This window comes from Streptopelia decaocto (assembly GCF_964273445.1).
Source record: "Streptopelia decaocto genome assembly, chromosome: 2".
Taxonomy (NCBI): Eukaryota; Metazoa; Chordata; class Aves; order Columbiformes; family Columbidae; genus Streptopelia; species Streptopelia decaocto.
Genome location: NC_138655.1, coordinates 140,156,236 through 140,300,414, shown reverse-complemented (window position 1 = coordinate 140,300,414; position 144,179 = coordinate 140,156,236).

Genomic DNA, 144,179 nt, shown 5'->3' with positions numbered 1-144,179 from the left:
GGGTATTTGTACTAAAGAGAACAGTGCAGATTGGCAGGAAAAACTCACTGACCTAGTACTAATGCATTATAAGGAAACTTTTCTATTCATTGACTTTAAACAATATGCACAAGAAACCATAGAATTAAGAATTCGTATTTAAAAGGAGGAAAACAATCTTAACTTTTTCTCAGAGGTGTCTTATTGATATTCCTCCTACCTCTAAGTAATCATTTGAGAGGTTTGCCTATGTACAGGTGCTTCAAGTTAACTCTCAACGTACTGCTTAAAGCAGAGCATAGGATCTTCCTTAGATTCTGAAAAAGAGTGAAGAATTAAGTGACACATTTCTGGTATGATAATCAAAAGTGTAATGAATTTAAGGGAAAATTTTATAATTTTATGCAAAGTCTGCTGATGAGTGTCTGGGTTTCACTAGCATACTGATTACTGATGGTCCAAACATATTAAGCTTTTAATTCACTTTGTTCACGGTATTAAAGCAGCAGAGAAGAAGGAACAAAAAGAGCATTAAATAATTTTGTGTTGTTTTACTGAAATTCTTAATGAATTCTTACATCTTATGGGCAGATGGAATAATTCAAAGGTCTTATTTTGTAAAGATATCTCATTATTTCATTGCTTATGTAAGCTCCCTGTATTTCACCACGAGTTAGCAAAGAAAGATTTTGTTATGCGCTGTGAATTAGTGAGGATGAAGCAGCAAAGGAAGATAAGAAATGTAAACACTTCACAAAGGCAATGTTTTGATGGTACTTATGACTTTCATAATTTCAGATGTCACGTGAACTGAAGTTTCACTCAAGACACTCAACATTTTTCTTTTTAGACCTGACACATACAAATGCGTTGAAAGTTCAAATTAACAATCCATGGAGTTTTTTTTAAGTAAAAAACTCAGTTCAAGGAAATGCCAACAAGTTATTTCAAGAGCTACCTAAAAGATCCCACTCATCTTCTTTGAGTATTTTCTCAAATATATCACATTATTTTCTAATTTCTCGATTAAAAAAAAAAATGACAGCCCATGATCATCTCAAAATCTTCATTCATGTCTCTTGAGGTCATGGCTAAACTGCGAGTTTTTTCTAATTTCCAGCAGATATCCTGCTTCAGCAGGAACTTTCCTGCTTAAGTGACCACAGCATGATAAACAATATACCTGAATGCAGCTGACTGAAGGATGGGTTCCTGAAACATGAAAATTAATGTCCCAAAGACAAGAAGCAGCCTAGGAAAATACACTGCAGGTCAGAAACCACACTGAGACGCCATAGCAGTGAAAAATTTATCTTATAGAAAGGGCTCTTCCCTTCCATTATTTCAGCACTAAAACCTGATTTTATTCCATTTTCCTGATGTCAGTGTCCCTCTCTTCTGTGCTAAACTCTGAGCCTTCTTTACCTTGTTATGTCTGATTCTATTACTGTATTACATTTTGCTATATCTTTTCATTCTCTTTACTTTTCCATCAAAATAGTATGACACCAAACACGAGGCCTCTCAAGGATTAAACTATCCTCTCCAGAGAGGTTTTCATGACTGTAGCAACTGAGCAAGTATTACAAAAACACTGCTGTATATAAGCAAGAAGATCTCTGGCATGGTAGTATAAAGATCATAGGAACCCATCTCAACCACTAGTGTTTGGATACTCAGGAGTCCCATTTCCTTTCTTGCATCAGCAACCAACACAGCCACACTGCCCTAGTTTGGGGCTTCTGCTTTGTCAACCTGGACTCTTGACTTGATGGATGGGAGGATAGCCTTTCTGCATTCAGTTTATTCTGATCCATCCTAGCATCTCCTAGGGGAAAAAATAAAATAAAATCGCTGGATGGGGTATGTCCCTTAAAACAAAAGGATGAAAAGAGGAACAGAATGTAAGAACTTATTTCTTGAAAAAGAAGATAATAACAAAAATATTTTTCAGCTGTAATTTCTTTCCCACCAGTGGTACATTGTATGAAATCATAGGTTTTTTCTGTTTCCTTATTTTGGTAGTGCAGGAATGCATTGAGCTGTTCTGTGTCACAGTGGAGTGTGCTGTACCTGTAGGATGACACCACATAGTACGATTCAAGGTGGCATTTTTATCCAGGTTCACTGTTAGTGTTTCAGACAAGCATGTAGTAATCACAGAACATTTAAGTTTTACACATATGTAGTGCAGCCTTGAAAGTAGTGAGGAAAAGGGTAGAGACATAAGCAGTTAGAAAAGATCTCTTTAAGACACTACAAACATCTGTCTTCTTTGAATTTGGATGGCCAGTTTGACAGCTTTCTATATGTTGGTGTTCATACAGTTTTCCAGTTTCCTAGAAAATAGCTTATTACATAACAAGATGCCACACATTGAATACAGAGAAATCTGGCCAAAGCTGCAATATTTTCTGGGATATTTTCCTGATACAAAGGCCAGAGTTGTGGCTCTCCTACTTGAGTGGACAGTGACAACACAGTTCCTACAATTCCTCTGGTCATACTGAAAGAAAATCAAAATGTTATCTCTAGATTTTCAGATCAGTTATTTTTCCAGCTTGGACATGGTCTAAGAATTGACTTTAAAACTGCTCTAGAACTGGACATTTACAGTGGATGCTCTTGCATAATGTTTCTATGCAAACACAACAGCAGTACCAAGTCATTGGATAAGAACTTAAACCTGCTAATTTCTCAGTTTATCCCTCAATGCTTGTAGTTTGCCCAGAAAAGTAGGCTTTGGGCATAGAAATCCTCGATAACAATTCTATAACTCCCTGGTTCTACCTTCCATACCACTCTGTGATCCTTCTACCCATAACTGGAGAGAAACTAGAAGACCCATAGCAGTCTGCTTACCAACTTCCAGAAGGCACTCATGATTCTGATGGTTTCTGCCCAAGAAGTATATAGAGAGCAGGAGTGGAGGAACTATCAAGCTTCTGGACACTTCTGCAGTGGCTTTTCAGAGCCTGAAACATAGACTGAGGCTGTTGAGAGTGTAACAAAACAAAACAAACCAAAACAAACAAACAAACAAACAAACAAACAAAAAGAGTAAAAATCACAGAACAGGCCTGAAACCAGGATGGATCTACTAACACCACGTCAAAAAGTGTACATTATTGCCACATAAGCTAACAAAGATTGCCTAAGCTGGTGCTAGCTCACATTGTTTTCTGAAGATAAATCAAGTTTTCTTGGCGTAGATTTTTTTTCCTTAGCATTCATTATTTTTTCCAACTTCTTATCTTATAACAGATCAAATGTGTTATATATACACATATATACATATATATATACAGAGAGAGCAAAATAAAAGCTATCATATTACATGTCAGGTAAGAAAAAGTTGTTTCATTTTGTTTCGTTTTTTCATCATATAGATACCCTTATATTAAAAGCAACCACATAAATTCTTGTTCATTCTGTGTAACACAATTCATTTCCCTCGGTTAAATAACCTATATAATTATTAGCGCTTTTGCCAATGTGTAAGTATAATAGAGGTAAAACTACAAAATGTTCTTTTATACCAATAAAATTTTCTATGTCACATAGAACTACTAGGAATCATTGGAAGGATCATTAATAACTTGCCATTCAGATATGGAAATATGTAGTCTCCTTCCCAATTAAGCAAATATTTGTTATTACTAAACATTTATAATTTTCCAATACTAAAGTCTATAAGCAGATATTTAAACATAGCCAGAAGGATGCAGGATGTACTTTTAGGACAACTGTTTTTTGCAGAAGAATCTGTAGGGGTTATGGGGGTACGCAGGAAAGACTTTAATCACAACCTGAAATCCCAAATTACTTTTTAACTTATTAAGTCAAATGGAGGGGAAAAAAATCACTTTGGAGCAAGACTTCTAGAAATAAAGCAGTAATTATGCTCTTGAGACAAAGCACACAGCCAAGATGGAGACCAAGACTGGGATCAACAAAATTAACTGCAACTGACAATTATCAATAATATCTATCTTTTATTGTGTTATGTATCTATTTCTCACAGGTGGAACATGTAGAATGCCTCTTGATTTTCACTATTATTGTGTACTTTTAATTGAGTTCTTCATTACTTTTTATGGCTGTGAGTAGGACAAGAGGCATGTGCTCGTCAAGGCACTGTGGCTACTAACACCTCCAGTTCATTTTGTTCAGGTGCAAGTGTGAACGGTTGCACAAAGAGAAAATGTCCAGTGAGTCTTTCAGCACTGGACAGTGCAGAATGCTGAAAGTGTATTAGAAGAGTTAATAGCTTAGAAAACAAATAATGATCTGTGGATTTTCTTGGTTTTATCAAGACAGTTCTACTTGCTACTACTCACTGCTTGGCATACAAGTGATTGTCAAACACATTCTGACTTTTTTCTCTCTCATTCGCCATGCAGGCAGGGGATAGGAGCTGTTTACTTCATCTATCATTTATGAACCTCCTACAACGATCACACCAAATGCAGAGACTTTGGAAAGTTAATGAGAAAGTCCTAGGGAAGATACATGAGAGAGCTGAGTGCATCAGGTGGAGTCACAAATTTTGTTTTCTAGCCCTTCCTGACAAAAAGTCGTGTTTCTTTAAATTAGTAAAAAGAGAAGTGTAAGCAGGGCAGAAAGCATCAGATAATCAAACCACTGCCATCTGAACACTGCTCAAGATTCGGATATGTTTTGGGGTGGGATGTATTTCAGTACAGCACAATAAACCCACTGTTGCTCAGCAGCCCGAAGCCACCTGTTGAAAGATCTGCATTTCCACTATGTACATTGCAGGAAATATTTCCTTATTTTCAAATCTAAATTCTCCATCTAAAACCACAAGATTTTTTATATTTAAATGTTAAACATTATAAACTGAGGTAATAGATTTTCCCTTAAAAATCCCTTGTGTCAGCCCTTGAACTTTCTGCCTAGGAAGCCAGAGTTAAGAGTCTCCCATCTGGCCTTCCTGGGGTGAATTATCCAGCATGTTCTGCAGCTTTCTGGAGAGTGCTAATACATCTAGTTACATTCTTGTTCTGAAAGCAAACATTTTTCTCATATGACAAATGCATAAAACCTTTAGGTTGCAAACATATAAGAATAAGCAAGCTGTGAGAATATGAGGTCTGTTTGCAACCTAAAGGAATCATCCTGGGCAAGTCCTTAACACACCTTGCAGAGATCCTGAAGGATCCATGCAGGACAGCTTGGTGCTGCCACATATCACAGGACAGAGACGTCAGCTTGGATTCCAAAGAGAACAGATTTCATTGTTCATTGCAGTCACACTACATGTACTACATCTAACAAGAGAGGTATGGCAGGAGGGAAATAAGGCTTGCTTTTTAACAAGCATTTTTAAATAAAGCAGTGGAAGACAAAGTGTTTGGTTAAAGCCCTGACTTTTCAGTGCCTTAGGTTAGGTAGTTCACCTAGCTTCTCTGTGCCAGTGCATGAGGCTATTCATAGTAAGGAGTTTATAAATGAGTGTTTCAACTTGAAGAGACCAGATAACAGCCTGTCTTTAATGACAAAGGTTAATTTAACAGAATATGTGAGGGCTGTGGGTAGGCGATATCATAGTTACTCAAATTACTACACTTACGTTCAACCCTAGGTCAGCTTGTCTGTTCAGTCTTGGATGATCAAATCAGAGTTCCTTTCATTAGATACAGTGTTTTTTGTTTGTTTGTTTTTCTTTGTTTGTGGGTTTTTGGTTGGTTGGTTTTGTGTGTGTGTGTGTTTTTTTGGGGGGTTGTTTCTTTGGGTTTTGGTTTTGGTTTTTGTTGTTGTTTGTTTTTAAATTATCACTCATTACAGAGTCGATGCAGACACTGAACCTGTTTTACCAATCAATTTGTATGTCAATAAATTATGATTGGCTTACTTTTGTTAAATACATGATCAGCTGTTTCCCTTGACAATCAAATTGGAGAAATGGACAACTGAAGCAAAAAAAGAAAAAAAAAATTGTACTTCTAACACAAAAACCCAAAATCTGTACTACTTCTGAATTAATGTCTGTGTAATTGTTGTGTAAACTTATACAACACCAGAAATTTGGTGGCAAACAAGATGGAATCAGAATTTGGCTTAGAAAAAAAAAAAAAGTGAGAGAAATTTCAAAATGCAAAAGAAGAAAATAATACACATCCTTGTTAGTTCCCCACCTGACACCAAGTAGTACCATTATTTCAGGGTCTGTACACCAGAAGAGGCATTTACCCCTGACACACACCTGGAGGGCAGGCAGCCAGATGACACAGGTGAGTCAAATCAGCACATGCTGCTGTCATAAAGAAGTCATTTGCTTCTGAGACCATTTCTGTGTCTTGTCAAACCTCACGGAGACTGGGAGCTCCGGTATGTTCCCACAGAGTCCCCTGCTACAATCGCTTTTATTGACCTCCTCTGGACTCTGGGGGCTTCTCCTGGAGAACTCATTCCTATTGCATTTTGGGGAGAAAGTATTTTTGCATGCAGCCTGGTTCAATGTGTGGTTTTATGGCTATGAAAAATACTAGAGCCTTCAAGGGACAGTGGCTGCTCTCACTTCCAATTAATTTCACTCAGAGCTGCAAGAGTGGGTGGGACTACAAAGAGTGTCCTGTGAGCCTTTCTGCAGTAAATAGCTAGAGGTTTGCTGTCTGCAAGCTGGAAACTAAATAAGTTATATAGGTAGTTCTCTACCTGAAAATGAACATAAGTGGCATATTTGCTTCATGCTGTTGCCTTCTAGATTTCGAAGCTGCTGTTTCAGAAGTTGCCAGGTGGAACATATTTCATGTATGACTAATCCTCATTCATTCAGTTTTAGATCAGTTTGGTTTCTGTGAAAACATCCTTTTTCCTACTGCACTGATTCTCCGTCCTCTGGGCTATGACAGATCAGGCACTGTCATTTCAATGCTCACTTCCACCAGGGTGACAGAGCAGGTTCTCTCTCTTCTTCACTAAAACAGTCTGCTCAAAGGCCAGGTGCCTTGTCTAGTGCTCTCAAGAGCTGAAGCACTCAAAGCACACAGCATCTGAAGCTGGAATTAACTGAGCAGCGTGGAAGACACCTGACAGCAAGTGGAAGCAAAAAAGGAAAATCTAATCACCACAGAGCCAGTAATTCAGTAATATAACGGTATTCTCCAAGTGCCCAGCTTGTTACAGGTGGGTAATTACTATTATAACGACATGGATAACACTTTTTTTCTACAGCAAGAAATAATTACTTTGATTCAAAACACTGGCTGTCTGACAACAGAATACCTACTGCAACACCTGCAGACAGGAGTGGACAGCTGTGTCTCTCTCATAGCACTGCTAATCAGGTTCCTGCAACTGCCAGGTCTCAGACTGAGGTTGAGGGGACAGGTTGCCATCATGTTTTTAAAGCATTCTTTCCTCTTTACCTACTGCTTTAATCTCAGTTCCTCCCTTACCTTTTCCTACTCCAAAACACATTCTTGGCAGCGACAGCGAATGCAGAGAAGAGAAAATGCCAGATAGTTAACTGATATAAATGAACGTATTATTGTAGTCAGTAGAGCTCTATTGATGTATGTGAGATGAAAATTAACCCCAAATCTGCTCAAATGCTAATTAGTATTTGATATTACCTGCAATGATTATGCGAGACATTAAACTCACAAAGGAAATTGCAGAGTAGGCGAACCTATTATCCTCAGGTTGGCAGTTGTCAGTTTCCCAGTCTCCCTTGTCAGCTAAGACAGGCATTTAAACATGCACTTGTTTCTGATTTTGTTCACTTTATTTTCAAGCATAACAAAAATACACACCTTTACCTTTGATAAACTGGATGGAAAAAAATCACTTTCTTCTACAGACACTATCTGCTGTACTGAAGGATTTTATAATATAAAAAACTAGACCAACATCAAGGGCAAAAATAATCTCACCTTAATCAGTACAGTGACAAGCTAAATTCAATGGCAATAGCCTTCACAGAGGCTGTCTTCCAAATAAACAGCAAGTTTTCTCTACAGGCCTTGTGGAAGTATAGGGTTATTCAGTGTAAAAATTTTTTTACTAGAATAGAAAACTCCAGAGATGGTTAGTTTTATCTACTGTACACACAGCTATATTGGCATATTTCACTTCATTCTATAGATTGATGGATTGCTGTTTAAATTCTTGTAGTCGGCTCCTATAGGATGATGCTGAATCATGCTTCTAAACAAGCATGATAGTTAGTAAGGACAGGCAATATGTATTTTGAGTTAATCCTAGTTATAGAAATGTTTCCCTTATAAATGACTTGCCAACTTGAATGTTTTTTATTGTTTTAAAATTCAGTATGGATCAAGATTAGAAGACAGCCAGCCAAATAATCGTTTGTAGGGAAGTGAAGAGGAACCTCAAACAGTCAGTTAAGATTTGCTGCAGAGTACAATAAAATTATGAATATATTAAAGTTAAATGGCATTTCTCAACATCCTAGACATAGCAAAAAGACAGATACAACACTAGAAATTAGGTTTAACTAGGTAGCAATTACATTACTTTGACACAACCAGGAAAGCACATATTTTTTTACTTACCCTATGCTCTACTATTCTGTCTTCTTTCTAACCCAGCTGCCTCCTAAAGTTTGAGGCTGTGAATCTCCATCATGGAACACTGAGGGTGAAGAACAGTTGGTTCTTCATTGTGGATCTAACGGGGTTGTCATCCACGTTAGAGAACTTCCTTGCCTACTTCTCTTTTGAGGTCTAATCCAGTATCGAGCAAAATACTCTGTTGCAAGGCACTGTGAACCGGGCATGTTTTAATGTAAACTAGCCCCTGGGATTCTATTGCAGAGAAACAAAGGGACACAAGTTTAATTATCCCTCCTCCTCATTTCAAGTCACTTTAAAACCAATTCATTGAGCACATTACTGTTGTGTGACCCTTGGGATACTTTCCTTGTTTCTCGTTTTCTTATCATTATATTATCTTATAATTACATCAGGAAGTTCAACTTCAGCTCTCCATGAGAAATGTGAAATGTGGCCCAGCCAGAAGGAGAATGACAAAGATTCAGACAGGTGTGCATGTACATATACTTTTTAAGGGCATATTTTGGTCAGCAAGCACATGGCTCACCTAGACAGAGTCACTGGGCTTTCCAGCTGAAATGTTTCAGTCATGATTCAAGGAGGAAAAGCCAAAACTGCAGGGAGCTCACAGAAATGAAAGCCTGTAATATTACCATTAGGAAACACCAAAATACAGTGAGTGAATGTGTGGAATGACTTTCAAATCCTGGGCTGCTAAAGAGACTAGATCAGCTAAGTTTAGGACTCTTAAAGCAGGTGTTCTCTGTGAGTTATGTGTCTAATCTCCCACTATGGCTGAGGGAGAGCATGATTCAGCTGATGGGCTGCTGGGGACTCAGCTGAGGTGCTGGAACATAGCTGCCTGGGGTGATGTAAATACTGTCACTGGATGACCAGGTCTCTGCAACAGAGATGAGCCATCACTGTCCACCTTGAGGTGAATTGCTCCCCAGGCCATGCAGTCAGCCATCACCAGAGGTACAATTCAGGTGTCTGCTGCCATTTCAGGACTCAAGGTAAATCCTCCTGATCTCCAGCTACAGCTCAAATGATACACAGCTGCTGTAAGTACCACGCTGTATCTGGCAAAGCTCTGCAGATGTCTTGTGTACCACGATGATCTTGGCCAGAACAAGGCACCTAAGTTTTGGTAACTGGATCCTCCCCTAGCACTCCACAGGCCATAATGTGAATGCATTTGCCTGGAACACAAGCCTACTCAAACTTCCTAAAATCTAAGTAAGCAAAACATGATACTTATCTCCGTTCTTGTTTTACACTAGTGGCAGTAAGGAATGACACTAGGAAAACCTATTAATTTGAGTCTGCTTTTCTGTGCTAGGAAAAGACATGCTGGCAGTATGAACATGTGAAATGCTCCAGAAGTGGAGACTTCAGGGCTTTGAGACTGATTTGGTTCCTCGGTCTTAGGGACAAGACAGATGGAGATGGTCCTGGCTGTAAGGAAAGGAGCCGGAAAACCATGCGATCCTGGTTCAGTGTCACTTTGTTGCCACAGATCCAGAAGCTCAACCCTGAAAACCTGACCTCAAACTCAAACTTTTGGGGCTGATTATTTGAGCACCATGTCTCTGGCTGTAGTAGCCAAACAGATTGGCAAATCACATAGTCTGGGTCTCCTCACCTAGGGCTGTTGTGCAGAGTAGTTGTCCCAGACCTCAGAAACAAAGTGATTCAGATGTTGTCCTCGTAGTGGGGTAACTGCAGAGGCAAATACGTACATTGCACAGCCTAGTCAGAACTGAAAACCTGCCTAGTTCACAAGTTGTGAAGTACAATTGTTCCCATTAGATTTGTCGAAATATTTTCATGGAAATGCTTTGCCTTTTTAGATCTCAGCCTCCCATTAAAAAATCCCATTTCTCTGTAAAAGGTCTAATGAGGCCCAGTATAATACCGTGATCAGAGATCAGGAGAGAAAATAAAATCTCATTTCCACTTGCAAACAGTGGGATGAATGTCACAGCTATCTAAGTTGCAGCTCAAAAGATGTGGGTCAAAGTTACCCATGAGAAACATTTATTTTAATTAACAAGATGTGTTACATGTAATGTTGGAACCCAAAACCAGTTTTACAAGTTGTTAACAAATATTTCAGTATACTTCTAAATTAACAACAAATATTGCTTATAATCTCTTACCACAATATTTGTTTTATTTACCTAGGATGTACAAACAGTGATTTCTTTGCCACATCAGTTATATAAGGATATTCCTTTTGGTTTAGAACTAGTGAGAAAACCACTATTTAAAAAATAAAATATATAAAAAAAAATACAATACAATACAATACAATACAATACAATACAATACAATACAATACAATACAATACAATACAATACAATAAAATAAAATAAAATAAAATAAAATAAAATAAAATAAAATAAAATAAAATAAAATAAATAGGATGATTAGGGATATACAAAAACATCAGAAGACTGAAACTACAAAAGCAAATATTTTCATCCAAAATAGAGCTGTGACTGTCTCGCCTGTCTCTTCTCCTCCACGGGCCAAGTTCTTCATTTCATATTGATGATGATCAGAGATATTTGTTCTTCCTCTGGCTAGAAAGTTGGGGAAAGGATTTGTACTTTTCAAGTGAGCATCCCTTCGGTTCTCCATACATCACTTCTTTATGAAATACAGATTCCACCAAGCTGTGACAGGATTGAGGAAAATCATCAGATAATTTGTGAGGCAGTCTTTGAAATTCATCAGATAAAATATTTGAAAAATAGGCTCTTCTAAGATAAGGCTAATGTTAGCCAAATAATGTTTCTTCCAAAGACAACTGGATAACAAAAGATATCAAATGTTTTTCTGGGTTGGTATAAATACGCAATCTCACTTTAGTTTACAGTTATTATCATTGGAATAGGTACAAGTTTTAGTATGGGGATTTGAATAGCCTGCCTTTTGAATCACCAGCTATTTGAAATTCACAAATTGAGTCAACATCAAGCAGTTTCATTCTCCAGCCAGCAGACAAGGAGATCTACAGGAGACCATAAAGTCTAGAAAGACTGAGAAAGACAAAGGTTTTGCTCAAGTTGTCCACATAAAATCCCAATACGGAATATGCTTAAAATAAGGATTTTTAACTACAGCACATCCAATTGATTGGTGTCAAAAAAACTTCCTACTCCTGTCTATCTATACCACCCTCTTTTTATGAAAAAAGTTATCTGGCCCATGTCTTATCAGTTTTCACTGTCTATTTAAACAGAGATTGTCTGAAAGGGTGTGTTTTAAGGCTCTTCAGTGCCACATCGAGGTGTGCAGAGAAATTTTGCGCCACTGAGAAGCCAGTGCAGACACATCCCTGAGAGCAGCAGGTACAGAGTGAAATAAAAATCACGTACCACAGCTGAGCCTGACCAGGGTAAGGCCACTAGATGATGTCAGTAGAAACACAGACAAATAATAACTTTTCTGAAATAGCTAATGTATGCTGGGAGATAATAGAATGTAGTTACCAAGAATCACAAAGCCCCTCCAATTGTTTTTTCTACGTATTGAAGAAGGCAAAGTTCAGGCGCAGATGGTGCTGTCACTGGGTCTGAAAATAATAATTTTCTGGTCAATGATGCTCACGATTAGATGGAATGTTACAAAGGGAAGTTTTGAAATCTGGAGTAATATTGAAAAATATGCAGAAAAATGCTAAGTATTCGAAAGCATTTTCTTCTGCTTTCAGTGCTTTCTTTATCTTTGATTTCTGAGAATGCAGTCCAATATGGTCAGTTGGAGTATCCAATGATGAAGGCAGTCAAATACAAAATAAAAATGTTAATAAATCCCAAAGAACATTGTCAAGCATAGTCTTATAGATCAAACTGCATTTTAAGGATCTTTATAATCTGTCCAAATACCAACCTACCATATGTCAGAAAAGTTATTTAAAAAGGACTGTCTGCCTTTGATGTGCTAACAAAGGAAGAAATTACAGTAGCTATTGAAAAAAAATGGTGGGTCACTTCTGTGGAAGTGGTATAAAAGATCGGCTGAAAACTTTAGCTGGGAACTACAAATAACATTTTAATTGTACAATAACATGAAAAGTAACAAGAGAAAAATAAAAATCCCACAGCTGCTAATATCAGCTGAGCCACTGAAAATGACTAATTACTTGTGCTATGTAGGAAAGGAAAATCACAGACTTGAAGCCTTCTCTACTGACTAGGAAAAACAAATGTCTTTCAGCTGAAACAGACTGAGAGAATCAGTTATGAGAAAATAATCAGGCAAGACAGAAAAGTGTGTTTGGGAGGAGTCATGACCACCCTTATAAGGTTCTTAGGGTGAGAGAGTACAGAAGAGTTTTAAAAGTGTACATTTCCAAATCCAGTTTTACATCAAAAGAGAAACCTCTAGGGTAGATCTGGAGCTCGCTGGCAGGAAGGTATCCAAATGAACAGAGGGGATTCCTACTACCATGGGAAAATATTTAACCTGGGTAATATTAGCTCAAGTGGATTTTTCATCTATTCTCTCTACAAAGAGTGACAGGGAGTGAGGGAAATCATGCTCTGCCAAAACATGAATGGCCAGAGAAGTGCGTCTGGATGGGAGCGCACCACAAGGCAGCCTCGAGCCTTCTCCTCTCCAGACTGACCAAGAAATCAGCCCTTCCAGTGAAGTGTACTCTGTGCCCAAAGCTTTACAGACAAAAATAGAACTATAAAGGAGGCTGTACTAAAAGCACAAGATCAGATAGTTCTGATCGCCAATACGAAATGAAAAGCATGCATTCACCATTTAAAAATTATGAGGCCAAGATTCCAAAATGGGGAAAGGTTGATAGTCAAGTTTTAAACCTTGAAAAATATGATTCTCCTAACAAAACAGCAATAAAAGGTATCCAGCTATTGAAACACAAACATTTCTGCTATAATTACAGATCTCAGGAACTATAAGAATCTGCATCAACTGAAGAACTAGGAGAACATGTATTACAATCCCTGCTGTTTCTACAAACATTTTTATTAGCTAGAGAAGCAGTGGAATTAGACCAAAGGGACTGAGTTTCTGGAAGCTATTTAGAACTGTAAACTAGCAAAGGAACAGGGAATGCTAGTTATAGCGCAAGCTATTAAAGTTGTTTCTTCTCATTCCTTTTTTCCCCCAAGCGGCTGTTCAATATTAAAAATTACTCTCTGTCAACAGAGACTTTTCATAACCCACCCTGATTAGCAACCTTCGTTGCTTTATTGAGATAAACTGGAAGTTTGCAACAAAAATGTTTTACCTAAATAGAGTTAAAAACTCAGAAACAAGTCTTTGTCATGTAAAAACTAAAAGCTAAAGAACAAATCTGAATCCACACCGTCAAACAAATTAACGATGAGATGCCAGTTCTGAACTACCCCTTGATTCAATTCCTCTCAGGTGAAGTTATGCTAAATTATTTTCTCACTAAAAAATTTCTGAATTTCTTTGGCCTGTATTCATTGTTATTGTGAGCACTACCTATTCCTACAGTTCTCTAGTGTAAACACTATTTCTCAATTACATATGATAAACAGAGAATGGTGATCAGCTTTTTTATGTTTCGTTTTCCTCTCATGAAGACAGGGATATAAAAGCTTATTCTCTTCATTTAAGCCTTATTAAATAAACATTCTGAGAACATTTTTGATAGATTAAGTTTTTTTAATTGGAAAATAAAATTTTCTCAAAATTGAAGCATTTTACAATACAGGATCAAATATTACAAAATATATAAATCAAAATAATGTGAAATGTGGTTTATTCCATTTTTTTCTGACTTGCCTTGGTATTTCCTTGATATTTCCTTGATATTTTCTAATTTAAACACAAACAAGTCATACATTGCCCACAATATTTTGTTTCCTTAAAGCAAAGACTTCAATAACTCATATCCTATCCAATTCCTGAATTAAAATTTGTTAGAATACCTTTCCATGACATTTTAATAGTTTAATCTTTCAGGGATAGCCAATAACTGTGTCCATAGTAAGCCCCTAAGTCACTCCGAGCTCTGGGCTTAAAGAGGTCTCAACAGAATCCCAAACCCTCACTGCCTAAGATGGGGCCATACTGCCTCTGAGTTTCCACTTTTTCTTTATCCTGATTTAACTAGTTACTTTAAAAGTTCCTTTTGCTTAAGGCTTGCTTTGAGCCATGCAGAGTAACTAACTCCATGTTCCCAGCTTCCAGCCCAATGCTGTGATCTGCCCGTACATGCTGAGCAGAGCCCTTCTCCATGGAGCTGCTGGCAGCTGATGTGGATTCAGCTTTGCTCTGAGGCCAGTGAGTCGTGGGTCTCCTACTTCTGCACACTCTGGTTTCATCACTGAGCCACTAAATAAATATGCACCCTTCTACCCTTCTAACCACTTTTTGCCTCAGATCTTCTTGACCACCATTAGCAGGCACTGTAAGGTATAAGGTTTTCCTTTTTTTTTGTCACCAGTCTTCCTACCTTTTGAATTTTGTTATTCCTTTTGTCTATTTTTGAATGCTCTTTTCTTCCCTCCCCATAATCAGTTAAACATATCATGTCAGATCAAATACTTGGTAGGAGGGGTTGTTTTAGAAAAAGGAAAATCAGAAAGTTTTATAGTCTCTTTGAGTCTATTTTTTCCTCTCAAATGAACAGAAAAATCAATTATTAGCTAGCATTATACAGGAATTCATGCTTCTGTAATGATCCAGGCTCTCCATAGACAAAGAAAAAATAACCTGCTAAGCTACACACAGTATAGCTAACCTGTAATCATTAGCTCCAGAAGGACTGAATATTCCCAACTGGGCTAAATTGAGAACCTCCAGTAGTTGTCACTGGGGAGATATATATTGTCTTTGCAGGACAACAAACTCAAATGAAATAACCACAAAAACATGAGCAGGACTGAAGCTGCATGCAGAGAAAGGTGACTGAGTCTGCTTTCCAGCCTCCTTATTTCCCATCTTCCCTTTAGGGACTTTTGTTAAAAATATGTGTTCTGGATTGAAAAAAGTCATTTTCACCCTGTGGGAAGTTTTCTGTTGAAAGACAGGCAGCAGAAATGTTTCACGTCAGCTTGCTGTCAAAGCCTTCTTACCAGAGCCCTTCTTCCACTTACTGGTTTCCCCACAGACCAAAGATTCCCAGTCCCCTATAAATGACAGGAGAGAATGGCCACCAATGCTCGTTCCTGCATGTAAATGCATTGTTTTTAATGTCAGGCAGACAGAAATACATAAAAATACACATCTTGCATAGGAACAGCATATTTTTATCCCTTCTAAAAACAGTGCTGCGCTGGATTAAAGGTTTTTTCTCATTAAGACCTTTTACTTAAGGAGACTTGTTATGTCATAACAAGAAAAATATAACCAGTGTTGGTATGCCATAGACAACCAAATATTATTCCTGTCCAGGTGAATCAGCATGCAGGTGAGAACAGCTACCCCTCAGAGAGAGAGAAACATTAGGACACCAAATGCGTTATGCTGAGTCTCTAATGGTACGTTCACATCCTGCGCAGTTGGGCACAGCCCATTGCACATCTCCCCACCAAGTCTCGCCCCTGCCACACTGCCCCTTCCTCTCTGGTTCCTGACTCCAATCGCTGCCCTGGCCCCTGCTGAGCCACCCCTGCCCTGGTGCTTCTCTTTGTCCCCTCCTCGTGCCATCACTCACCATCCAGCCTCTCCTTCCCTGCTGTGAGCTTCCTCCCTTCCTGTATTTCTGTTCCCCAAAGTCTCAGGTTTCTTCTCTGAGTCCTCCTCCATTCTCTTTCTCACACACAAACATGGGGTTTATATTATTAGCACACCAATGGCAAAATGCCATTTTTTTCACCAGAAATCAGTTCAGCATAGATTATAAGTATAGAATCAGAGCACATTATTCAACAAAGCATAGAAGTTCTGGCTGCTTCGCAGCACAGAAAAATACAAATTTCCAGTGAATTATATACTCTTGTATGTAAGTTACAACACCCTGTTGGGAATCCAACATGGATTCTCTATATATATTTTTTTTTCCTGCCCATGACATATTACATTATGTGAAAAAATATAGACCTCACAGGTATTTTGATGTATATCTATCTGAAGAAAGTGAATATACATCTGACAACATATATACAGCTTCATACAGCTACAGAACTATTTCCATTTTGGGGTAAAAAGAGTGAAGTGATTAAAACTGAGTGGTTACTTGCTAGTTAGGAATAAGAATGAGAAATTAAAATTACATCAGTAAAGAAACAGGCCAAAACCTTAATTATATGCTCCCAGATTCATTTGTGCTTGCTTATTTTGTAAGTAATATTTTCTGCAAGAAATGTAGTATTTTGACAGATGCAAATGTTTGTGGGAAGGTCTGCAGAAGTGAGATTTGTGAAGGCTTTTGCTGGTTTTAGTGTACAGTTTCATCCTTCATGTTTTGCTGACCTTTATTTTTATCACCTACTGGTGCTAATGATAAGCAAACTTGCATTACCTTGATGTCAATTCTAACAACCATATTCAATAACAGCCACAAACTTCAGAAATGTTAACCTTCCAGAACAATTTCAGGTATGGGATTTAGCTAACCTGAGTACTCCGCTAATAGAAATCACTGCTTCTGTCTAGCCATAGTTTACATGTTTTCTGTTTTATGTTTGATGGGGAAGAAAGATATGAAATTTGCTAGCAACAGCACCTGTTATTAACAGTAACATCTCTCTGGAAGATGCTGGCACATTCACTGTCAGCATCTTTTCACACAGGTATCCCTGTGAAGGAGTCTGTAGTACACTCTGCTGTTATGTGTGCTATAAATTGCTACAGTTTTATTCTTGGAATCATTCTCAAATGTCAGGATTTTCCATAGCTTTATTGCAGACTTTACAGTGATAATTTCGCCTGTTTCACTGAACTTCACCATCTTTAAAATCCTCTCAGATAAGGAATTAGACACAGCAGTCCTTCACCATTTTCAGGTCAGTCTTTCCTCTTCTCCATGCTAATACAAACCTACTCCACATTATCAAAGGCACAATCATGCCTACTTAAGCCACAGCAGATAACTATGGAAGCTGATTAAATCTCTTTGGGCAAAAGGTCAGAGAAATGAGATCTCACAGCTACAGGATGACAACCTGAAAGTGAAGGAGACAAATCCAGCATTTTTCCCACTTCCTGCCTCCTCCAACCTGACAAGATGTGGTATAAGGTCCACGGGGATGTTTTCCACTCTTGTTCATGGGAGCCATTGAAATTCCTTTCATTTCATTGAGAAAAATTGTCCTCAGCCAATACGTGATTCCCTGCGGTTAAGTAGTTTTGTTCAGCCCCACTCTCTCTCTTCCTTCAACTAATATCTTAGAAAATGTTCTCAGCCAGAGTCACACAGGAGCTCTTTATACACAGTGTGCATGAAGCATTCCATCTTGCCCATGTGTACATGAGTAACTCTGACAATTAGACCCTCATAATGGGACTATACTGGTTTCAGTAGCAGCTTCTGCGCAGTACTGCATTTTGCCATATACCCTCAGTGCTGGGGAATGATTAACATGTGATTAAAAGGAGCACATCCCTATGGGAATTATTGTATTAAAAGCATGAAATCATTTAACAATGCTTTGAGAAGTCTCCATTGTAAACACTTCACATCCCTCTTTTAATAATGTCAGTGAAGAAAGCAAGCTACAAATGTTCTGACAAAGTTTCTCAGCTTAGAAATGCCAGTTCTAGCCTGAGTGCTCCTCCTGCGTGCACTGGTCTGCTGTAGGTGAAGATGTAGATGCTGGTCTCACAGTGCCTGTGGGGTCATGCCCTGCTTCACCAATGGGCTTCCCACCACTTGCCCTGCTTGCCAGGTGTCCTCTGAGGCAGGCAGGTACTGAGCCCATCCCAGAAACCACGTTGAGAAGCTCAGAGCTGCCAGGTGCTCTTCAGTTGTGAGTGGTCTCAAGCCCACTGCTCCAAGGCAGCCCACCTAACATGAGGACAGCCAGGCACTCCTGAACACAGGGCTTTCCCTGCCCAGACAGTGGAGAACGTGGGGCTTCCCACCACTCATTCAGCCAGATTGAGAGGAAGTCAGAATATGCAGAATCTATAGTGAGGCATTATCTTCAAAGAAACCAATCTTTTTCCAGGGTAAGCGTGTTACTGTCACGGGGCACTGAGAGAAAGCTAACAAGGAACTGCACTAAACCCTTCAGAATCCACTCACAACAAAAATATTTTAAAAGACCTTTTCTTAGGGGGCACCCTGTCACTGATAGCTCAGAGAAATATCATTAAAATCCAGCTGAAAAAGTTGTTGTTACAGTAAACATGAATTAAGTTTAATAGCCTTCTACCCTCCACTTCAGGCCTCAAGCGCTCTCAAGAGGTCAATAAAACATTCCCTTTATTATAGTCTGTCAAATAATGCAGACAATGCAGGTGAAAGGTTTTCAGATAAGTAAAAAGAAATGTGCTAAGCAAATAAACGAGAAGAAACTAAAGGCACATGACCATAGTACTCCTCAGAGTCTTTCCAGGTGCTGCATGGAGCTGCCATGGTTCCTCCTAACCCTATGATGGAGTTGTCCCCTCAGTCTGCTCCCCATCACTACAAACTGCACAGCTGCTCTCCCCATCCCATTCAGGGGTCAGTGAGAGCACTGCCAAGGCAATGTTTGTGGCTATCATGTTGGTAGTGAAAGATAGCCTTGAGCTACCTGTGGTTGGGGCAGACACAGCACAACCTTTCTGGGCACCCTGTTCCTTGACCTGACTATCGTCATGGGGAACAAGTTTGTCCATATATCCAGTTTGAACGTCTCTTATTACAGTCTACACCCACAGTAACCATGTAACCCCATAATACAGTAACAAGCCACTGCCAATAGCAAGCCATAAACTTTGTACTGAGTTTGTAAGGGCTCAGGACTGAGGCTGTCATGTTTGCTCTCTCTGAACTTTTCTTGACCTTCCTGCAGACTTCTTTTACTTGGTTTAGCTGTTACAGCACTTTTTCCTATTGATTGTGAATCTGTGCCTCATTTGTTTTGTTTGGCTTTTTACAGTACCACTGTGGTTTTATGACTTTAACAGAATGGTTTAGTATAGAGAAATGCAGGCCTGGAGTGATAGCAGAGGCCTGAAAATATGGAGAGACTGGATGCAGCATAGAGGAGCACAGGCATGGTGTTTTAAGAAGTGGGGCATGGGCTCGCACTGGAGACCCTGTGGCTGCACACAACACATCCATGGTCAGTTAAAGAAATGCAGACTGGAAGCAGGGCTTTAGGAAAAAAAGGAAAAAAAAAAAAAAAAGAGTATAAAAAAATAGTATCTAGCATACATAAAAGCATACTATATACTGAATTTGAATGTAATATGGAGCAACAGACCACTCCAGAATGAGTAAAGGTTTTAAGGCATGTTGGCAAGCACATAGGAAAGACCCCAGGTTGATCCTAGAGTGAGAAAGAAGAAATCATCAACATGTATGTCATATTCCTCCCAGGGAAGGACTCCATATGCTGATGATTCACAGTAACATGACCCCACGACCACCACCAAAGTGAAACTACCGAATTCAAGACCCTGAGGAGCAGGGGAAAGATAACCACAGCATGAAGAAAATGGGTAGAAACTAGGAAGTGTTTGTACAACAATTTTAACTGAATTATTATGATTACTGAAACTTGCTTAGGCTATTATTATTTATTTTTGTGTAATAAGAGAAGACTAATACTTAGCCTATTAAGATTTCAGTTATACTAACAATCAATTCTTGGCTTTATATGTGTAAGGTATGCTTTCTCTTTGCCTGCAAATAAGATTTTGAGTATAACAGCATTGTCTGTCATCTTCCTACTGTGCAACACTGTGGAGAGCCTTTCTCCATCTTCAGAGTAACATCTTTGTAGGTTCTGGGTAGCTGCTACCAAGTTCTTCTGAAGATGTCCTTTCGCCAGTCCAGGCAAAGCTCAGACTCTCAGCCCCTTCTCACAGGACAAGTTCTCTAGCCCCTAGCCATCTTCTGTGCCCTCAGCTCAACTGCCACATTTGTCAGTGCCTGTCTGGTACTGAAGGTCCCAAAACTGACCTCAGTAATTGAGATGTGGTCTGAGAAGTGCTGAGCAGATGAAGGTGATCACTTGCTTGGATGTAGTACCTATGCTTCTGCTTGTGCAGCCCAGGGTGCTGCTGATTCTCACTGCTGAGAGGATTAAAAGGACTTTTATATGGATGCTCTCTGCCATGATCTCCAGGGCTGTGTTTGCAGAGCTGCCCCAGGGCAGTCATCCCCAGTGTGTAACACTGTGGTGGGGGTGGTGGGCTTCCTTCCTGGCTGCTGGACTTTGTGTTTGTCCATGCTGAATTGCATGAAGTTTCCATCAGGCCATTCCTTCAAGTGCCCCTCATCCCCCTCCTCCAGGTTGTTGATAAATATTTTGAACAGGACAGGTCCCACAATACACTTCTGCAGCACTTCACTCACCCTTAACCACTTAGCCCAATTACCCAAACATGAACAGAGGAGCCATAAGAAATGCAGAGGAGCCATAAGAAATGCAAAGGGGGCAAGAAAGGATGGAAACCCCTGCAGAGGTCCCTGACCTCCTTCTAAGATGACTCTGTGGAGAACATATTGGTGGTGTACTTGAACGGTCAGAGGGTCATACCTGATTTACAGGCATATGATTGCTAAGCAGACATGGTTTGCTTGCATAGAACAAATTTCACAAGTGCTTGTTGAGTGGTGGTTATGGCTTTATCACACATGAATGTTACGTCCTTAGGCTTTGGCTAAGGGATGACAAGAGGGGAAGGGAGAAAAGTGACAGTGTTGCTGAGACAATGAGCTCTCAGCTTGTTTCTGGGCTGAGGTTTTGTCCCAGCAACCCTTGGGAAATTGGTATCTCCAAGCTGTTCCAGATACAGTCTCTCCAGATCAGTCGAGCTTTCGTCCTGTGATTAAATACTTCCACTTATGCCTCACTGATACTGCTTTGGGGGTTATTTTTTTTAAAACTTCGTTGCATAAGCTTCTGTTTGATATTCTTATTTCACAGACACTTGTACTTTTGTTTCTATTTGACAAACCAGAAAACCGCTTCTTGGAAAACTATATCCAAGAAGTTTTTAATCAAACTGATTCTAGCTGGATTGTATCAGGAAACAGTAGAAAAAATAGGTCTTATGAGGTAGAGCATATTGTAAAATCATGAATTTCAATGATTTTGAAGGAGTTAATAGACTTTGTCAACCCAAGCAGTGGTAGAATGATAAATGAGGAAAAAATCAAATAGTCGGCAGCTTTCAGGAGAAAATATGAAACAATATTATGCTTTAAACTGTACATAGGGTAATAAATGTGCACTTGAAGCCCTTGTGGAAAATCAGCCTCTGCTTTATGACAGTATAGTATTTCCAAACATTCCCTTGCTTGTGAAAAGGCATTTTTCTGAGTTACTGTATGGGTGACTCCTGGGGTATGTGTAAAACCCCTATGATTCAGCAGAAGTGTGCAGGCAATGTAAGACAAAATGTAACAGAAAGCTGAACTTCATGCAGCCAGTCTTCTGCTTTGATTTTTCATAAACAGGAACTCTGTTGAAGTAGAAACTCCCTCCTTCTGGCTGTTCCTCTGATATTGTCTGAGAGGGCAGGTTATCTGAGGACTTAGTCTCAACGAATGATACTTCTAAAGCTTTTGTATTATCTGAGTTGTGGGTTTTATGCATGGAAACATAATCATTACTTCAAGGGAAATTAGCTCCTCCATATAGTGCTAGAGTAGTTATACTACATTGTCAGCTGGAGTGCGATCTATGCTGATTTACACCTGCTGAGTCTTTCATTTGCCAAAATACTCATCTCATCATGACCAGAAACCCTACAGAGTTTTAAAAATCTGATGTAAACCAATCCCAGAATAGTTACTCTTCCTGTCACCGCCCTCTCTGGGTATCAGCGACAGAGCGCCCTCTACAACAGAAAGGTTTCACCTGCAGGGCAATTTTTTCCCAGGACCCCAAGTGGTTTTTTTCCTGCTTAACTGAGTAGTGCCATACATATGCTGCAGATGCTTTTCACTGTTTTCTCTTTCCATAACATAGTGTACTTTGGCAAATAAAATCTATTGAAAGAGTAATGAAAGATCACATGAAGGATGAAACGTGGAATCAAATAAGAACAGAGGCAGAACTTATTTAATTGCATTAGCAGGCAGTAGGACAGAAAATACATTAGTTTTTAATTACCCAGGATAAGAAAAGCTCCTAGACTTGTAACTGTGAAATTTTCCATTTTTATTGAAAGATTCCACCTGTATGTTGGAAAAACAGGTGAAATTTGGTAGCCAAAGCTATGAGTGTCTTTCAAGCCATTTTGTCAACAATTATCAAAGTGGACCTGTACAGATTTCTTTCTTGACTGGGCCTCTCTCCCTGTACAACTGACATTTCAAGCCACATGCCCATAAACAACTTGGCAAGACAGTACATATGTTAGGATGATCATGAATTGAAACACATGCATATGCCAGATCCTCTTCTTAATATTTTTCTACAGAAGAGAACAAAGACACTTTGAATAATTTAAATGACTTGAAGCCAGGGTGACGCTGGTGATCTGTCAGACTCCAAAGAGGCGTAAATTGAATTGGATGATACCTATAACTCAAGGGTCACCATAATGTAGTTCCAAGAAATCACCCACATAAAGATTTCTTCAATGCAGTTAACACCAGAAGAAGCTGTCAGGCAAAACTTCAAGGGAAAACACTTCATTTTATCCTAACCCATTGACGCAATGGACCTGAGTAATTATACTAGAGGCTCACAAAACACTAAACCATTTAATTTGCTAGACTGGAAAACACTGAAAATAGACTCATTCACTTTCCTGAAAAAAAAAAAAAAAAAAAAAAAAGAGTGTATTTGTACCAAAATACTAATTTCAAATATAGTTTTCTCAGGAGATTTTGAAAAAACAGTCCATACAATCTAAAGTTAACAGGGATGGAGACAATCAAATTGGAAATGCTACTAGGCAGAATACTTCTTTTTTCTCCCCACAGAACACAACTCACCTGTGCAAACAGTTGGCCTGTCTGACTTCTTGTCATATGTAGCATTAAGACTTCAGGGTTACTAAGATCTCACAAAGACAGAAATGTGTTCACAGATGGAAAGAAAATCCAGTTACACTGACCAATAAAATAAAACAAAAGAACTGAATGGATTTATAAATTCCCCACTGTGAGACAAAGCCAATAAAAATTGTATAAGGTTAAGGAGAAATCTACTCAGCAAAAATAATTCTCTTCTTTGATCGTCCAAATGTTCATTCATCTGCTCTGAAGCATCTGGTGTTGGTCATTACTGGAGAGAGAACACCAGCCTAGATAGTCTGCTTTCTCATCTGTACTTCAATTCTCGTGTACATTCGAACATTTTGTGACTTTTTTTTTCCTATTGGAACATTGAAACTTTACAGCAATTTTCATTAACAAAGCTTTTTGACAAGCTACTTGGTAATATAAAATGAAAAGTGAGAAATATTTCCTACTAATGTAAAGATAACTTCATGTGATGCATCAAATAAATCAACACATTATACATATTTCTATCTTGTATTGCAAAAAAACCTTATTAATAAAAATTAGTTTGTCATCTCAGTAACAACCTAGGATAACTCAATTAACTGGCTACTGCGTTCCTCTAAATTAGTTCTGCAAATTGAAATACATCAAAATGCTTGTAACTGGAAAATCCTCTTGTTACTGCTCACTGGGTGAATGCAACCACAGAAGTAACACATGTCACTACATCTCAATCTGAAATCTCAGCAGACCATCCATTCCCCATACCACTGGGAATAAAACAGTACAGCTGGAATAATGTCATCAGGTACTGCAGCTGTCTCTAGTATGTAAAGTCTCCTAAGTGACTGGAGCATAAATTCTCATATGGAAAGAGAAGCAAAATATGTCTTTCACAAGAGAAGGTTCATAAGATTTTGACCTCAGTGCTGACAGAAGGTATTTCAGTAATGAAGAGAGATGTTTTCCTCTGTGTGCTACAATCATCCATATGGTCTACTCCTTAGTACTTGATTCTCAAAGTGACATGATCGACTCAAAGGTGCCTGTACTCTGCATCCACACTCAATTAATTAAGTCCTCTACTTTCACAGGACCTATTTCAGGTGAGTTGTCTCAAAAAGATGGCAAGTTTATTCTTAAAAAGCAGTTTTAGCTCCTCCTGCACCCTTAGGTACCTGAGATATCTAGATATCTAAAACCTGAGTGTAATAATAGGTAAAATTATACTATTAATTCCCGGACAGATTCTCCCAGGACCATTTGATAGCATCCTAGGAAGGAACTGACAGGTACCCTGGAGGTGGTGATGGCAACATGAGCACACCCAGCTCTGTGTCAGTGTGACCGCAAGTAGCACTAAGGCTAGCAGAACAAGCTGGGGTAAAGAAGACAGCTTGAAGAAGAACTCTGTCTTCTAGATTTTCCCCACATATAATCATGAGCATGGTTTTCATGAAAATTAATAACAGAGTAAAAGCTGGAAAGCTAATGAGATTGTATCAAATGGATGTTTCTAGTGACACCTGATTTCTACTATACTACCATGTTTTTTAAAAAATGTGGTGGTGTTTGTTTTTTTTTTTTTTAAGGAAGCCTAAGGCCAGTAAGAATGAGTCACTTAAGGACAAAAATGTGAGTATTATTCAAATAAACACTCAGGGGAAGGAAAATAAAAGTTCCAAATAGCAGATAGAGAGAAGATACTCAGTTCAAGAGGTGAAGGTAGCAAGTCAAAGAAGAAAGGAGGAAGAAGAAAGAGGAACCTTTTACCCTGCCAGATAAAACTTCCGTCTCCAGTCAACATTTTTTTCATTGTTGCTTTTCATGGAATGACTGTTTAACATAGAAATGCAAATGCTAATTTGTATCTCACAGAACTGTGGTCTCTTGAATCAGCATCTTGGACTCATGCTCACTGGTTCTTGCTCAGGCATTGCCTTTGGACCTGAAAAAACCTTGAGCAACTTAATTCAAAATGAGACTGATTTAAGAGGATAGATTAGGAGCAGTCTCGTACTTTGATGTACTTTCTCTTAGGAATGGGAAATCTGGGTTTGACCTTCCTCTAGCAAACAGGAAAGTGATCATTTGTTACAATCTGAATCCTTCAGGAAAGTGTAAAGAAACTAGACTTCCATGGACAAACTAGTAAGGTTCTTTCATACATTATTTTTAACAGGAGAAAATAAGTGTAAATTAAGAGAAATTCAAACACAGATCTAGTCTGAAACCTGGGCTGTATAAATTGATCACCAAACACGGTCTATAAAGAGTTGTCTGAGTTTATCAACAGACTTAATAACTGGTATCACCAGTGTAAAATAGCCCTATTTGCACAAGGCTGGACTCTAAATTAGTTACTACTAGGCAGGAAAGAGATACCAGAATTATTGTTTTCTGAAATCTACCTCCATTAACTACATGCTCAGTGGCTGAAAAGTAGGAATGATTAAGAAATGTGTAGACAATGAAACAGAAAGCATCAATGTGTTGCTGCATAAATCCACAATGTGCCCACATCCTAAATGTTGCATGAAGTTCTTGTCAGACCTTTTCTAAAAACTTTATAGTGGAGTTAGAAAAGGACAGAGAAAGGCAACAAATACTAACAAATATGTGGAATACATTCCAGAGTAGATGAGACTGTAAAGAAGAGGCCTTTATGGCTTAAAAAAGTCAGTGAAGAGGATATGATGTTGCTTAATAAAATTAGGAATTCTAGGGAGAAGGACACTTATTGTTTCTCAGAGTACATGGAAGAAATGGAAATGAGCCCCTGCAAGATCATTGGGTAGCACATTTACAATAAGAATTACATTTTTCATATGGATCTATTTAAATTGGAAACTCGTTGCCACAGAATTGCCATAGAATTTCACAAAGGCTAGTAGGATAAATGGTTTCAAAATACATAAAACAAATTCACAGAAGTTAAGGTCATTAGTAGCTTTTGAAAACAATGTTCTAAATGCTAATTCAAGCTCAAGCAGGCCTTTAGCTGCTGATTGCCATAAATACATTTTAAAAACATGTAAAGGTCACCTCATTATTATTAGAGTGGTCTGATGTGATACGTGTGCTCTAACAGTGCTTGTTCTATTGATCTTAGCATTTCCAAGATATGTATTAATCACTGAGTCATGACAAGACTGATTACTTCTGAGCATATATAGGTACCTGAAGAACTTTAATGTGAAAAATGGAGACAGTTCCTCAATTAAACAGTATTTTATTTACTAAGCCTCCTCATACACTAATTTTAAGTGCCTTAGTTGTATATTAGGTATTACAGGTGCGTTTAATAATGAGGTTGAGTGAACAGATTTTAATTTAAAATAAATCTGTAGCTTACTACAAAAAGCACACAGAAAAAAGTTACAATCTTAGATATTTCTGTGGAATAAGGCAACCATACACACAGTTTTACGATTTTTTTTTGTGCAGAGATCATAGTTTATTTACCAGAATGTTAAGTATGACAACAGCCATTAATGCCAGTTTTATAAGGGTTTTCTTTTTTCTGCTTTTTACTGACCCCACCTCTGAAATGAACTTCTAACAAAAATTTATTCTTTATGAAAAATTGTAAGCTTCCTCATTGCTGGATGTTTTCCCTCTTTATTGGAATGAAATCCAGTCTTTAAAATCTTCCCACAGAAAAACAATAAAGCATCTCTACCAATCAAGATCAGATGAAGCTGCTATTTATTTTTACACAATGGAAGGACCCCTTCTCCAGACACATGATACAGCATCTTGAAATACAATTTAAATGCATGCTCGTCCAGAAAACCTGGTTGAGGTTTTTGTTTTGGTTTGGTTTTGCTTTGTTTTTTGTTTTTTTTTTTTTTTTTGTGTGGTTTGTTGTTGTTGTTGTTGTTGTTGTTGTTGTTGTTGTTGTTGTTTTTAAGAATGTCTGTATATTCTATAGAGAGAAAAAACTGACACAGAATCACAGAATGGTTGAGGTTGGAAGGCATCTCTGAAGGCTGACGAGTATAACCCTCTGCTTAAGTAGGTTCAACTAGAGCTGGTTGCCCAGGACCATGTCAAGACAGGTTTTGAATATCTCCAAGGATGGAAACTCTACTGCGCCTCTGGGTAACGTGCCAGTTCTTGATCATTCTCAAAGTAAAAAATGGGTTTTTTTCTGTTTAATCATCCTCTTTTGTTTCAGTTTGTTTCCGTTGTCTCTTGTCCTGTCACTGGTTACCACTGAGAAGAGTCTGTCTTTGTTTTCTTTACTCTCCTTCATCAGGTATTTATACAGATGGTTAAGAACCCCATGAGCCTTCTTTTCTCCACGCTGAACAGCCCCTGCTCTGTCATCACCTCCTTGTACATCAGATGCTTTGGTCCCTTCATCATCTTTGTGACACTTTGCCGAACTTGTTCCACTGTGTCCATGTCTTTCTGGTACTGAGGAACTCAGAACTGGGGCCAGCACTTCAGATGTGTTACACCAGTGCTGAGTAGACAGGAAGGATCACCTTCCTTGACTGCTAATGATGCCTTTCCTAATGCAGCCTAGGAGGCTGTTAGCCTTCTTTGCTGCTCATGTTCAACTTGCTGCCTACCAGGACCCCCAGGGTCAATTCTACAAAGCTGTTTTTCAGTTGGCTGGCCCCAACCTGTCCTGGTGTGTGGCGTTATTCCTCCCCATGTGGAGGGCTTGGCATTTCCCTTTGCTGAATTTCATGGGACTCATGAAGTTCGCATGGAGCAGAGGCATTTTAGCAAAATGACTATTTATCATGCACAGAAAATATATTTCTGTTTCTCTTCTGTTGCATACTCCTGTGGTTAACAAGTTGATATCAAATTTAAGAGCAATTTTCTGATTATTTTTATTTGAGATCATCAAGATTGGTAATGTGGGGGGGAACAAAAAAGAAAAATTTGAAGCATCATAAATTGAAAATTAGTTTCTTGATGGGCCCTGAATTATCATTTCTTGATTATGGCAGTTGTAAAGCTTGAAAGATGTCTATGAATATGCAATGAACAAATACCTTGTTAGTTAAACTTTTCAACTTCCCTGTTCTAAAGGAAAGCACAACAGAAACACAACAGAATATTAAGCATTTCCAAAATCTTTTTTTTTTTTTTTGAAGCCTAAACAGGTGGTGTTCAAAGTGCCTGAGGACACAAATTATCTGCTTCAAAAATACCAATGTGAAAAGACATATCCCACTCTTCAGTCTCAAAGGGAGAGAGAAATGCAGGAAAGGTTTTCCTGTTAAGGTCCCTTGATGAGATGTAATTGCTATTCTTTCACCAATGAAGAGCTCATTTTGTATTTTAGAGCATTTCCATATTTGTCCCTAATCGGTGGGAAGAATGAATCAAATTATTGTTGACAGTTCTCATATTGATACAGCTTTTTACCTTAAATCTGTTTGATGTATAAAGTTATAACTTTCAGTTGAAACTTCTTCTGTAGGACTGAGATGTTCAGTTGTCTTCAAAAGTCAGTAGCTCACTCACCACTAAATTTCTCCCTCTTCCAGCCTGAGATTATGTGATGTAGGGACTGTATTTTCGTTGAATCACATCATAAGGTTGGCCAGAAAATGAAATTTCAAGAGAAAGTGGAAAGAGGCAAGGAGAAATGGCAGAAGAGGGAGGAGGGGAGGGAATAAGGAAGGATAATGCCAACATAGTCTTGTTCTATTTCCCTTCTGGAATACAAAACACAGAAATTATTCTTCCTGGGTGTTCTCCCTTTTCGATCTAACTGTGCATCTCACATGAATAATTTCTTACCAAGTTCTGCTTTATTTAACTGTTTCTGCATATTTTATTTTCTATTCTCAAATTGTGTCTGCCTGTTATTCATTTCTTGATCACTGTTTCTTCTTCCACTGCATTACCTGCTGGCTCTATTTTCATCTCTGAGCTGCATCACCTCTAATAGTTTTCCCCCCTCTGCTTTTACACCCTCAGTGATTCTAACTTATAGTACCACTTGTCTGTGCTTCCTTGTCCCTCTGTGTGATGCCTTGGGAATGGACATTATATGTCCATTCCCAAGGCTGGCTTTGGCTAGGAAGAAGTTATTAATGTTCTATTGTTCTATTTCTATTTATTTCTTTCTGTCTGTCTGACTGTAGGTAGCAACAAATATAAATTTCCCCAAAGTATTTGTTCCTCCAGTTGTACATTTCCTTGTGTTCCTTTAGCTCCTCTAATCATTTAATCAGTGTGTTATTCCCAGGACTGCGCTTTTCACCATCCAGTTCTGTGGGGTGAAGAAAGGGAAGAAAAGTCTATGATAGGTCTTTTTCTTTGCTTCAGACCTGACCCCTGTGTCCACATGAGCTCTGTCTCTCCAAACCATCATCCAAACCAGCTGTGTGCTGACAAGCAATCTAAATGTTTAACTTTCTCTCCTCGGCCTTCTGACCTTTCTTCTTTCTTGATCACTTTTGACAGTTCTTTCATCTTGCTATTGAAAGATAACCTGGTCATTTTCTTCTCTTGACCCTCTCCTTACAACTTTACACCAAAACTTATTCTAAATCTTAGTGGCTCAGTCTTTTAAAATACCTGTATCTGAAATACAGTTATAAAATAAAATAATGTAGAAAATGAGCTCATTTTAGCCTATTATTTTAGTTACAGTCCCCATCTTGCAGCCATCCTCTAATGACCACTCTTCTGCTTGTTCTGCACTAAAAATAACTCACCTTTACTTAGCTTTATCTTACTCCTACTTCTTAGCTCCATCCCCCAACTACTACAACGTCAACCTCCATTGCCAGTCAGGCAGCTCCATCCTACACTTACAAAGTTTTCAGGTAAACACCTTTGAGCTCCTCACAAATATCCACAAAATGACCTTGTTGTTCTCTTAAATCACTCCCTGAAACTGTCCTTTGCAATGATGCTTACAAGAAATAGACTTGGCAGCAGTTGGATATCTGGTAAACAGAGAGTGCTGACATCCTTCCTATATTCTCCGCTCCATGCACCTCCCAGCTCTTTTTTACATCCACCCAGTGGCTTAAACAAGAATGGAATGGCTTTGGGAAAGAATCTTGTATTTTGGCTAGTGTAGCATCTAACAGATAGTGACCTTTGCTTAACAGAAACTTCTAGATACTATCAGAGGACATGCCATGTGCAAGATATCACTGCATATAGAAATGATAGACATAGTCTGCCAACAACCTTGTGACAGAACCTGGGCACAGCGTGTCTTGCAGTTAAACTGTAAATCATAACATTTGCTGGTGAAAAGAATAAATTACAAAAATTGTCAACAAGTTTTACCACAAGACATCTAAGTTTTGTTTCCATTTTTTTTTCCTTTATGTAATGCAGGCATTATGAAAAATGTAATATTTCCAATATTATGAAAAAAAAATGTTAATTAATGAAGTTATTGCTTGATCGACACATCCCTCTGACTGAAAAAACGCCCCATGAAGGTGACCAGCTATAAGACAGTCAGGGAGCCAGCACTCTGAGACACAGAGGGCAGGAAATCATCCAAGGGCACACAATAATTTTGTCAGAAGATGAAGATATCCAGACACTAGCCTCTTAGAAGTTCTTTCTTGATGTGAAAAATAACAAAATAAGTTAAGGTGTTATGAAATTCTTCAGTCATACAGACTTTTCTGCAATCTGAGTCTCATCCATATGAATTTTTTGAATTGATATGCGTCTTATATCAGCAAATGTTTGAACAAATACAGAAAGCTAACACACTGGTTCTGATCACAGCTGGGATGTAAACTTGGATTTTAATAGGGTGGCATATATCAGCTGGAGATCCAGATATGTCAGAGAATAGTCCTGCATATGCTACTGTATTCAAAATATTACATCTCATCACATTTGAAAAATATTCTGTGGAGAGCCTCTTAATCATGCAGAACTATATATATTTATTTTTTTCTAATCTGGCTTCTTCATTTTTTTGAATGAATTCAGGCATACTTACTGAAAATTAGGGAGACAGAAGTAAAAGGTTAGATAAAATTCAGAATACAATGGATGAAATGTTTGAAATATCTCACTTAAGATTGTAAATGGCTTATAGAGAAACTGAAAAAAAAAATGAGATAACGCTTGATGGACATGATGCTATCTGTGTGAGGGTTCTTAGATCACTATCTAAGAAACCAAGGTGATAACCTGGAAATAAGTTCAAATTAGAAAATATAATATTGTTTCTGTTTCCTGAAGGCAAAATGATCAGAAAGGTTGAAATATAGTCTTCAGTAAAAGATTGTAGATGTGCCAGGCATAGATAAATTTGAACTGTATTTACAATATTTATTGGCTTGTCAGACTTTTTCTTATAAATATCAATTATACAACATCTCAAACAATAGTGGTAAGTCTCAGTCTGAAAAGAAGTTTCAAAAAACATAAGAAGTCAAAATCCAGTCTGCAAGGGTCATGAGTCACATTTTGCTTTGATGATTTTGGTAATAAATACAGATTAGGTAAAAATTAGGCTTTGAGAAATAAGTATAGGGAGAATAATAGTTACATCTAATATTCTTTTAATCCTGACCTTTGTGTAAAACTGAGTAATTATATAAAATACTAAGCTTCTGGTGGGAGTTCCTATTCCTATTGTTACTGCGCATTGTTATCACTACTTCTCTAAATTCTTCCAGTATTATTTGTACTTAGACACTTCTCTCAGCTTTTGAACAGTCCAAGGGAAATGATTTAATGCACACAGGCTCACACATGCACATTTTTAAAAAACCACAGAGAACTCTGAGAAAACACCAGGAAATCCTGAACTGGAGTGAGGTGGGACCTGTTCCTTGGATGGAGTCCAGCAGAGTTTTCTTGGAGTCTGAGCTGCTCTCCTATGGATACAGCAATCTGCACCTGTCGTTCAGTTTAGAAACAACCATATATAACCCTGGTTATCCCCTGCCTCTCTTCTATATGCCCCACTCAGTGTGCCATGCCCTGCACGTGGCACTCTGCAGATCAAAATTGATAATCTCTTCCTGGTCAACTGTTTTACTTCATACAAATGTCATCAGCACTATGGGGTGCCAACTCCAGTCAGAGCTGTTTGGGTCTCAAATATATTTACAGGTTTTTGTCAAAAAAACAAAGAATTTTAGAAAATTATTTTATTTACTAAGGTCTTACTGGCCTCCTAGAACCCTGAAGATAAAATAATTTATGACATTGACATTTCACCATCCATAATTCTGTAGCAAATTTCCATTTGCCCTTTGCATTGTACTTACAAATAGTTGTTGGATTCAGTTTGGTTCTTGCCTACTCCACTAACTGCATGAGCAAAACTGTGTTGAGCTGTAATTTGACTCACTGTTAATTGCTGACATACGGCATATTGAATAAGGAGAGGAGGGAAAAGTACTCCTGGGGGGCAGCTGATTAGCAGTCTGAACATGAGAATTACTGACATTCCGTGATCTTACATTCTCTGACTGTTCATTCTAAATTTCTGGATCTCAGAATGTGCTTCTCTGTTTATTTGGATAGGGAGGTACAGGAGATGGTATGGTGAATTATTTTACAAGAGAGAAGTCAAAAAACTCATAAATCCTGCAAGTAAAGCAATCTGCCAGAGATGATCATGCATATTTAAAACTATTTACAAATTGGGCAAAGCATGAGCAGCTGCATCCAGTACTTAAATCTCTCAGATGGAGAACAGATCATTTACAAATACCAATGAACATCGCCTGGGAAACTTGCTGTACATACACAGCGGACACCCGAAGGAGAAACTCCTCATTTACCACTCACACTTTCTCTAATGGAGAGATTATTTGAAAATGAGAAAATAATATATCACCTACACTCTCATAATCAAAAGGATTCTCTATGAAATATCCACCCACTAATAGTGAAATGAAGAGTGCAATAATGTGAAAAGCAGAAGAGCAATTCTTCACTTAATCAAGAGAGTCAGTAGCTAGAATATTTTAAGAAATAACTATTTGTTCATACATTCCTTATATTTTTGGTGATACAATTCAAATGTTAAAAAAATAGCAGAAACCTTTCAAACTACTGATAAACCTTGAGCAAGACAGTCTTTAAAAGATGGGCTATATCAGTTCAGGAAATATCAGATTTACCTGTATTTAGGTAAGGATGGGTTTTGTACTACTATATTCATCACCTGTTACTGTCTGAGTAGAAAACAAAAGAGATTATCTTCTGACATAATAAAACTGTCCCAGAAAATAACAGTACTAAAACAATTTTACACTTTTTATTTTAAATAAATTTACTGCCAGTGCTAAGAAAAGGGAATTTTCTCACCTCTGTGACAGCTTCTAATCTAAATTCTATGGTCCTCAATTTTGATTCCTGCTACATGAAGCTGTCCCTGCTCTGGGATATCATAACTCCTCAACCTTTCATTTCCATAGTCTGAGGAAAACAATGATCAAAACATGTAGGAGAGGAAAAAAAATGCAATTGCAGATGTGAAGAATAGACTTTCACATCTACAGGTAGGCTCAACTAAATTTCATTAGCTTTAGTTCAAAAGAGGTGACAAGAAGAAGCTAACTGTTTATCTAAAATGACGAGACCAAACCAAGAAGCTAGTCCTGCAGGTATGCGGTAACAGACAAAGTTTCTTGTCAGAGAGAGACTTCAGAAAATTCAGGATATGAAGACTGGTTTTGATATTATATTCACCTGGACACATCAAGGAAATTAAAAACAAAGAAAAGAAGCAAAACATACAAAGCGAGAAACACAAGAAATTGATATAAGGTTGTCATGAAAGGCTCCGTACACTGACATATTGCCAAGTTTTTGTATTAGTTTAACTAAATCAGTATGACATGAACATAGGCAGCTTTCAGGGAACTGCACAGATTCTCCCAGAATAGGATTTCTAAAAACTGTCCTCCCAAAAAAGTACTGCCAGACTTGTCCCTGTCCAGCTGCTCTGTCAAAAAAATGAATTGACAAAAGAACCTGTCCCCATTACAATATATTGCTTGGTGAGCTGCAGTCCCACAGTCTGAAGACAGAGACAGAGACCACTGTGATCTAAATGTAGGGGACCTGCAGTCACTTTGCCAAAATCAGACCAATAAGAAAGAGCACATTGTAGGCCAGTTACTGGAAAATTAACTCACCCTTAGCCCAAATGATAAATCTGTGCCTATGAATGACTACAGTGCAGAACAGGGCTTGTGGAGGAAATGCAAACATATACATATATACATAGGTGTGTGCGATTCCTCAAAATTTCAAAGAAAAATCCACTTTCCCCTGGAAGATTGAAGATGGTTTGGGAATTAATCTTATTTCGTGGACTAAAATTTACTTCTGACCAAATCATTCCTCAAATTTGCTAGTTTTCTTATGGAAAATTAGAGCTGTTCCAAAGATTTCAAACACAATTTATAATACCTTGGTCCCAGAAATACTGTTGTTTAATCTCAAAAACACAACACAACTTAAAAATCTCATTGGTTTGAAAGAATCTGCATAGGATTGCAAATGTTTAGGTTTTGTTGCATCCTGTCCCAAGCTACAACATAGCATGCTGGTCGTCTTGTCAACAAACCACCAACCACTTGCAGGACCTGTAGGCAAAGGCTGTGCCCTGCTGGAGCTCAAGCAAGGTATCACTAGTGAAGGCACAAAAGAGTAGAGAAGGTGCTATAGCCCCCATTTCATGTAAGCTATCTGAGTGCATTTCTGGGTAGACATCTGGCAAGCCATGTGTTGCAAAAACCTATACACTGGGTTTCGTAAGTCATTTTGCCTCCTGGAGACAGCCTGTTTTCTTCACCCAGTGCCAACTATTTCTACTTATTATCCTTTTAGCTGTAATTTGGGAATATGGAGGTAAACTGCTATGTTTTGCAAGGTGTGGATCCCCTTAGTCATGATAAAAATATGTTATTCAATTATTATGATTCAACATCAGCAAAGCAGACTATAGCCCTATTCTGGCTGAAATTCAACTGGAAAAAAACGAACATACTTCTATCTGTTTAACACAGCCTGAAGTAGATTTATTTGTCATTTCAGCTAAAAAGCTACATCCAACATACAGAATCATCTGACTCTGTCTTGAGCCTTCAGTTACAAATCATGAGTTTCTGCCCAGTGGCTTACTTACATACACACGCAGAAAAAAAGTAGAAGGTCTGCATCTAACCCACTGTAGAGTAGAGCCTGCCTCTTTCAGCCAACAACATTTAGAATAAACCAGAAAGCAATACTGAGGAGGGGGTATAAAGTAAAACAGTCAAATAAATGTCCCAGATCTACTTAAATAAGCAACTGACAGGAAACAAGCTATCTGAAAGAAGATAAAGGCAACAGTAACTCTGACAGATCTGTCTAAGCCTGTGCCAGCTACAGTCAAACTGAAACATCATTCCCATTCTTCTTGGCTTGCAATAGAGAACCCAGATGCTGTGCTTTCAAAGATATTTCTTTAGCAGCTGGTTCTGACTCACTGGCAGACTTGTCAAGCAGTTTAGCTGGCAACCTTGAAGCTGACTCTGTGCAGGAACAGGCAGCTCAGGGCAGACTTTTTTCCCTGCATGCCAGTTGCTTGGACAATGGCTGTTCTTTCTCATGAAGATAAAGCAAAAAACTCATTTACAGATTTGGCTCTTTTCAACACAGGAAGAGCTATTTCTTTGTTGAAGTATCTTTGCAGAAATAGACATGATTTTATTCCACTTTCCTCACAACTCTTCATAGGTGCCATGTTGAATTGTACACGTAGTCAGTGTCATTCCATGTACAGCAGCCTTGAACACAAAGTAAACACTACAAAGTGTTGTTCTTTAACGTTATTCTGGTAGCAATCAATAAATGATGCAAGTGAACTCTATGTCAGCTGCAAATTGCATATAGAGCAACTTCAAGCAAATCCATTACATTTTTACTTACATGGAAATGAGCACAAATGTGTATTATATCATGACAGGTGTTCCCAAATAGCACTGTAGGTCTAATTGACTTAGTCAGTTTTCTAACATCACAGCAAATATTTAGTCTTATGAAGACAAAGAGTGCTGCTGATTTGCTTTTGCTGAAGGTGTAAGTTTGCAAGGAGAACAAGCAATCAACAAAAAACAAATGCAGTCTTGTCTGCTCTTTGACTATGATCACAGTTGAAGTTACTCCTTAGAAAAAATAATATTTAGCAATTCTTTTACACTTCTGTCTACATAATGCAGAACACAGATGTAAAGAAAGTAAATTCCATTTTTAATATATCAGTGCTCTGTCTCATGTCTCCTGTACTACAAAGCTGCACTGGCAGGTTCTAAACATTCTGTACAGGATTAATTGCACAGCATTATAACTGGCTGAAAGGCTAATTTTCTAGTCTAAACTGGACAGTCAGTTTAGTTATCTCTGCTCCCCATAGAGCTATCAGAGAAAGACAGCTACACATTTGAGTGCGGTTCACCTGTCTTTCAAATGTTTACCCTGCCATGGAGTGCCTGTTTGGTGTCTGCAGATGAAGTCTACATATCTTAGGATAGACACCTATGCTTTAGGCAATCCAAATCAGATAAGGCCACCAGTTTCCCTCCCGTGTGGTGGGCTCACTGGGATGCTGTTATCAGGGATACCAGTTTCAAGAGACTTTCACAGTTACCAGGCCATGTATGAGGAAAGGAAGTGCTTCTCTCCACGTCATCGGACATTGCCCATTGCAAAAGTGTATCTCAGTTACCCGCCATTTTATGAAGTACTAAGTATTTAAGTGACCAATACTAGGTTGTCTCAAGCCAGCTGGTTAGTTGGTTTTGAAAACAAAAGACAACTGTACTGCCTGTTTCCAAAAACAGGGAAAAATCTGCAGGCATGCAAGTCTGTTGGGACTGAAAGGCACTCATCCATGGGTTTGGGCAGGGATCAATCCCTTCTTTCATCTGATTTAAAAACCTTTAATTCAATCAGTACTGGTTAGAATACTCTTCCAAACACTTCCAAATGGCTCAGCCAGTCTCAGCCCACAAGGCAGCCACTATAAACAGCCCGGTGAGCCAGGCTGCTGCAGAAATCCTTCCATAGGGCTGTTTGCCTAAGCACAGGCTTCATAATCCTTAGTGTTGGTTGCTAACAGCCAGGTGGGAGCAGGCTACAGACATTATTATGTGGCCTAAGTTTCTACTGGTTTAATTTCCTTTGCAGTTTGGTCTCAGGTCTGTGATCAGCCTGTGAATTCCTTGCAAAATAACATTTTAGAGGGAAACTTATACATAGCTGAAATTTACTTTTACATTGAGCCCTGGCTTTGTTCCCAAAGCAATGCAATCACCACCTGAAACAGGAGGGCATTCAGCAACAGTAGATTTCATGACGACTTTTTTTTTATAAATTGGATTTATAAAAAGAAATCAAGAAAGGATTCTGAAACAAAGCCAAAGGTGAAGCAGCATCCTCCAGCAAAAATATGAAACAAGATGATCTCAAGACCATTGCCAAAAGAAAGACTGGGGAGAAAAAAAAATTAAAACAGTCAAGCAAACACAGAGATTAAGGGTGAGAAAAACAATCTCCACCCAAATTTTTATTTTGTTCTGCAAGAATTTTCTGCTGGACTGACATACCTGGCTTGAATCTGTGCATTAAAGTAGCAGCTCCTCCACCAGATAAAAAGCAGCAGGAGAATTAATAGTTACCCCTGGTCTTGAACAAGAATCAACAAGGATTGTGGGACATACCTCCAAGTACTGAAGTACTTCTTCCAGCTTCACAAAATTCTCAATAAAAAAGCAAGCATGAAGTCTAAACTGTAGTACAATGCCAGGTGATTAACCTGAATAACCCAAATCAGTTCCATAACAGGAAGAAATTTCTGCAATAAAAAGGGGTAGAATTAAAATGGATCAGCTGGATAAAGAATTACAGATTTTGAAAATGCCTGTCTGCTTCAGAGAAAGTAGCTTATCCTGTAGTAGATTTCCTGGACAAATGATATATCTATATTCAGTGACTTCAAGAACCTTCACTGGAAAAAGACCATAAAATCTTGCTACTTTGACAGGAAAACCTGCACAGTGGTTGGAAACTGTCCAGACTTTCACAGCACAGGGGATTTGCAACATATTATGCAGCATCTATGGAAGACTTTAATTAGAATTAGGTCACCCCCAAATATAAGAAGGAAAGCAGAGCCTACACAACCAAATTTTTACTGAACACAGTACATGAACATTGTACACTTCTGGACCTATTGCTACTCTTTAATTTGCTGAAACAGTAATTGTAAATTATGTTATTTTAAAAAATGTAGGGTTTTTTTGTGTTTCTTTTTTTCTCAATGCTCATGAACAGATTTGACCTTTAAAAGCCATTCCAAACTAAATGCAGCCATGTTTATATTTCAAAGGGAACAGTGATTTTAACCATGCTGTGCAGCTGCTCTTTCCATAAATGTGTTTCTTCCCTGGGCAAAGTGCCCATAACAGTGTTCACCTGAAACACACTCTGCACCTCACCTGGAACTGTCAAAAGGAAGTATTTGTTGCTAGGAACTAAACAAAACTGCAAGTCAGCTTCGAAGGAATTAAGAGATGTTCTTAAAAACACCAACAATTAAAACAGCTACTGGGAGATCTTACCAACAGTCCTTCAGGATTTCCAATTTCAAACTCTTTTTCCAGTTAGAAGGAACAAAAACACAGTGATGCTGAAAATGAAATCCGAGACTAGCATGTTATCACTTGGCTCCAGAAGCTTTCAGAAGAGTGCTGAATATGAGAAAACTCTTGATAAAATCTTGAGAGTGTGCAATATTGACAGTGAACCTGGGGCCCCTTGAATGTTGGGCTGCTCTTTAATAAGAAGGTGAGATGTCTCAAGCCTCTCTCTGCAGAAAATAAGTTATCAGCTTTGTCCTTTGCAGAGCAGAGATGCATTAGCTGCTGAGGAGCCTTACAGTGATTCCAGTGTGTTTTGATTTGAACAGGACTACAGTAGTAATTTCCCTAACTGCCTTATAAGGTTCCATCTTCTGTCTTCCCTCATCACCTTGCTGCCTTCATACTCCAACTTTGCAGGGACAACATAGAGAAATTCTTCTTGTTTCCAGGTTCAAATATTTGGTCACCTTATAACCATTTGCATCAAGGCAAAATATATGTGTTAACAATGTGAAATGAGTGTAAAGAACAGAAAACAGTTTGAAGGGTATTGTCCCTGTTTTAAAGCTGTGTCTTCCCCAGGCTTTTAAAATGAAGTGAGCTTTGGAGATGTGAGGCACATGCCCTCGCAGTGGTGCAGAATTAACTCCTTTGGTCTGCTGACATTTCCTGCCTGCTCAGCCCTTCTGCAGTGCAGAATTAACCTGCAGCCTGGCTGGTTTGTACCTAGAGGGTGAAATAGCTTAAGATTTCTTTATTCACACAGCAAATAGGTGTCAAGCAATTCTAATAGTTGGTGCAGAGGTTTGCTGCCAAGCCAGAGAAATTCAGCTATTTTGTTAGTGAAGTCAAGACCTTTGCTTTTCTAGCTGGCAGGAACAGAACAAATTGGTAGGTGATACACTTTCTATCCAGACAGGGACGATTGTGGTCATCAATCATTGTTCTGTCAGACTAGCTCCTACTGAATCTTCTGCTGTGCCAGCCACAGAGAAAAATTAGCTGACTGCTTTGTTGCAAGCAATGGATGCTGTGAAATAAAGATGCCAGGTGGCAATGTGGTTTAATGCACAATGGCTACTAATGGAGTCAAGCTGACATTATGGCATCAGTAATAGGAATGGCATCATGCAAACTAAGCAAAAGTGAAAGAAAAAAACAGACTCCCCACTGACACTGCAATATGAGGAAGTGCTTAAAAATGAAAAAGAACAAAATCTCTCAGACCTCAAAGAACTGAGAGAAAACTCTGATCTGCCATTTATTCCAAAATGAATCTGCTTCCTTATTGATAAAAGAACTGTGTTTTTTCTAGTTAGAGGTACCACTTTATCTTCTGTTTGATTCAAAGCAGCAGAATGTTTCCCCAGTCTCCAACAGAAAACTTTATACCAAAAATCCCTCATCCTTATTGCAGCAAGAATCATCAGGCACAGCACTTATCCTCACTTTGGAAAAGAGGACTGTTTTCTGCTGCACCTGCCAATTACATATGCTCCACATTACCCCAAATACTAGCAATTAAATAGAAATATCACCAGCTTTGTCTGCAGATGTATATACCTCCACACATCTAGTTATTTATTGAATCACAAATAAAACTTTTGTGCTCTTGGCCTCTTCAACCAGTGAGTCTTGAGCTGAAAAACTGCTGAGCGTATTAAGAAATTTTCTTTCTAAATCACAGCCTATCAAGGCATATGTACTTCTGCAGAAGTAGGCCAGAGCAGATCGAACTAATTGCACTGATTGTTTTAAATGAGTTGCACTGGGATTCTGCTCATTTACACTTACATACCTGCAGGTTGAGGTTCTAGTTTAAGTGTCATCACAACAGTTGTATTGGGCCAGGATTAAGGCTTGTAAACTCTTTTTTTTTTTTTTTTTAATTAAACCAACTTTTTCCCTTCTACTTTACTTTCTTTTTATTTATCCTAATATCCAAACCTTGCCTAGTACAAGTTGATCACCTTGACTCTTTTCATGATTGGAGATAGACTCACCTTAACCCATCATACTGGTCTTAGACACCTGACAGAGGGTGGGATAAACTGTTCTCCTAAACCATAGGATGACAGGATCATAGAATTGTTTAGGTTAGAAAACACCTTTAATATCATCAAGTCCAAACATTAGCCTAGCACTACTGAGTCCGCTATCTTGCTCTTGACCTAAACTCTTCTACCCTTGACCAGCAAAAATGCATAGAGCTAGCTTAGATTGTTATCCAAATTCTATTTTTTTAAAGGAAGCTCAATGTACCCTACCTGCTGTTTGCAACCTGCTTTAATCTGAGTAGCAACTTTAAAACTGAGAGGCTGGTTGAGGAAGGCGGCAGGAATAGGACTAGAAAGGAAGCAAAAAGCATCACTGTTGAAGACTGGCTCTTGATTCTGCTGACGGGCTGCCTTGAAGAAAACAAAACAAAAAATCCAACCTTTTCTGCTTCCCCTCCCACCCCACCAGTCTTAAATTATTCATGAAAAGTCTTGAGTTAAGTTATTAAAAACATGTCTATTGAGGAGGGCAGCATATGGTAACATAATTAAATATGCCTGGAGTTCACCAGAGGTGGTACATGCAGAAAGAAGAATCACTTAGTGCAGAAGAGGCTCTGTTATATTATTTTTCATCTCAGAGTTACTCTGAACAGACAAAATATTTATAGTTACAGACTCCTCTCTGTTTCAGTGAATCTGCACCATGATGTCAGTTGAGGATCTGACCCATGCTGAGTTATTTTCCTTAGGCAGTCAGGCAGACAAACTTACCATAATCACTTAATGTGCAGTGCTTTGTTATTTTGTATCAGACCCATTTAGTCTGCTCTTTGTCTTGTATTTCATCTCAAGAACCACATAAAGAAAAGGAGTGTGTTTGATGTTCTACAGTGCGCATCCTTGTACAATCAGAAACTCTGAGGAAACCACATTAAAAAAACAAGAAATCACATGCAGTTACTTTAAAAAAGATGCATTCTTGCATGTAGGTATGTCATTTCTTCCATACTGCTTAACATGAGATGGCTACAGTACCAGTCAGTATTAGAAAAACATGAATATAATTGTCATAGTCTGCAAGCAATAATTTCCTATTTGGATCTAATGCTCAGTTGCCAGCAGAGCCAACCTCACCACAAATACACTCACGTGGGCTACTTGAAGTCTGAGATGTCAAGCATCTAATCTAAGTCTAGACTTCATTGACAGCGAAGGGTGACTGACACCTCCAGTACTGTCTAAAATGGGTGGAAATTAATTTGCACCAGTGCCTGTGTCTGCCTTTCAAGTGCAGAGGGAACGCATTAACAGACAGCAGCACTTAAGGCACCTAATGGGAGGGTGATGGACTCCATGCATGGAGACTTATTAACAGACAGGTATTTGTCAGGAATATGGCATGTGAGTATTGGTAATTTATTTCTGACATCTCTTTCTGCTGCTGCATGTAAATCCCACAGCTTTTCCATGCAGTCTCCTGCTGCATTGCCAGCTGATAAGATGGAACATTTCCCAGGACTGCTGCCTCTGCAGTAAAAAATTGCTTTGAAACTCATCTTCATTTATCCAGTATTTGAGTAAGAGTTAGCTATCATTTTACAACCATTTTCTCTTAGCCTGACGCAAATTGAGCTATCCTTTTTCAGCTCTCCTCCCACATTTCTTTTTTGTTTTCCTTGTGATCTTTTCATGATGTTCTTACAGAGCTGCGACTGTATATCATATCAGTGCAATTTAGCAGACTGAATATTCTACATAAAACACAATTGGTTAGTCTGCTTAAGTAATAAAGATAACTCATTTATTTAAGATATTATTATCAGTTATGTAGAAATAAAAAATAACACTGTAATGTGTAAAATCAGTGTGTAACTGTCATTTGCAGGAGTATTTCACACACAAGTCAAAGTATTGAAATAAAAACTGTCTCAGACCCTGCCCTTTTTTAGAAGGTGAGACAAAGTCCTTTATTCCAAGCAGCCTCTGTTTCAGTAGAGGACAAATAATGTTCTTAAAAAATGAATATAAGGAACAACAGCTTTTCTGTTCCTTATGAACCTAAAAACTAGATGGCAGCAAGAAAGAGAAAGAGACTTTTGAAAAATAAGCTGGGTCATTTTGGTATCATCTTTCAAATTGCTGTTCTCACAACAAAGACTTAAACCATAACTTGGGAATGTCACAGTATGGAATGAGAAAGAAGTATTACCCACTCAATAAAGCCCAGACAAGTCTCTTGAGTTCACTACTGACTCTGCTAAAACATTAATTTTAGTCATCTACGACTCTCTGTTTAAAAGATTGCCGTTTAAAAGGCTGGTGCATCTTGAGAGGTTTTGATGCAATTATAAATTTGGCTGGTAGAATGAACAGTAATGATATCTAAGGATTCTCTAGGGCATATGGTTTGGTACCATGCAAATGTTTTAAGAAATTTGTGGAACACAAAAGCAACAGGCCAAACTTAAACAAATCAAAAACTGATGAATTGGTCTCAAAGTATGATTGTGAATTATTGTCCAGCATGAAGGCTGTAGGAGACTATCTTGTAATTTGTTCTTTTCTTCTCTTTACTAGGAAGAAAATCACAGCACCATAGGATCATACAGGTTGAAAAGGACCACCGTAGTTCATCTACTCCAATCTTCTTCTCAGAGCACTGTCAGCTATGAAGTCAGAAATACCACTACTGTCAAAGTTTGGACAATCAAGCACAAATAGAAGAGATGTAAATAATGAGGGGAACAGTTGACTTAGATATATTTAAATATTTCTGTCTAGATGGAAGAAAAATCAAGTAGTTTTATATCATTAAGTACGAAGTGAGACTGGAGGAACAGTCATTGAATGGGAGATTTTGTGCTCATAAATATAATTATGTGCTGGTATATATAGTAAAAATATTTTACTATATAAAAAATCCAGCAGAGGTTTGTAGCCAGTTCTTTCATATTTATAATCCATTACTTCAGTGTTTAAGAAACAAAGCTCTCACTAATGTTTAAATAAACTAGCTAAGCAGCTATTAAAAACTACTTTTTCAGATAATTTAGAATCAGTTCTTTTGTTCCACAATGAATTGTGAAATTTCATATTGCACCAAAAAAAAAAAATCCGCAAAGAATTTGATTAATTAATAGAAGTCGATAATCTAGACAGGATCCGAAGCTGATGTAGACACAGCGTCTGAACCTGAGATGTGAGTGCTCTCAGTGCAAGGCTCGCCAGACAGGCTGATCTTCAACTCACAAGGAAGACAGAAGTATAATGATTATTACAAACTCTTTTTTTTTGTATCAAGATAGCAAGTACTCTCTTGAATTCTGGTGTCTGTAATTCAAAAAACGTTCCATGAAATAGAAAAAATACCAATAACATCTTTTAGGAGAAACCTGAAATTAATCATAACAAAAGAGGCAAGAATCTCAGTATATTGAGTTTAACAAAGGGAAAGTTATACGATGACGTAATACCAGTCTATAAGACTGACATGAAGAATAGATTTTTTTTTTTTTAATCTAACAGACAAAACCAGAATAAAACACAGTGGCTGGAGACAGAGGGAAACTAGATTTGGATTGGCAACGAAGCACAAATTTGCAACATTGAAAGTAATTAACCTTTGGGCTAACATAGCATAATTTATAGTAGTTTTGCCATTTTAAAACACATTCTAAGCACTAGGTTTTGCTAAAACAGGAATTTCATGAATGACAGTTTATGATACAAAGGATTCAGCTAAAGGATTTTAGCAAGCTCTTTCCGATTTATAGTCTATTACTCCGGTGTTTAAGAAAATGAGCTCTTATTAATTTTTAAATCATCTAGCTAAGCGGGTATTAAAAGCTGTTTCTGCATGTTATTTGGAATCAGTTTTTTAATTCCACAAGGAATTCTGAAATTTCCTATTGTTCAGCAAAAAACTGAGGCAAATAAACACCTCAGAAGAATTCAGTTAATAAACCCTTTCATTTCAATATTATCTAAGCATTCCAAACTTCGGCATTCTGGTTCATTTTGCTTAAACTCTTGTACTAAAATGTTAAAGAGAATATATTATCTTTACTAAGTCAAATCAGATTGATATAAATGTTTCAACACTGTCAAAACCAAGCATTAGACATTCCTATTCTCCCACCACAACAGTCCCATGAAACCTTAGATTTCAGCAGAACTCTATTGTTCTGAAGAAAGTAGTTCTTCAGTCCTGTCTGATGCAGTTTGTTGACAGCAGCTTTTATTCTTGCCCAGATAATACTTTCCAAACCTAATAATTGTTACTGCAGCGAGAGACACTGAGTCCAAGAAGGAATTGCAACATCAACAGGACAACAGGAAAACAATACACTGGACCATGAATAAAGTGAACTGAGTAATTCTAGTCTCACTTTGTCATTTCCCTTGTTTTGCCATTTTCTTTTTCCAATACTTTTCTTTAATCTGTAACTTTTCCTATGCATCATTTCTCTGTTCTTTAATTACATACTCAGTCCTAAGACAACCTATATTTTTGTCCTGCATCCCTCTCTTCTCCAAACACCATCCTCATTCCACCTTTTTCCAACTCTTGCTAGTCTCCTGACTTCCCCGAACCTTCCCCATTGTCATTCCAGCATTTTACGTATTTACTTTTATCTCCTACTGTCATCCTACAGGCTAAGATGGCATTCGATGGATTTCCATGTCAGCTGGCTTCTCTTTTGCTTGTCAGTTTCTAGAAGAACAAGCTTGACCCTCATGCTGGGCAGCAGCACATTAGAAAAAGAAGATGCATATAACACAGCTGGTCAGTGACTAGGATAAATAAAGTGCTCCTGGAGCACAACCACCCACGCTTATCTGGTCCACTTTTATAAGCTATTGACCAGCACAGCAGAATGAGACAAATGGCCTGTCTTCAGTAGCATTAGAAAACACTTTTTCTTTTTTTTTTTTTTAATGTGAAGTTGAATGTGAACACTGTCTTTGCTGTGTAATTGTCATTTGTATCCCCATCCACGAGAACTTGCAGAGCAGCATGGGAAGGACAGCATCAGCTGAGCACATACCAGGGTGTTTGTAAGGAGGACAATAAAGGAGACTGAGAGCTAGAAGCTGAAATTATTATGGAAGGCACATCATATATGTACCAGGAGGAAGGAATCTCTGCCATTCTCTCAGAGGTACCTAAGGAATGAGAGGTTGCGATGCAGAATTACTTTTTCTGGATGGTGCATTACTTCAGCTAAGCTTGAGATTGTAAGGTGCAGAGAGCTCTTGGAGTGTGCAGAAAAGGCTTGGCACTCTTCTTTTTTGAGGAGGATGTTAAAACATCAGTCAAGACTGCATTGCAGTGTTTTGGTGAAGGCCGACCCAAAGCATAGGAGACAAGAATAAATGCAGGGAGCTGGAGAACAAGTTGTGGTATCAAGTGGGAGGAACACTAGAGTCCTGTAATCCAGGTGTTTCTGGGTTTGTCTGTAGCTACTAAGTGATAACCAGCAAGCTCTTAAGGTTTGGTCATAGCTTGCTCTGGACAGAAGGTTTGAAAGAGACTGATACAAATAACTTCTGGTTTTGCACCAGCCTTCAAAAGAGCACAACCACAGTCTGAATGATGGTTTAGCACAGGTCTGACATTTAAGTAGTAGAGATTCATGAGTAGGTGTATCACCAAGACCAGCAAGGAACAGCAGGAAGTAAACCACCATCCTTGCCATCCCTCCCTGAAAGTCAGGGGGAGCAGGGCCAGAGCAGGAGCAATTGTAATTGCATCAGTACAAAGGCAAGATCAAGCAGCTGGTCGAGTCAGAGCACAGTGCTATGGTACCTTAGACTGTTCTTTGGTAAAAAAAAAAAAAAAAAAAAAAAAAAAGTATTATGTCCAGGCAGTATGAATTTTGATCCAAAGCCCTGGATAAAGTTTCTTATCAATAAAGCAGAGGAATAAGGTGAGACTAGTCATAAATACCTCCTGGGGGTTTCCTCTCCTCAATCAATTCCCTGACCTTGCTCCTGGGAATTGGCACTCCCAGGAGCCCTTGGCCTAGGCCTAGCCCAAAGACATTATTGGATAAAAAAGAGAATAGACAAATGCTAAAAGCAGAAGTCAAGACGATGGTTTCAAAATAGGAGCTCAAGACATTAAATGTAGACCTCAAATTCATTCACAGATGTTCATACCATCCCCTCACAGCTAGAAAATAGAAGTTGTTTTAAGAAATTTCTTCATTAATGGATTTCAATAGTCATGTAAAGTTGCTGAGTAGTTTCAGTTCTGAAAGCAAGACTCAAAACACGTGTTTTTTAATGGAAGAGTTTCTTCCACCTCCCACTCACCCCACATTACAGGCAACTACTGTTACTCACAAAAACTTTCACTACAAAGAAATTTAAAAGAAAAAAAAAATAAAAGAACCAAACAGTGTCACAGAGGATTGCATTGAATTCTAAATGTCAAGCCAGCATACCATTAATTATCAAATATAAGCTCTTTTAGGCTTTTGCAATTTGTAATATCATATGTAATGCAGTATACTCATATTTCAGGCAGAAATGAAGACTGAAGAAAGCTGATAAATGATGTTCTGCAAAAAGATATTAATTTATAAGATCCTAGAAATACTTCATTAGTGAAGGCAATAGATGTAAATATGATTCCATTATCTGTAGTTCCTGGCTGATATTTAGTGCTTTCCCAGAGTTTGGGTAGCATCTTTTATTCAACTTAGTTTATTTTCTGTAAATAGGTAGATTTCTCATAGGCTGGGTACAAAAAAAAATCTGTATTAATCTTATTCTATGAGATTAGGTTGCTCTATTGCACTAATGTTTCAGAAGGTCAATTAAAACAAAATGGGAGATGAATTGGCCTGCTGGAAAAAAATCCCAATATAGATAACCACAGCTTTAGGCATCTTTAGAAGATGAGGTCAGGCAAATGGAGGGCTATTCACCTGCTTCCCTTTTTGCAGTCTTGATCCAGATGGCCTTTGTTAATCAAGAAATTAAATTTAGCAGTAGAAAATCTATTAGTCATATTTCTAAAACAAACCACATACTAATTGATCTTAATAATCTGGAATAGTGCTCCAAGCTGTATTCATGGGTCCAGCTGAGGCTGAAGGAAAGCACCATGTTCTATGTGTACAGGCTGTAGAACAAATTAAAATTAAAACAAATTCTTTAGAAAGCAGTGAAAGAAAACAAAGCCAAACCAACAAAGCAAAAGCCCTCTTCACTTCTTTTAATGTTTAAACTCACCCACTGTTTTGGCAAAAATACTCCAACATTTAATTTTTAATGGCTAATCACATTGTATTTCAAAATGGATTAATGACATTTAATTTTTCAGCCACTGAAATCAGTCATGGTCTCCTTTGGAGGGTTGAAAAGTCCTTTTTTCACTTCACGTTTATTTTCTCTATGTAACAACTATATGTAATCACCAGTCATATGCAGTCAGCTTCCAGTATTTTCTCAGCAAACTGAAGAGGCTGAACTCTGTAGACTTCAGAAGTCATTGCAAGGCTTGTTTTCCTGGTCCTGGATCCTTTTTTTTGCCTCACCATCTACTGAGTGTTTTCCAGTATTGTTTAACCTTTCTAAAGTGCTGGTAAAACTTGGTCTTATTATGGTTGGGTACAAGAGGCATGAATCACTTCAGAATTAAATGCCGTATTTTATCATGGGAGTTTACAGGGCTCATGCTGCAAGCCAATCTTTCTGCTTGGATACTGTGTTAAATGATGCAATATTTTTCTCTCCTTTGATCAAAGAGTGTGACATAGCCCAGCATTCACATTATTGTTGACCTACATTACTTGATTAGAGAAAGAAAAAGCATCCAGAAATCCAGTTTCAAATGTCAGGAGGTCACATTCAGGCACAGTGGTGTTCAAGTTTGATTTTCAGCTGGCTGAAAACTGGGCTATTTGATGATCTTCAGCCGAACATAAAATTTCTGTTCTGGAATTTTTTAAATTTTTTAATGGCAACATTGTTAAAACAATGTACCATCACAAAGATTTTTTGGTCCAATTCTAAAATTTTAATAATTTTTTTCTCTCAACAAAACAGGTTAAATACTAGATATTTCCTTCTGAATGAAGGTATTGATTTCTGTTTATGGCTGGTTCCATCCAAAAATAAAGTGACAGCCACGCTAAATGGCATGCCCTACCCTTAACACAGTATATTCATTTCAGGTGGGATGAAGCAGCACTCCTTTGGACAACTGGTGCAGGAAAGCCACAGCATCAATGGACATGGAGACTGAATTACAATTCTGTCTCCATAGGGCCCACAAAAACTCAAGGCTGAAGCATATGGTAGATACTGTGCATAGAAATTAATGTTCTCTGTTTGCTCTACACCTATTCCAGCAGAAAAACAGAAGTCCTCAGATTTCAAAACTCTCAATGTATTTCAAGGTTATTAAATTCAGTCTTTAAAAGTGACTAAAAAAGTCTAAAGAGGGTCCAGTCTCTATGACAGCAATACCATACTAATGTCATGCACTTTTTTACACACGATCACATCTGTTAAGACCTACACACCAAAGAGGGTGCTTGAGGAGTATGGTAGAAAAGGACCTAAGAGGAGTGGGTACTGAAGAACAGTTAATGTTGTTTGCCTAGGATTTTGTAAGAACACAAGTAATGAAAGCTGTACCCGGGTGTGTCAATAATACAGCAATGTGTGTGCAAGCAAGCATGCAATGCATGCAATATCCCCTATATAGAATCGACACTATGCACTTGATGACAAGCATTAAGCTGTTGAGTGATTTGCATGCAGACAATATTTCAGTTCTCCTTATGCCATCAAAGGTCATTCTGAGCACATGGTTGGATGCATCAGATGAGGATGCTGCAGTTAAGACAATTGATGGGATTATCAGTCTGTTCCCAGATATCCTTGAGATAGAGCTGTCTGATCAGAACTAGAACTCCTTCATCACCAGACTTAACAATCTAAACTGATAAACCCAGTAATTAATTTATTTTTGCTAACATCACATCATAATTCTTGTGTAAAAAACATGTCTAATAAACCAAATAATAGTATTGATATCATATCAGTAAGACCACAGCCCTCTGGCACCTCCTTGTTTTAAAAGAGATACAAATTCTCCTGTGTCCTTTTGGAGAAGTATGGTGTAACCTCTATTTTATTTTTTAGGATTCTTATTTCAGAAGAATCTATTAAAATTTGAAAGACACTTTCAATTCTTAATGTAAGTTTTCAACAAATCCAAAACAGAAGAATTGCTCAGGGCTTTTAAAGTCAGAAGGTTTTTCTTTCAGCAGATAGATCAGAGGCCTTCATCAAGCTAAAATCAGAAGCACTGATTCCTTCTCTGCACAGATTTCTTCTTGCCAGTAGCTTACCGTGTATAGCACAGAAGTTATTCCACTAATGTCAAGGGGGTCTGTAACTGATATTCTCCCACTCTGTTAACAGCCCATTTCAGTGCAAAAATCAGACCTTTAGCTTCTTGCTGATTCAAAAGCAACACTAATATAACACAAAGTGAAGTTGCTTCTCTGATTTCAGCTTAGGCAGCAGTAGTGTCATTACCACTGATAAAAATTTTTGTTAGCTCTTACTAAAAGTTTCAATGTTTGCATGATTTTCGTGGGATTTATAATTTTCTCACACCTTCTCATTCTTCAGTTGTAAGCTTTGCCTAGTTGTGTTTTGCTTGGCTTATTTTCTAGCACAACCTGAGTCACAAATATCCAGGCTAAAATCTTTGAGGAATAAGGCCAGGGAGAGAAAGCTGGCAGAGGAAAAGGAGCCCCACAGCCTTCTGAGAAACAGTATTTCCAAAGTCTTTTTGTTTATTTTCAACAGAAAGCATCATGTCCCTTAGTTATAAAACCCACAGGGAAGGGAAGAAGATAAATTAAGGCCAGTCACCAAAGAGCATATTGGCTTATCCATGTTCCTTGGCTCTGGCTCTGGAATTGAACTGTGTGTTGTGCCAACCTACCCAGTTATCCTAATTTTACATCTGATAAATCCAGCCAGTGTTGGTTGTCTTCAGGTGAGAAATGTTTCCACAGCAAAGACCTGGTCCTACCTCTTTTGTTCCTATCTTACCTCCAGTCTGGAGAAAAAGTTCGCCCAGAAAATCCTTCCCCACATCCCACTGGTTGTCTCAGTTTAAAGCAACCTTCAAGTACTTGCCCTGTGCAAGAGAAGCAATGAGATCAGAAGACTAAGACAGTGATCATCTTCATACCTCTCCTCTCCAATGTGATGAGCTTTGTCAAGTTCTCTGCTAAGCCCATTCCCCTTGGCTGAATGACTGGAAGTATGATGCCCATAAGTTCTCAAAGATCAGATCAGAACCATGCACAGATCTCGAAGTGAGTGAGAAAATTAAGCCATACAGCAATGCAAATCATTTGATGAATGCAATCTGCATACTATCCTCACAGTTTAGAGGAAAAATGTATTCTGGATTTGACTTCTGCTGCTCTCTGGATCTCCTTTGAAGTTAAAGAGATTTTCAAAAGGCTGTTACTTGAAAGTTAACCTCAAATACTGTGTTATGTGAAAATAAATTTTATTCATACAGGGGCATTTCATTTGATTTGTCCAACTAAAATTCTATTCACAATATTAGAAATGCAGTTTTACCAATATTTACAAACCAGATAAATTTTTATAGCAGTGTGGTTTCAGTGATTTAAAAAGAGGGAATTCATACAAGAATTCATGTATATATCATAGTATTTAATTCTACTGCATTTCATGACCTGACAAGCTTTCCACAGTACTAATTGGAAAGATAGGGGAAAGGAAGGTAAACGGAGTTTTAAAAATACCGTTAACCAGCCAGTTTACACTCCAGAGTTCAAATGGTCATGCAGCTGTGCCATGTTTCCCCTGAGGAGTGAGGGAGAGTGAGGAGCTGGGGTGACTTTGCTGCAGTCCTGTCCAGGTGTGCGGCACAAGGTCAGGACACATCCCTGGGATCAGTTTGCTATTCCATGGCAGGCAGACCCAGCACGGGGAATAACTGTTCCCAGTGGGCCACGCTGTGAGTCTTAAACAAGCAAACAAACAAAAAAATAACCAAATACCAGCCCCTGGCACATCACTTCACACAGCTCAGAATCAGACACTGGTTCATCTGGCAGTGGCTGTGGACCCAGACGTGCATCATGTGGTTGCAGCCACCGCATCTGCAGGGATGGGCTGCTGGGCTCGAAGCAGCACAGTAGGTTTTAGCTGCTGAGGATGGGCTGCACACAGTATTGCAGCTTTTATCTGATGAGAAAATAAAATATGGAGAGCTCTCCACAGCACATTTAAAAAATGGCAAGTCAAGGCAGCACTTCAATTTAGGACAGTATATACCTGGCTATTTAATAATCTGCTTTTCAGTCCACTGAGACACAAAGAATCTTTTCCTTTGTAAATAAGCAGTATTAAAAAAAAAAAAAAAAAAAAAAAAAAAAATTAACTCAAACTTTCATTTCAAAAAGAACTAAAAAACTTCATTTCAAATGCAGACAGTATATGTAAAGGAAGGTCTCATCTATTTATGGTTTTGACCTTTAAGCTCAGCTACTATTTTGTTTTAAAAAATACTATAATAATGATGATAAAATAGCTAGCAATTTCAAAGAAATTATTCAGACATTGGCAATGCAAAACAATTTTTTCATACAGAATTTTCAGAACACCAGCTTTTCTCAATAAGCTTTATCTTATATGTTATTATGCCATCCATCATGTTTGTTTTTCATTAGTTACCTTAGTCACTTATACTTAAGAGCTAGCCTTGAATTGCTTGCAGTTTTATCTCTAGTATTTTTACCAAAAGAGAAAATCATAGTTACTCTGACTACTTATACACATGTAAGAAGACTCACAGAATCATAGGATAATATAATGATGATTATAAACATTTTAATGGCTGTTAAGATTTGGTTTTTGTGTACTAATTGACGAAAAATTGATAACAGTCGACAGTGACTTGTTTATAAACTAAGGAAAATGGTATCTCCAGAAGTCCACTATTGTTTCTCTACATTGCATTGGCGATGTATATAAACAATGCAGTCTCCTTCCTCATTGCAAAGAAAGTTGAAAAATAAAAATTTTGTATGCATTCACTCATTATTCCACCAAACGCTCAGTTGCAAACCAAATGCCTCTCTGGTTTACTGCAAGATTAAGGGCTCACTAGGGCAAGTTCCCCCGCTCAGAACACTCATTGGTTTCAATGGCGGCTCCACACACAAAACATTTCCAGGGTTAGCTCTTAATTATTTATCAAAACCATGCCCTGAAGCTCTGAGTGAATTGCAGAGATAAATGGAAGGATTCAAGGAGTAGATAATAGGGTGCATTTTTCTGCCTTCACAAAATACGTGGATTCATCTTTGTAAGAAACTCACCAACAGCCTGGTGAATAAGTAGTTTATTGCTGAATGAATTGACTGGACAGGGTGGAAAAGCAGGCTGGCAAGAGCAGTATGAAGTTAACAAAGACACGTGCAAAGTCCTGCATCTGGTATGAAACAAACAAAGCGCCCAGTAGAGGCCAGGATGTGTGTGGCTGGGAGCAGCCTTGATGAAAGGGACCTGGGGGTCCCGGTGGACAACAAGCTGAACATGAGTCAGCAGGGCCAGGCTCCAGCAACAAAGGCAAATTGGATCCTGGGATGCATCCACAGGGGCATCCCTAGCAGGGACAGAGATGTGATCAACTCACTCTACCCAGTGCTTGTCACACTGCACTTGAAGTATTCTGCCCAATTCGAGAAAGCTGCAGACACACTGGAGAGGGTCTAAAGGAGGAGCCATGAAGAAGATCAAAGGGATGGAGAACCTGCCCGCTGAGGAAGCACTGAAGGCAATAGGTCTTTTCTGCCTGCAGAAGAAAAGGCTCAGAGGGGAACACAGCACAGTATTCCAGTACTTAAAGGGTGGCTACAAAAAGGATGGAGGCTCTCTCTTCACAAGGGGCCACATGGAGAAGAAAAAGGTCCAAGCTGCACCAGGAGACATTTCATCTCAATATAAGGAAGAGGTTGTTTTGCATTAAGAACAATCATTCACTGGAACAACCTCCCCAGGGATGTGGTAGAGTCCGCATCACTGGAGGTATTTCAGATGCACTTGGACAAGGTGTTAGATAATGTCATCTAGGCTCCCCTTCTCACAAATGGTAGGTCCCTTCTGATCTGGCCTGTTCCATGATTTTGTGAAGTTTGTTGCTAAATATGCAAAACACATGCCATACACTTGAAGATGTCAGTCAAGGTTCATATCTCCCTCCAAAGCGTTTACAGTAATAAAGCAGGTACTATTAATACATTTAAATTGAAAACTGCTTTTTTATTCCTCATTAAATGCTCTGCTGGAACATCATTTAAAGTAACAGGACAGGCAGTCTCAATGCTATCATGCTATTAAAAAAATTCATAGCTATTCCTAAACCTCTCAAAGCTTCCCAACTAGACTTAACCGAATCTTAGGCTAGGATGCATTTGCTAAATATCTATACTCATTTTTGATACTTGCCTCCAACTGCTGCTGCAGAAAAAAGCAGGTTTCTTGCAGACCCTGTATTGTATCTGTCAGTTCCACACAGGCATTTGGGATACTGTAGTGAATCTCAGACTGAATCACATGCCCATAGACCATGTTCTACATACTCTTCTTCAGATTTCCTGTATCATCTTCAGCAAGTCTCAGCTACATGTAAATTGGTAAACATGGGATTACTGCAGAGTTCTCAGGCACTCATGCTGGCCAGATCCCAGGCCTATACCAAGGTAAGAATTAAAGTACACCAGCTCCTCCCGTTTTGCAGGAAGAAAATCCCATTTCTCCCCCTGGACCAAAAGTGTACTGCACTCCAGCCAGGCTGCCGGGGACACAGGGGCATGCTGTGGAGCAATGTCCCCCCTCAGCAAAGATGCTGCATGCCTCTTCCTCATCCCCCCACCTCTAAAATGGCAGTACAGCACTTCACTCTTGTATAGGGGTGTTGTAAAGATCAACACTTTGAAGGCTGTAAAGTGCTCATAAGCTCAGGTGATATGACAACCAGATAATTACCCAAGACAGACATTTCGCTGTGCAATTTTCCACACCTTTTAATAACTTCTGATGAGAAAATCTCAAAGTCAAGCAGTAAAAAGCCCACCGTAGAAGGAGCTTCAAGCCTGACCACCTAAGGAAACTGTGATCCTATATAAGGTTTGCATGTAAAATGTGTGGTTTTCCACGTAACTGGATATCAAGTTATATGCTGTTGCAAGATGAAAAAACATGTTTTCACCAAAGCCTTTGATGTGACTATAAAGTTTTGGTAGAAGTGGTTAGACAAAAATTTTAAAAAATCACTTATAAGAGGGGGGGAAAAAGTTATCTACCGGCAACTACTATTTGAAAAGCAAAGCATACATTCTATGGACAAGGTGATCATCTCTGTGGGCAAGCTAGAGCTAAGGAACAAGATTCAATTTTACAGATTTCTATAAGCACAACAATGCCAGAAATTGAAGACACTGAAAGAAAAGCTGAAAGGAATAATTCTTCATTCTCTTTCTCTCCTGTGAATTTTTATGGCTGGTGTTGGTAATATTTTAGGCTTTGCTAAAATGGATTAAACTGATTCTCTTGCTAGTAACTCAGAAAATTATACTACTACTAGTATATAAAGAGGAATTGTAATCCTGAATCAACTATAACACTATTCTTTCTCTATTCAGCAGCAGGAAGAATATCTTTGGTGATAATTGACAGCTGCAGCTGTGGTGCAGTGAGCAATGCTTGACTTTTATTAATGAAGGTGTCAGGATAGGCACAGGTCTTGGTGGGCAAGAAGGGACATTCCCTCCCGCCTGTGGGGCTGACTTCTCTTCCACAGCGTGATTTCTTAGGAGAGCAAGAAGCTGGCACCTCTGATTCATGGATCCTGTATTTCTTTCAGCTTTTGCGTCCAAAAGCTGTCTATCCATGTCCTTTTGCAAGTGTTAAATTCACTTTTGAGACAGGAATATATCTAAAGGAACATGTTAATTTATGCTAATTCCTCTAGAGGCATTGCTGAGGGAGAAGTTTCCTGAGGACACGGATAATAAACTGTGCTGACCACGGAAAATTCAGGTTATACAGGGTAGCACTTGGAGGCCCATTCGTCCCTCCACCTCCCAACCATTTGTTACTATCTCTACAGTGCCAACAGCATTTTCCAACCCTAAGGTCTGCTAGTATAATTTTCCATATGATTACTCTCTATATTTTTGCCAAACTCATTTCAGGTTGGATGGGTTTTGAGTGTTTTTAAGGAAAAAAAAAAAAAAACAAAAAAAACACTAAGAAAGTCTAGTTGTGAAGTTATTCAGGGCATTTTACAGGAGGTTAGAAAGCAGTAATCTGAGCAGTTAAACCAGATGATAAAGGGAAATATTATGTATGGTGAGAGGCAAGGACAGTGGTATGTGGACAGAGAAAAAATTTCTCTACTAAAATCAGCTGCTGTTCAAACAGGTCTTTGGCTACCTCAGAGGTGGCAAAAGAAGCTGCAAATGCAACTTAGGCAAACTTTGTCATTCTGGAGTGTTTAAACAAGACATACAATGTCACTGTGAGTTTTGCTTTCAGGATTTGCATGAGGATGTAATATTGATGCCAATAATACAAAATAAAAACTTCTTGCACTGAACAAGTGCTTTCAATTTAGTTACAATAATGTCTTTCCTTAATGAATACATGGAAATTTTAATTATATAGTCCTTACTACCTTGATTCTCTTCAGTTTCCGTGGAAATTAAGAGCATTTAGAAGAGCATGTAAGTCACCAGCAGCAGACACGACTGTATCACCAGCACTCAGTCATCAAAGGCCATGACTGTCACTGAATCTGCTCTGGAGCAATAGTAAAGGTATCTGCATCTTTTGGTAGTTAAAGATGTCAGAAAAAGTAATTTAAAACCTTTTGCACCAGATTACAGGCCCTCCACTTTTTAGATTCTTTTGTAGGATTCATGCACAGTTAGAGGTCTATATGACAAAGCATTGGCTTGGTGCATTGTAGAGGCAACAGAGAAGCCCCGCGGACTCTCACCACAAAACAGCAAGTAGAAGCAATAGACAGAACTGTATACCCAAGGTGTGGAAACCAAAGCAGCACTTCTAGCTGTCTGTCATGCCAGACATGGGCTCTTCAATTTTTATGAAAAGTACAGCATGCTTGGTTCACCTGTCTCATGAGAACAATTCTTTGTCAATGCACAGTGGCCAGATCAGCTGTGTCTCACTTTACTGAATAACACATCTTAAACAGAGAACAGCGACTTCCATTCACACCTTATCCTTACTTTACTGAATGAGTATATAGAGTGGGTAATACTAACCTGTGGATACTGGTATACTATGCATCAGCATAGGAACACATCCTTCTTTATTTAGTCATTTGAGAAGAAATCAACCTTAACAAGGGAGGGATTTATGGATCTGTATGTTCAGAATTGCGAAGACCTTCCTTTATAGACAGGAGAATTTCAACTTCAGTTTGGTAACTAAGGCCAAACTCTTTTCATGCGTATTTTGTTGAATCTCAGTGCACATCCATAGAGGACATTCTGGTTTATCCTCTATGTGTGCTTTCTCAAAGGTGCTTCCCTCTCTGACATTAGACATGGTAGATTTTTTTTATAGTCAGAATTTTGGAGTCAAGCTAATAGCTCTAGGCTGTCATGCACTTCATAAAGTCAGGCCGACAAAGTCCTGCATTCCCATTTATATCTCTAGATGTGGCCTCAGTCAAAACACACATGAAGTAAAAGGAAAGCTCTAATTTGCCCTCAGTGGTACTGGATCAGGCCCCACCTACAGTATTTCAATTTTCCAGCAAAGGTCACTGAGCTAAAAGAGGCTGCACGAGCTATAAAATGTCAAGTCAGATTACTTGTGCAGAACCATTTAGAATTCTTCTGCTGCTATTTTTTATCTATCTATCTATCTATCTATCTATCTATCTATCTATCAAAGTCAGCATCTATAGCTTTCTTAGCCAAAGGAAAAAAAGAATCCACATGCTCCATTCCCCAGAGACATCTTGAAAACTCTACACTTTATTCATTAACAGCAGCAAGGGCCATTAACATTTACTTGACACATGCAAGTGAGAAAGCAGTGGCATAGAGAAACTAGTCTTTGGATGTTTTACTGCTAAAGTTAGAGAGGGATTTGCATGGGTGAGAACACACATGTCAGGAGTTGCAATATAATAAAATGTTTTTGAAAAACCTTGTATTCTTCACTCACCTCAATGGATCAGTAGCAAAGTGATCAGCTGTAGGACTACAAAACTGCCTTTACTGCCAGAGGAACTAGCAGCATGTTCATTTAGCAATTAATTCTAACATAGATCTCATATGAACATAAACCTGAGCCTTGGAAATTACTCATCCAGCTTCTAAGTAACAGATAGCCGTCTCCAGAGTTTGATTCTGTTCCTCTATCAGTTGTCTGATTTCATGCACAGAATGACCACAGAAATGCAAATATTTAGACAAGGGTCTGTAGCTATGTTTTGCAGCCATCTCCCGTGTTATTCTAATGCCACCACAAACCAAATACCTAATGCAAGGCAATAATCTATGCCTTTTCTATGGTTAATCAAATATTTTTGCAAGACATTAAATCATGTGGAAACAATTTTCAGGTCCCTTGTGATATAATCTGTTTGTTTTCCCATGGCCAGATCCGGCAAGATGTTAACGAAACCACCAGCCTTTTGAAAAAAAATGTTACTTGCTGAACTGGGATTATTCTTCCCAGAAATCCATCCCTTCTATAGAAAACTCTGAGGTTGGGCTAGTCTCAGAAGGGACAGCTCCCTCTGGGAATACCTGTCCTTCATGCATTGAAGATTTTTGGTCCAAGATCTGCAGTTGAGTGCATCTTTTTTTATATTCCTCAAAAATGGCAGTATGGCCTGAAGATAATTTACTTTGCATCTTGTCCTCTTTACATTTTTTTTCCCTGGGAACCACAGAAGAGGATGAAGCCTGAGAAAATTCCTGTCCGCAGGGTTCCCCTTAGGTTTCAGTGCAGTAGCAGGGTTCCTCAGATACTGTCTGCCAGCAGCAAATCCTCAGCCTGTGTTAAAAAAAAAGATACCATTTTGTTGTTTTCTCAGGGGAGGAGGGTAGGAGAAGATACGTATAGACATGTTACATTTAGTTGCAAAGTACAAGGAGGGGAAAACATAGAAAAACATAAGAGTATGATGGTATACTAATTATTCTAACACCCAGTTGCCAAACCAAAACCACCGCATGCTAAATATTAATTTTTAAATGAGGTGGATGTGGACTTGTTCTCTCTGCCACTTACACTAAATGAGGCAGATATTTTGATACTGGACTGTCTCTATTGGAAGCAGGCATCACTGAAGAGATTCTTTTAAGCCCTGTGGAATCATAACACTGGTGGCCCAAATACAGCACTGGAAGTTTTAAAGAAAAAATTGAAAGAATGGATAAAAAAATATTACTTTCCAGTTCTCAGAAGAATTTGAATGAATTCCAGGGAGAATGAGGCATGTTTTCTGAGTGGCATGTTATCCTGAAGATCGTTTGCTTAAATAGCTGATGGGTAAGTCACTACTCAGTCCAAGTAAGAATGATTCTGCTATGAATTAGGTGATTTTAATGACAAATACATGTTTCTACATGCCATATGCTGGTGAAACAATGCAAATGAGACAAGGTAAAACCTATGTAAACTTTAAAAAAAGACTGTGGGTTCAAGGCAACCTACCTTGGAGGTATACAGCCATCCTCTTGCAAAATAGGCTGCTGTGGCTTCAGGTTCTTCTGTCTTTAGGCACTTGCCTCACCTCTGTCAGAAGCTGGTTCCAGACCCCAGGGCAGGTGGTGGATGAGATCTACACCTACCTGTGTCTGTATATTCACTTAAACAGTAGGGCTTTTTTGCCCATATGGAGAATGATGAACTAAAGAGGCGACAAAGCATGCCAAGCTGGACTAGGGAAGCTGCAAAGACAGAGACCCTTTGTTCGTGCTGTTTGCTGGAGTAGCACTATTTTGGGCAGAGGGATCAGGCGGGCAGCTCTGCAGGGAATAAAGTGTTAAACAGTTTCACACACACTCCTTCCATCACTGCTCATCCTCCCCTGCTCATTTACCTGCATGATGAGCAATGGTGCTCCCCGTGAGTAATGAGAAGTGTTATTACTACTAATGTCAAAAATTCTATCACCTCGTGATGAAAGTGTACTTGGATTTTCAACAATTAGCAAATTTTAGCAGCAGTTCACTGATGGCTAATACCAGTAAAAATACAGTAACCAGTCTCCTCGTGGTGCAGCGTTTTGTGATTGTTTTCCTAACTTCATAATGAAGCATCCCTTTAAATCCCTGCTGTGAGAATGGTCTATTTCCTGTTCCCAGAAGGAATAGGAGAGAAATACCATAGGGCTTAGTAATCAACTGAAATAAATAAAAAAAAAAAAAAGCAGCCAGGAACATTCAAATGAAATTGATGTCATTTGGGGTCGCGGGGGGGTGGGAAGTGAAGGGGAAGTGAAAGCATGGACAGCGTCAGAGCTGTCATTCTCCTTGTCTTGAAAGTAAAGTTTAATGACCAGAAAAGCAAAATAGGGAAAAAAACCTCTAAGAGAGGTAATAGACCTTGGTCAGAACTGTAACAATTCTGCCTCTCTTAATTAAAATCAATTGAGAACTACCTCGAGAAAATTGAATTAACCATACAAATGTATTTTCAACTACCAAAATATAAATTCTTCTTTAGATTACAAAAACAAGTAATGTAAAATATAACCATCACCATCACCACACTCTTTACAAATTAGGATTATCTGTACAATTAATTTAACTAAGGCATGTTAACTGATCTCTCAGATTTAGGGTCAGGAAGAGATTTTCTCCCAGTGCAGACTAGTATATTTCTTGAGGATTGTTCATCCCTCCTTGCAGCACAGGTTGTGAAGAAACTGCTACAAATCCTGTCATTTCAAGGCTTTGAACCCATGTGATGCACTACCCATTACATCTGTTTAGCCTTCTATCACTGCTTAATCTAACCTGGTATAAACAGATGAATTGATAAAGGCCATGGGATATATACAGGGCCTGACTATAGAGCTGTGCTATTTCCTGTCTTGGATATTTCACTGGGTGTATCTGAAAGTGACTATTCAAAAATGAGAGGGAATCTGTGGCAATAAGCAAAAGCTCCCCAAAAGCACTAAAACATTATTTCAAAATAAAAGCATTTTCTGTTTTAGCAGTAGACATTGGTTTATTGGGATTGGCCTTTGTCTCTTCCTCCCACAATTTTCTATCAGAAAAAATTTTGGTAGCAGACATTTGACCAACCAGTCTCTAGACTCACATTTTCATCAGGGAGAACACTTTTTCCCCAAGGCTTTCACATTTCATTTTTGTTTCCTGATATCTACTATTGAGCTATGAAAAAAACAGATCTTACTTCACAGTCACAGAGCAGTTTCCTACCATAGTCAATGACCCTGCTTGTGAAAGGCTTGAAGTTTTAAGAGCTAAGGGAAGCTATGTCACTTAGGCATATACTTGCTGGTAGGACTGAGAGCATCATCGTGTCCTGCTTCCTCAGAAGGCAGAAATCATTCAGAAAAGCTCCTAGAGAGCCTGAAGACACTGGGTGGATGGAAAATGTGTTGATGTCACTGAACTGCTACCTTTCATGGATGTGTTTTCCAAGACATTTTGCATATTTATTCTCTTGGCAAATTATGAAACAGAGTTTTCCCTCCCAGAACAGATGATTATCTAGAAGCAAGGACACTCATATAAGATGCAGAAGCCTCATGCCCATCTAGAGTAGACCAAACAAAGGCTCAACCTTGGCTCACTTACATCTCAGTAACCTCTTTAAGCATCAAACCATTAATCATTCCTTGGAAGGCTGCATTATCAACAAGCAAGCAGATATTGTCCACTCATCATACCATCCAGCAAGCTTATATTACCCACATGTTAAAGAAGTGTTTGTGGGTTTGTGCCATGTTGGAAGAGAAACTGATGATAATATCTCAACATATTGTGGGTAACAGTAGGTTGGAATGGTTCATAACATTGCAGCTCCCAACTGCCCATCCAACCCCACCCTGAGCAGCTGAATCCACTGTTCAGCAGAGTTTATGCTGCCTCTCAAGCTAGAACAAAGCCATGTGCAACTTTTTATAGAAGTCCCTACTGCAGTGAGCCAACACAGCAGGTACAGACCTCCGAAAAACAGGCACAGCTGCTCTATACCACTGCTGCTACAACTGGCTTGGGCTTTGAGCTGACTACTGGGAAATTTAACTCCGGTTCGGTCCTTTTTATTAATAGATCTGATTTCTAAAAACAGCATTAGAGTTACTTCCTTTTAGCAGATCAATCAGATTCAATGCATGGGACTCCAATTTTCTGTCTACTTACTCCAAAATACTGAATGCTGCAGAAGAAGTCAAATTATTTGTCCCGCACTTCTGAGCATGTTCTTCAAGACTGTAACATTTTAATTATAACACTGGATAAATCATCCATAAGAGGAAGCTGTTTTGCCAGCATCATGAGGCAACAGAAGAACAATTTCTTTAAATGCCTTTCTCAATTCAAGTTAGGAAATTTAAATTACTAATATCAATTTTGTCCACAACATGCCAACATAATTATGCATGCATACACATGTGCACATAACACACATAGTTATGTGTACCTATGTTTCTATGTATATGCATGTCATTATGTATGTATAGTTATAAATATGTGTTTTATATGTATGTGTATACACATATAATTATATGCGTGCTTATAGATGCACCTGTTAAAGATGGTGTCTATTTCTGCCTGGCTGTATCCTTCAGAAAAAGTTATAGAGCTGTGGGCTTCATTCCCTGAGAAGCGCATATATTTTGTACTGTGCGACAGGACAGGACAGTCTCCCACATCCCACGTGGCTTTTAGGGGGGTATTCCACATCCAGTAACCTGTCAAGAGCTGTTAGAGAGGGCACGAAATCCATGCTGCATCTGACAGCACAGCAGTCTCCAGATAGCTGGAATTGCAATCGATAGCTAACAAATGGCCATTCCACTTACAGTATAATGAGCCCTGTCTGAGCATGCTTTTCCCACAGAGATGCAGGCACTAATTCTAACACCATTAGCTCCTTTAGCTAGTCGTAATGACAGTTAAAACATGTAATAACATTTAAAACACAGACTGTAATTTCTTTTTCTCTGTTCAGAATTTGTACTTGGCCAGCAAATGGCTTAATGAACCAGTTTTGGAGATTTTTCTAATTACCAGCTGTCCCTGGAGGATTTTTTTTGTTGTTTGATTTTATTATGCAAAAAGTCACTAGACTAGCATCTATTTTGGCTGCTCTCAGAAACATTCTTCCTTCTAGTTGAAAGATACTGTATCTTGTGCTGGATACTAAGGCAGCATCTAAACAGATTCAAAGTCACTTTCACTAGCTGTTTCCTAAGTCTCTGCAGCTATGTCAGAGTGGTGTTGGGTCAGTTCATTAGCCTGAACTAATTGTTTTTCTTCAGTGGTATTTTATTTCTTGGTCAGATAATGCACTGACAACCTCCAGTTTCTCCAGTTTCAACTTCAGACCTTTACATTAATCGAGATAGGAAACAGGACATACGATACATTAGATCTATTTTAAACCTATCTCCATTCCCAAGGTCAGGCTCAATCCTGGCTTTTAATTTAAGTGGTTTTTTGTCAAGTTTGGTTGCTGGTTTTCTATCACATATAAAATGTAAAAATTAAAATCTGAATCCTCCTGTGACTACTTTCTAATAACTCTAATACGAGAGAGGCAGCAATGTTTCTTTTATTTTTCCGCTTCCAGCTTGATGCTGACAATCTGCTGGTTCTTGGGCTGCAGGTTTTGCCCCTCTTGGGCTACAGAGGGCTGGAGCACAGGTTTCCCTCTTTATCTGCCCTCTCATGGCTGTAGATCCTAGTCATGGTTTCTACAAGCCAGGAGATGCAACGGCTCATGCAGGATGCCACACAGAAAGGGGCTAGAAGCTGAGGACGGTGTACACATGCTCAGCAAAGGTTCCCCAACATCCACAGTAGCAGCTACCCCAATGCAGCAGAGGCCTGAATGCAGAGGGAGCATGCAGCTCTGGATCTGTGCCTGCTGGGGCACCTGGCACCCTCGCTGGGCCTGGGGCCAGGGAGACAAAGTCCTTGTCTGCAGGAGGGGTGTGCTGGGGAGGGTCTGTGTTGCCAGACATAGGAGGTGCAGGAGGTCAGAAGGCTGCACAGCATTAGGAGACTGGATCTTCTCTGAGATGCTGCAGATTCAACAGCCCAAACCCCAAGGTGTACCAAAGGAGAGGCAGGCAGAGCCTGTACTTGGCAGGTTGGGAAATGGAGACTTCCCTGATGGTGAAGGCTGGGAGCTTGTGATTTCTGGCACCAGAGGGTGCATAAGGAATGAACGGCAGGATTTAGAGGTCTGCGTGCAGTTACAGGGCTGCGATTTAGTTGGGATTGCAGACATGTGGTGGGACAGCTCACATGACTGGATCACTACCATGGATGGATGTGGGCTCTTTAGGAAGGACAGGCCAGTATGGTGAATAGGGTGAGTTGCCCTTTACATGAGAGAGCAGAGGGGATGCATGGAGCTCTGCCTTTGGACTGGCGATGAGACAGATGAGGGTGACCCCATTGCTATAGTCATCTGCTACCAGTGTCCTGATCAGGAATAAGCAGATAAGGCCTTCTTCAGACAGATGGAGGAAGCTTCTTGCTCACAAGCCCTGGTTCTCATGGGGAACTTTAACCATTCCATTCTCAGCTGGAAAAGTAGCACTGCAGGGCATGAGCAGTGCAGGAGGTATCTGGAGTGTATTGATGATAACTTCCTATATCAATAGGTCATTAAGAAGCTGATGAGAGGAGATGCTCTGCTATACCTCAAAATTACAAACAAGGAAGAACTGGTCAGAGACATGGAGGCTGTGCATGGCCTTGGCTGTAGTGACCAGGAGATGGTGGAGTTCAGGATCCTAAGAGCAGAGAACAAGGCAAGAAGCAGAATCACAGCTCTGTACTTCAGGAGAACAGACTTCACGGATCTTAGAAGAACACCATGACGTACAGCCTCAGAAAGAAGAGAGGTTCAGGAGAACTAGCTGATTTTTAAAGATGCATCCTCCAGGCTCATGAACAGTCTGTCCCAATGGGCTGAAAATCAAGCAACAAAGGCAGGAGCCTGTGTGGAGGAAAAAGGAGATCCTGACTGAAGTGAAACATTAAAAGCAAGTGTAGAAGATGAGGAAGCAGGGTCAGATCACCCAGGAGGAATACAAAGATATTGTCTGAGTGGGCAGGAAACTGTAATTGCTGCCAGCTAAGTCTCAGTAAGGAGTCCGCTCCTTCTGCCTGGACTGAACAGTGTATCATGATTAAAATTAACTATAGGTCTGTGTCCTTGCTTTTGTTCTGCAGTCTACTTTAGCCTTGAAACAGGATCCTGAAACTACTGCCTCGTCTGACAAACTGAGCTATGTTTTCTCAGGTAGCTAATTATGCTCAAACACTATGGCTGGAATACCCTGATCATATCCACAGACTGTGGTTTCAACTGTTCCTCTGCAAAGCTACAGTGGCGTTTTAATTTCATATTTCATCTTAGGTGGAATATCACTGCATTTTCATCTTGAGTTCAAATGCCTCACCAACTATAGTCACAAACAGTTTTTAAATAAATTGTTTGGGAGATTAGAAGTGAAACTTAAGTGGTAAGTATCATTAAGACTAATTTCAAGGGGTGTGACAGATTGGAGAAATGTCCTCGTCAAACTGTGAACTTGTTTTGGTTATACCCTTCATTGTATTGTAATTCCTTTGTTGGACTAGGATGTATAGCTTCTGTTAGACTAAGTGACATAGTTGGAAAAATGACAATGTCATCTTTTGCTCCAGTAAATTCTGACACTATTTGGTATATCTTACTATGCAGAAAAAGCAAACAGGTTCTTCTTCTTCACTCCTCTTTTCCTCTCCTTACCCTCATGTATCAATTCTTGCTTGAATCTACTCCTTGGAGAGTGAAGCTGTAAAAAGAGCTTTGCCACAATGACTGCTCTTGGAAAGCAGGATCTCCATGAGGCAAGAAACCTTGGCTTTCTCTTTGCCAAATGCTCTTCATAACTTCTGAACCTCCTGAACAATTTTGGTCAACATGAAATTAAGGTGGGGATTGCAAATGTACTGAACTTTGCACATTTGTGAAAGCTGGCAGGAGAACTGAAGACCTGTGTGAGTGTCACACTGAGGGGCAGGTAGGCAGTTTTGAATCTCTTTTTTAAGAAGCAGCAGCTATCTGGCATGGGTTCCCCTTTGCAGGAAAAAGCATGCAGAGTGCATGGAAGGATTTAAGGAGAACTGGAAGAAAGCCAACGGAAATGAGTCAAAAGATTTGCAGCGAAATCCCAGGAGAATTTGCTGGCCATGTGGGGAGAAGCTGCAGATTTTCATCACAGGACTTTTTCTCCTGACTGCCAGTGGCTGCTCTGTGCAGCCACACTGGCAAGTGTGTGTCCTGAGTGGTACAGATAGCCCAGAAATGCTTCTTTGGCACTGCCTGTGGCAAGAAACATCGTGAAGCCAGTATTTTACAGCCTGATAAATCATTTATAACCTGACATACGTTTTGTAGTTGTTTCTGGCTTTCAGCTTTCATTTTGACTGACAGACAACCATGTGAGCTTGGAGAATGGCTTGTATTAGCCAGTGTTACTAATTATACAAGAAGAAGAAGAGTAGACAAGTACGATCTTGTCTTCAGGCCATTGCCTTGTGATAATAAAGAAGAAAAATGTCAGGAAGGTTGAGAGAGATTTCCCAAACTCTGCTGCCTCTAGATTATTTTCAAGAGGGCAATTTATTTACATCTTTTGGCCTTTGTTTAGAGGGCAAATTTTTTTTTTTAAAGGTTTGGAATGTCCTTTTTATTCATTGTATCTGCACTTCGGTGAAGCAGGAGCTGGGTACCTACAATCTAACAGGCATAAATTTAAAGACAATATTTAGAAGCCTATAAAAGGTGGCCCTGAGACTCTCTCATGACCCATGAATAACAAGTTAGTGTTTGCACCATATTTAATATGAAGATTGTGACCAAGTCATTAACCTTTAGTAGCGGCCACTGAGTAAATGTGTCACATAGTATAGAAGGCACAGTAAATCTGCACAAACTGCACAGTATGTGGATTGGATTCTTAGCTGCCAGCTAAGATAAATTAAATCTTATTTATCAGTGCTATCTCTATTACTTCTAACTCTGAGACTTTATAAAGCACTTTTTTTTAATCCTATCTCACATCTTTCCCCTGATGATAGCTTTTCTATATTTTTGATTGATGACTTTTTATATCAAATGATGCACTGCTGTAGTTTTTTATTGTTAAATTTTACCTTCAGTTAATTTCTGCTCATTCCATATAATCATAATGGCTATCACTCAAACACTGACTGCTGTTGAAAAGCACACTACCATAGAGATGAAAACTGAGAACTTAACATGCAAATATCCATTCTCACACCTCGGCCTAGGAAATCTGGTGTTACATGGTTTGATGTCCAACTCCCACAGTTTCTTCTCTTTCAGACGGTTATTCACACTTCTGTTTCTAAACTGAGGTCTACAGGCAGATCAGATTAAGTACTGCACACTTCCATGTGACCATTCATTGACAAAAATTTAGGAAACAGCTTCACAAACATAACACTGAAATGTAATTGCATTATTCTGAGACTTAAATTTGCATCACAGAAAATGCAGAAAAGTGTCCTTCTGTAGTCCATAGATAGGTCTCAAACATTTCCTTTTTTAGTGTCCAGTCAAGTTCCTTCCATGTCAACGCTTCAAATACTTTTCTTCTTCAAAAGAGATTAATTAATGTATTTCATAAATGTAATGATTCATTTAAGTGAGTTACAATGCTGAATTGCAGGCTTGATAAATTCCTGTGTTGCTGCAACCTTTTTTTTTAATCTCTTACTTACGTTCCTCAAAGACCTTCTCTCACCACTCAGCAACCTGGCATTTGTTAAACACGAAAGTCAGTTTCAAACATGACTTTTACTCATAAAAGGATGGAAAACCTTTTACAACTGTACTTAGTTATAGTAAGCCTTGAATACATCATCACTGGAAAGTATGAAGTCAACATATTTGGAGATAAATAAGTTGTGTTCCTATGTGGAAGGACACTCCTTTGTTTACCCGTGTTAAACAAAAGAATAACAATGGTCTGGCTCATCACATGTGTTCACTGCCTGCAACACTTTTCTAAAGGTGTCAGTCTGACTTAAGAGACTTTGATTTACAGACCAGGCTTTTCTCTGGTGTTTTTCATCTTCTCAGCAGACACATCTCTGAGAAGAAACAGGCAGCTTCTCTGTTAGATAAGATGCTATATACAAGACCTTCTGCATACATACTTTCTTTTGTTACCTCCATTAGGTCACTTTGATCAAAACCTAGGTCTATAGAAAAACTTGCTTATTTCAGATCTCAGCTTATGCTGTCTCTATATTTCAAAATTCAAAGCTCTGAGCTAGGCCACTAAGCTTCTGTAGGACTCGAAACAAGATGCATAAAAACACATATATGAACTAAGAGATATATAAATTAACCATTAGTAAGTAAGCTGTGGCTATGGAGCCAAACAATCTTTGTGATTCTTTCCTTGGTCTGCACTGCAGGGAAATACCTTTGCAAAACTTGGATTCACAGATCTGGGCAATTCATCTTACAAAGATCTTTCCTTGCTCCCACCTGGGAAGCAACAGCTTTTCTCTAGCCCTTGCTCAAGTCAGTCTAATGTTTTTCAAAGTTTACAAATCTAAATTTTTCTGCTAGAAATACTATGGTATGAAGTTCAAATGATGAAATTCAGAACACTTGTGATGAGTGATCAGAGGATGATTTAGCATCAGGTAATGGTATGGTTCATCCCTTCTCTCAGGGGCTTCCAGCCTCAATGGAGAGGGTGTTCATGTAGTAGCGGTTGTGCTGCCATAGTTTAAAGCTTGTTCCATTAAGAGAAAACCTCATCTGTGCACTGGTTTATTTGAATATGGTAGGCTACATATTATCAAAATTTAAAAACTTCCCTGCAAATGTGTGACGTGTATTTGCAAAAGTGGCACAAAGCCTAGTGATAGGGCTAGTAGCAAGACATGAAAGTTGCCGGCACGTCCAAGACTAACCCATTCCTTTCTGTAAGTCACAGTTCTCACATTTTAGGCATTAATTTCTCATATGTCCATTATTTCCTGAAGGAACCCAAATTTCCCAAATTCACACATATGCTTGCTGCAAGGGTTTGCTGCTGTATTTCCTTACAGGTTTGTTAGCTTTTATATTTACCAAGACTGAATAGCTGCTTAATTCTTTTTTCCAGTCTCATTACGGTGACAGAAATATTACAGATACAGCCACCTCCCATCATCCATAATAGTAATTGTATCATCTTCTTCATATCTTCACAGGCAGACTTTCTTGCACATCTTCTCTGTTTTAATTTACTTTTATTTATAACTTACAAACTTCTCATGCTCAGGATTAATGGGTAAAAAAATCACCCTGAATGTGACTGGAATCAATAATGTTTTTAGACAGAATACACTAACCTATGTATTAGAGTTGAGCAACCTATCCATAGGGAATAGCTAAACTGCCACATGTGAGGGATTTACCTGTTTTCTAAGCTATCTGTTAACAGATTCTTATTCTTCTTAAAATACATTCATTACCACGAATTGTTAAAATGCATGTTGTAATATTTCAAGATACTTTTTAATTATTTTATTCTGTATTTAGCTATTTGTTATTTTGTGATTTTTATTATTTTCCATTCAAGCTAGTGTCAAATGATCCTGTTGCCGAAATTCTGCATACCAGGAATTTTAGCAGCGTATGGGAAAGGGACCTGGGGGTCCTGGTGGACAGCAGGATGACCATGAGCTGGCACTGGGCCCTTGTGGCCAAGAAGGCCAATGGCATCCTGGGGTGTATTAGAAGGGGGGTGGTTAGTAGGTTGAGAGAGGTTCTCCTTTCCCTCTACTCTGCCCTGGTGAGACCACACCTGCAATATTGTGCCCAGTTCTGGGCCCCTCAGTTCAAGAAGGACAGGGAACTGCTGGAGAGAGTCCAGCGCAGGGCAACAAAGATGATTAAGGGAGTGGAACATCTCCCTTATGAAGAAAGGCTGAGGGAGCTGCGTCTCTTTAGCTTGGAGAAGAGGAGACTGAGGGGTGACCTTATTAATGTTACAAATATATAAAGGGTGAGTGTCATGAGGATGGAGCCAGGCTCTTCTCGGTGACAACCAACGGTAGGACAAGGGGTAATGGGTTCAAACTGGAACACAAGAGGTTCCACTTAAATTTGAGAAGAAACTTCTTCTCAGTAAGGGTAACAGACCACTGGAACAGGCTGCCCAGGGAGGTTGTGGAGTCTCCTACTCTGGAGACATTCAAAACCCGCCTGGACACATTCCTGTGTAACCTCATCTAGGTGTTCCTGCTCCAGCAGGAGAATTGGACTAGATGATCTTTTGAGGTCGTTTCCAATCTCTAACATTCTGTGACTCTGTGATTCTGTGAAATTTAGATTCCATTTCCTACAAACTACACAGGAAGCTGAGGCACATAAATCTACCTCATACAACAGGCTTATGCAAAAACTGGAGTTTGAATGAAATATTTTGTACCTAAAGTAGATCTACAGCTAAGAATACTGCAAAGTCAACATGACCCATTTTGAATCTCTCCTAAATTAATGTAAGATTATACAATTTGAAAATGCAAAAATAAAAATTCTATACCTTTCACATAGTGTGACTGCTCAGCTGAGAATGCTTGTAAAAGAGAAAGCAGCATTAGAAGGTCAATTGCAATAAAGAAAGTCTTAAAAAAAAAAATAAAAAAAATATATATACAACAGGCATCTAGACTTTCTAAAGTGGTTCATTAAAACAATAGAATGTAAAAGAAATGCCATGAAATATACTTGCCTAGATTTCACACTCCACTAGCATTTGATATAATATAAGTACCACAAATTCATTTTGTGAGATCAAATTGAGATGGCAGTGACCAGGAGAAAAAGATGACATTGATGAAAAGTCCCCACATTTAATGTAAATAATTAAGGAAGACCTTGACCTGAGGACAGAACTTCAGATAGAACTTCACATTAAAAATTTTACAAACCGGGTCATAACTTAAAAGGCAACTTTAATAGATATTCATCAAGGGTAATTGTTATAGATAGGAATATCACAATTATTCATATGTCGTTAAAGTGATTTCTTAAAACATATTCCATCTTTTATCAAGACAAAATGCATTACCATGTACAACCTGACGAGGTAAAATTATCCCCTGGGAAATAGTAGGCTAAAAGTATAAAAATAGCTATATGTGGCCAGATATAATATTCACTGACCAGAGACACAGGTTTACCAAAAAGCAGAAGTACTAGACAACCACACATTGGACATTCCCTGTTGTGTCATCCCACCATCCAGCAGTGTGTGGTTTCAGATATCTCTGATCCAAAGATTCAATCCAGATGCAATCTTGACAGCTACTTTTAAAAAGCCATTGTGTATTTCTTTCATTCTTTTCTGAGCTCTTGTAAATTTTCAGTAACCAAAACTTTTATTTCATCTATTTCATGATGTTTTATGTGGAAAAACCCTCCTTTTCTGCTTGTTTCCGATAAGCCTACTATCTGATAATTTCATACACTGCCATCTTCTGAATACCTTCACCTTCTCCCTGCTGTTAATCTCATTTCAAAGCCAAAACATTTCAGTCTGTTTAGTCTTTCCTTGTTCCATGCTTCTGATCACATTTTCCAACCTTTATTTCTTTTAATCTTTTCTGGGCTAGCAGTACCCATGTTCAGGTGCTATGATAATAAGAAACACAGAGATCACAACGTGGGTATATCACACAGTATGTTAAAAGTTGTTTCATACATTTTTCTGGGTTCCTGCCTCCCATTCCTTTCCCACTTCACTATTAAATACAGCAAACAGTGAAGGCTCCAACAATGGATTTTGAGAGCCCTTGCAATCTCCCTGAACTGTAAATGTCACCACTGACATTATTTTCCCTTGTTCATTGCCCAATTTTTAGCCCAGAAGGGGACAGCCTCTCTTGTCTCCCTACAGCTTAATTTCCTTAAGTCTTTGCTGCGTTAAAAGGTTAGCTTAAATCCAGATCTTCTGATTTCCTCCCCTTTAACTAAGTTCCTATGTCTAGTAATGCTACGATTCATGAATAAGTGACTTCTTTTTAGAAAAAAAAATAAATAAATAAAATAAAAAAAAAATAAACACATCCAAACTTGTTCTCAATGTTATTATTTCTCTGTGTGTTTTCTGTTTTCTCTGCTTTCTGCTATAATTTGTTTCATAAATTCAAAAATTTTCCAGTGTGGAAACAGATCTTATACAGAGTTAGAAGTATCTTATTTAAAAAAAAAAAAAAATCTTACATTTGCCAGTTCTATTCCTCAAATCAATTTATACCATAATGACAACTTTGGAAAATTCTTATTTCAGTATGCTTAGAACTCTTTGGGAAAAACTATCTGGCCCTGCAGTTTATCAACCATTTTGTCAATTTGCACTTAAGACTCTTCTACTGAAACTTCAATTTGGAAGAATTCCTTAAATTCAGCTCCTGTGAAGAGTTTCAGTGTGGAAACCTCCCTTGAGTTTTTTTGTAGCAAATGCTTGCAGAAGGAATTCATTTAGGTTTTTTTGCTATAGTCTTATTTTTGTGTTTCTTTATACCTCAGCTAGAAAACAGCACTAAAAGCTAGGAAAAAATCCTGATTTTGTGTGTGTGTTGATAACACAGGAATGTTTTAGTTATTGCTGAGCAGGGCTTGCACAGAGTCAAGGCCATTTCTGCTTCTCCCACCACCCCAGCAGTGAATAGGCTGGGGGTGGGCAATAAGTCAGGGGGGGACAGGGGTGGGACAGCTGACCCCAACTGACCAAAGGGAAATTCCGTACCAAATGATGTCATGTTCAGTATATAAATCTGGGGAAGAAGAAGCAATGGGGGGACATTTGGAGTGATGATGTTTGTCTTCCCAAGTAACTGTTAACGTAATGGAGCCCTGCTGTCCTGGAGATGGCTGAACACCTGCCTGCTGATTGGAAGTGGTGAATTAATTCCTTGTTTTGTTTTGCTTGTGTGTGCAGCTTTTTCTTTACCTATTAAATTGGTAACAACCTACAAGTTTTCTCACTTTTAGCCTTCCGATTCTCTCCCCCATCCCACTGGTGGGGGAGGGGGAGTGGTGCTGAGTGAGCTGCTACTTGGTGCTTACTTGCTGGCTGGACTTGAACCACATCATAGACTTAACAACTCACCACTGTAAGGGAAGGTGGTGGCAATATTTACTTGGGCAAAATTCAGTTCTGTTCTATTGCTTATGTATGACTCATATAGATGTTAATAATATCCATCCCTTCATTTTTGCAGGTGATTGTTTCACAAAATATTTCAGTACCTCAATGTGCGTTAAAAAAAATGTTTCTGTAATTTATTCCTCCCAGGAAAAGCACAATCCAGCTTAGTCATGGTCCTAAACTTTCTCTAGACATTTTGAATAACTGCAAAATAAGTGTAAAATGTTCCTAAGACAGAATTAACTCTACCTTGTATTCATTTTGTACTAAGGGCACCATCAACTTCTTTTCTTGACTAGGAACTCAGAGAAGCCAATGGAATTTGAATCTAGGAGCGTTTTGTGAGTCAGTGTTGCTGAGCCGTACAATGACCCCATGGGTAGAACCAGGAAAGGTCAAGATTGTCTGGAGACTGAAACCAGATTTTTGAAAGGAGAGATGGTGGTTGTGAATCACGTGCTCCAATCACTGATTCTGCTGTGATTATCATCAAAGTGATTTGGGAGTCTGATGCTATTTAAAATATTTAACACAGGCACAGAAGAGAATCAAGATTGTTTTTTAAACATTTCTTTAAAATTATTTGCAACATGGTTGTTTTTTTGCAAGCCCTACTTAAAATCTTTTTCATTGTAATAAGTAAATAAATAAAGAAAAACAAAACAAGCAACAAACAAAAATCCACAACACATTTCTATGGTAGCATGAGGATAATTTCAGCTAATAATATTACATTAATATGGCACGATTCTTTTTTTACATGAAATCTAAAGTGGCAAATTGTGTGTGGTTCTGTATACATGCACATTCAGGAAAATTCTTGAGCATATGTTTAGCCATAAATATGCAGTACAATCCCCCATATCAGTAGGAAGTGAATTTATGCCATATGCATTCCTGAAAAAGGTTGACTTTCCAGATTTGACCCTATATAAGCATCTGGTTCATAAATGGCCGTTTTAAAAATGTCAGCATTGACAAGTAAAAATTACAGAAGTGAAGGTCACATGTAAGTATAATATTTATTTTTTAAATGCATTGTTAGGGGAAAAAAACTTCTGTTATTATCTGCCTTCCATGAAGTGTTTAAAATCCTGTGATATTTAATTTCCTCTTGAGGTCCATTAATCCAAATACAGGAACTATGGAAAATAATTTAACTTTTGCTCTTCCTAAACTAAGAAATTATAGAGCAAATCTTTCTCTCATATAGCTTTAATCATCAGTACCCGTCTATACAGGAGGGTTTTTTGCTGAAGACACCTAGGGATGAGTTTAGAGTAATTTTTAATCTCCTCTGTGTGTATTACTGGCCCTCCTGGCCAGCCCCTGGTGAGTTTCTGTGTGGGAAGGTGCTGAAGGCTGCCTTCAACCTTGGCTCTCATCTGCAGAAAATCACAGATCTTGTTAAAGCTTTGGAAAATGTTCAGCACCTTTCATTCAACCTAAATTGATGAAGCAATTAGGCTCCTTTGTAAGTAATCAAAACCAAGAAAAATTCCCAGCCTGTATTATCACTTTCTCTCCCCAAGAAGAACAAGTTGACAAGATCCCAGCTACTGACTAGATACTCAGGTCAGAGGCATCAGTACACCAATATTACATCTTCTGAAAATGCTTACTGAGCTCTGCTTCTTCAGTTTCCAAATTACAATTCAACAAATTAAAGTGAGATTTTGATGACTCATGTTTCTGTGCTAAGGTGCAGTAATGCAACAAGAAAAGCTGGCTCCTTGGAGAAAGAAATCAAAGTTGATAATAAGAAGCATATTCTTCATCCAATATTTAACAGTTATGATAGAAATGTGATACATTGAGGAGAGGGGAATGAGTACTTGAGAAGCTATAGTGTTGCAAGGTTAAGTTTTTTTAGTAACAACACTGTCTTAACGTGTTCCTGCAATCAGTATCTCCTTTCCGGCTGGAAAAACCCAGACACCTATACAACACTAAACTACTAGATGCACTCAGAATGGCTAAGCTTGATCATCTCTCACGTCTCTTCAAACACAAGCAAACCCAAATGGTTTCCTTTGAGCAAGGATCCCTTAACCTGTATGTTATTTTGATCAATGAAGAAACTAATGCATAAAATACCTCAATGTATTGTATTACTAAGTGGTTAAGAAATATGCTGACTGCAAGGCTCAATGTTACTTTATATCTGCCTGATATCCCATGAGACTAAAACGTCATGAGAGCAAGAATTTGCATCACCTATTAGGAATGACTTTTTGGTAGTACAAGAAGCCTGTGTTAAAGTTGTATTCTCCTATATTTTAATGCTTTATATTTTCAACATACATTTCATCATAAATGCTTTGTAACACGGAAACCCTGAGAAAAATAAGCTATGGCAATGCCACTGCTGTCATAATATACAGGATTTCAAGGCAGAAATGCTAAATTCCTCTATCTAAACAGACATCGAGGTACTGCGGTGGTTCTTTTTTATTTCAGATTGAAACAATAAAGCTATTATTTATTATTTCAGGGAATACAGTAGCAAACAAAGTCATGTGAAACACACACCTGAATTCTGAGAATACTGAATGTGAAAAATCCATCAGTGTCTCTTCTGTCCAAATGCTGACTTGATTTTTTGGTTTGGATTTAGGACAGATCCCACTGTAAAGAGAGAACAGCTCTGGCAACAAATAGGCAGAAGAGCAATTAAAGCTTAAAACCCTTAAGTTGAAAAAAAAAAAAAAAAAAAAAAAAAAAGAAGTTTTAAAAGACACCTTGAAAATGTGATCCCAGTTGACTATTTAATGTGCATTCTGCTGAGTGGCTAGAAAAGAGGAGAGGAGGAGACCAAAGCAGTGATCTAGAAGATGCCATTTATGATCTGATACTCCTCTGTGGTTCTTGTAAATTTAAATAAAGTTTCAAGTTTAGAAGGTCCAGTTGCACTGGGAAATGTTACCCATTTTTTGCAATTTTACACTGCAAGCTGGCAAGCAATCTTACTATTGAAATGTGGTAGGAAAATGACAGTCTGTAAGGAGAACACCACCCAGCTCCTATCTCTGCTCCAAGGAAACAAAAATCTTCTGCACTCAAAAATTGAATTCAGCTGTGCTGGTGGCCTGAAAAATGTTTTGGAACAGTTTCTGGCTTAAAATGGACATCAAGGGACTATCCTGCATCTTACAACCTAATATGAGTTCATATGTAGCGCTAGAATACAGGGTTTAGATTTTAAGAAATGGAGGATGGCATGTCTTTGGAAAGCAGGAATCATCTGTAAAAAAATGGGCTTTTTGCCACTATCTGACTTTTAATGGATATCTTTGATAATAAATTGCACTGTTTAGAGAGCAAAAAATTACTTTTTGCAGAAGTTTTTTTACTAACTCAATTTTCGTACACTATTTTTTTATACAAACTCTGATCCAAAACAATATATACATAAGGTTTTTCAGTGTTTGCAAGAACATAAAAAACTGGCTGATGAACAAGTCAGTCATGTGATGCCAAAAATTGGAGTAAATGTAAGACAGGAAATATCATGATTTATGACTTGGAAATAATACATTTTCACTTATTATTTTCTCTCTCAATGTGCAATACCCCTGAAATCAGAAATATTGATCGCATTTTGCAAGTGAGACTGAAAGATGTGTTTCTTTCTTGGTAGTTACTGGCTGGTTTAGATCCAGACTACAGGATTAAAATCCATACTGTGCATCCTAGAAGGATATGACCTCTCTGACCAGGGCATTGTATCTGAGCAAAGTGAGCAGAGTAGGTCAGGTGATGGTGACAAACTTCACCAGGAACCATCAGAGAAATGTGACATGGCAGGTGAAGGATCATCAGTCCCAGGCAATAAGCCAGATCTACCTACCATTGCTATAAGCAGGGGTCTGAGGCCACATCTCTAGAACTGGATGTTCCTCAACCCTATCCCACCACTTCAGTCCCATGCAGTCAGCATTCCTTCCTAGGCAGCTAGGAGAACACAGCAGAGCCTGTGGTGGTGAGTGGAGATGGTTTGGAGACAATACCTGGACTTGCTTTAAAACAGAAGAATGGATGGCACACATCATCTGAAGGTTCTTGCTGTAGGTCAAAGCAGAGCCCAAACTACATCCACAAGACAATACAGATGTTCTGTGTTAGCAGGACTTTGAGACTTAACTCATGCGAGTGTCAGTTGGTGCCACCAATTCTTTATTAATCAATCACAAAGCTGTTACTGTCAAAACAGGGGAAGCAATGTAAGAGTGGCCGTGAAATCCGGTCCTGGGAGATATCAGGAACTGTTCACTGCCCTTAACTCCTGCTGGAAACTAAAAGACCTTTATCACTTTTGAAGAAGATACTGCAGGAACTCTTGTCTTTCACAGCACAAAGAACTCTATGAAGGCAAAAATATATTTTTTGTCCAAACCTGAAGGAGGTAGGAGAGAAGCTTTTGCTCATAGCAAGTTTTTAAGTTGGACTTTGATTTTCTGACTCTCTGAAGCACTGAAGAGTGAATTAACCAGGATAATGCTACTACAAGGGCACTCAGCTTCTCTCTTAGCATGCTCTCTGCTGAACTGCCAGGGGTTTGATAGGTGGTTGGAGAAGCAGGTTTTGTGTCTGGGCTGAATATAAGAGTAACCAGCTGCCAACAGTCCATAAACAAGCCCCGCTGGTTACTGCAGTGTGACTGAAGAATGTGCACTATGCAGTAGCCTATTAGTGCCACAAACCAAGAGGGAAGGGTGGTGGAGGAGCATTTTAAAAGACCTGTGTTCTTCCTGCTCCTGGGCCTGGCAATACTTGAATTTATCTTTGGTGCCAATCCAAATATTCTTGCAGTTTCTTTGACCTTTGTGAGGTTGCTCACAAGCCTCAGGATAACAGTTCAAATCATGATTTTTTTCCTTTTTTTCTATCTACCTTCTTTAGATGAATCTTCTTCACAAAGCTTAAACTGGCCCCAAACTATATGTGACTGGAGCCCTAGGTACTGTCTGCTTTGGTTTTCTTGGCAAATATGACATAGATCCAGAGCAAACAAACAAACAAAAGCAACTAAAAACAAACAAACAAACAAACAAACCACCACTTATTAAAAATGAAAGTACTCCTTTGTACTGCCTAGATTGGAAAAAAAGGAAGATGAGTCAGAGGTAGGTACAAAAGAATTAACAGAGCCAAACCTGTTGCTTTGCAGCTGTTGCATGCAGTCCACAGGTAGAGATGCAAACAATGCTGTGTGACCCAGCTCTTTAGTCCCAGCTACTGCTCATACCAGATTATACTGTTTGCAAACAGAACACAGAAATTATGTGGGAAATGAGGTTGCTACTTACACCCAGAAGAAATCACAAGCTTTTCACTGATAGCTCAAGAGCAGAAATAGAAGCAAAATTTCCTATGAATTTGTCATTCAGTTCTAGTTAGCAACATGACAGCATGTTAGTAATGGCTGCTTTGCTCATTTCTGCCAAGGGAATTCCGCAATCTGTTCTACACGGGCCTCAGATTCCTCCAGGTTAATCTAATGCATGATCTCCAGCCTGAAAAGCTTAAATACTAACAGCTCTTCTCACCAAGAAACAAACATAATCAAATCTCATGCTTCAGGGAATAAACTGATGGCTGCAGGCTTGGTAAGGAATACTTCCCCTATTTTATGGCCTTGCACAAATCGTGGGGTTTGCCTTTCCTCTGAAGCATGAGGCATTAGCTACTGCTGGATACAGAATACCAGGCTTAATAATGCAACGTTCAGAGTTAGCAGAGGCTGTGTTTTTATGTTTTTGTCAGCAGCACTCTGTTTTTTCCTCTAAATTCTGAGTCAAGGGAGAAATATTAATTGGTAGCATGGTTTGCAGTGGTATGTTTGATGGCATCACCTGTAAAGCAAACATGACTTATTATCTAGGGATCATATTTAAGCTTGGGATCCCCTTCAGGATCAGAGGGTCTGTTGCATGTGAGTAGAAACAAAGATTTTATGAATGCTTCTCAAATGAGCAGATCTCTCTGATGATTTGGTTTAGCTCTCCCAGTTATTATTTTATGGGCCAGTGGCCAGGCTGCTCTTATAGCACAGAAAGTAATGCAGCTGCTGTTTGGTTTGCAGACATCTGACACACTACCACAGGCGAATGCAAAAGACTTTTCCATGGGAACAAGAATGCAGTTGGAAAAATACCTGTGGCACAGGTGTGCTATCCTTGGTGTAACAGCCAGTCCTCTTTGTCTCACAGCTACTGCTCAGAAGATGGAGATTCTGACTCATTTTCAGAAAATTAGGTTTCATTCCACCATTACCCTTTCCTTATAAATTCTATACAGTGTCAGCATGAAGTGTAGAGGCCAGGAAAGGCACTGCAGCTAAATTATCTCAAGCAAGGAAAAAGCCTTGAATATTTTACAGGACTGAGTGGCCCTGTGTATTGTGTTAGTCATAAACAAGCACAAGGCGAACTCACATCTGGGTTCTCAGCTTCTAAATATACTGAAACTGCCAAGGCAACAGATGAGATTTTCCCATCAATGACCATTGAGCAGACACTTATTCTGTGATCAGTTTAGACCAAGAAGAAGTAATATGGCCTTGTCACAGGTAAAGTCTGTGATTAGAAATAAACAGTCTCCATTTTATGCCAATCTTCTTAAAGAAGCAAGGCCATTTATACTGACAGCAACAACAAAAGAGCAGATAAACAATTTGACCTGCAGGTTCATTTCATAGTTGAGTAAATGTGTGTGGGATTCTTTGCTGGAAAACCAGGTTTGTTAAAAGAACACTGCAGCCGAGTGAATTCAAACTATCTCTTCTGCTGCCCTTAAACTGTTTCTAGTTTTAAATTTTAAATGTTTGGTGTAGTTAATTAATCTTCTAGTTCCCTTTTGGACGGTATCTTTGGAGGTGGAGCTATGAACAAAATGCCTCCTGGAAACTACAGCGAGCCTCTCAGGAGATTATCTAATAAACTCCACTCCCTCTAGGTGATTACTGGAGAACCTCCAAAACAGTGACATTTCAAAGGAGAGATACGGCATAAGGGCATGTCTCTGCAACAGCCAGAACAGATGTCCAGGGCCGTTAGCTCAGGGAGTGATTACCTTCCCTTTCCCTTGTCTAGTTCTTATATGCATCTGATGCCTCTCACCCCACCCTGGAAGCTGTACAAGACAGGGGAGGTTCCCATCATAGATGTGAGCGGTGCCAGTCACAGAGCAGCTCTAAACCCTGGATAGAGGTCTGCAGGACATAGGCGAGAGATATGAACCATAGCAAAGAGAAACAATGGAGTAAATTTTCAAAAGACAAAGCTGAATGCAAAAGGTAGTGGCCAACCCAAAGTGCCTCATAAGTGCAGCGTAAGAAAATGCCTAAGAATAAGAAAGTATGCTTTTTAATCTCCCAGTTAATAGCTCAGTGTAATTAAGACAGCATGGCACAAAGTGTGAAATGCAAGTACAACAGTAGGAACCAGGATGTGAAAAACAAAACCGAATGACTTATGACTCTCATTCCCAAGTGATAAGAATGAACATAATAAAAGTAGGATAGTAAAACTAGTTAGACAGGAGAACAAATCACCTTGATACAAATTTGTAAAATAAATAACTTTTCAATAAAAATTGGAACTGGGAAAAAAAGTGCATTTTCACACATAGCTCAGAGATCACATAAATGCCAAGTGACATGACAGTTGCTGAAATAAATGCTTTTTTTATGAACAGCAGAGTAGTAAAGCAAGCAAAATAGATGCATAAAATGGGTAAATTTCCAGTGTATTAGTTATTGCTCCCTCTGAGCTGCAGTAAATTACAAACTCATTTTTACCTTTTTTGTGTTCATGAATACATTTTTGGGACTGTTTTTCCACCCCCTTTCTTTCACAACTCCATTTTTTAGAGATTTATATTCTTCTTTAAAGTCTATAAATAAGAAGTATCCAGGTCTTTTCTATATGAGGGAAGATGGCTGAAAACTCAGAAGAAACTATTTATTATGCATTTCTGAACTCCTTTGTATAAGTTCTGTTATCTGTTAACAGACCGCTTCCATAAAACTTGTTTTTGTCTGGATATTTTTCCCCTTACAAATGAAATCCACAGAAAGTTTTCCTCCAAAAATCATGGACTTACCCACTTTGAGATTTTCTTCTTTTTTTTTTTTTGTTTGTTTGTTTATAGTAGAAAATCACAGGATGGTCTCTTTATTTACTGCTCACTATATCTATAAATAAAGGATGCAAGATTATAAAGACAGAGCAGACTGGAGTAACAAAGATGAAAGATTTATTTGAGAAACAAGTTGACCACTCCCAGTTGAAAGGATGAAACTAGCTACTGACTCTGAAAGTGAATAGAGTAAGTACAGGCCACCGAGAAAATTTTTATCTCTGACATCTGCACACACAAAAAAACCTGCATCACATACAACACACCCTGAATGAAGTAGGATTGAAATTAATGGCCTTTAAGTTCAGATATGTCTTTGTTTTCATCACTGGTGTAGTCATTTATATTGCTGTGAAAGACTATCCTGCTTTGAATCCAATTAGTACTGATTTTTGCACTGAGAGAAATGAGCATGCGGAGAGGAGGGCAAACAGAAACCATAGCCAGAGTTTTTCAGTACATTTATGAATTCACATGTATAATACAAATAAGAGAGGGTTTAATTACTTACTGTGCTTGTATATAAGACATTATTTCAAATAGCAATATGGAAACAGAAAGATGGCAGCTAATATCTGAAACCACTTAGGTGTAACCTCAAAACACAGGCCAATATCTAGTCTTATTTTCTAGTTGAGGTGAGAGACCTGAATCCTGTGACACTCCATTTAATGCAGAAGAGCAGAAGTTCATTTAATCACTCATCTGTACCTCTTTTCCAGAGTAGATTCCTGGTACAGATTCTTTCAATTCTCATGAGTTCTGTGGTTTCACAGAGATCAAGACATTACCCAAACTGGACAAATATTTTTTAATTGAATTTCTCAGTCACACTATTCAAGATTTATCCAGAACAGATTAATGCACTATAACTCAAGCCCTATTTAATCTAGCTGTCTGATTAATGTGTAGTTCTATGACTTTTGCATTAAATTCAAAACAGGCGTTCCAAATTATTCAGTGAGAGAAAATAAGCTCAACAAAGAGAAAAACATCCTGCTAACTTCCGTTAAAAATCTCATTCACATTGGTAGAGAATTAATCAAGTAAAATAAATGTGTCAAACCTTAAGGACCAGTTTTTCTCCCTCCCCGACCAACACTCAGCTCCATTGTTCCCACCTCTCCTCTCTGTCTTTCTTTACCTTTACTGATCATTAAAGTTGTTAAATGTACTGACAGTCCTCTATCCATGGAGCCAGTAGCTTTGAAAAGGAGAACAGCAATATATAATGACGTTTCTAATCAAAGAGTCGCTAGGAACTCTTTGATGAGTTCAGCAGTGAACACAGGCATCCAAAGGCACCCCAGTCCTGAGGGTCAAGGAAGGACATCTGCTTATTGGCTTTTTATTTTCCCAAGCTGTAGAGTAGAAACATAGCTGAGAGTTACATGTGGTAGCAGTTTTTAGTCACTGTTGATTCAGGCTGACACACATATCTGTACCCTACTAAGTACAAACACTGGGCTCTGTTACACACATCAATTTATTGCTTAGCAGCTTGAGTTTTTTCTTGCTTGCTTGCTCCTCCAGTCTTCATTCTAGTTTGTTATCTTATATTGCAAATAAGAAAGGCCATCCAGGAAATCAGGGGCTTTGCCTGGGTGTTGTTTGGACTGGGCTTTCAGACTTCTCAAGTATGTTTCAGTCTTTCTAAATGGGAAATAAACAGAATCACTGACTGAAATTAATGGCAATGAGCCAAACCCAATTGGGCTTTTTGTTGTGTGACTCCAAAAAAGTTATGCTTTATTTTCTCCTGACAGCTGGCTATCAATCATGCATGAGTCATGAAGTCTTTTCATCAATATGACTGTCAATCACCAGATAAGCTAGATGCAGGAATCTACAGATCCAGTAAAGCTGATTCCCAGTAGCCTTCAATTCATCAAAGGCTTCAAGCACCATTACAATCTATTTTTTTTTAATTTTCTTTTTCTTTTTTTTTCCCCAGACAAAATGATTGTTGCCTCCTATATTGTGTAAAGAAAATTTATGAGAAATTAAAACTTCCTTCAACATCCTTGCTTATAGTTTTGGGGTTTTTTTTTTACATTTTGGAGAGTTTTATGATATCTTAATTAGCAGTCTTTAATCACAACATGCAGTTCATTCCTTTTCTCTCAAATCCTGAAGCTATGTAACAAAGCAGCTACTTGATGGGTAGCTTTGTAAAATTCATGACCTGGGATCTACTAATAATGTCTCTGAGGTCATCATTATCAAGATTTACAAGCATCATAAGGTATTAGATGTAACTTCACTTGCAAATAACCAGTAATTTTAGGGTATGTTTGTATGTAAGCTGGCACCTGTACTCTCACTGAGATTTCTGGGCACTAGACAATGTAACATACTGGCATATGTGTGAAATCCACAGGCTCTGCCTCTGTTATCTATTCTCACCCCATTTAAAACAATTAAATGTATTAGTTATTTCATTGGGAAGGGCAGGGAGGGGCAGGGCAGGGCAGGGCAGGGCAGGGCAGGGCAGGGCAGGGCAGGGCAGGGCAGGGAAGGGAAGGGAAGGGAAGGGAAGGGAAGGGAAGGGAAGGGAAGGGAAGGGAAGGGAAGGGAAGGGAAGGGAAGGGAAGGGAAGCTTTCCAAGTAATAGATGCTACTTCTAGGATGCATAATAAAACTCCCAATTATCTAAGATTCACGGATCTATCATTTCAGGAAAATATTAAAAAAAAAATGAAGTTTCAGACATTATTAATTCAGTATTGAGTGGTAGTGGATGAACAGAACATAGGAGGCAATTATGGCAATTGCAAGTGATCAGTTGTGAGTAGCATATATTGTTCAGCAGTTGGGCATTCTTTAGGAGAGAAGGCATCTTCAGACATAATTCTATCTTGTACTAAAGGTCTTTTAAACCAAAAGTGTGAAATTTAATAAAAATGGCGAGATAGAGCTATTTCAGTACTTCTAGAATAATCTTTTCAAAATCATGTTCTACTTAGTATGATGCTGCCTATTTAAAAAAAAAAAAAAAAAAGAGGAAAAAGGAGTGAGAAAAGAATGTGAGTGAAGAAAAATCATTTTGTTCAATTTCTAGAATCTGATTCGATGAAAACAGCAAATTAGATCATCCCATCTCAGTGTGGTTCCTTATTAGGTGGAACTGCAGTGTCACTGTGAACACTGTAAAGGAAAGAAGAGAAAGACTATCAGTAAGTAACAGTAAAGAAAGAGTGATAGTCATTGGACAGCCATTGCAAAATACTTCATTCCTATGCATTGCACATAGTTGGACATCACTCCCTTTTCAGTTTCCTCCATTAGAGACTAGAAACCTGTGCCTAACTCCAATTAGATCTAGTTTTACGCTTTAAAGATCATCTGCTCCTGTGACCTTCAAAATATACTAGAAAAATATTTTACTTCAGAATTTGTTTTGGAAGCTGAACCCAGATCCAACCAGAACGTTGTTTACACTGGTTTGTTGCTGTGTACTCTATGCTGGGATGAAGATTGTCCAGGAAGTTTGTGAGGGATTGGAAATATTTTGTTTCCTACTCATTCCTTTTGTACCCATGCAAGTATCAATCACAAAATCAGGTATAAAGGATGACCAACTTCTGGCCATTGCTCAGAAGGCACTAAATGGAGTTCTGTAATTCACAGACAACATTAATCAAGCATACAGCCTGATCCTTCACCAATTCTTAAATAAATCATCGGACAAAAGAGGTACTCAGCTGGGTCAAACTCTGCACCTGGCTAGATTAGCCAGAATAAGAACAAAAAATCCTTGCAGTTTGTGAATATATCCATATTTTATCTTAAAGTTTTAATCTCTTTCAAAAAGAGATGGAAATCACTTGAATCTCTCAAAATTTCATTTGCAATGCAATAAGGTTTGCACTGTTTTTTTTCATTAATTACACTGTGGGAAAAAACCTGCTATGAATACCAGTGTTGGAACATGAATATTTCCAGAGGAAGCTGGTTGCTGCTGAGTAGGCTGTATGAACAAACAGGATTTTTTCCAAGGCTTTTTTTTCTTTTCTACATGTTCTTTTCTGATGGAAGTTTTTCTTTAAGAACCAAAAGGTCACTGGCTATTTAGGCTTCATGGAGGAGGTCATGTTATAGTTCACTTTAAAGCTGCATAATATGTGTGGCATACTATTAACTCCTTTTCTACCATTTTCATCCTCATCCTTGAAACTATAAACATGCAAAAATAAGACATTTCAAGGACACCTAGTTTTTAAAAATGTCCAGGATTGTTCAGCCATTATAGTGGGTTGTCAAGTCCCTTAATTCACAAATAGCAAATGATGAAAATTACAGAAGAAATTGCTTGTTTCTTCAATTAAAAGAGGTTGAATCAAAATTACTTTCTGGAAATTGAATGTTATTAATGCATTTGGGTGAAAACAAATGACAAGAAGTTCTGCTTTCCTTGGCATTTTAAAGGTCTTGAGAACAAAGATCAAGGTTTTGAATGCAAATAATTTTTGTTTAAAGTATTTGAAACCACTTAGAAACAATCATTGTCAAATCTGCATTCTATTCAGAATTGGAGAAAGCTGCAGAAAAAATGAGGTTTTGTAGAGATGAAGAAATAATGTAAGTTTGATACTAAATGCACAGACTTTTTAAAGTATTTCAAATCTGTTTTTGAATTTTTGCCTAACATTTTTGCATGAAGAAACATGGATTTTTGTGTGAAATATGTGCAGATAGCCTGGTGTCCTATTTGCACACACAGTACCAAGTCATAAGTATATAAATATCAACCCAGGAAGAACTATTTCATTTAGATGGCACAAAGTTAATGAACATTTAAAGATCAATTTTTACAGTATTTGTAATAATAACTAACAGGTGCAGAAGTTCTCAGAAGTTTTGCTGGGTTCATCAATGAATGTGTATTTCAAAACTGCTCAATACCTGCTTTTCTCTGAGAACAAATTAATGAATTAATCCCAAGTAGAGATTTTAAGACATTTCTAAGAGCATGTGTTGTTTTATGTTGTCCAAGTAATATCCTATTTCTAGAACATATTAGAAAAGTCTGCCTAGGCCATTGGACATTACTGCCTTTCAATACCTGGTCAAGAATTAGAATGCATAGAGTAATTAAAAAGAAATAACATTCTTTGCGCTACTTCCTCACATTGTGTTTTTTGCAGCAGCAGAAATGCAACACTTCATGAATATTTTTGGCACTTGTCACTGGAACACTTACTGAATGTTTTCTCTTGCAGAAAAATACTAAGGAACAAGAATGAGTCAAGAGGGAGCAGTACTAGGGAGGGACAGAGGAGAAATTGAAAGAGTTTATGTCCAGGTCTAATTGTTTTTGAGAAATATCCTCCTCATCCATCCATCTCAAAAAGACTCTTACTCTCATGTCTCTGCCTTCCTAACTCCCAGTTTTTCTCTCTACATTTAATAAATGCATAAATGCTTCTTAAGGTCATAAAGATTGAGAGTGAAAACATGGATTCTTTCAAAGTCATGACAGAACTCCCACAGTTGTAACACAACCAGAATTTCATCTACAGGATATTTTACTAAGGCTGCATGCATAACAGAGAACAACATATAAGTGAAGTTGTGAGTGTCATGAGTATTTCCTATCTGCACCCTACCAGTCCTCCCCATCTTTTCTCCTTCACAAAGAAAAGAGAGGTCCTGCTTGGCATCAGCCTCAAAGAATGCATGTTTTACAGTTTTGTTTCATTTGCTTTTAAAAATTCGATTTCATCAAAGATAAAATCATTCTCATATTGAAACAGTTTCAAAATGAAAAATTAAATTGTTTAACACAGAAAACATGCAAACAAAACAGTTTTCGCTTTTTCTTTTTTTCTTTTTTTCTTTTTTCTTTTTTCTTTTTTCTTTTTTTCTTTTTTCTTTTTTTCTTTTTTTCTTTTTTTCTTTTTTTCTTTTTCTCTTTTTTTCTTTTTTTTTATCTTCCTGTCTATTTCATTCATTCTAGGGTGATCTATTCACCAACCTTACCCAAATGCAAAGGTAGTTTTGTTCCATCACTAAGCTGCATTTTTAATAAATTTACTATCTGCAAAAGCAATTCATCCACTCCAACCAATTTTTCTCTTTTCTCAGACTATTACCTCACAAAGAAAAACATTGTCTTCTTTGTCTTCAAGTCTATAAATATGTCTAGAGGTATATTATGCAGTAGTGAAATTTGTTGATCAATATTTTCTATTCTAAATTGAAGTTGAAAAAGTTTTGATGCAGGTCTCAAGGGCAACTAACAATTTAAACCTTAAGGCACAACCTCTCCCCTGTCACATCTTCCTTTTTTTTTTTTTGTATTGTTTTTATTCTTATGATCAAGTTCATAGAAACATTCTACATTTCAACACTCATATCATCAGCTCTTCTAAAAACACATTTATTGCATATGTTCACAAGTGACATATGTAGAACAGAACTTATACTATTTTGAGATATATCCAGTCAGCAACAGTTTTCCTCAAAGTACACAAATTAGTAATAGCTGGGAAAGTTCAAATTTCCCAAGCCAGGTAATTTTTTGTGTGAAATCAATGATTTGCTAGAATGACTCATGAAGCTTTATGAAAAATTATACTATATACTATAAACATCCAATATGCCATAAAAATACAGCAGAAAGTTCTTATTAAAATTCTAAATTTCTTTCTGTGATACCTTGCTGTATAAAGTGATGCATTTGTCCATTGATAAAATGGAATATTTATGTAAAGTAGAGCTAATAGCTGCATAAGACCATAACTCTCCTGCACACATTGCTTACACAGCTATATAAACAAGTAAATTTATCTAGATTAAACATCAAGGTTTCTCAAACTGGAAAGCTTTAGGTTGTTAAGTCATTAGTGTCCTTCTGTGACAGGATGATTTTTTAAAACAGCGCACAAATGTCAGGATATAATATAACACACTTAGCAAATGTTGTTTTAACAATCCTTATTACTGATCGGCGAAACACTGTAGGAAGTATTCTGAAAGATTCTGAAAATGTGTATAAAACTGGCTGTAATTAATTAAAGTTGCTTAATTCACTGAAATGTATGGTAGCTATTCAAATAGCACAATTTGTATAAGGAGGTTTATTTTTGCCAGCAAAAATTATCTCCTTCCTCTGTTTTCTTTCTCATGCAGTAAAATCAGATTGTTCTCTGCCTCCTCCCTTCCTTGCCTTCTATTTTCCCCAAAATAAAGTAATATTCATTTATTACAGAAGAGTGAGTCATCAGGAATCACCAAGCTCTTTTTACCATTCAGCTGTCTGCAGGGTGAGATTGATTAAAGGTCCATTGGGGCCAGAGTCCATCTATTCACTTCATGAGGCACTGAATTGAGTCCATTCCTTGTATCTCACAGATACAGTGGCCTAGCACAATTAATTTATGCAATTCAGCTATGATATGAGGAAGAAACTTAGCTTTTTTATAATTTCATTTTGGTTTAACCATTGCATACCCTGTGTAGTTTTATAACCAAAGCCAAGCAATTTGTCGTGCATAAGGTAGTTTAGAGAGAGAAAACAAAGGGAAGCTAGGTTAGTTGTGTATATTTTGGAGATACTCAAAATTATTCCAAGACACTGAGTGTTACCAACTGAAGAAGAAAGGCCTCTTTCAAACATGACCCTCTGGTAAGATGCAAAAATGGCCAGTGAGGCACTTACAATACACAAAATGAGCCAGACTGTGCAATACTGGAAGATTATGGTGCTCAGCTCTCAGCCCAGCCCATCTGGGTGATGCCATTCAGCATCAGTTGAACTGGATATTCATTGAAGTTTGACAAGGAGCTATGGACTGATAAAACAAGAGAGACACTGCTCACAGTAACCAGGTTCCTGGCTGTAAAATGTTCATCAGGATGCTCTTAATCTGTTGCCTATGTCCAAAATTAGTTTACCTGGGTAACTGTTTAAAATGGCCAGTCTTCCTACTGAGATAAATGTCATCTGTATTCTCTTGTGGACTGTATAGGTTAGTAGCACTATAGCTACAGTACTATAGCCTAGTACAATCCAGTCTTCAGCATGATACTTCTGTTTGGAGATAAATTTAACCCATATACTGTCCTCTTATTCTATGACAGAGATACAGTGGTCTTGTATACTCAGCTTGTCCAACCTACGTAATGTTCAGCTGGCACAGTCTCCTGCCTATGTAAGGTGAGACAATGGGATTTCAAAATATCACATCACCAAATAACTGCCTGGCCCTCCACATTCCAAAAAAACAAACATATTCTGCTGAAAAGATTGGGAGTGAGGCGACATAAGTCTGCAGCTGTCATGCAAAATATAACAGAAAGCCCTGATGACCATGTGTGGGTGTGCAAGAAGAAAACAGCAAGGACTGGGAAGACAGCGGTGGATTGTGTTGAGAAAAGGGTTAGCAGGAACACATCCAATCTTTCTGACACAGAATTACTTTAATTGTAGATTCACAAACAATGACCCATTTTAACAAGCCAGGCTTTGTCAGCAGCAGTCTCAGAAATGATAGCTGTTAAATAAAACTTTATTTTCAGCTTTAGCCTATGTTTTATAGGCTAACATGGGCCTCAGAATTAGTTTAAGGGATCACAACCTGCTGTTGCATTCACATGACTCCTGTGAAAAGCTGAAGCCTTATGCACCAAAAAAACTTATTTCTAATATCTCTCTCTCATACACACACAGAGTGTTCATCTTTCTTCCCTTTAGCTGGAACAGAATACCTCTAAATAATTATAGCAGTAAGCTAGACTTGCATAGTAGATTTGTATAACTTAATATTTGTAAATAGTAGGAAGACAGGCATTAACAAGCAGATAAGAAATTGCCTCATCAAAATGATGTACCTTTTACTTTCCTTCTGAAACAATGCTGCTTATTTCTGGAAGGTCTTCTCAGCACCAAATTATGAGCGAATTTTACACAATAGGTACAAATCAGAGAATGGATGTAGCTCTTTAAATCCACTTCATTGTAACTTGAATCCAATCAATGCTCAAGGAAATTGCACACTTTGTTTGAATTCAGAACCCTTTTAAAAACAACCTTAGCTCTTACTTGTATGAGGTCTCCTTTTCATCCTTCCAGGTGCCTTTTTGGCTCTGTTGTGGAATAAGATAGCTACCAGAGATCAATAACTCCTTTCAAACCCACACAAGCTTCTGACTAACCCCTATGTCTGAAATTCTGAGATCAGGCACACAAATGTAAATGCAGTAAGCCACTGTGAAACATCAAAATGCAAGATCATAAAAACTTCTCATCTGCCCAGTTATGCAGATTGATTTTTTGTCAGTTCTTTGCCTACTTTGGGCAGAGTACAGACACATACAGATCACGAAAGAAACATGGATTTGGTCCCAGAAGACCAAGTTTTAAGTTAGTGTTATGTGTTCGAAATTAAACCCAGAAGTGCTCATGTGACGTCATTTCAAACACAAGAACAGCCGTAATTCCCATGCCAGATAACATCCTTCCAAATAGAAAATTCACACCCCATGGATAAGGAAGAAATAACACAAAGTATATAGGACTCTTGAGTTTGTCCCTGGACATGTCCTGGAAAAGTCAGTTTCACTCCAGACCTTCTGTAGCAGACGGCATAAGGCAACAGAATGTTGGAAAATGTCTAGTATGTCCAGTGCAGACTGTCAAATCATGACAGGTACAAGCTTTGAATTCAGGGCCACTGATAACAAATATGGTATCTAAAAAAATAACAGGAGCAGAATTTTGGCCATAAATAAAGATATATATGATAACAAGGGGATATGGCACAAGAGAAACTTTCACAGGGAGCACTTTGAGTAAAATAAATAAGTTCAACTCAGGTACTCTTAAACTGTGTGCTGCTAAACACTATAAGGATATGTCTTATTTCCAATAGTGCTTTCTAGATTTTTTAATTTATGCCTTGCCAGCAGGCTGATTTTTATCAATTTTACACTTTCCTGAGTAATTTTACTATTACTGTAGTACTTCCGTTTGTAGAGATGGCTGTCAACATTTAGAATTCCATATAGATGATGGACAAAATTGTGCTGGATGAACTTTTCTGAAAGACACTAGTGACTATCAGAAAGTGAGCCAATGATATTGAACAAGGTTTTCTTCAACTTAATAGGTGTCTATGTACGAACCCTAGATGCCTTGGGAGGCCAGTCCCTTTATATAGCAATAAGTAAAAGCAGTGGGAAGAAGCCACTGCAGTCACCAAATTCCTTCCAAGTCTAAGCCACACTAACGGAAGTGAGCCAGGAATTTGTCTTAACAATTTGGTAATGTCTGAGTGAAAGAAGGCAACACACCAGTTCCTGAGCTGTTTGTAATCTCTGTGACAGGTGATTCAGCAGTCCACTCATTTGATATCAACAACCCCGACCTGAAAGGGGCTACCAGCGCTGGGATTAGGGGATTGCTTGGTTACAACTGTGTGCTTGGCAGGAAAAATAAAAAGAAGCAGTAGAAAGAACATTCATGATGATTACCCTGACAAGGTAAGGGCAGATCCAGCCATACTTGGAATGTGGGAACAGGGCAACCACTACAGCATCACAGGATGGGAACACCCCCACTGCAGCAGTTTGGAAAATGGGGGGGCTATCACCTGCTTAGCTCCCTGATAACTGCAATCTTGCAAGGAGCAGAGCCAGCATATACAAAAGACAGCCTTGGAAAATGAGAACAAGAAAAGAAGAAACAGCTTTCACTGTATTTAGAAACCCATGCATATTCTTAAGAAAAATAATACCTGTAGTCCCATATAGTGGCCAAAAGGCAAAGATTTAATGGCAATTATAGGCACAGAAAAAAAAAAATAAAAATAAAAATAAATTGCTGCTGGAAGTGTTCTGGTTTGGATAGTATAGAAAAGAGCAGAACCAGAAAAAAAAAAAAAAAAAAAAAAAAAAAAAGACATCCAGCCTTATGGTTTTGTTAATCAAGAAAGTAAGCAGAAAGTGAATGCTTTATGAAAGGCAATATTGAAAACCATGAAATATCTTCGAAGGTTCTTGAAAGTAAAATTATCCCAAAACCAAGAAAGGGGTAAAATGTGACAGAATTGTATTTAGCAGGAAAATAAAACAAAACAAAACAAAAAAATCCTACAAAGGTAGGTTTAATAGCCACAGGAAAAGACATAAAATACTGGAAAAGGAATATAATATGCTCTTTTAAAGGTACTCTACTGTAACTGGCAAATGCTAGTCTAGAGGGGTTTAGTTTAGCCCTGAAGTCACTCAAAATGGGAGCAGTGTTTGAGTGGCATGAAGTGTTTGCCCTGAGCAGAGGCAGGTGGGATCTGCCTCTTGGGAAATAACAAGCTTGTCAGAGTCTAAATTCACATGGGCAAGTGTCTTATTGAAACTGCTATTCAGGATTACTTCTGTGATAAATAAGAGCAAGAAGGAAAGTTTCCAGATTAACCTGCTGGTTTAGACCTTTAACTGAGACTGAGATTTAGTACCAAATCCCTTAACTGGGCACAACAGGAGCTGCTATCTGATCCTCCACATACTTACTGTTCACGCCATCCACATCTGGGGCAAATGCTGTAGGTTATGAAGCAAGAACAGTGCTAGGATAGGATAAAAAGAACTGTAAGGGACATTAATAGATAAAAACATCCCATCCTGGACAGCCTTATACTTCACTGTACATAGATGCAGATTTGTTGAAGGGCAAGGAGAAATTTGTACAGATAATTCCAAATGAGAAACACCTGGCACTGCAGTCACCTGGTCACATTTGGCTGCAATGTCCCCCGCACACGCATCCTGGATTTTGTTCCTCAAGGAATGGAAGGCAAAGCCTGGAAGGTGACGACTAGAGTGTTCTGAGAAGCACAAACACAGTTCTTAGTTCCCTGTGATTTTGAAATAATAATATTTTCCAAAGGCCTGTATAACTCAATTCCCATTAGCATTTGTGGACCACTTTACTGTCTAGCATACCGTAATGGCTGCATTAGCAAGTAGTTTGGACAAACTCCTACATTTGCACTGCAACCAGTTCAGAAATTTTACTTCAAACTACATTTAGTTTGATCCCCTGTGCTACACTTTGTGGAGTTCATAGACATCCAAGGGACATATGTACCCATATATATTCAGGAAAGGCTGGAAGACATTTGGGACCCTCGCCTGTGGTGGCACTCTAGATATCTCCAGAAAAGAGTCTAAAACATTAATATGCATGCAGTCAGTGCCATTTCCATTATCTGAGGTCAACAGATGGTATTCTTCCTGAGGTTCCTGACACAGACCTGTTGACTGTCAAGTGTTTTGCACATCTGGTATTCAAAGCTGCTGCTTCTCACCTTGACATTGATGGGTTTAAGGCCAAAGCCAGCCTGGCACAAATAAAATAGTGATGGAAAAAACACTTTTTCAAGACACAAGCCCACACTGTGAATTGGGAATCATCAAAAGTGGTTCAGATGATAGCTCAACTAACTGACCAGCAAATGAATGCTGTATCAGCCAAGCCAGGAAGGCTCTGACCCACAGGAAGATTACATACTCTTCAACGTAGTCCGCGTATGTTTGGCTGAAAACAGTCCTGCTGTGAGAAACTTATACAAAAGCCCACATGGAGAGAGTACTTTTATGAGCTCCAGTAAAAACAAGTCGGAACCCAATTCAGTAGCCAAACTCCCTCACAAATTGCTTTAAAAATTGTTGCATGTCCTTGTTTTAGCATTTCGTTCATGCATCACCGTTCAGCTTCCGTCATCTCCTTCTTTTATCCAGGTAGGAAAATGTCAGTCTAAACTATTTGGACTCAAAGTAACTGTCAATATTTCTGGTTTCAATAAGTACAAAAATTTCCATTATGTCTAAGTGGAAATTCTTCCTTGGAAAGAAATGGATCATCTCATGACAGGTAAAGGGCGCATTTAAATTGTCGCACCTGCACTTACTAGGGTTATATCTCACAGGGAGATAGAAGTATATTTCTCAGGAGAGGAGGGGACACATTTTCAGTACCATTGCCTTTAGGGCTCTGTGAAGCATTTGCTGCCATGGTCAGGCTGCTTGCTTTCGATGTTTCCTCGCTAGGCCAGGGTTTCCCAGCTGGGGAAGTCAACCTGCACTACTGGAGGTACCTCTCTGTCCTGCTCAAATGCTGTAGAAGAAGCAGAAACTTCAAATTATCACCCTCATTTGTCAAATAAATATTCCAAAGCTTAAATATGTTCATTCACCTAAAAGTTGTCCCTTTGATTACTTTCTACCTAAAACAACTTCTGTGAATCCAAAGTCATGATTCAATGGCTTTTTCATCAGCAGCCTTCTTTTAGGAACCTGCTTTTCCAGAACAGTCACCATTCAAGAAGTCTTCAGTGAATCCCAGTAACTGAGCACCCAAAGACATTCTTTATGGCACCAATCCTTCATCATCTCAGATCTTACCTAGAAACTGTGACTGTTCTGAGGAACACACATCTATCTCTTTTTTTAATAAAATAATTCTCTTGCCTTTCCTGTTCTGACATATCACCCTGAACCCATTCCAGCAAAAAATATGGCAATGTGGCACATGGATCCCTCACTCCAGATCCATTTCAACCCCAGCTGCTGTGGTTGTGACTCTGACAGACAGCACACCACTCTGTTAACTGGGGCTGGTCTGATGACAGACTTGTCAGCTTTTCGTAACAAGGAGTCCCCAGTCACACAGATCTGCCTCTTTCTGATAGTGGTGTGCATCTTCAGTCCTTTCCCTTCTGCTCTGCCTTCTGTCTGCAGATCTTTCTCCCTTCTGTTCCCATCCTCTCACACGGTCTTCTGCACACTGGCCTCATTTCTCCTCAGTCCTCAGTCTCCTCTCTCGACACTGTTTTTGTTCTTTTTTTCGTTGTTTTGTTGTTGCTGTCGTTGGTTTTGTTTTGGTTGGGGGAGGGATTTTTTCTTTTTTTTTTTTTTTTTTTTTTTTTTTACATAAGTGTTCTTCCCTTCATTCTTTCCACTATATTTTTTTCTCCTAATTTTTCAGCAAACATTTCCATCTTTTTTCCTCTCTTATCATAGGATTTTCCCCACCTGCCCAGGTCTCTCGGCCCACCCAGGAACCTGCCTCCCACAGAAAAGTTCCAACTTTCAGTAGCACTCTCAGAGTTATTCGGACACTGCTATTTATTTTATAGTAAATTTCAACAAATTCTGTTTACTAGCTGTTGGGTTAGTGCTAATCATAAGTCACTTGCACACACCTGTTATGTTTACAGCAATATAGGGCAGAACTTCTGGTGTCCCAGGACAGTGCTAGTTCATAGATAGAAACATTCCTGCACAGCACTGCAAGATTATACCATCAGTCTGGTTTGGAGCTCAGTATTTTCATGGCTCAGTACTGAGCTTCATTTCATAATGAGCCAAATCTTGCTTGCTTTATTCTCTTGGTATATGCATTTCAATGTTTGTGGGAAGAACAGTATAAATTTAATCAAAACAGTTAAGCATTTGACTCTGTGATATGCATCAATAAACTCTGAAAGTTACATGGACTTCCCTGCTTGTCCTTTCCATCTTGTAACAGTATACTTATATCTTCTGTTTCTAAAGGAAAATCACAGCAGAAAATTTGTCCAAAATAGCCAGCTGTCAGACGGGATGTGATGCTGCATTGTGCCTAAAATCAGTGAAAAGAGGATTATGCCAAGTCTGAGTGAAAAACACAAAATTAGAAATGTTTACCTATTTCATTTTGAATGTAAGATAACTGTTTTTACTTGCAAACCACCGAAATTATACTAACTTTTAGATTAAAACATTTATATATGTGTGTGTAAAGAAAACAGATCAATGCTCACTCATAAACTGTTCTAATTTTGAACAAAATCCCCAAGATAATTCTACACTGTAACAGGAGGAAAAGGGCAAAATCGTCTGCAGCAAGAAAGACGGTATTTTTGACTGCTGTTTCCATTCAGAAGCCCAGGAAGATCTGAGCATGCCCAAGACTCTCCTTTTGCAGGCATCTTTGCAAAATCAGAGACATAGGCCTCCAGATACAGGAGCAAACAACACCTGCTTTGCCTTCTCCAGCTTTTCAGCCAGACAGTGCACCTCCACCTGCCTGCATTAAACTACCAACAGTCTGGTTTTACCCTTGCTTCAGGGTGGCCACACTGTCCAGGTCCTCTAAGAAGCTGATTCATTTCTATTAACTTCATCAATTATTAGGTGAGATTTTTTCAGACATCTAAGATCCCTGTGTTGCCTAAGTGACTTTCTCATAGATACACAGCATGGCTATCTCTGATAACTGAGGCATCTAATGCATGAACAACTCTGTCTGGCCTTGGTGCAGTTTCCTAATTCCTGAAGTTTCTGTTTTGCCTCATCAGCGATTACAAGAACTTTAACCATTGAAAGTGTCTGCTGCTATACACTCATTTTGGCTCTTCAGTGCAAACAAACAGAAAGAGAGAGGGAAGGGATTTCAGACAAGAAACAGCATTAGGATAAATTAGGTAGGGCCAAGAAACGGACATAAGGCTTAATGGGGCCAGCCCTGAGAGCTGTGTGGATGGGCAAAGCATGGGAAGAGATTGACTTGAGCCTGGATGAAGGATAGGGAAATATGGAGAGAGACCTGCTAACAAATGGAAATAACATACAAACAGAAAATAAAATACAGAATTCAGTAAAAAATATGCCTTAACTTCATTTCCTGGAACTTAATATATTAAACAATGTGACAGATTCTATCAGCTTCATAAATCTCTCTTGTGGAGTTCACTCTTGTGCTTATAATGAAATTGTTATTGCAGATTCCTCTTGCATTTCCTCACTAACCAAAGCAATTCTAGGTAACAAACTAGCCATTTTAAAATAATAAAATATCACGTCTTTTCTAAAGAACAAACCACACCATTGTACCTATTCTGCATAATAGACCAGCTTCTCTATAGCAACACATAAACAACGCAATTGACTTCAGGCTTCTTTTGCATTCCTTTGCCCCTTTTGCAAGAGTGAAACATCTAGTAGTGTAAACAGAGTATGTATAAAATACTTGTACGGTTCTTCATTTAGAAGGAAGAATGATGCTCAGGCCTCATAGTTCAGATACCCCAAAACAGAGCACATGGATTTCAATTTTAGAGTCAGTAACATCTTTACAATTAATGTAATAGCATCCCACACCAGAATACCAAATGTTCTAATGACATGAGAACTTCCAAGAAAAGGTAAACTTTTGAGCAGACTTTACCTCTACGTGGCTTTACCCTGCTCCAGTTCTGATACAGATCTGCTGATGAAAAATTAACATAACTTTGTCTTGCTTTCCATGTAGAAACAATTTATAACAAAAATTTCAGCACGCTTCCTGAGCAATGACAGTTTCATGACACTGCATGCTCTCTAGGAAAAAAAAAATCACAGGAAAGAGGAATCTGTTACTGCATGGAAGTAGAAGAAATGACTTTTCCTGAACCAAAGCAATGACAAAAGATTTAGAAACTGCTCTCCACAGTCAAATCCACGGAATAAATTTGGCTAAGATAGCTAACCTAGTTAATTTAATTTTCTGTGGTTATCTGATGATGGAGAGAACAAACTCTTCAAAGAGGACTTCAGAGGGCAAATGATCTGAATTAATACGTAAAGGAAAGAGGGGAATTTTCTTTATGTAAAACACTTTTGCAAGAATGCCATGAACAACCCTAACTTCAGTTGGTATCAGATGTGTATCATGTCAGCAATTTGAAAGACAGAATGATGCTGTTACTGAGTCTTTTTTAGTTACCCTTGAAGATTCAAGCAGCAGTGATGTAGCTTTTATAGTTTCATTTACTTTCGTTTCTAATAACAGTAAACTCATGATTTATCTGAACATCAAAAACTTGCAAAAAAAGTAACAAGAAAATAGAATAATTACTTTCAGAAGACATGTTAGAGTTCAGAATGTATCCAGTGAGAATAGAAAGATTTTTTAAAATGCAGATTGTGGTAATTATGTCTTACTACCTGGTGTGTACTGCACATAGTGAATTATCTATTCTTGAAAATGTGGATTGCCTGGAGCAGCCCTCGTTACAAGACTAAAACTAATCATAAATGTACCAGTATAAATCACAGAAGAGATGTATATATAGTCTCAGGAGCCTAAAAAATTGTGAGATGCCCTTCTCTATTATTCTTTCAAATGAAACAGACATTTTCTATAATGATAGCTTTCTAAATGGGATATTGTGATGTTCACTTCCAGTCATGCAGTTCAATGAGATCAGCACTGCTTCACAAGCTGGATGGACTCCCCTGGATCTCAAAGGAGGAACGGTTAGGCCTGGAGACTATTCCCTCCCCTGTTAACCCTCCCCTGAACAGACAGACCAGTGCATATTTCAGGCAACCATAGATGCCCAGCTACACTCTCATCTGGTGAGACACAGCCATATGTTGACCCAAAACCCATGTGAGCATGTTATCAGATCAGCATGTCGGAGCAGAATTTATCTCAGCCTGAATAGAAAGTCAGGTCTGCAAATTTTGCTTTTCTGGGAGTGCAGCAAAGCAAGATTTTGTCTGTGTCTCTGTCCATGTACACTTAGGTTGAACAATAATGCATTTCACATTGCGCATCTGTAGGTGTGGCACCATCTAGCCACAAAGGTGTGAGCCCAAGGTCACTAAGAGTAAAAGGTTACAATTTCTTTTTCCCTAAGCTACCTGTTGTCTCCTTTTGTTTTCTGTAATTCCACTATTGCAGTTTCCTGAAATTGCTGTTTGCCTATAATTTTCACCTTTTTTCCAAAAGGAAATCTACCATAGAAGTCTCCGTTTTTACTTCAATAGATTGCCCTCTTACTTTTTGCACATGTTTATTTCTAACATTTAAAATTAAATCCCACACGCAATATAATTGCAGAATGTGTTCTCCGGCCTTTTGAGTTACTTTCTTGGCCAGCTCAGAAACATTTCCCCCAAACCAAGAAAAGATCTTTCAGTCTTTTCCATTCCATCAGGTTCTTTAGACTTATTTGACCAGTCTGTTAGGATGTTAATCACTGTCATGCAGAGTACTGAATATCAGAGAGATGCCTTCTACCATCACCTATTCTGTGGATATTCTGATCTCACTACAAGCTAGTTTTAGTTTTCTACAAAAGATGTCATCGTGCTGATTTGTTTTAGGAATTTCCCTTGGGATTCTCTAAGTAGCATGTATTCACAAAGGAAAACAATATTTTTCATAACTTTGCATTGATTGATGTACATTTATCATCTGCTGCAACCAGCAATGAAATAAACAGAATGTTTTTGAAATCTCTGTGCTATTTCAGTTTCTTGTACCAACAGTGATGGTGTTAAATGCTCTGTGTGACTTCTGATCCTGATTCATCTCATCTCCAGGGGTGGAAAAGGGCAGAGGAACTTGTTACAGCTTTGTAGACTTTCAGCTCTTCAGCTGTGAAACTGCTCTATTTGGCCAATTGGCCACCTGCCAGTGGAGAATAGCCAGAGCACTTCCAGAAGCAAGGCATGTCCATCAGCTTAGTCTGCCCTACAGTGGAAAGATGCCTAGCTAGTAGTCACGCATAACAACATAAAATAACAGAAAAGAGAATGTGCCCTTTATTTTTAATTGATTGATGCAAATCGTGCAACTACGTAGAGTATATAATTATCTAAAGATATATATTATTTTGCATATGCATGCACGTCAGAAAATAAAAATATGCTGAGATATTTACACATTCTGAAAGTAAGGTAGGGAAAAACTAACTGCTAATTAGCAATGAAAGTCTTCCTCAGAATTCTCCCTCTCCTCTCCTCTCCTCTCCTCTCCTCTCCTCTCCTCTCCTCTCCTCTCCTCTCCTCTCCTCTCCTCTCCTCTCCTCTCCTCTCCTCTCCTCTCCTCTCCTCTCCTCTCCTCTCCTCTCCTCTCCTCTCCTCTCCTCTCCTCTCCTCTCCTCTCCTCGCTTGTATAGTACCAACTCACTACACTGTTCTGAAAGATCTTAAGGCATCAGCAATGTGTTAAGAGGAACTTTGAAAAAATGCATTTTGAGGTTTTAAACAGAGCAGTTGTGAAATTTTGTTCCCGTGAGGCTTTTCTCTGTGTGAGTCTCCAGTTCCAAGGGAGTCGGTCCTCAGGGATTCCTCATCTGTTTTTCTTCCACAAAAGTTCTCTCTGGCTGCTCTAAGCACTGATGTTTGGTAATGTATGAAACAACTTTTCTGACAATATGAAACTTGTTCTCAGGAATGTTTTCTAAACATCTGCTCTCTTACTGTTCTACAGTATCCCTCCCTCCATAGTGTGTTTTGTTCCCTGTGGATTTGGTCCTGAAATCCTGTAAATAATACCAGGTTTACAAGTAATTTCCATGTACCTACATAAGCAGCAAAACATAGATGTAAATTAGTGAAGTTCTTGCTATTTACTAGAACCCATAATTCTGCAGTAGACTAATAAAATTGGGGGGAGGGGGGGGGGGAAGTGTAAGATCATAAGTCAAATTAATGCTCTTATTTTTACATGCAAAGGGAAAAGAAATCTACAAAGTCACCCATAGTGACCAAAATCATCCATGTGGAGTTGGACAAAATCACAAAAACCAATAGAAAGATTTTAATTTTCTGTTTTGTAGAAACATTTTAATGATAAAAATTCTATTAATCTAATAGATATGAATGTGAAGGTTCTTTACAAAAAGAAAACCTTTCATAAGATTTTTTTCTTTCTTTGCTACTATCATGAATACCCTAAAATATAGTCCATCTGTAGTTATAGAAAGTCACAAATAAACAGGCATTTAAATGGAATGCTAATTTCCACAAGAAAATCACATTTGTAATTTAAATATAAGCTTTTCACATGAGGCTTATTAGCTGTGTTTTAATCTGCATTAGTCTGGTTAAAATATCCAATTTCCTTTTTTCCCTTGTGAGCCTACCAGACTTTCTTTAGCCATTAGCAACAGTAAAAGTAATTAGCAACACCACTTCCAGCACACAGTCATTTCAGGCTTAGCTGTGTAGGATTCATGTTTAATGAATTCAAACATAGCTAGGAAGGCCTGAAATATAATAATAACAGAGGAATGGCAGCCTCCATATAATAGTCCACAGTAAATCTTACATGTCCAGTTCCTGGACTGTTCCAACTGTACTTGGCCCATAACTATAAGTGTGAGAAAAACTAGATTTAGTTTTCTGTGCTTTTGTGTGACACTGGGAGAAGCAGGGAACTTCCCTGTGATCACTGACATCACTTGCCAACATCCACTGCTCCCAGTCAGTCCCTAACAATATCTCTCAAAGAGGTTACTGTCACTGGTGCTTGCTGTTTTAATTAAGTTTATCCTTTTATATGTGTGCACATGTGTATTGGGTGAAGGTGTTGTTCTAGTATTTAAAGGGTGGGTACAAGGAAGATGGAGACTCCCTTTTTACAAGAAGTCACATGGAAAAGATAAGGGGTAATGGGTACAAGTTATTCCTGGGAAGATTCTGATTGGACATAAGAGGGAAATTTTTCACTATAAGAACAATCAGCCAGTGGAATAAGTTCCCCAGGGAAGTGGTGGATTCCCCAGCACTGGACACTTTTAAAGTTCAGCTGGAAACGGTGCTGAGCCGTCTTGTTTAGACTGTGCATTTTTCCAAGGAAGGAAGGAAGAAAGGAAGAATCCTTGCGGTCCCTTCCAACCTGGTGTTCTGCGATGCTTTGGTTCATGAAGGTGGTCAGGTATTGGTAGCAGGGGAGCTGCAGTTGTGGCATCCACAATAAGAGGCCAGGGGCTTCCCCATGCTGAACAGAGCTGGTGCCAGACAGCTCCAGCAGACTTACCACAGGACACAGCTGAAACCATTAGACAAGCTGGTGATGCCTCTTTGCAAACATATTTAAGACAGGGCAGAAAATGCCAGACAGACAAAAAGAACCAAAAGAGTGAGAAGCTGCAGAGGGAACACCAAGGTGAGAGGAGAAGTAGAAGGAGGTGTACCATGGTGAAACAGATATTCCCAGAGGGACCACAGACCATGGAAGACCCACAATGAAACAGAGGAAAAGAGAAGGAAAGGGTGCCACGGATGAACCACTAATTCATGACCACAGCCCATCCTGCACCACTTGTTGCCTTATACAAGTGACTCAATGTAACCTGCAGCCTGTACATGACCACCTTGATTTTATTTTGAGCCATGAGTCTTCTTGCTTGCTCATTCTTCTTTTTTTCTCCCCTAGTCCTGCTGGGGGGTGGAAGGGAGCAGCTGGGTGGGAGGCTGGCAACCAGAGAAGTCCAACCCACCACAACATGTCATTGCTTATGCCATGGTGAAAAACCACAAGTGCTACTTCTGATTCGTAAAATGTTCTGCTTTGAATTTTTCTTAAGGTACTTCCCATGTCACATTCTCTAACCCCCAGCAGCAATTTCTTATGTGTTCTGCCATTATCCTAATAAAAAGTATTGCTTACTTTTTTGCTTAAAATTTTGAGTTAACAAAAAGTAGCCTAAAAAAATACTCATATCATGCATGGCCAGAAGCCAGAGAGAACATATCATAGTTCCTTTGGATAACTTTTCTTGTGTCAGCCTAGAATTCTGTCAGCACGTGGAGACGTGTAAAATCAGCGTGTAAATACTTGGAATCTGGCCTTTACTCCTTGAGCTTTTCTCGTTCCCCATGGAGAAACAGGACTAGATTGTTTTGATCCCCTCTTTTGAGCAATGGAAAGAAAAAGAAGAAACAGAAGATAAAACTAAGGTTACAGGCTGTCTAACAATGTATCAGTTTACAGAAACAACAAAAGAGAAGCAGAGGGAATAAAAGAAATATAAGACTATAGCTCTATACTTAGCTATCACCATTCAACTTAAGTAAAATTGTCCAACTTTTGCTTGGACAATGTTCAGCAATCTCCAAGGATGAAATACCTTAAGATGTCTAGTGGAATTAAGGCATGAAATTTACAGGAATAAAAACTCAACAAATGATCACATAATACTGAAATAATGAGAACACAAATCCTAACAGTGTAATGGCGTGGGTGAATCTATTGATAATGGACATCGTGAGATCTGCAATACATGTGTGGGAAAGGGAAGTGATGAAAATATGAATTTGTCATGCTGCTAAATGAAGAAAATGAGTGCAAAAAAAAATGTTGACAGTGTTGATAACTCAGAAGAAGCCCTCCAGACACTATGGAACAGGAGCTACCATTTCTTGCCTGCTTGATTCTCCCTAGAGTAGACTGTGTAGTAATACAGAGAAGCTAGTTGCTTGCATGGTTTGTTGCTTTTATGTATCTATCACCTCTCTCTGACCAGAAGTGTGCTGTGGTGCTCAGACTGGGAGAAGTTTTTAACTACCTTATTCGTTAAAAGGGGTGTCTCTATGAGTTGAACCCTCAATTTCACATTAGCTTCACAGTGACACTTCTTCAGAAGGATAAATCTCAATAAATCACAACCTATTAAATGATAGGAGCCTGTTTCATTAATATGTTGAACATAGACAAAGGAGTATATTAAAGGAAACAGAGTATGAGTAATAAGTGGACTGTATAGTGTCCTCAGGTTACCAAAAAAACCAAACTTTTACATTGTCGGATGAATCAGTCACATACATGGTACACCTAGAGTTATAACTGACTGATAGAAAAGTCTCTTGAGCAACAGCCAGCAGGTATAACATTATTACAAGATGACGTGGAGGGACATGTGTAAGTGCATGTAATAGAAAAAAAAAAAAAATAAATAAAAAAAATAAATCTATTCACAAAAAAACCTCATATTCTAAGTAAAATCCTAACTACTTCTTCTGAGGAGCTTTTCCATGTACCATTCTCGAAGAACCACTCTGTGTAACCTTGTTATAGATATCTTTGCAGACATCAAAAAAGTCCTAGATAATATTCCAAATAGTTTCATTCAGAAAAGGTATTATCAAATGTAAAGACTCTTCAAATTCTTTGGTCCAATTTATTACAGTATTTTAGATCTATGAGAATACTGGTACACACAAGTGACCCTTTGCTTGGCTAAACTACAGTATATTATCAGTCTGTGGCCACCAGTGCTACAACAGCAGGGAGCATTACTGGAGATACCATACATGTCATTATAGTAAAGCTTTTTGTTACAATAGTTACAATCTGTCCTTTAAGAAAAGGTTTTTTCCATTTTATTAGTAAAATCAGTTATTTACAAGATATGGTTTTCTTCTCCAAATTCCTAGAACTTCATAGTGTAGACTCAGTCACTATGGCAGTTCGCAGCTGTACAAATGGGCTGAGCTCCGCAGATTGAGATATCTAAGTCTGTGCTCCTAAATCCATCATTGGATACAAGGTGCAAAAACTGGCTCCCTACTACGACGATGTTATTAAGCTCTTCACTCTAGCCAGGATGAATAAAATGCGCTTCTAAATATCAAATTGGTTAAACCAAGTATTTAGGTAAAGATTACATAAACCTCTGGAATATAATTTAGCAAACAGATGTGATGTTAAATTTTTACTTACTTTCTCAAAGCAATGCTCGAAGCATGGTACTATGCAACAGTTCCCCTACCTCATCACTGTTTACAGCAGCCAGCACTTGGTGGTATCTTGGGCAAAAGAAATGAAGCCAGAATGACAGGAGCAGCTGTTGTGCTGGGGACAGATAAGGTAGAGGCGATCAGTGAAGTTATTCCCACTGAAATCTTGCAGAAGCTACGGAACAAGCTGGGTCCTGCCTTCTCACAAGCAAAGCTACTTCCCAGAGCAATGAGAAAACTTACTTTACAGCAGCTGCAAGTTTGGTTTGGGTTTTGTTCAGATAATAATGGCAGCACTCCCTTCAAGGGAATTGGGGCACCATCGGCTAACAATTGTTGAAAGCACCAGCTGCACTGAAACAGCAAAAACTCCTATTAAACATCCATCAGACAACAGGGATCTGCGTTATTAAAGTGGAAGCTACCTAGGATGTTCAGTAGCAATCATTAATTTTTCATATAACAAAACATATATTAATAAACTGAGATTTTCAGGATACACAGATTCACTAAAAAAATGATCCATCCTTTGCTCTTTCGTCTAACACATTTAGTGATGGGAAAGATATTCAAATACCAAAGCTAATCTTAGATCACTAAAAAGGCTCCAAGTGTGATCTTTCAATGGACATCCTCAAAACCACCACCAACAACAAACAAACAAAAAATCACCTTTTTCTCACTGCTGGCAATGTGATACGTAGTCTCAGCACAGAATTCAAGGGTTGACCCACTCCCAGGACTCAAACTGGTCCTCATTTGTCTTGTCCCATAGTCCTGTTACTCAAGGATGTCAGTGATGGGGCCATATAATGCAACTTTGACAGTCATTTCCCATGTTTCTGTAAATAAGAATCATGCTCCAGCACTGCTGACATCCTGCTTTGAAAATGTTCCTCTAGATGAGACAATTTTTTGAAAATTTGAACTTTATGCAATTCTCTCTTTACTAGACATATTCTCACGTAGGATTTCAGTAAGTATATCAGAGAAATCAACAGAAAAAAACACATTATAAGAGTCTTCTCACAAAATTTTGCATTAACCTCTACACTCAGAACAGTAGCTCTTCTGAAAGCAAAGGAAACAATTCCATGGTTCATTCCTCAAGTGAGTATGGGTTCAAGTCCACCCTCTGGAGAACTTTCTGCATCCCATTGAAATTAAAAGAATGGTTCAAGTTTGCATACAGAAAATGACCCTGCTGCTTTTTAAAGTACACAATAGGGAAGCAGAGAATGGAAAAGGAATTCTTTTACCAAGCTAACTATTTAACACAAAGCCTCCTTGGGGAAAATAAGCAAGGCACTGCCAAACCTACATTACTGAAATTTTACCAGGTTTAATGCCATATAGCTATTTTTCTTTTCTTTTTTTTCTTTTTTTTTCCATTTGGTTTGTTTGTTTGTTAAATCTGGAAAAAAAAAAAAAAAAAAAAAAACAAACCAAAAAACAAAAAACAGCTCTCACAATGCTGGCTTAATGCTGGGGAAAAAAAAAGTATTCTCAGACTCCAAATGACTATTCAAATTCAGTATTTTTGACCCCCTGATATTCATGAGTTTCCATCAATGTCTATAAACTCTTACATACTGCCATCTCTCACATACACTTTTCACATAATGCCTCTACTGATAAATGAGAAAGGGGACATGAGGTCCCTGAGAGGAAACTGGGGAAAGGAGGAGATGTATGAGAACAAGGTATTTCACTATTTCTCATATGATCATTTATTCTCTCTTTGAAGCTCTCACTCTTCCAAACAAGAAGCAAGGCCAAAGCAAGATATACATATGCAGTCCTACAACACATAAAATGAGCATCCTTCATAAAGTTTTTATTTATGAAATAGTTTCAGATTTCTTCAAAGCAATAAATATTCACAGAAGTAGAGGTGGTTTTGTCTGACAATTAAGGCATAAGTAATAATGAGTCCTAATTACGGTAAAATTTCTAATTGCTACAAATACTGAGCAGGTGGCCATGGACATCACACAGTGACTCCCAGTTTGAAAATATTTAAAATATTTTCTAATAAAAATCCTCCTCAACTCTCTCCTCAGATCCTTGTTGAAAGGCAAATCTTTCAAAAATAATTATTTGAATTTTTGGCACAAATAATACATAAAAAATAGCAGATTTTTTGCCAAATTAAAGGCTTATGCTGATGCTGGATCATGTTATCAGATATAAGCATTTGTTCTCTCCAAAAAGCTTAAGAAACAATAAATTCCATACCTGACGATAGATCTGCTTTATGCCTGTGGCAGGGTAATAAGCTAACTTTTTTTCCAGTAATGCACATGTGTACACACATATGTGAACATACACACACAAAGTAAGAAGCAGACTCTGCCTTGCCAAGTTGTATCCTTCTGCCACAATAGAGTAGACTGACACCAAAGCAAAAAGCAGCACCAGTAGAAAAACAGAATTTTCTGGCGAAGCAGGATTGAAATAATGATCAGCTGAGGGATCTGGCTGAGGAAAGACGGACTGTCAGGCGCTGTGTGACCGTTGTCTTATGAAGTATCCAAGAGAACACTTCTTCCATTGAAACATAATTTAGACAAATACTGCTTTTGTCCTCCATCACAGTCTGGGCTGGTCTATGTGTCATTGAAGATGGAGCCTTTGAGGATCAGCTCTTTGGAGGGAAGCTGGTGTGTGCCACATTGGAAGTGTCAGCAAATGCTCAGACAATTTGGTGGTGGGCTCGCTCAGCACTGGGTAACCGCAGGATGTTTGCAGCCTCCTGAGCCATTCACACCTTAGATCTGTTCCTGAAGCAAGTGTGTGCATCAAAGCACAAGAATTACAGCTGACTTTCTCGCAAGCCAGAAGAAATCATGTTTTCCATTAAAAAATGAAGTCTACAAATCCTTTTTCTTCTATGTCTGAAAATACTTACTTACTTCCTAAGGTTAAGACTGATTGGTGGTAATGAATGGGAAGCTGGGGGTCACTTTCACCACTCCTGTGTGCAACATAAGAAGTCATAGTTACAGTAAGTCATAGTAAGTAATAATCATTCACAACAGAGCTTTTTTTCTTTTTTTTACCTCCTCAAAACTCTGAAGAAACTGTCAACCATTAACTAAAAAGTTACAGAAAATGTTATTTCCAGGATATCAATGGAAAGGCTGGTGTCACCTGCACAAAACAAACCATGGTTTCTCATCTGTTTCACAGAGCAAATAGTAAATCACTCTGAGAACGGCAGGCAAGTCATCTGTGCTGACCAGTAACACAGGCCGTGTTAGAGTCTGAACAAAACAGTCGTGTGGCAGCAGCCATAGAACTGATGTTGCAAGTGAGGTAGAAGGACAGAACTCAAGTTTATCTCTTGCTTATAATTGTGATGTAACTGGACATCAGGACTGTCCCCTTGTGCACACTCAGTGCACTGAAGTCAGTGACTTCATGGGTGCAGTGGTCCAGGAACTCCTTGCTGCACAGACAGGCAGAAACCCTACTTCTGACAAGTCAAAAAATAAGTGCTGACACTTGAGCAATAAATAAAAAACTATCAGCTCTTTCACGGTTTGGTTTGGTTTGGTTTGGTTTGGTTTGGTTTGGTTTGGTTTGGTTTGGTTTTTTTCACTCAGTTGATTTGTTCAAAGCATATTTGGATCCATTAGGAGATAAATTTAACTTTTAGAGGATGGCATTTAAAGGTCTTGGATGAACCTTAAGGCTTGAGAATGACTTGCCCCCACAATCCAGATATCTATCACTGTTCCCATCTAACAGTCTTTCCTTGACACTAGCAACTGGGATTTTTTCTTTCTATTCCTGCCTTTTGTTTTTCCTCCCCAAACCTCCATAGGAACCCAGTTTCAATAGTAGCATTAATTCTTGTTTAACAAGATCATTTGTAATTTTTCATTATAATTGCTAGTTATTTTTTTGTGTTACACATTAACTTCAGTGAAAACAAGGCACATAATTCATTAAGGCCTCTTTTGGGAGATGGAAAAAATAACTGACTGACACGGTCAGTTCTTGAGAACGTTGCAAAAAGCAAAAGGATAAGGATCAAGTAAATCCTGCCCTTTCAGTTTTAAATTATTTTCTATAATTTTTGGTGGTTGTTGGCCTTCTTGTCTTAACTACCAGTTAATAAAGGCTTTCATGCTGTTATGCAAGAGATCCAACTCCTGATCTCTTCATCTACATGTCTTCATAGATGAGCTTTCAAACACTGGGGGAATACTGTACTTTGTACTATGGTAAGGGACAAAATCCTCACTGTTGTTTGGTTGGTTGGTTGTTTTTTTCTAAATTGGTTAGGAATTGATGTTGTACACAATATAAACTAGCTCATCTGTCCCTAAATTTTTTGTCATATAAAGCTGCAGCTGCAAATCTGCAAAGAAAGATGTTTCTTCCAATTTTCAGATCAGTGAGTAGTCTCTGGACCATGGAAACAAGCTCACACTAGTATTACAAATGTTGTTTACCTTTTTGCCTGTGTAAAATCTCAAGCATCAATGTATGGAGGCTTCTCAGACACAAAAGCTGTGATAAGATATTGTTGAAATGAGTACCATTGGCCTTGAGGTGCATTGAAATGTTCAGATTCGATTGTTGTTAAATCCTAAAGCAATTTACCCTACATGGAGAGAAGACGCGGAACTTCTGGCACTCTTTGTTACCTTTTCTGTTCTCACATAACAGTGTAACCAGAAATGATTTCCTGTAATAAATAATTCTTTGCCTAATGGAGAGAACTGTTGTTTACTAACACAATGAAAAATTGTCTAAATATATTGGGCAACAAATGCAAACACAGATCACAGGCATTTTGCTGCAAGTATTTCATACCTGCATCTAGTTATATAGTATGTACGCATATATGTAAACACATACGATAGATCTATACACTTTCTGAACATAGGCAACATACTTGTTCATCCCTAATTGTAAGTTATCTTCTCAGGGACTAAACAGATTTGCATACTACTATTTTTATATGCTTTGAAGTTTCACCACAGGCTAGAAAGAAATTATTGTAAGAAACTGATCCACTTTAACAATTATGCATGATTCAACATAATTGCATCACTGGATTTTATTATGTAAGCTATTCAATGGGAATAAAATAAATCTTTCACTTAAGTAGCATTATAAGGCCAGTTTATTCGTCCTACAACAGTGCTGTGCTATCATAATAGACAGAATTAAGAAGGCAAGGAGGTTCTGACAAATATCTGAAAAAGAACAAGCTAATTTTGACAAAACTTGGATATAGAAAGAGCACATTTATAGTCTTCAAAGAGCTAGAAGTTTGCAATACCATAGAGCAATACAAAATTTTACAGTATCATCTCTCTGTTGCAGGATCCTATGATATCATAACCAGAAAACATTTCAGGACGTACTTTCAACATACAGTCACTTTCCCTTTGAGTTATTACTGAAAGAAGTAATTGTTGAATCTGGGTGCAGAAAATTCAATTTGGCCTCTTGGTAACATTTTATCAGAGTGGTGACCTCTTTCACAGTTCTACCAAAAAAGATAAAAAATCTAGAAGTATTCTGGCACCACTCACAGGCACACACACAGGCCATACTATCACTTTCATACAATTTTAGTGCAGTGGCTGGGCTGTAATAGCTTTTGGACACCTGTACGTTGCAGTGCGAGATGTAGCACATTATTGTTTGTGACACCCTCAAACACCAATTTACTAGGCTAGAGATTGCTCTGAGCCAAATAAATCTTTACAAACTCATCTAGAGTAGCTGAGGAACACTTTCCTGCCCCGCTTTCTCCCTTCCCTTTGGTAAACTTGGGGGTTTTTTGTGCAGCCATTCTCCCTGAGATTCTGTGCCTGGGGTGTTGTATTTTTCTGTTGTGTAATGTTGAAGAAAGGCCTAGAAAGCTGTTCCATTTTTGTAACACAACAATTCATATTTAGAAGCATCAGTTATTTATGTAGTTAAAGGGAAGAAAGAGAAAACAGTTATCTCATCAACTAGGTATATTATTACTATTTTATTTTAAATGCTGTGGAAACTGTAAAATAAAGCCAGTTCCCAGGGAGAGCCAGCTTTTATTCTCGCTTGCTCAGTTTCTACATATAAAAGACGATTGCAAGCAGCTGGAGCTCCACCTATCTCTAAGTGAGAGCTACATGCACTCCATGGTGTGTTATCTTCAAACTCAGGTGAGATGTGGAGAAATGTTCTGGCTGTGTCTACACAGATACTCCCATCAAACAACTCTCCAGCTAAATTTCAGTTTTCAGGCATCCTAAATTAGCATCTGCACCACTGAGTTTATTGCACATTAAGCTCATCCTTGCAGCAGGCAATTTTTTAGGGCTAACAACGGTTTTCTGCTGTTGATATGCACAATGTTACACTAACCAAAGCCATCAGCCCTGGGTTTACAGGGCAGACAGGGGAAGAGAAAAAGAAAATAAAATCTCCATTGCTATGATATCTCTGCATTTCCTAATCACTTCAAGCGTTTATTTTTGTTCATTTTCGACTCACAGGTGCAGAAACTGTGTCATTCCCTCCTCTGCCTCACTGTGTAAGTTTGATTATTTTTATACAGCTTTCCCAGAAGTTAATGACAACATGCTGACAGTGGGGAATACACAGCACCTCACACAGACGTTCTGGGAGTGCATGTATGAGAACACATTTTCCATGTCACTGTCAGTGAATTTACAGCCCAATGTACTGAGAACAAACAGCAATCTGCTGCTCAGCATCAGAGACCTCACGATCCATCCTTGAGAGAAATGTCTTAAAAGCAGATAACTTCTGTAATTTTAGGTTCTGCTTCAAGCAGGCAAATGATGAGACCAAGCTGGCAATAGCTGTGTGGAAACAGAAAGAATCAGCTAAACTACAGAAACCCTCTACAGGCACAGTAGGTAGTTTGGCTCATTTACAAGGCTGGGGAAGAGGGCAAAAGGTTGATTTTATTTATTTGATTGTTTGCTTATAGTCTGTTTAGGTAAGTTTGGCTTTCAGCATGTATTTGTACATCAGTGGAATTTAAAAACAAACAAACAAACCAACCAAACAAACAAACACACCACACACCAACACCACATCAAACTGAAAGCAGATTGAGTTGTCCAGGAAGGCAAAACCTCTCTGTGAATGCTAGAAAGCTGTTTCCTCACTGAACTTGGGACTGGTGGCACTAATAAAAGAACAGTTACTGTTCAAACTCAGGAATCTCAGCCTTGCTTTGTTCAACTGTTTCCAGGTCTAATCTCCCAAATTCAATGTATCTCACCTGCTAAAATTAACCTCTCTCCTTTCTTTGAGCACGTTAGCTGTGTTCATGCAAATTTGCCAGCTGTAATTAGCTGGCAGGCACTTCTAGCCACATAGTGAGACTCGATCTCTCTTTAGATGACAGAAAAAAGACAGATATAAAAAGCTAAATTTTAAATATAAGTTTAAAAGATGACCTATGTTGAGGTAGGAGTCATTGATGTAGAGTTCTTGTCACTATTGATTTGAGTTCCACTCAAATGTGAACAGCCAGTTCCAAGCCCAACTATAGCTAATTGTTCTTCTTCAAGGAAAAATTTTCCTACATTCAGTGCTGAAGCACTGGTAGACACTAGTCCAAAATCCTGAGCTGTTTACAATGAGTAATTTGCCCACACAGCACAAGGAGGGACAGATATATAGTGAGAAGCAGAGAAATGTTTCTTGTTTCTGCATCTCAAAGAGGGGCAAAATGTTAAAAATATTATGACCTCCTCCTTAGCATCTGATTGTCTTCTTTCCTTATAACCAATGAAACAGCAAAATTAAAATTAAAAATAAAAAGGGTTAAGAGACCTAACATAATCAAGAATATTTTTCTGAAGTGCAATGGAAGCCCAAAAACTCCATAAATATTTCCAGGAAAGAATGCTTTCATATGCACAGGGGTCACTTGTTAAAGGCTTATAGGATGATGGAGGTAAATTGGGAATGTTTTAATTGACTTCCAAGGGGTAAGTAATGCCAGGACAAGAGTATATGGATTGTTCTTTAAGACAGAGACACCTAAAATCCCCTTAATTTGGGAGCTGGCTGAAGTTCAGGCAGCATGAAATGGTTTAAGTACTCTTTATGGTCAAGCAGAAGACTTCAGTGTCTTGGTCAACACATCTGAGGGTTTTTGCAAATGAAGAAAAAAATCCATTGCCAACATTGTCAAACAGCAGTTGTTGGGAGAGGGTGGGATCTCATCTGTCTTGTTTTACAAGCACAAAGGAAAATGAAGAAAGGAAAGTCAGTTATGAAATTACAAACACTAAAAAAAATAAAAAGAGGGAGAAATCAATGTCTTTTTATTTTCTTTTTTCTACTGTGATTTTCCAGCTCTTTCCCACTGCTGCACTCGAGTTTCAATTTGTAACTCAAGCCCTGTGGGCTGAGTGATGGGGGCTCTGAACCCTTCAGGCTGGGGCCAGCAGCAGATCTCGGTTCAGACTGTTCAAATTGATTCTTTTGAACACAAAAGCAGACTAGGGAAGGAAAGCACATACTGTGCAGGGTAATCTAAGCAGAATGTACTGCAGGGAAAAAAAAGAATTCCTATCATGTATAAAATTTTGACATTTCGGTGTTTGTTTTTGCCCCAGATCTGAATGCAAAAGTTTAAATTTAGAGATTTGTGGGAGATGCAAATTCCTTATGTCCCCTCAAAGAATCATTTCAAAAAAGAGCATTTTCTTTCAAAACTGTCAGAACATTCTGAAGTGATATATATGTATGCTTAGAGACTATTTTATAAAAGAGAAATATAAAAGAGATTTAAACATTATCAAAATAAAACACTTGAAGGCTTTTTCATTGAAAATTATTAAAATGAAAATACTTCATATTTCAAAGAAACTGGCTTTTTGGATTAAAGCTTTTTCTGTTGATCTCGAAACATTTTGCACAGATGATAGACAGGAGCATGCTGCACCTGTACTAGCATGAAGTTTTTTTCACCTTGTTCCACAGCTGGAGCCTAAATTTCCACTCACCCACATGGTGTGCATCATGGTTCAGATCCAGGCTTCTCTCCAGAGTCAGCTGAAAGTTCCTTTGTCAGGAAGTCCAGCCTAGTGTATGCTTACAGTTCCGTCCATCCATATACGATGGACATAACCTTGGTGATCTCACCTGCAATTTGAAGCAAACTGGGTCTGAGAGGAGTCGCCCAGGTGGCAAAATGGGGTAGAGGCAGTTTGCTGCCAAACTGCTTCCCACTTGCATCCTATCCATCATTTACACAAGACAGTGCCAGGGCTGCAGTTTTAGAGAACCTCTGTACTAATTTTAATGACAAAATAAGTGAAAAACAGCTGAAACATCATGCTTCAAAAGCCTTAATTGTTGGGTAGGAGACAGGTCTGCTGTCACCTTTGAGATTTTTCATGTCTGCTAGCCCAGGAGGTCACCCCACAGGACGACATTGAAATAATTTTGGAGAAATATTCCTTCATGCTCTTCTTTTCTGAGAGGGAGAGGGAGAGGGAGAGGGAGAGGGAGAGGGAGAGGGAGAGGGAGGGGAGGGGAGGGGAGGGGAGGGGAGGGGAGGGGAGGGGAGGGGAGGGGAGGGGAGGGGAGGGGAGGGGAGGGGAGGAGAGGAGAGGAGAGGAGAGGAGAGGAGAGAGAGGAGAGGAGAGGAGAGGAGAGGAGAGGAGAGGAGAGGAGAGGAGAGGAGAGGAGAGGAGAGGAGAGGAGAGGAGAGGAGAGGAGAGGAGAGGAGAGGAGAGGAGAGGAGAGGAGAGGAGAGGAGAGGAGAGGAGAGGAGAGGAGAGGAGAGGAGAGGAGAGGAGAGGAGAGGAGAGGAGAGGAGAGGAGAGGAGAGGAGAGGAGAGGAGAGGAGAGGAGAGGAGAGGAGAGGAGAGGAGAGGAGAGGAGAGGAGAGGAGAGGAGAGGAGAGGAGAGGAGAGGAGAGGAGAGGAGAGGAGAGGAGAGGAGAGGAGAGGAGAGGAGAGGAGAGGAGCTATTTTTCCCACCATTTTCTCAGAGAAGCAGATTTTGCCTTGACTGCCTTCTGGACTCTCTTTTTCCTCACACCATTTAATCATTACTCTTTAACAAGCTTTTGACATTAAAATAACATTCAGGATCATTACTCTTTCTTGCTCCCATCAATAGCTGAAAACCGTCTTCACAAGGACATACTCATTGTCATAACAAGTGGAAGTCATTCTTCCACTGTGGGATGACATCTCATATATTCGATAAAAGATGTTAATTATAGTTTAATATCTGTCGAAATAAACTTGCTGCTGACTCTCATGATAATCCATTGGTTTAGGTCAGCCAAAAAAATCCCTGCCTTTCCTTTCTGAGATCTGTAACATAAGATCTCATGCAGCATCTTCATATGGGATCATCAGATTTCATCTAGCTACTAGTCTACTGAATTGACATCAAACCAGACCACCCTTGACTTCATGGTAAGTATATGTTAGAACAATATACAATATTAGAGTGTTATTAGGGAGGTATAGAAAGACTTTCACTGCTGGAAATGAGTATTCCTCTCTTAGGCAGACCACAGCAGCGATAGAAAAAATGCTGATTGCTGTTGCACTAGAAAATTTCATCATGTCTAGTCTAAACTTAATCATGAAAACAAAACCCATCACTTTCGTCTTTTCTAATCATCTTCCAGTGTCACATTCATGCAATTTTCCAAAATGACAAGGTCTGTCTATAAGGCTGATTAAAAATTTGTTGCAATTGAAGGTGTTTGAACCTGCTGCAGTCCAGGTTGCTTATCTAGCACAAAATCTTTGCCAGTCCAACCTGCCAAGCTTTTGTCAAGTCTATTGCAGACATGGTGTTTCCTCTGCTCTATGGCCACAACAGTGAGTATGCCAGCTACTTCTACACAGTCAGCTGAATACTCATCTGGGCAGAACTCTTGGCCCTGCTAAAGCTGATGGCAATGACTCTGAGGATTTCAGTCAGGTCAGTGTTTCACCCCAGGTTTCTGTCACTCCCATTACAGCCTGCCACCTTCTTGTCACAGGCCCTGCAGGCAACTGCTATGTGCTTGCCTAGCTGGGTATTATATTGTCACTCACCAAGAAGCTATGTTCAATGTTAGTTGTTAGTTTTTGATGCCTTCTGCCAAAAATAAAAATAGTTTCTGTGTGGATTAATTGGTGATAAACAATCTTCAGTCAGTGTATTTAATTGTCTGGAGGCTGCAAACCAATCTCTCTCACAAAAAGCTGCTTGAAACCAAATCAGCCTGAAAAGATCTTTTCCTTTAAATTACAGTGGTGCTCAGTCTTTCTCAGATATTGTAGCTCAAGTGAATTACTGGAAAGAATGGATACTGAGAACAAAAGAAAAATGATTGGTGAGAATAGAGGTTGATAGGCTTGAAATAAAAACCTTCCAGTGGGGAGGCCTGAGCATAACTGCATGTCTTTGCATATTTCCCCAAGGAAAAAGGTAACAAATGGTTTTGGCAGGAGGGAGACATTTCAAGGCAGCAAAATAAAAGGGTCATGTATCAAACAAAATTGTGTTGGCTTTGAGATGTATTAAATCTTTACATGATCTGTTTTTCTTTGCAAAGCTTTTTTTTCCCTCTTTAAAGAAGCTGAAGATTCGACACGAGTTTCTTTGATAATAATTATACATTGCATATTTCTGCATTTCTGCCTATGTGCATGTATATAAGATTATAACATCCCCACAATAAGCAAACTTCAATTTAAAGAAACATGAAGGTTGTAAAGACTGCAAAATTAACCAAAAATATGAGATGCCAAAATTCTGATTGTTTGTACTTCCTTAATTGAATCTCCCCAAATAAAGCGTAGGAAATGGCTTTTAACTGCATACTCACACATACCCACAAACCTATAGTTTCTTTGTCTCACACAGTGAACAAAATGTTTTCCACCAATGGGTAGCTTTAGCATCTGGCTAAAATAAGACAGAACAGGAATTACTTTGAAGAGGCATCTAGTATAAGGCCCACCATGGGAGTCAAACAAACTGATTTAAAAATGCAAAATTTGTAAGAGGGGACAATAAGAGAAAACACACTGAGAATGCAGGAAAGAAGTTAAGTGAAACCATGAAAGAATAGAGAAAAAGGACAGAAAGGGGAGAAAATAAAGCCTGCAGCATGATGTGTTACAGAGAAAACTACTTGTTCACTCATGAGAATTGATTGGAATTCAAAAGTCTGAGAAATGGTCAACTGCTTAAGGACTGGAAAGAATCCTGGAAATGGCAAAAAAAACCCATAGCAATCATGCCATTCCCTATCTTCCCCCTTTTAAAATCTGCTGACAGTGTATATTAAAGCAGCAACTCTTCACTGCTCTTAAATAAATCCGTGACACTTTTTCATTCATTGTTTAAACTCCAGTATCCTACAGTCATGCAAAGAAATGTAAATCTCCTCTTGCCAGCTCATTTTAAAAAGGCTCTGGAGAGGGAAAAAAAAAGAATAATCCTCACAAAAAGTAATATTTCATAAGGATTCTAAACAGAAGGAAAAAACAAACAAACAAACAAACAAACAAAAAATTTTGTATCCTGAGGATCATTTTTTCTGGAACATATATAAAGACTTTTTTGCACCTCGTGAGAGATTATTCAGGATCCTTATATTCCAGTCTTATTTAAATAAAGCAAGAAGATATGCAGCAACAGTCTGAAATGTCGCCCACAATTGTATATGTCTGAGCAGTGTACAGCCTGCTGTATGTATTTAAAGCATTTTCTTCTACTAGAGTTCATTATTCTCAATGAATATAAGATTCCAACAGTCAGTGATAAGAGAACTACAGGGAATGAAATACTTTTAGGCGCATATAGAGCAACTGTGTCTAATAGCCTCATCAGGTTTCCAGACTGGAAGAGAACAACAGCTACCATATGGACAAATAAGGACCAATCTTCAAGTCACCCTCTGTTCAATGGAAAACTATTTGCGGTAGGAAAGGCCCCCTCAGGATATCAGAAGTCTAAGCTGGCACTGTGTAAGTACGTCCAGTTCAGCCATGCACAAAGGGATTATTCTGACAACTGGCATGACAAGCCCAGAAAAACAAAACAATTAAGCTCTGCAGTTGGGATCTCTCTCTGCAATGAGCAATAGCAGCAATACTGTTCCCAGCTCAGCTGCAAGCCTTTGGCCCCTACAGCCCACTGCCTCACGCTTCCCTTTTTTACACAATTCCAGAAAATGTTCCCATCCCCTCAGTCCCCTCTGGGGCAGAGCATTCTCTTCGTGGGAAGCTCTGGCCAGGACTTTCCAGAAGATTGGAATGGTTTACTTGCATGCACAAGATGTCCTGGGGAAAGCAGATTAGTGCTGGAACGTTATGTAAGTAAAGGCACATGAAGATAAACTGGGGGCAGCGCCTAAACAGAAAGATGAGCTGAGCTAACTGCTTCGTATTGTCTTCTGTCTTCCCTTGTATTTGGAAAAAAAGAGAGAGAGACCATGAGACAAAATTCTTCATTTTAAACAAAGCCTAGTTTGAATCTGCCATTCCCGAGCAAGCTCTTTCATTACTAATTTCCCTAACTGAGGGTGATCTGGGTTCAAATCTCCTCTTTAGACAAGGAAAAAAAAAAATGTCTTTTCACCCGGGTAAGTGTTTTGGTTCTGTAGTGAGGCTCTCACACTCTTTTCCCCAGATGGTTCTTCATCTTACACAGAATAATTACCATGGTTTGCATAACCATAGGGTCCTAGTTGTTGGTCCACTCACCCAGGAAGAAGAAGAGCCATTATACTCAATATTCTCAATAGATACTGTACTTAATATTAAAATTTTTAAAAGATAGAGAGCAAATAATTGCTAGATACACCGTTTCAATCAATCTAAATCCAGGATTACCTCATGATATTCAACTACCAATTGACGGAGAACGCCTTTCAGGGGATCCCTTAAAGATATTTCTCAGCTCTCTTTTGTTTAGCTATGCCTTACTTCCATAGCATAGCATGACTCATGCCACACACTCATTTAACTTTTATTTTAGTCAGGGAGCAACATATTATGATTTTTGAAACATTTTTGCACAGCTTGGGTGAATGTACTCAGTAAATACCATTCAGCCCTCAAATAGATACACAACATCCTTCTACTCTTTCTACAAAACAAGCTAGAATGCATTTATCTGGGTATAGTCTATTCATTATCCACAGCTAACAGCCTTCTCCCTCCCACCTTCCCACTTCAAAGGACGGATGCAGTGATCCTGCTTCTCTCCATGTATTAATTTCCCATCCAGCCAGGATATCTCTCTGTGCTAACAACTGTTGTGCCAGTTCCTACACATAGAGATGATGACAGAAACACCCAGGCTTTTCAAAACATATCAGCACCTAATCTTCAGGCCTTCATACGTGCACTCATTGGCTAGTCTCCAAACAACTAAATAGCTCCCTTTCTCTCCAAAAATCCAAAAGAAAGCCTCAGAAGCCAGGGAAGCAGAATTAACCTCCCAGAATAGCAAATGAAATCACAGATCAATTAACACTGTTAACGGGTAAAAGTACCAGTGTCTGTAACAACAAAACCAGAAAGTAACTAGTGCCCAAGGCCAAACTGGCGCTACTTCCCATACTACATTATTAGTAGTATTTGTAATGAATTGCTCTTGAAAAAAAAAGGCATTAAGGGTCTCAATATTTGGGTAGGAAGACAACAAACAGTGCATAGGATTGCACAAACTTGTTATACCATGATGATCTGGGATTGTTGATGGCATTTGGGCAGGATAAGAGCAAACTCTTCAGACAGTCAGGAATCCAATAGGTCACAGTGACTCTAGCTATTCTGTTGATACAGAAACAGTATTTCAGAACTTATCAAGAGAATAAGAGAATAAGATAGCCCAAATATAGCATGAGAGTACATATATGCATGTATGTGTATGTATACATATATCTTGTATTTATGCAATTTAGGAAATGAACCCAGGTACAGTAACAAGGATTAAGTAGAATTAACCAGGCCTGATTCAATGTCAGCCTAATCTGACAGTGAGCAGTATGGCCACAGGGCTGGAGGAAGAGACCATTCCGGTGCCCAAGGCAACCAAGGGATGGCAGCCCAGTAGCTCTGTGTTGCTTTTGGCTGTCCGTGCTGGCAAACCACCCCAAGGAACAACAGGTAAAATCTCCCCTAGGATCAACCCCATGTTCTAGAGAAAGATCCTCTTGACTGAGAGAGTTTTCAGAGCAGTGTGGTAAGCTGAGCAGCTTTACAATACATGAAAATCCTGAATCTTTGCTGACTCCTGTACATTCCCTTGTGACCTGGCACAGTAGCTGCCTTCTCATAGCACTGCAGCAAGTACAGGTGTGACAATCACATCTGATGTACCAGCAGCATCACGCTGACACAGGGAGCAGAAGCAACAAGATAAAGACATCATTTGATGGTGATAGCAGAACATTGCAGGTCCTTTTCTGTTGGTATTCTGACACCATGGGTCTGGTTGGAACTATACACAGATGTCCTTGAAAAGAGGCTGAAATTATACTGCTGTTCTTCCCCTTTTGATGATCAGTTTCATTTTCAACAGCAAACTGGCTAGCTGCCATGCTACATGGGCTAGGAAATGTACTCTGGGCTAAGAATGCATAAGAAAATGTGGAACAACATGCCCATATTGAAAACCTTGCTCAAGATCATTTCAGAAGCCAGGACTAAGCTCTGATTTTGCCATAGTATTGGTACTGAATATATTCTGATCATCCTCTTCTTGTCATATGAAAGATTAGTGCCATTTAGTTCTTGCATGCTTCCTGGGATTAAAAACAGGAGTGACAAATTAAGCCCTAGTGCCAGCAGATGTAACTCCATTTGTGCCAGTGAGGTTTTAGTCACTTTCCCTACAGCTATGCTTGATACAATGAAACTATGGGAGTTGACTGCAAAATATCATTTTACTCAGATAATACTTTTTTGTGGAAGTCTGAAAATAACTATTTTCAGGCTGGTAGAGGCATGAAAGACATTTCAGGTTTTTCGTTATTTACATAACTTTAGAACACTGGATTTGGCTAGAATCACGAGAAGTTTTACAATCCGTATCAGTTTATGTTGAAACAACCATTTAAATACTGCATTTGGGAATATTCCTATGATTTAACTCCATCATGTTGTTCTGAGTTGTATGCTTGTACCAGACTCCATTGAATCATATTAAACAAGTCTTATTACAGCAGCAATTTATTTGACAACTACAATTAATGTGATGAAGAAGCTGATTTTTCACTAATTTCTTTATCTTTGTACCAATCGAAGAATTTGCTCAGGGGAAAAAAAAAAAAAAAAAAAAAAAAAAAAAAAAGTTCTACAGTTTATCTGAAAAAGAAGGAAAGAAGAGGAAAACCAATATTTTAATAGTTTTAGTTTATCTTTTCATCTTGATATGCCGTGGAAGGCATTAGACTGTCATTGCACTTCGGCAAGGCAGAGTGCATAACAGCATGCACTGGCCAGAGGAGGAATAATCATTTTGCATGGATATGGTTAACATGAAAGTCAATTGTGATACATCAGTCAGCAACCTTGTTAAAATATCATTGTGCTATTGGCATTTGATTTGAAAACCTGCTTCTTACTCAAAACAAGGAATGTATCAGCAAAGCTATAAAATAACATTTTTCCCTATTACCCTGGCACTTTGATTGCAATCTCCACTTGATGCCTGGCCAAAATAAGATTTTAATTTGAATTTCTACACTTGGGCTAGCAAATACTTTTTTCTGACACATAGATAAAGGAGATGTTAACAATATTTCATCAGTGACAGGATACTTCCAAACCTTCAGCGAAATTGTTCTTTCACTCACAGGCACTGAAATTTATTTTACACAGACTCAAGAAACACCTCTTCTGCCAAAAGGAAATACTGATTTAAGAAGTAGTCCTCTTGCTACTTCAGTGCTTACTTTGTCTTTTTCTGCAGTATAGTTCTTCTTTCACTTTTTATGATCACCTGGGAAAAATAATCAACCTAATTTGTCACCATTGCAGGGACATACAGTACAAGTGACACGTTTGCTTTCCTCCATTTTCTTCCTGAGACATATTATGGTTTTAGCTTTTGGTCTTCTACTATCTTACGAAAAACAGATACTGGGTGGTTTGTGGTCTGTATGAATGGTGTAAGGTGGAGTAGATGTTCAGCATATCTTTCTGAAAGCAGTTTCCACTATATATTGCCTGTAATAATAGGGAAATTGACTTAAAAACCCATCTGGCCAGCTGGTCTTCTCCAGTGCTATGCACCTATGATGTAAAAATCGAAGACTTAGGATATAAGTTAAGAGCATACAATCAAACAAGATTTTGTATTCCAAAACAAACAAACCAAAAAAAGCTCAGAGAGAAAAGCTCCAGTCAAATTTAAAAGAAAACCTGCTTGACAGAGAACACATTGAAGCACTTATTAGCTTGAATGCAGCATTGTTATGAAGTGGTTATATGGTTCTCAGCTCAGAGTTGGCTTATGCCAGCCAGCTGACAGCATAGTGTAACATGAAAGACATGTTATAACATCAAGATCAAATATACATACTAAAGCAAAGAATTTGTCTTCTTTAGCTTGGAAAACAAAAGCTCAGTGAAAATATAATTGTGCCTTATAAACATACTTGTCGAGATAACACTAGAAGAGTTTAAGACACACCTGAAAGTAAAGGACAAGGCTAGCACAAGAACAAAAGACCAGTAAAGAGGTGTTTTCTAAACATTAGACCAGTCAGATTCTAAAGTAATAACTGTACAGTGAGGTGCAGTTTCCTTCATATCCTGAGTCCTGTTCACTTCATCAAGCTTTCATATTTTAGTTGAGTATTATTTTCACAACAGCTCTGAGTCAGACTTCCTTAAAATTTGATTTATCCAGTCATCAGAAGGAAAAGACTCAAAATCACTGATGACCTGTGATTTACCCCTAGAATGAAAGACTTCAGATCCTGCTGGGGAACTCCTTGATCTCAGGATTCTCTCTTTTGAATGCATCACTTTCTTTTCATTCCCTTTCATCTTTTCATCTTAAACAACTACACTTTATTCATCCATATTTCAAAACCATCCTCGCTCATTCTCTCTGCTGTGCTAACAAGACAATAACTCCTAATTTTTAAGTTGCCAACATAGCATATGCAGTACTTGCCTTTCAACAAAAAAATTGCAAATTAGAGTGTAGGGATGATTAAAACATGAATGGAATGCAGTGCATCTGTCAGAGCATCCTCTCTTATAGGTAACAACCTGTCCAACATCTCTTTATGGAATGTAGCTATCTTCTGGAGGTCTAAAGTCAAATACATTGCCTTAGAAAGTAGCTTTAGAGCAAACTGCAGAGCTCTCTACTTGGTAATTTAAATGACTGACCATTCAATTTATGAGCATTCTCAGCAATAAAATTCAGCCTGAACTTAATAATAGCACATTTTATGTGACAACGATGACAATTACAATCTATAGTTACTGCAGTCACCCTTTGGTCTAGGGAAAGATGACAGTATTAATTACACACACTTGCCATTTGTCAGACTTAACTTGGCAGGTGGTTGAGCTCTGAACCATCTTCAGCTTGACTTCTATTATACATTTTCCATTTTCTAATCCACTGGAACGAAGATAATTAGAACAGAGAAAAATGTGAAGCTTCTTTTCCTGACTTCTTTAAAGATGTACCAAGCCTCTACCACATGTTAGTGGCATATTCAGTAGCACCATAGTCACATTAAGGTTGTGCCACTACAGTTCAGAATCTGTCAGCATTTATTTCACAAAAACTATGCTGCAGAGGTAGTGCTTATCTCATTCATTTTAATTTGCGTTGGATGAAACATGACATGAAAAGTCTCTCAGCCCATATGTAACTTTCACATAATTCTAACATTTCTTACTATTTCTGTCTGGAATTCTATTTTCCATGCTTGTTGACATTTCTAGCCTTCTGAGTGAATTAAAATATATTACCTTTCCTTAAAAATTGTAAAAAGCATTTCTCTAAATTCTTTGTCAGCTGCAAAGAAAATCATTTATTCTAATTTAGGAAAATATATCTGCATAAGAGAATAGCCGAGTACTTGCTTGTTCCATACTTCAGGATGCAAGTCCATGTAAGGATTCAAGGTAAAATTCTGAAGTACAGATTAATTTACATATATGCATTAACATCTGCTTGAGCTGGTATATCCATCCAAACAATCCTTCTAAACAAACAGTTTCCCCACTACTTACTTACTTGTGGGGCAGAAAGAAAAAGAGAGACATTTGTTCTTTTCCCCAACTCACCCAGCTCTTCCCAAGTAGGCATCTAAAGGAAGAATTTTAAAGCATGAGACTCAGGTCAACAAATTTAGACCATTTTGGGCTCACAATAAATGGTTAAAAAAACAGAGAAATCAGAAGGAAGTAAAACACTTCAAAGTTGAAAGACCTTCTTAAGAAACGGGTATTCTTTGTCCACTTTTCACAAATATCGTATGTTGCTCACAGCTTGCAGCAATAAGCCTCAGGTAGAAAACCCGTTTCTGAGGCCACAGTTCCACAATTTTTCGAGCTCCCCTGAAGTGTGGACCAACTTCACCACTCTTCCTTCTTCCCAGATGTGTATTTCTGTCCTGCCTATTGCACTAGCACTGATGTTCATCTGGCCACACAAAAAGTAGGTTCAGAAGGAGGAATGCTAGCAAAACATTCCTACCTTGTTCTCAGCCAACTTTGCTGCATGAAAAAGTTCATCAGCAAAGGAGGTATGTGTCAAAACTGTCACAGGAGAATAAATATATCAAAAGAAATGAAAAGGTGACCTGAGACCTCTTTAGGCTCACGTGGAACCAAACAAATTGTGTTTTGAGGTTTTCATAGGTAAAATCCACACTTAAAACTCTTCCCAGCAATATTCAGCCACATGAAATGCTTTGCCACATCTTCATGCAAAACATACGAATATTTTGCTCTTTGGCTCTACACACTGAATGACTATTCAAACACCAGTGCTAGAGTTTTTGCCTGGCCATCATCTAAGTTTCTAATATTGCTGTTTCACAATTTAATGTGTAACTGCTTAAAAAAGTTTGTAAAAGTGCCCAATTTTAGATACGCTTAAAGTTTCACAGCTATTCTCTCTACTAAAAGGTGAAAATATGGCACTAACTAGTAACATTTAACGAAATATTGTTTCTGCTGAATATACTGGCTTAAGTACATACATCAGTTTTAAGCATTCTGTCATGAACACTATTGTGGATTACATCTTCTTTCTGAATGTGAAGACATAGGACTGCAATACTGAATGCCATTTAAAAGTATCTCGAGGCCTTAATATTTGATCCATACTGTATGTCTAAAAAGAGTGTTAAGTACGTGTGTCAGATAAATTGTTGAGTGATAACAAACCAAAAAGTAATCATTAAAAGTGAATAAATCCAATACTTGAGGCAGAATGCTTTCAGAGTGGTCAGATCTATAACCTCAAATACTTCTCAAATACTCCTCAAATTCTTATACTCAAATACCTACACTTAATCAGACTGACTGGCAGAGCATTTTAAAGTACTTAATAACAGTTCTGGCTGTAAATCAAATACACCAAAAATATTTCTTCCTATTTAATTTAAATCCCAGATTACTGATGATGCAGTCTTCTACTTGAGACCGCTCCTCTCAGCTTTGGCTGTGAACTAGCACTGCTCCACAGAGACACACCAAAAAAAGCCATACCCATGTAAATATGTACATAGAAACACGGCACAAAACTTCCCAGTAGTACTAACTGTGGCAACAAAAAGTTACTGAAATGTGTCTTTTGCTGCACAATCAAGGAAAATCGTAAAGCCCCAAAGTTATTGGTTTAGTGGCTATGCAGTGCTAGGTAACAACCCCTCAGCATCCTCCGCAAGCAACACTTCCACGCAGATTTTGTAGAGCTTTTCAGGGTTCTGAAAAATATTTTGGTAAAGTAATGTCACAAAGCAAAATGGATCTATGTGGAGATATTCTTTCTCAGGGTGTATTTACACTTTTTTTAGCATACTTTTGTGCGAATAAAAAGATCTATAAATATAGACAAACATATACAGGAAAACACACACAAAAAAACACATATACTTGTTTGTTTGTACCATGCCACTAATTGTAGCAGCAATAATAATTATAATGGCTTTAGAGGGAAGCTTTACTGCAGTTCGAACAATTTCCAGTGTTGTTTATTTCCAGTGTTGTTTTACTGTCAACAGAAACTTCCTTTGAAGCTAGCAGAAATTATACCTTCTTGAAGAACACAGACAATATTTCGAAGCCCAGGTGTTGTGTTTTGTGTCTCTCACTGAAGTGACCATATTCAGCTGCTTGCTGGAAAGGGTTTTTCAGGCATGAGCATCTGCCCAGAGTGTGTGGCTGCCCTGTGCTGCAGCTGCCTGGGGACAACCCGCGTCCTCTGGTGCAGGCTGTCTCAGACCATGTCTGACTGCTCAGATCTCAGAGATACAACAGGATATTCACACACTCCCTGTCCCTGGAGCAGGAAATTGTGCAATGAGGCAGTTTACACACCTGTATAATCCGTATGAATAACACCTTTACCTGTGTTACATGTATTTAGAGGGGTTTTCAGGAGCTCTAGGTGTTTGGATTGGCATACAGAGAACTATATCAATTTCTATCTACCGTCAGCTTCAATATTGTTCATTAGTGGCTTGGCAAAGTCCTTCATTTTCAATTTACTTTCAGGTTCTTTGGTTCTTTCTCTTCCTTCTTTATTTTTTTTTCCAAAGGAATAAATTGCAGCTGTTACCTCTTGTCCTGAAGCCAATTGCTCAAAAGACAGGAGCTCCCATAAGGACAAGGAGCAATCTTCCTGCCAGCTGCAGCCCTGTAGGCCCATGCAATGCCCTTGTGTACACAAAATGCATCTACAAACCACAGTATCCATAGCATGACCGAGATATATCTTCTATATGTGGGGTATCCTGATCTCTTCTACTTTACCTTCCTAAGACATATTTTCTGTGGCATTTCTGGCTGGAATGAAAAGTCTTTTTCTCTTTCTGCTCAGTGAGTGCTCAGTCAGTACCAGTTCACTTTGTAAGACAATCTGCTATCAAGTCCAGCACTTCTGGATTTGTTTCAGATTTCTTAACCTGCATTTAGCTGTCTTTGTAGTGATGTTAGCATTTTCTACCAGGAGATTTGGGACTTGACATATGTTGAACTTTAGAAACTCATGGAAATCCTTTGAACAACAAAAACAGATAAAATTTATGGAGTTTTATGTTAAGCAAATACACATTCAATACACAATACAATATTGTGTTTTAAATAGAATATATGAACTCAGAGGAAAAAGAATAAGTCAACATTTAAATGTACTATTTGAAAGCATGTATACTTGTCTCCCTACCTCCTTTACCATCCTGTTTTATTCAACATTTCCTTTACATTTGTTCAGACCAAACTGACCTTTAGATACTCTCTTAAGCAAACTGAGGATTTGCCATTTTTAGGCTTATTATTGGCTCATTGTTCACAGTGAATAAATTATCCAACTTCTTCTTACAGATTGCAGTACAATTTAATATAATGTTTGAATGGAAATTTGATCTTCTCTGTGAGTCCTCAGTTGCAGTGTTTCTTGGTCTATGCATTCTTATTCCAATATCCTACAATATTTTCAGATATAACATTTACTCAAGCTTTAGCTCCCAGTTAATAATTCACAACAGTTCCACCAGTCTCCAGTGAAGGGATACATTTACTCTATCAACTTTCACACTTTGCATCTACATAGTACTGTTTATTCCTGTTTCAATAGCCATCCTGATAAATCAGGCACAGTCAATGCACTTGATGGTTGTTCTGTTTTAATTTGCTGCTTCTGATTGCATAGTCCTGCAAAACACTAAAATACCTTGCAATTGTTTTAGTGTTTTCCAGTTGTGGACGTATCTCTGAATCCATGCACCTTTCCCAGCTTATGCTCTTGTTATAACTTGATAAATTTGTAGACATTTGCTCTATAATGCTTCTCTGATATATTTAGCTTCCTCATGTTTTCCAACTTCCCAGTTTCATGTTCTCTTAGTCAATGTCTAATGTATCTACCTCTTGCTTTCTAGAATTTAAAAGTATTTTTTTATATCTTCATTTTTTCCTGACTGATTTCTGCAGGATCTGAGAGGATTTCCCAGGTTCGACCTGCCATCTTAGATCTTTGATTCCAATCAAAATCAAATCTCTAACAACGAAATCTCCCTACGTAGCATGATTTCATGCCTGACTCGCTAAGTTAATGTCAGTCAAACACCTTCCTTCCTTTTGCAGTTTTATTTGGAACTTGTACATTTCAATTGTTTTGCTTTTCTCGAGAATAGAGTATTCTTCACTCTGAATAATTAATCCTGGCTTAGATGCAGACTATTAAAGACACCTGTAGTTCCATGTCCAGTGACAGTAGAAGAAATGCTAATTTTTCTAAACCTTCTTTCTCAAAGACTCCACCTAACCACATCTAGTTATCACATACTTACCTTACTCTTTTCCAGGACTCTGCTACATGGTTTCAACTGAAGGGTGGGGTTTTTTTGCTTTCTTTTCTTGGGACGGGGGGGGGGGGGGGGGGGGGGGGAGGGGAGAGGGAGAAGGGGGGCTCTTTGTTGGGTTTTTTTGTTGTTTGAGGGATTTTTTGGTTGGTTGGTTGGTTGGGTTGAGTTTGGTTTAGTTTTTTTGTTTCCAATTCCCTCTTAGTTTCCTTACTTACACTTCTGGTCTTCACTTTGGATACTTACTCTTTTCCAAGTATTACCTCTAGTACTATGCAATATTTATTATTTTTAAGAAGGAGATTTTAGCTTGACATACAGTGTAAAAGGCTATATACAGCTGTCTGCCACATGTCACTGATTTTGGCAGGGTGCTTGAGCGACCCTGACGCACACCACCCAGCCTGCTCTGCTCTTAAAAGGCAGTGAAACGTTTGCTTACAGTGACAGCCTAAAGTTAGTCTCTTTAAGATGTGGTGGTTACCCAGAAACCTCACTGAAGTCAACAAGGCACAACTCAACAACACACTGAAGCTGTTGGATAACTGTCTGAGTGTGAGCACTCCCCAAAATGTAGATATTGGTTGATCAATCTAGGAAACCAGGACAAGAGAGTTCAGAGTTTTTTATTAGGATCATTAAAAATGTTCCACAAGTTATGTCCTTCTTTCACTGTAGAAAAAGTCCTCAGCTTTGAATAGAGATCCTAAGGAAGAAACCATAACATCCATCTTCTCAAGTTACATTGTTTTAGAGATACTGCAGTTCTTGGGATAACTTGTTGAGAAGTAACAAACAAAAGTTAAATTTGTCATGTAAGACTTTTAATTTCTATTTTACCTTTGCATCTATAGTTTCATGTTGTTAGTTGACAAGTCATAAAGTAGCTTGATTAGGCAATTATGACAGGAGTATGACTGTCTTCTTCATAAACAATGTGAAAAAGGCATGGTATAACTGGTATCTTCACTTAAAAAATTGTCTTTCTGTCCAAGTTCTCTAGCAGATTTAAAAAACACAAAAAAAACCCACAAGAAAATATGTAAACATTATTTCACTCTAGGGAAAGCTTTGAGTTACAAGCCTGGTGAAGAAGCCAAATATTTTTTTCTTTAATTCTTATTTGCAGCTTGTAGAGAAAGAGGAGGGAAGTGAAGGGAGTTGAACATTTATATATCACTGATGGTAGACTTCAGAAGAACTGGACCTAAAACAATGTGAGGTTGATTGTGAGCTGCACTTTGTTAAACAAAACAGATTCTTATTCTTTTACTTCCTTTTATTGCCATACCCTGTCTCCTGGGGTGCATCAAGCAGTGCATTGCCAGTCAGTCAAGGCAGGTGATTGTTCTACTTGACACTGCACTGGTGTGACCCCACCTCAAATACTGTGTGCAGTTTCGGGCACTTCAATATGAGAAGGACATCAGACTATTAGAGTGTGTCCATGTGATGGTGACCAAGATGGTGAAAAGTCTTGAGGATAAAACTTAAAAGGAGCAGCTGAGGTTGCTTGGTTTGTTCAGCCTGAAGAAGAGAATGCTGACCTCATCTCAGTCTACACCTCCCTCAAGGTGTGTAGTAGAAGAGGAGATGCTGATCTTTTCATTGGTGACCAAAGATAGGACACAAGGAAATTGTATGAAGCTGCATTAGGGTGTGTTCAGATTGGACATTAGAAAACAGTTCTTCACTGAGAGGGTGGTTGATCACTGGAACAGGCTCTCCAGGGAAGTGGTTACAGTACTGAATCTGTCAGAATTTTTGTCCAGGAGCATCTGGACAATGCTCTTAGGCATATGGTTTCATTTTAGGTAGGTCTGTGAGGTGCAGGGAGTTGGACTTGATGATCCTTCTGCGTCCCTTCTAACTTGAGACATTCTATGATTCTATACATCACAAATATTCAATGGCAGAAAAAAATTAGGGTGTTAATTATCCCTTCTTGGAGAAACTGCCACCTTGTCAGCTGGTGTTTGGACATCATGTCAAGACACTTTTTCCCCACACATGAGAAAAGTGTTATGTTGAGCCAGGTGATGAGATGGTATCTGGTACCTTAGGTCAGAAAGCAAAAGGAGGAACTATGAGGCCAGACTGCAGCAGAGTGCTTGTCCACTAGGAAAGAGGTCATCTGGTACCTAGCACCCTGCTGTGGATTTTAGCTTCTACAGACTACAACATCATAACATGGAGGATACAGATGCTCAGTAACTAAGCTTATTACTGATATGTTTGGAATAATCTTCTAAAACCAAGGATTCACACCTTTGTAACAGAGACACATTTGGCTCTGTGTTCTGGAATCCCAAGTAATTAATTTAAACTGTGGTAGTATATAGTCATTAGCTAGCAGAAACAAGCAGTCTCATAAATGGCTTGTCTTCTGTATTGGGAAGTTGCCTCAACAGACTATCCCAGTTATAGCATCCTATGCTGTTTTTAAAATAATTGGAGGGTCTTGTGTATGATGGGACAACTTAGGTAAATAAGTTCTAGTTTTTCAATCCCTTTCTGCCACCACTTGGAAGTTATTTCTTTTATTTCTTTTTTAAGTCAGGAAAAACAAAACAAAACAAAACAAACAACAACAACAACAACAAACAACTATAAAGCTGCTGGCTCTGGGAATTGAATTGCCTTCATGGAGGACTGAACATACTGCATGAAGCTGATTAAAATATAAAAATGCAGGAGGAAAGCTGCTCTGTGTCTAAAAGAACATGTGGCTTTGGAAATCTTTGTTGTTTTTTTTTTTTAATCTTAGCTGGAATGCGTTTGATGGATCAAAATCTGAAAGTCTGATAACAGCTAGATCAATTTAGTTTTGCACTTTAATAGTTCTATGGGGCACTCCCTAGACATATACATGCAATTTGTTATTCTTGAATGTGTATATTGTAAATGAAAGCCTGGGAACTTCAGCTTTTGAACTTTTGAGTGATAGGTGCATATATATTTTATTCTTATAGCTGGCAGAAGACAAAACTCTGACAGATTTGCCTGCAACTTGCAAAGAGGGTGTAGTCTGTAAAAAGGTCCTTCAACATTCATATTTAAAGGTATTATATTTGAAGTTGCCTGTAAATTTAGGGTGCTGGTAGGAGGACATGTGGGAGGAATGTCATTCTGGATATGAAAAGCTTAACTGAAATCTTTGGACTCTTATTGCTGTGAATAAGAAATGTTTAGAAGTTCAGGCTGTTCTTTAGGCTCTCATTAATGAGACATTTGGTTAAACATTTTCCTTTCCCTTAAAATAGAAATTCAGAGCTACAAATGAACCCTTTCCACCACCTCCCCCCACCCCCTGTCCCTTCCTACACACACACACAGAAGCTATTTAGTTTAGTAAATGGATGCTAAACTGGAATATTTGGTAATTTCCGTTCTCTTCAGATTAAGAATTCTTCTGTCTGGGCCAAGATATCATATTCACAGATGCCTTAGAACAGATTAGAAATCAAATAAAAATAGCTGGGAGAGCAGAAAACTCTCTTTGTGAATGGGGAATCACATTTTGCTTCATACCCTTATGTAACCATTGGTTATAAAGGAAGAGTCCCTTAACATATTTTTAAATAAATAGTGGATCCATAATAAATATAGAAGAGGGAATAATTTGTTCTTAACTATTTCAATACAGCACAAACAATTTTGCACACAACCTCTGGGACTGAACTGAAAGAGAATAATTTCTAGAATATAGCCCTTTGAGTTGCCTCAGCAATGTGTTTTAGAGAGAGAACTGCAATAGATTAAGAAGCCGTTTTCCCTGTTTCAAGGACAAAGAAAAACAGAACTTGGGCTATAACACACCACCATGTTTTTTTTCTTTTTTTTTGGGAAATGCATCATTTGGGTTGACTGAACCCCTGTGAACGCTGCAAGCAGCCCAGCTGTGGAGCATCTATCTTAAATCAGAACAAGTTCAATCCTTTCCCCCTACACAAAAGCAAGAGTTTCTGCTCCCACTGAATTCATCAGGAAGGCAAAACAACACTGACCACATCTGCTCCTAGGAGGTATTGGGCTCCCGGTTTCTGTGTGAGTGGAATGACACTAGAAGTCTGTTGGAGTGAAACAAGGACTCAGCAAAACAAGTGGATTCAATGTGAATCACGCAAAAGCCATTTATTACAGAAACGAGCCTCCTTATATATGCAACTATATTCTAATCACGCGTCCACGCTCCAAGCATGGATTCGCTAAATGAGTATCATGGGCTGTCCATGTGCTGGAGTCTCACTGATGATACGTCCGATGATTCATGCCATGCCAGGACCCCGCTGATTGAGGAACGCCCCTCTTTCTCACAGCAGATTCTGTTCTCAGCTTCTCAAAGCGGCCTTGAGATTCCTTTGAGCCTGACTAATTCAACAACAGATCTTTATCTATCAAAACCCCTCCACAGAAGTCCATAGAAAGAAGTTACAGAAGACCTCAGGATGACAAAAGGAAACAATAACTGGAGTATAGCACAACCAGGGAGTACTGAGAAGCTGCATGAGGTGGGCAGGTTTTGGTGGGGCCTCATTTGCAGTGCCTTGCAACCCTGAAGTTCTGCCAGCCATGGGAAGGGAAAGTCTCAAGCAATTAAATGTGACAATGTGCCATGGCCAAGTCTTGCCAAGTATCTGTATTATCTTGTCCATCCCCAGGGGAGTTGCACCAGACAGTGAGCAATCCCTTCACAGCCCCTAGGAATGTGTTATGTCTTGCACAGTGACTCTACACAGGCTGTTGTGAAAGTATCACTTATTGTGAATAACCTTTTCAAAGCCCCACTGGATTTTGGCTCCTAACACCCTTGTACCTCTGTTATTTCTGTAACACTACAACAAAACATGGCTTGGAATACATAGTTTTCAGCAGGATTCAATGTACTGTATTGAATACTGTACAGTGTTCACAGCAGTTTGCAATAGTGCTGATGCAAAACTTGTTCAATTATTTTCAGTGTAAAAAAACACTATATCCCAGGTGGTCAGAGGGACTAAGAGGACTCAGGCTACCTGTTAAGTACAGACAACTTGCATCTAAAGAAAATCTATTTAGAGGGTTCAAATGCCCAGTTTCCTCAAAAATGAAGCAATATTTCTATAAAAAATCATACATCTGAGATAGGATTTTGCTCCTTCAAGAGGCAACAAACACCTTTTCAAAATTATAATGACTTATTCGGGGATTAGCCTGGCAGCATAAATAACTGAATAGGATTTCTTTCTTACTTTGAGTAGAAAGAGATTAACAGAATCCAGAGCCGAGCACCCACAGCAATACACCAGTAAAAAATAATCACTCTTTCTTACCCACAGTATGTAACATTTAAAAATCAACATTTTGCAGTATATTATAAATTATCTCTTCTTTCAAGCATGTGTGTGGGAGTAAGGGAAAGTGATCTTTTATCTGCCACATTTATCTGGTAAGCACTGACTTTTTAATAGCAACCAATGGAACCACCTCTAGTATCGTCTGAGCTTCACTCCTCTAACCCTGGAAATGCAGCAAACCATATGTTATTTCTTAGCAGGTGTTGATGTGTATGCACATATGTATGTGCATCTGTGTGACTGAAAGTAGGCATGCCTCTGTGTATATATATGTGTGTGTATATATCACTAGCTTTTTAACCATGTAACTTTTCCTTTCTCAAGATGACTATTCCCCAGCTCAATTAAGGAAAAAAAAAAAAAATTCTTATTGGTAATATCTATGTATTTATTTTAGACCGTTCAAGTGGCTTTTCTGGGACCCTCTAGGATGCCCTTGTATAGGGCCTTCTATGTACCACCCCCTGCATCTGACAATGTACTGTCCACACCACCACATGGTGTGACCCTTGCCAACATTATCATGCTCTACTACCTCCATGCGCAGCCTTCCTATTGAAAATTTTCACGGAATAGGCAAGACATACTTTTCCAGCACTATGTTCCTTGCCGAGAATCCAGGAAAATTCTGGGATAGCTTGTTCTAGGAGGAAGCCTTAGCCACTTATCTGTACAAGCAGAGTACTAAAGGCTGGTAAGTACGCCAGGATCTCTCAACTAGTCAACTGTGTGAGAAGGTTATATTCAGCTGGGCTACCAGAGCCAGACAATGTCAACAAATCACTGAAAGCTGAAATCAGTGCAGCTGAAGAGAGATGGCTGGAGAGAGAAAAAGGAGAAAGCAATTGGTCCCACAATTAATGCATCAATGGCTTGCTCTTTCTGAAATCTTCTCATACAGACCTTGGCCTGGAGTGATAGCAGGAAAAGCAAGAGAAATACCATATTGGGCTTGAATAATGATCTATCCAGACCAGTATTTCCCCTCACATTCTCAGAGCTTCACCCAAAGGCTGGCCAGTCTCTGTAGTCCAATCCTCTTCCCAGCATGCATAGTTGCTAGACTAGGCATGTTAGAGAGCACATCCCTGATATGTTCTTTTACTATTTGCTTAGGAACCTGTTTTCCATGAATTTGTCTAATTCCTTTTTTATAGGAATCTTAGGGACCTGCTGATACTTGTCTAACTCCATGGTCTCCTGTAAACAGCACAGTGTCCAATTAGAGGACAGATATCAGCTATGTACCCCAGGAATCTCTACTAAGACCAATACTGTGACCTGTATAGTGGATAAAAGTGCACTCTCAACAGTATTGCAGATAATAAAGCTGGGAGGAGTGGCTGATACACTAGATGGTTGTGCTGCCACTTAGAGGCACCTTGACAGGCATGAAGTGTAAAGTCTTCTGCCTGGGAAGAAATAGCCTCATGCACCAGTACATGTTGGGAGCCACCCGGATGTGAAACATCTTGGCAGAAAAAGACCCAGGTATCCTAGTAGAAACCAAGTTGAACACAAGCCAGCAGTGTGCCCTTGCAGCAACAGTTTCCTGAGCTGCATTAAGAAGAATATTGCCAGGAAGTTGAGGGTGATGGCCGTTTCCCTCTACTCAGCACTAGCAAGAGACATCTGGATTACTCTGTCCAGTTCTGGGCTCCCCAGTGCAAGAGCAGCACAGAAATACTGGAGTAAGTCCAGCAAAAGGCCATGAAGATGATTAAGAAACTGGAGCATTTCTCATACAAGGAGATGCTGAGAGAGCTAGGTCTATTCAGTCTGTCAAAGAGAAGGCTTGTGGGGATCTTAGCCATCTGTATGGATAACTGATTATGGTAAGTGAAGAAGACAGAGCGAGACTCTTCTCAGTGGAAACCAGTGACGGGATAAGAGGCAATGTGCGCAAACTGAAACACAGGAAATTCCATTTAAGCATAGTAAAAAACTTCTTTCACATGAAGGTGGTCAAGCACTGGGACACATTGCCCAGTTTGTGGAGTCCATAAAGATATTCAACCCGAACAGATCCAGCTCTGAGCATTCAGCTCTAGTTGACCCTGATCTGAGCTGGGGAGTTGAACTAGATGATCTCCAGAGGCCCCTTCCAATCTCAGCAATTTGGTGAGGCATTGTTCTGTGATGTTCGCAAAGTCCCCAACCAGGTGTGTGAAGAAGTGTTTTCTTTATTTGTTTTAAACTGATCTACTAGTTTCATTGCGTCCAGCTTAACGCTGGTAATGTGGGCTTTGGTGAATAATGGTTCTGTGTCCCCTATATCCATCTGCTTCATGGAAACACACAGTCTTTTCAGTCTCTCTGCATAAAGCATTACCTCACCACCTTGATAGTAATATTTGCCCTTCTCTGTAGCTTTTATAACTCTACCATGTCTTTCTTGAGATGCAGAACAAACAGCACTGAAAATGGGGATGCACCAAGGTTTTATATCATGGTAAAATGTTGATGTCTGTCTTGTTCTCAATACCCTTTCTCCTGATGTCCAATATTTTGTGGGTTTTTTAGTTGCTGCTGCATAATGATTTCAGAGATCTGTCAGTGATGATTCCAAGATCTTTTTCCTGAACTGTAGTTGCAAAAAGGAGCATTAATGCTCCATTTCCCCTTTTTGCTGAGGATACAATAGTAAAGCCTGAGAGAAGTTGAGGGATGAATGGAAGGGAAAAAACAGGTCTGGTTGAATGTGTATCGGTTTTCTTGCACTTTCTGTCTATTAGAACACATCTGTCTGTGCTGGTATCTCCTGAGGGGTAAGCACAACTACAGCTGCACAGCTCTGCAAGGACAATTTGCTGGAGAAACAACTCTGTGAACAGATCATAGCCTGCAGCACCATCTCCCAACCTCTCTGCCTTCTTTGCTTGAAGGCCATTTGCATCTGCCCCCGTGGAACAGCACTACCAAGGAAAGAAAGGAAAGATTTCTTTATGTCGTCTCAGTGCTACCTCGATTCACCTGGTGATACCACAGTCTGCCCATATTTCATTCTTCTTAGAGTTGCAGTTCAACCTATTCTGACAATCATAAGGCAAATCTTCTTCAAGGCTTGCATATGGCAATTGCATTATTAGCTTTCCATTACTGCCAAGGAAAGTATCTTAATTTAGCACCTGTCTGTTACTGAGAGAGCTACTTGACAGCAGGGTTGACATAAATATTTCTTGAACTTGCAAGGGAAAAAAAATCTACCAAGTAGGGTGGAGTATTCATTCACGGTGGAAAATTAACAGCTGTTTCACTAACCTGCTTCTCCTATTCACTGTACAGGGAGTACATCTTCAGGAAATGAGTATGCTAAAATGATTGCTGCTAGTGCCATAGGGTGAAACGACAGCTAACAAAAATAATATTGTACTCGTAAGTCCAGCAGTGCATTAGAGGATTCTTATCAGACTACCTTGGAAATGTCCAAATTACAAGGTACAGAGAACTTCAGCTTTTGCGCTTTACGTAATCACTGTATTTCAGCTCCTGTTATCCAATCTTTTCTAAATTTCAAACTTGTGCTGTCGAAAGGCAGAATAAACACCAGCAGGCCATCTTTAAAGCAAAAGAAATGCTGAGTGGGCTAGCATCCAAAGAGCTAAGATTATGAGAATCTGTACAGTAAGAAAAAATAAATGAGCAGAGTTGGACTTTTCCCAAGGTGAAAGAGAAGCATCCATTAAATACTTCACTGTGCTTCAGGGTAACATCCACAACAAGTCACATCTCCCCTTTCCCCTGGCAGACATTTAATGTAGGAACATTCCAAAAGAGCATCTTCATTAGTTGTTTCAGTCCTTACCCACATAGTCTTCCATAACAGAATGTCTCTGTATATGATTCAAGGGACTAAATCCACAAAGGCTTGTGACATCCGATGAACAGATACCAGTAGGGTCCCCTCCCTATTAAGTTGAATTGTTTTCAGCCCACAGAATACCCCTTGCGGTCCATAGATGTTAACCTTCTCAATATCCATTATATCTGATCTGAAAAATTACATACAGTAGAGCAAACACCAAAAGCAACGTTATGCCCAGACAGTGCCTAGTACAGATCTAAGGTTAAAAATTTAGTCCTCAAAAGCCCTGCATGGCTTCTCAGATAATTGATATTTTTTTCCAGTGAAATTTTAAAAGTCCTGTTTCTGCATGAAGACAGAAGTGTTATCACTTTAATAAACCTCTGCTCATGTCACAGACAGTGCCAAAGCAGCCTGCTGAGTGTTGGACAAAAGGTCCCTTCCAACCTCAACATTACAGTGATTCTGAGTTATCAGAGCCCAAGAAGGATCCTCAAGGTCATCACTTCTATAAGCTAGATCTCTAATTACTATTGAGTAGGTTTTCTCAAACAAGCTTAAGACTTGCTGATGACACTCAATACTGTGTGCAACATAGAGCTTCTTAGGAAATGCAGGGAAGGATGCTGGTTCAGTTTTATTGAGCAGATCGGTGGTTTATAGGACTTCTTTGGAATATGACAGATTAGATCTTCCTTCCTCTAAAGGTTCACACTCTCCTGTTGAAACAGAGCTGCAGCAGTATGGCAGCAGAATGCACTTCCTACCCTTCCCTGCGGCTAGCTGGCCAAAGGAGTGTTCCTTACCATGTGATGTCATGCTCAGTATATAAACTGGAGCTGGCTGGGGTGCAAATACTGCTGCTTGGGAATGGGCAGGGTACTGGTGTCAAGAGTGGTGAGCAATTGCATTGTGTATTAGTTGTTTTGTATATTTTACTGTTATTGTTATTAATAATAGTATTATTGTTTTCCTTTTGCTGTCCTATTAAGCAGTTCTTATCTCAACCCATGAGATTGTTGTTTTTTTTTTCCTTTTCTATGCTCTCCTCCTTCCCACTTGAGGACAGGGGAATAAGCAAGTGGCTGCATGGTCCCGATTGCCAGCTAGAATTAAACCAAGACACATGCCTAACACTCTAATTTTGAAGACACCAGATCGTTCTGCTTGTGTAACTAACTGCCTTTGTACTACTCATTTTTAATGTATTTTAAGGAATGCATAATATTATAGCCGAGTCACAATTTTCAAAGCACACAAAGACCTACAATGCTGTCTACATTATCTCTCCTTGCTAGCACTGTAATCTCCATATGAGCTCATTTGTGTGTGGCTGAGCATAACACTAAGGACTTATTAAAGTCATGTGGTAAAATGAACCAGTTCCTATTTTATCACTCTGACTTCTCAACAGAAAACCTGGTAACAAAGATGGATCTGGCTGAGATGTAAAAGGCAACAATACTGTGCAGCTGCTCTCCAGCTCCCTGGGTAATTTGGGAAAGGAAACTACAGCATCTTGTGCTCTCTCCATATTGTATTACACCTGTATAATGGTAGGTCAGATGTTGAGGTGTTTGTGAAATATAGATGTATTTATTAAAGCATCAAACATTCTTTAAATAATGGGAAAATTTCAACAGAAGTAGTAAGACCTTTCCAGTGAAACTAGTGAGAATAGAAAACACTGCTGCTTCTACACGGTGACACACCTTTAACCTCACTGAACTGTTAACACACATATATATAAACCTCTGCTATAAAAATAGGCAGGTCTAAAATCCACATCCTAAATCAAGCTCTCAGAGGTTGCTGAATGAAGAATAAGCTCTTCCACAGACAAGGAGCATGCAGGCTCCGAGGTAAGGCTGGCAAAACAGAAGCTGATGTCATCAGAGAAAAAAAAAAAAATGTATATAAGACTTAATGGATTTACATTCATCATTTTCATTTAAAGATGGATTTGATTGCCTCTGAGACTTCAAGGAGCTTGGAAATAAGCTAAACTTTGTTCTCAGACCTCATCATAAATGAAAGGTTGGCTAAATTAGGAGGCTATGTTAGAGGCAAGAGAGAAAAGCAGCTCACACATAGGATTTGTGAAACAGAGGTGAGAAGAAAGACGCTATTCTTGATGCAGTTATTACAGTATATGACTATATGACTTTACCATGAGAAATGACATTTTGCAAAGCCTGTCTGTACACACATTTTTGCTTCTTCTTTCTTAAAAAAGCAAACAAACAAACAAACAAAACAAAATGAAACACACACACACACACACAAAAAAAAAAAAAAAAGAAAAGAAAAAAAAAAGAAAAAAAGAAAATACAATCCAGAACTACTGGTCTCAAGATAATGAGCTACTTTCTACTGAAATCAGCTTCAAGGCCTAAAGCATGTATGAATATAGACTATAAGAAGAAAAGATTAAGATACTCATAACTCAAAAGCCCTGTGCACGTTTAATTCCTGTTCCCCAAATATTTCAACTTACTACTTTCTAAAGTTAAGGATGGGACTATTGTTTTTTTCAGTCTCCTGTTGTGGAAGGCGTTTTTCTGTCTCTCCACACATTGTAATATACACAGACTGAGTTAGGTGGAAGTTGGGCTTTTTCTGACTCTTTCTCAATAATGCAATCTGAAGCCAAGGTACAGTGATTTGATTTCCTCAAAAAGGGGATAAATTCAAGAGTTTCCTATTCCTAACACAGACCAAATTCAATTGCTTCATGAATCCCGCTAATCTAATTCCTACTTAAAACTGATGGGATTCTCTCCATTGACTCCAATGGGAATTGAGGCAAATCTAGTGAGACTAGCACATCTATTGATTGGCTCCATTAGGACTAAAATTGCTTTTTAAAATATTGTGGAGTTTTTTGAAGACTTTTATTTCAATTCATCTCACAAGTATAAAACTATACTTCCAGTAACTTTCCTAAACGCCTTGAGAATACAGCAACTCTTTGATTTGGAAAGCAAGGAGACTGCAGGGGAATACACCATTCCCACTCAGCAACTTTGCCAGGAATTCTAGACACCTAAACTGTTTAACAGAGTACACAATGTAGCTCAGAGAGGTTTTTCTCTATATGTTTTGTTACATATACAAATCCACCCTATCACTAGACATATGACAACTATCATGATGAGAAACTGAAATATGTCACACAGCCTACCACCATGAAGGACCATATACTTTGAATGTATGCAAATAGTGTTTTGTAAGCATGAAACAGATACTCCTAATTCATAAACAGTTCTGAGTGATTTTGAATAGTTTTTCTTCTTACTGTTCATAAATCTCTAAGAACAGAAAAGCAAAACTTTGCAAACTTTGTCAACTACTTCATGTTGATATTTCCTGTAGTTTGAATAGTAACACCAAAAACTGCCATAACTAGTCCACTGATTATGTAAGAAGGTAGCATATTGTTCAAAGCAAAACAAAACAAAACACATACTCTTTTACTTTTAATTGCATTAGGAGTTTTTATAAATTTTTCTTTACTTGTACAAGATACATTTTGTGTTATTCAAATGGACAAATAAATATGTAAATAGTTTTTATTTCAGTTATTTTCATTAACATTTCCTGTATTTTGTACTTAAATTGCAAAGATACTGCTGTGTCCTAGTATATAATGCCATCAAACTTAGTGTGAAATATTTTACATTACTGGCATCCAGTATGTTACATGGTTATTGACCACAAGACTTAGGACTTAGCACTGAAAAAACATTTAAAAGCTTAAAGTTTCAAACCAAGTAAACCCCTACAAATCTGTATGATTACCCTGAACATATCTAAACTTTTCCAAACAATTTAGCCTGCAACTCAGGCAATGAAAGAGGAGTGGAGCTGGAATTGCTGTGTACAAGTAACTACCCTACACAGTTACCCTTACCAAAGAGATCCAAATTTAGTCTGCATTGGGACCTCTGATTTTGAAATATTTGTTATTTTGTGTATCAGGTGGTCCTGGTAATACTGTTCCATAATAATTTTCCTGAGTATATGTTTCTATCCTCATATTGATGCCCAGAAATAATGAGAACAAATTGAAAATGAATAAACTACATCTACCAGGGAGAAAAGTTTCTGAAATTTCAAAGAAACTTTAGTTCTGGTTTCTTTCAATAATGTCATAGAAAAACAGTTAATACAAAAATATTATTACCTCAGAGATATTTCTAGGGCAACCAAAGAATTATCTTTTCAGCAGATTTCAAGTAATGTTAGCTATGTACTCTCTACTTGAATACTAACAGTCTTCTAATATGAAAGTCAGTGTACATCCAAAACTCCTGAACTCAGATTTGATGTGACCAATAAATGCTGAGGTCCAAAGACAACCCTTAGCTATAGTACTGGTCAGGAGCCAACCTTTCAGCTCCAGATGATGATAGATGTTGTCAGGTGAGTACTTGCAGAAATGACATTTTGTATAAGAAGTGTGTTTTTTTCCACAATCTCTCACTCTTGATGTCCACAGAACCACAATCTATATTTTGTAGGAAGGACAAATTTGGGGATCCCTGTCACTTTATTGATTGTGGGGCCAGTCTCAAACTTTAGGGCTGCAGAAAACCCTAGATAATTAAGGTTTCCAAAAAATATTTGGTAGAATTTGCCAGACGTAGGAGACTGCAAGTCTTACTCCAGCATGCTTGTTTCATCTATAAGTTTGAAACAACAAAGAGCAATAAGTAGTTCACACTGAATCCACTTCATTCATGACCTTGAACTGTGATCTGATCAGGGAGATGTGACACAGTCTTGCAACATACTAAAAGGAGGTATTTTTACTGAAGCTGCTTTTAGTGTCAAGACAAGAAAGGCAAGTGTATTCCAAACTAATATTGCTTTCAGGTTATCAGATATTTACTCAGAAATCACCTTGGTATGAATGGGAGTCACCTAATAAAAGCAGCAGTAGTTGAAGCCTTTTTGCTGGCTTCCAAGATCAGCCATTTTATCCTTCAGGCAGCAGAGGAGCATCTCCAGACGTGCGTTGGAATGACTGAATGGACAATTTGTGCAAGCAGCAGTGTCACTGAAATTAATGTGCTCACAAATGAACCAGCAGAGAAAGAAGGTTGGGGTCACGGTGAAAGAATATAGCCATGAACACGTTTGTCCTCTGAAAGCTGACAAGGCCTTTTTAGGTGCATGATCTTGGATGCGAGGATTGCTAATCACATGTAAGGTTGGAATCAGTTTGACAAGGGCATGATGACATTAACTATTTGAGCTGCCACACTTGCATTTTGCTATAGATTCTTGTAGTACTACTTTAGAGGCAGCCAAGATATTTGGCCTCTGCAAGGCTTTGAGTTTGAATTCTTGGGTGCTGGAAGTCACATTCCAGTAGGATCTAAGCTTGTCTTACCTATGGGTCAGGGTCCAAGACAAGCACATCCCTTGGGATTACTGTAAATACTAAGAGAAAAATTCATTTCTGAATATACAGGCACTCTGGGTCTGCAGCTGGCCCAACTGAATTGCACTGAACTGGAAGACCCAGGCAGACTGTCTCTGACGTAGCAGAGCACCTGCCATGGATTAATCATCCAGAAGCCACCAAGGGATGTCCTGCTGTAAGTGCCTCTTAGATTTAAAAACTTGGGAAGACTTGCACAATGATGCATAGTGGAAGGAATTCATGAAGCTATACAGCACAAATTTATGATATATGGAGACAAATTATCAAAAAGTATTCATACACCTTTCCACTTGTTTACGATTATGATATACCAACATCTATTCACTTTCCTTCTATCCTCATCAATGGGAGGTGGGGAATGACTGTATTAGAGAATGTGACATGGGCTAGACATTTCGATTTCAGTCCTTCACCAAAAATCAGGTTGATTCATTGGCTGAAGCAGGTTAGGTCTGAGAAAAGATAAATTCTAGTTTTTACCCTTTCGTGCTCTTTAAATCCTTAGCAGTAGAAGGCGCTTTGAGGATCTTTGGGGACCTAAAAGGTATTTCTGTCACCCTCTGACTTTCATTTATTTTTTCTCTCCCTATAACATAAGCACAGTGAGGTGTGAAATTTCTATATTCAGAATAGTAAGACAAATTTGTCTAGAATCTCTCATTCTTTTCTCAGGAGTAAATGAGATAG